The 144,179-nt window shown below is 37.6% G+C and overlaps 1 protein-coding gene across 6 annotated transcripts; it reads left to right on the top strand.

Moving 5' to 3' along the window:
- Window positions 1–60,224: 60,224 nt before the first annotated feature.
- ARHGAP5 (Rho GTPase activating protein 5) lies at window positions 60,225–134,261 on the top strand. Of its 6 annotated transcripts, none has more exons than XM_040257146.1 (7): window positions 60,225–60,245; window positions 73,335–77,222; window positions 98,534–98,681; window positions 118,767–118,844; window positions 121,402–121,533; window positions 123,656–123,761; window positions 130,684–134,261. In XM_040257146.1, the coding sequence occupies exons 2-7, from the start codon at window positions 73,503–73,505 to the stop codon at window positions 131,009–131,011; spliced, it is 4,512 nt and encodes a 1,503-aa protein (XP_040113080.1). In that variant the 5' UTR covers window positions 60,225–60,245; window positions 73,335–73,502; the 3' UTR covers window positions 131,012–134,261. The 6 variants fall into 6 exon arrangements, 4 of the variants coding, with proteins under 4 accessions (XP_040113080.1, XP_040113079.1, XP_040113082.1 ...); XM_040257145.1 differs by lacking the exon at window positions 60,225–60,245 and adding an exon at window positions 60,532–60,623; XR_005723947.1 differs by lacking the exon at window positions 60,225–60,245 and adding an exon at window positions 60,782–60,997 and having other exon boundaries at window positions 73,335–77,226; window positions 98,537–98,681.
- The last annotated feature ends 9,918 nt before the right edge of the window (window positions 134,262–144,179 follow it).

Here is a 144,179-nt window from a genome sequence, read left to right as displayed (position 1 = left end):
CCCAGGGTTTTTCTTTTCAACACCCATTTGCACTGACCTCTTTTTCTGGCTTCTCAGTAAAAGGATTAAGGACTCAGGAAGCACTGGGGGAAAATGGCTTGTTTAGCTGGAGAAGGGACTTAGGCACGTCTGACAGTGTGGAGTGGAAAAGCCATGAAGCTTCCTCTTCGGGCAGCTCTACAAATCCAGGTCCCTGTCCAGCTCTTGGTCATCCCCCAGTGACGTGCATGGCAGTATCTGTTTGTGTGTGTGTGGGTGTGGGTGTGGGTGTCTGTGTTTAGTCACTCAGTCATGTGGAATTCTCCAGGCAAGAATACTAGAGTGGGTACATTGCGTGAAACTATTCCCTCAGGTCAGCACATCCTGGGAGTTAGCAGGATAGCACAGGGTGCTAAGCAATGCTACTGCTGCTAAGTCGCTTCAGTCGTGTCCGACTCTGTGCGACCCCATAGATGGCAACCCACCAGGCTCTGCCATCTCTGGGATTCTCCAGGCAAGAACACTGGAGTGGGCTAGCCATTTCATAGGGCTATTCATTAACCCACACCTAAATGACCATTTATGTTGTCTTCCAGAGGGTTCAGTCTCTTCTGAGAATGTAATCCAAGGCAATGTATTGATCCTTACTGTAACATCTTGTGGGTTTAGCTAAAACATAAATACAATGATATGGTTAAAAAGTGAAAACATTCAAGCAATAGATGAATGTGCCTTTCTTTCTTCCAAATTTCCCCAGAGAAACTGCCTTCTCATTCTGACTTTTATGTGACAGAAAAATCACCTACAAATGCACTGGAAATATTGAAAATAATTTCACTGAGGCCCTGTAGTAGGTCACAGCAACTGGGTCTTATGGCTTGCTCCTAACCTGAGCTGGATTTAATTCCAGAACCCAGATTGGCTACAAAGCAACACCCTCTTTTCATTATCCTTTTTTTTTTTTAAACTGTGATTCTGCAGTAGTTTCAGCAATAAACAGGCTGAAAGAAATCCTTGGAGGCTTATCATCAAAGTTGGATATAGAAAAAGAGATATAAGGCACTCAGCAAGAAACTGTCTAGACAAGAGTCCCAGAGCTTCTACTTTTGTATTTCTTCCTTCCTCTGTCATTCTACAAGATCATTGTCTTCAGTGTTTTTCATAACGGTCTACCCTGGAGTGGACTGGAAAGCAAAAAGTAGAGAGTAAACTTTGCCAGAAGAAACATAACTGCATTGAGGGAGTGGAGGTAGAGCAGTTTTCTAGTGATCTTGGCAAAAAAGCACCATGTGAAATTCAGAGGTCACTCAGTTCTGCCCTTCCCATCATGCATGTGGTGGCCTTGGATTACCATCACAGCCTAGAGATTGCAGAGACCCCTATGCCACCTCAGACACAGCCTGTGAGTTGCCAGATTGGGACGCCTGCAACTTACTGGCTTCCCTGGTAGCTCAGCTAGTAAAGAATCCGCTCTATAATGCAGGAGACCCCAATTCGGTTCCTGGGTGGGGAAGATCTGCCCAAGAAGAGATAAGCTATCCTCTCCAGTATTCTTGGGCTTCCCTGGTGGCTCAAATGGTAAAGTATCCACCTGCATTATGGGAGACCTGGGTTTGACCCATGGGTTGGAAAGATACCCTGGAGAAGAGAACAGCTGCTTACTCCAGTGTTCTGGCCTGGAGAATTCCATGGACGGTATGTGATTGCATGCAGTGGCCAGCCCTGCAGGAACCGGCGGGGGGATGGGGGGTCTGCCTATTTTATAGCTAGATCTTGCTCAGATGAAGGAGGGTGAAGGGTTAATAACTCCTGCTCCCCATTAAACCCTAGTTCCCTCACAGGAGGTTGTTATCAAACCCACAGTCTATTTAAGAGAGTTCCCAGAGAGGATTAAAGGAAGTCAACCTCAGACTGTTAGGAGGCAACATCCTAAAAGGTTTCCCCCAGAGGAGGAAACAGTGAACAAAGCCAAAAGTACAGCTGGAGGCAGAGACGATAGGGATATAAACCCTGGATTAATACTAACAGTGTTAGATGGAATTGTTCAGTAGATAAAAACAGAAAATCCACTATTAGAATGACTATTGTTTACTTGTTTACTTCCTTGGAGAAGGAAATGGCAATCCACTCCAGTACTATTGCCTGGAAAATCCCATGGACAGAGGAGCCTGGTAGGCTACAGTCCATGGGGTCGCAAAGAGTCGAACACAACTGAGCAACTTTACTTTACTTTATTGTTTACTTAAGAAAACCTTGAGTTAAGCAGCCCCAGGTTTGTGTCAGCATCTTCAGAACTCAAGGGTTCTGAGTCAAAGTCTTTGCAATTTTCTTCCCCTCATGATGACAGAATGGTTGCCATAACTCCAGGCATTGTGACCTCACAGAGCCATTTTCAAAGGCAGCTAGCAGAAATGTTCTTTGTTTGTCTTCTATCTTTTATTAATTATAATCATAACTAACATTTTTGAACATTTGCTAATCTTTCAGGGCTATCCTAAGTACTTTACATGTGTTAACTCCTTTAATTCTATAGCAGATAGGAAAAATCAAAGCACAGAGAGTGCAGTTACCTTTATCAGGGTCACACAGACAAGATGTTGTAAAGCTGGACTTCAGCTCTAGAGCCCTTACAGTGTTAAACCACCTCTCCACTAGGGAAGAAGAGATTTGCCAGAAGACCCTTGGCAACTTCACCATATGCTTCATCGTTTAGACCTGGATCACATGACCACCCTGGCTGCAAAGGAGGCTGGGAATACAAATAGCTGCCTATTTCAACCTATAGGAACATGGAGGCTGTGATGGTCAGTTAAATAGCCAACCAGAAGTGTCTGCCATGGTTGCAAAAGAAACAATGGCTCTTGTCATAACTGAAAAGTCCTAGTGCTCTAAGGGTTTAGATGAAAGTCTCAGGTCACAGGGTTATTGCCACTGGGGAAGAAAAACAAGCTTCTGCTCAAGACCAGCCAGGAATAACAAAAATGCCAGCAGCCTGGTAGTCATATCTTTCAACCAGTCACTGGAGTGTCTGTGCATGAGCAGTTCTTATTAAATTATTCATCCTGATTTAATGGAGAGGAAATCAAATGCAACAGGTGTGGTTCTTCCTGCTTGTTGAATGGCTTTAAAACAAGCTTTCAGATACAGGTGGCCTTGGGGGAAAGCAGCAGGAGGACAAAGCAGCTGTATTTTAAGCTAATTACCAAAATGCTACACTAGTACCTGTCAAAGACGGACATTTGTTCCCGTGTCAGTGGTCATAGGATAAAAATATGGAAAGAAAAAGAGAATATTACATAAGCAATTTGCTTTACATGTACTTTTAAAAAAGCCTCTTGAATGCAGAATACGGTCACATCTCAAGTGTTATTGTACCTGCTTGTAAACTTGAGTAGAATCTCATTTTAATAAGCTTGAAGAGACTTCCGAATTGCTACATTAGATCCAAATCTCATTAAACTTGAAGCCTATTGCTATAATATACTAAATATACTCTACTGTTTCCTGGGCTTAAAATTCACTTGCACAAAGCCAGCGTTAGGTATGCAATTCATTTGCAAAGATGTAGGGGGTTAGGGAGGAAGAGATAGGCACCAAAGGACCTGCTTGCCTTGTGCCAACCCATTAGGGCCAGAAAAGGTAAGTGGTGCTACATCTTTCTGCACTGACTGTAACTGAACACAACACAATATCTTAATGAAATGCAACATGTTTTTCAAATCTTAGGTGGTTATGTTTCATGGTTTTATAAATTATGTGGTTGTTTGGTTTTACCCCTATTTTTCTTTCTCTTTTTTGGTCATGAGCTCATTGTATTAGTACTAACAGCTAAAATAGGGTATTAAATGAGCAGGGTTTTGAATTGCCATTATCTGTTCAGAAAATTGGATAAGGCAATGGCACCCCACTCCAGTACTCTTGCCTGGAAAATCCCATGGATGGAGAAGCCTGGTGGGCTACAGTCCATAGAGTCGCTAAGAGGTGGACACGACTGAGTGACTTCACTTTCACTTTTCATTTTCGTGCATTGGAGAAGGAAATGGCAACCTACTCCAGTGTTGTTGCCTGGAGAATCCCAGGGATGGGGGAGCCTGGTGGGCTGCCGTCTATTGGGTCACACAGAATCGGACATGACCGAAGCAACTTAGCAGCAGCAGCATGCAGAAAATAATTAAAGGTTCACTAAAGAGATCAGCCTTGGGATTTCTTTGGAAGGAATGATGCTAAAGCTGAAGCTCCAGTACTTTGGCCACCTCATGCGAAGAGTTGACTCATTGGAAAAGACTGATGCTGGGAGGGATTGGGGGCAGGTGGAGAAGGGGATGACAGAGGATGAGATGGCTGGATGGCATCATGGACTCAATGGATGTGAGTCTGAGTGAACTCCGGGAGTTGGTGATGGACAGGGAGGCCTGGCGTGCTGCGATTCATGGGGTCACAAAGAGTTGGACAAGACTGAGCGACTGAACTGAACTGAAAGACAATTTGTAACTGAAAAATGCTGAGAGCTCACAAAGCAGACCTACCCAGATCCACTCTTTTTCCTCCCTGGCCCTACAGATAACCATCACCTCCACTGTCCCTCATCTCCCTGAGCCTCAGTTTTCTCATCTGCAAAATAGGGAACTGGACTCCATGATTTCTTGGGCTTTGAAGGCCTGAGATTCTGAAGTTCTGTGATTCTGTACACCCTAAGTCAATATTTAACAGAGACGCCAAATTCGATAAACATTGTTAAGCCACAACTGACATGCTTTTGCATATGCTGCTAAAAATATTTAACAGAGTGATAAGGGATATAGTCAACCATATTGTAATAATTTTGTATGGTGAGAGATGGTTACTGGACCTGTGGTGGTGATGATTTTGTAATGTATTTGATTGTCAGATCACAATGCTATACACCTGAAACTAACTTAATGTTGTATATCAACTATACTTCAATAAAAAGAATATTTAATAATGCAAACGAAACTCTATATGAAAAGGAAATATCTTCATTCAGAAAGCAGATGATTAAGAGGATAAATATTTGTAAATGGTTTGTTGCACTGGGATTTTTGTTCCCCAATACTATTTCCTGTGTGCGCCCTGACAAATAATGTTAAGACGTAAAGCACTCTTAAGGGCATGGAAATAGCCTTGTTCAGTTGGATGTTAAAATGACATTCTACTTACATTATGCTTTATGAATGGAAGGTTAATGGAATTGTGCATGTTTCAGTTTTCACTCTGCAGGTTATTTTGTAATAAGAATGAGACTGTCCTACCTTTAATCTGGTGTTTTATTAAATTAAATGCATTGCAAAGAAGGGCCATTTTATTCTGCTGTACTATCTTATGTTCACAAGCAAGAGGGCCTGCCAAATGCTTCTCTTGTTGATTCTTTTAAGAGTCTCCTATTTCCAGTGAATGTGATATAAGCCCATACTTAGTACATGGAAGAAAAATATTATTAATTTCTTTAAATCAAAGGTCTTTAAACAAAGGCAGGAACTTCCTTTTGGGTTTTTATGATTTGCTATTATCTCACCTAAAAAAATAAAGACTTAAGCATATGAGTGGTTAACTCAAGGGTTCTCAGCTAAGGGCTTACCATATCCTTTAACTCAGTAGTTCTTACCAGGGGGGTTATTGGCATTGGTGGAATGATATTCAATATGTGGTTTGCATGACTAACCATGCATTGCAAAGTATTTGGCATTCCTGTCTCCCACCCACTAAACACCAGAAGCATGCTCTGACCATTGTGACAACCATACTTGCTCTATACACATCACCAAATGCCAACGCCTCTGAAAGAGTCCTCTGCAGAAAGGAGGTCTGGTAATAAGAGATTAGTTTTCAAAAGCCCAAAGAGGGTCTGTGTCCACATGTGGAGAATGTGACATTTCATCATTCCAGTCCTCATCTCCAGTGGATGTACCTTGGTGACTTCATTGCTCCCTGGATGATGACACATATTAAGAGGAGAATCATAAGCGAGAATCTTTGAGAATCATATGACTTATAAAAAACCATATACTTTCTCCTAGATTTTGAATAAGCATCAAAGCTTGTAGCATGTAACTTTATAGAAAACATACGCTTTTTTCTTTTTTGTACTTTATGAAATAGACTACATGTGTTCATGGTAAAATTACTCTTGAGAAGTAAAGATCTTGTGTAACGAGAAACACAGCAAGAGAATGAGTGGATTTTATTTCCTTGTTCCAGATTCTTCTGTGGTGCCAAGATTTTGAATTCCAATGAAGTTCAACATTTTTGGGTGTTGGGTGCTAAATGAGACAGATGCTCTCTTGGGCTTGTGAAAGATAAATCACTCATGTTCTCTGCTTTTGAGGCTCACAGCTGTGCCTGGGAGGCTGACTGCTGGAAAACCAGCGTGTAAAGTAATAAGTACCACCATGGAGGTATGTTTACATGTGATGGGAATCAGAGAAAGGGGTAGCTGGTTTCACCCAGGCATCAGGGAGTGGTGGTGGTGGGAGGAGGCAGAGCTGGCAGATCCAGGGAAGGCTTCAAAGAAAAGGGATCAGATGAGTGGGCTTAAAGAATGGTACATGAGCCTTTGCCAGGTGGTGATGGGATAGGGAACAGAATTCTAGTAGCAGCATATACATGGTCACAAAGGTGTGGAGAAGAATGGAGAAAATCCAGTGTGGTGAGGCATTAGTGGAAGGGTGCTGGAGCAGGTGGTAAAAGATAAGTCAGGGTAGCAGCGTTTAGAGGTCCTGATATACCAGGCTAAGAAGTTGGAACTTAATTCATAGGTAGAAAGGAAGCAATTTAGATTTTAAGCAGGAAAGTAAAATAATCAGATTAACATAGGGACAGAACTCTGATGGCAATATAGAAGACGGATAAATGTAGACAATTTCAACGAGGGACACCAGGTAAGTGAATTAACTGAATACTTCACTTTTAACCATTCCTTCTTAAGACTTGAGAAACCAAGTTAATTCATAGCAAATTAAAGGCAGGCAATAAATTTGAACTAAAGAGCCTCTTGATGAAGGTGAAAGAGGAGAGTGAAAAAGCTGGTTTAATCTGGTCCCATCACTTCATGGCAAGTAGATGGGGGAAAATGAAAACAGTGGCAGATTTTATTTTCTCGGTCTTCAAAATCACTACAAACAGTCACTGCAGCCCCAAAATTAAAAGACGTTTGCTTCATGGAAGAAAAGCTATGACAAACCTAGACAGCATATTGAAAATCAGAGACATCACTTTGTATAGTCTGTATAGTCAAAGCTATGGTTTGTCCATAGTCATGTACGGATGTGAGAGTTGGACCATAAAGAAGGCTGAGCACCAATGAACTGATACTTTTGAATTGTGGTGCTGGAGAATACTCTTGAGAGTCCCTTGGACAGCAAGGAGATCAAACCAGTCAATCTTAAAGGAAATCAACCCCGAATATTCATTGGAAGGTCTGATGCTGAAGCTGAAGCTCTAATACTTTGGCCACCTGATGTGAAGAGCTGACTCACTGGAAAAGACCCTGATGCTGGGAAAGACTGAGGGCAGGAGAAGGGGGCGACAGTGGATGAGATGGTTGAATGGCATCAACTCAGTGGACAAAAGTTTGAGCAAACTCCGGGAGATAGTGAAGGACACGGAAGCCTGGCGTGCTGCAGTCCGTGGGGTCACGAAGACTCAGACATATCTGAGTAAACAACATCTGAGGGGCAGAACTAGGATCTGGATTCAGGTCCTAGGCTCTAGAACTGGCATTCTTTTTTAACTTTTTTTTTTTCCAATGTGGACCATTTTTAAAGTCTTATAGAGTTTGCTCCAGTATTACTTCTGTTTTATGATTTGTTTTTTGGCCACAAGATATGTGGGATCTTAGCTCCCCGACTAAGGATCAAACCTGCACTCCCTGCATTGGAAGGTGGAGTCTTAACCACTGAAATACCAGGGAAGTCCCTAGAACTGGCATTCTTGACAACTGTACCTTTGTAGCAGAGATGGTGGGCTGCTTTGCCCAGTTTATACTTCACCACTGCATTTACTAACCTCCTTCTTCTAGGGGGAGCTACGTGACTAGTTCTTGTCCGTGGAATATAAACTTTGGTATTGAGTGTCAGCTGTGGGCAGAGAGCTTTCTCCATACTCTCGTCTTCTGCCAGCTGAATACAGATGATGAGAATGAGGCTCCAGGGAACAACAAGACCACGCTGTGGAACAGCCCATGTCCCTAAGGCGTAACATGGAAGAAATCTGCTGAATCAAAACCCTTGTATTGTATCATTACATAAGCAGGAAATAAACTGAGATTTGGGGGTCTGTCCACAGTGTAATACAGCAGTGCTGCCTCCTTTTCTTGCCTTAGGGTCAAGAGCAGAACAATAAGCGTAAAGCTTGAACCTCTGGTGCCCTAGTAGGTTACCCAACATTGCTAAAGGATCGTGGTAATGACCTCAGATTGCATGGTTTTCCCACACCAAGGGTGGCTTCCTCTTTTCATTCAGAAAAACCAGAAGCTGTTAAAAACACAGAGTATGTTTATAAACACATTGTTCTCGTGTCTTCTCAAAATCCTTGAAAACTCAGGAAGAGGAAAACAACAGAGCTTTGAGCCTAGTAGCACCTCTCATCTGTGAGAGGCCTCCATTCTAGTCCAACTTATATTTAGACGTCACTCCCTCTTTTATACCCCTGCCTGCCGGATCGCAGCCACCTTTGGTGTGAAACCTGGCACATGTTTAATGGGCTCACAAGAGATGATACAGCTGCTTCCAATAGTAAGCAAAAGAGTAACACACCTGGGGAAAGGCAGAGTGAGTGGAAAGGAGGAAAGCTAGCAATGTGGAGAGTTTGCACACACTCCTACCCAGCTGTGAACTATGTCACTGCTGTGGGTGCCTGGGGTCCGTCCCAGAGGGACCCTCGAGGGAGACATACAGACTGCACCTCAGCGTTATCTGCCTGGGAGTAGAAAGGGAAAGCACTTACCGATGAGAGACCATCCCCCATTGGTCAAAGGTTGCCCAGTGAGGTGTTAAGCCCTGAGATCCTCCAGGTTGCACATTCCTGGGGGCCAATTCCAACAGGTACACAATGCTCAGATGTCAAAGAGGCCCCCCCTTAGAGAAGAAAGGCTGTGAGGTGGAGCACCAGCAGTGTCTGATACAGGCCTCAATGTTAGACAATGCAGGTGGGATCTGAATCCAATATCTTCTAATCCCAGAGAACAATGTCACGGCTCACACACTGGGGAGAGAACAACAGGCCTGGAACTTGGAACATTTGCTTCTAGTTCTGGAATTACTACTCCTGGCTACTTGATTTAGGCAAATTCTTTAATAGCTAGATCTCAGTTGCCTTACCTAAAATAGGAATGCTGAACTAATTCCTTATTCCCCAGAGTGTGTTCAGTTTTACAATAGTGTTGCAAAATATTGATTAGCAGGTATAGTTGAAAAGAGGGGGTTTTGTGGCTAAGTAATACTGGTAAATGCAGCAGTTATGCAGATTTCTTCACTGAAGAAATAAAAATTATGGAGATTTCTTCACTGAAGGATATCTCAGAGTCTTTAAAAAAAATTTTTTTTTCCATTTGTTTATTTGGCTGCACTGAGTCTTAGTCGCTACATGCAAGATCTTGTTTATTTGTAGCATGTGCAATCTAGTTCCCTGACTGGAAATCGAACCCTGGGCTTCCCCACTGGGAGTACAGTCTTAGCCATTGGGCCAGGAAGCCCCATATCTCAGAGTCTTTGTAAGATATATTACACGAAATACTTTATTGAAAAAGCATTTCAAAGAACTAATTTGGTTGATACTTATTGAGCAGTTACTTACTATTTGCCAGGAATCATGTCAGGATCTTCTCTTACATTGCCTCAGTCATTCATTTCTTCAGAACAAGGTTTGTCAAGCTTCCTGCTATGTGACCACACTGTTCCTGGCACTGGAGATACCTCTGGGTACAAGATAAAGTCCCTAATTTTTACCTGGGAGTGAGGTAAGGACAGACAAGAAATAGGTAAGCATGAACAAAGAAATTGGCATGCCTCATCTCATTGTATTCTCAGTTATTGTGACAAGGACTATTTATCATGCCTATTTTATAAATACTGAGACTAAGGATTAGAGCGGGTAACATTTAAAATCACAGAGGTGGACGTGCTAGAACTAGGACTGTAAGTTCATTAAAGTCTAATTTTAAAATGTTGGCATCAGGTGAATAGCATTGATTCATCAGTGTCCTGGGTTCAGCACAAGTCTTGTCATCAATCCACATACAGCTTATGCCCATGGCTATTAATGTCGCCACCACTCTGCTCTGTTGTCTTGTCCACCATTCTGAAGGTCAGTGTTATGCAAAACACCAGTCTGAGAAACAATGCAGATAGTCCAGGAGGAGGACCTCTAGCCATAACAAGACAAGCAGCAGCAAAAGATTTTGCTCATATCCAAGTAGAGATTTGGAGCTCAAATGAATGAGAGGCGACAGTTTTGCAAAGTATTGCATAGCGTCTCAGTTATGCCTCTCAACAATTCTGAATAGAGTTAAACTATTTTTCTTTTCTCACTGTAACATTTACATTTTTTCTCTATAAAAAGTAAATGGTGTTGTGGAAGTTTTTGCACCTGTAATAATCTAAGGAGTGACTTGTCAGTGATAAGCTGATTTTTATAGCATATACTTTTCCTTGACACATTCCTTTGAAGAAAATTAAAAATCCAGGACCTGATTTTAATGATCCTTTGGTCTGTGATATTACTTTCAGAAAAAAGAAAGTAGGGAAAGGAGAATTATACTTTCTGTATATGACCTCCTGAAATAATCAGGATTGATGCGTGTTAGTTATAATGAACTATCCTTTGAAGATATAGGCTATTTGTGTATAGATAACACTTCCTTAAATGCTTTGCTATTTTTACCATTGAGAGACCTCTCATAAAGCTCAATCTAGATCTAATCTGACTTTAAAATTCCCAGATGAAAGGAAATTGAAGGAGTTACAATTTGTGTAAAATCCCCACAGTTAATGGAAACATCACTCACATACACTATTGTGTTTAAATAATTATGTGACCACATTTGAAAAATGAAAAAAAAAAAGAAATACTGTTCTTTGTGGAGATTTGCATAAGTAAAGAGTCACAAATAATAACAACATAGGATAGTCGAGGATGATGAGACCTCAGTCATCTGAAGACTTTAGGACCACACTCACCATTGAAACTGGAATCTCTAGCCATACAGTCCCCTCTGCTTCTGCTGGTTGACATCCAGCTGGGCCATGTTCTTCCAGTGTGCATTAGGGAAAAGAAGAGGAACTGGAAAATGTATGAGAGAGTAAATGTAGTGCCATTCACCATGTGTTTTTTTTTAAAAAATATATATCATTTTGCTTAACGGGACTAAGGCAGAGATCACAGAGCTGACACAGTAAAGGTGACTTAGAATGTGTTAGAGGCTGCTCCAGGAGAATGTCCAAGGCCTCAGCACTTTTATGATTTGCCACTAACCATAAGCCAAGCCTCAAAACCTCATTCTCTGCTTTTCTACAAGAAAATATGATTCATCATCTCCAACCTTTTTAGAATAACCCAGGTTTCACCAAATGTGAAGTATAATTATATAATATTCAACTAGATGGTCAAGGGAAGTGCATCCACTGTTCTAAACAGGTTGTGGCGGAAAACTAATTACAGATGACTGCAGAGAGAAAAGGGCAGAGTGTGTGGATAGTGAGATAGAAAAACACATTACAAAGCAAAAGACGTCTCACTTGATCTTTGAAATTATTGATTCAGGATTCCTGAGTCTTGGTTAAGAGGAAGTAAATGTTAGAGCTGTAACTCTCATCTTACACAGAGGAGTGTAAGAACTCTCTACAAGAACTCTTTGGATACTCATGCAAAAGCAGAAGGAAGAGAACAACCCTTGCAAAGGAAATGTTTGCCTATCTTACTAGAATAAAACCAGAATTAGAACTGCTTTCCAGAATGGCTGAGATAGCAAAGTTCTCTGCTTTAAAGGGGATTTAGTCCAAATAGTTGCCCTGTGCTTTGATCTTTTCTACATCATTGTTCCCAGGCTTAGACCTCCTGTGGGTCAGAAACCTACTTCTGGCCTGACACAGCCTACATATTTATGAGGATGACACAGACAAAACACTACCTACTTGATAAGTCAAAAAGAGGTGACTAAAAGGAAATACTCATGATAGGTATGGATGGCTAATTTTTTTTCCCTTCAATAATTCATCAGACATATACTGAGCAATTTCTATGTCTCTACCAGGTCTTGGAGACACCAGAGTAAATGACATCTTGTTTTTGGAGAGCTTTCCATTTTTCCTTTTGTGTAATAAAAAGGATAGATAAGTCATAGGAAGCCATGCTGTGGTAGCTAACAGGGGAAATTCATGGTCTGGGAGCACAGAGAAGAGATGTTTAAGAAAATCTTGGAAATCAGTGAAACCTTCTACAAGTTGCCAAACAATAACCATGAAAAGGAGATTTGGAACACTGAATTTCCTTATTCATGATCTTGCCTTTATTCATGATGTTCTCTTGGTATCCAAGCACATAGAAGCTATCATTTCTTTTATTTTACTGTGATTGATTTACAGTGTTGTGTTTAATTTCTACTGTACAGCACAGTGACTCCGTTATACGTGCAGATATTCTTTTCCATTATGGTTCATCACAGAATACTGAATATCATTCTCTGTCTGTACTGTACTGTCGTGCCTTGTTTATCCATCCTATGTATACTAGTTTACCTCTGCTGATCCCAGCCTCCCAATCCTTCCCTTCTCTCCCCTGCCCCTGACAACCATAAGTCTGATCTCTATGTTTGTGAACCTGTTTTTGTTTCATGTTTTCATTTACATCATATTCTAGATTCCACATATAAGTGATATGATATGGTATTTGTCTTTTTTCTTTCTGACTTACTTCACTTAGTATGATAAGTTCTAGGTCCATCCATGTTGCTGCAAATGGCATTATTTCTTTCTTATGAAATAATGGCATTATTTCATTATTTCATATGGCTGTATATATGTACCATATCTTCTTTATCCATTCATCTATCAATGGACATTTAGGTTGATTCCATGTCTTGGCTGTTGTAAATAGCACTGCTTTGAACATAGGGGTGCATTTATCTTTTCAAATTATAGTTTTGTCTGGATATATGCCCGGAAGTGGTTTGCTAGATAATATGGTAATTCTATTTTTAGTTTTTTGATGAACTTCCATACTGTTTTCCATAGTGACTTCACCAATTTACATTCCCACCAAGAGTGTAAGAAGGTTCACTTTTCTCCACAGCCTCTCCAGCATTTATTATTTGTACGCCTTTTAATCATGGCCATTCTGACTGATGTGAGGTAGTATCTCATTGTTCTGGTTTGCATTTTTCTATTAGTGATCATTAGCATCTTTTCATGTGCCTCTTAACCATCTGTATTACTTCTTTAGAGAAATATCTATTTAGGTCTGCCATTTTTTGATTGGGTTGCTTGTTTTTAAATTATTGAATTGTAGGAGCTGTTTGTATATTTTGGAAAGTAAAACCTTGTTGGTTGCATCATTTGCAAATGTCTTCTCCCAGTTCATAGGCTGTCTTTCCATTTTGTTTATAGTTTCCTTTGCTGTGAAAAAGCTTATAAGTTTGATTTGGTCCCATTTATTTTTGCTTTTATTTTATTGCCTTGGGAGATGAAACCCCTTTTAGAAGTCTACTCTATTTCTTTTCCCTGAATACTGTTACCCTATGCTGTGGTGAGTTGAAGAGCTCTGCCTCTGAGGACCTATTCACAGTCTGCTAATAGAATGAATGTTTGTGTCCCCTCAGAATTTATATGTTGAAGCTGTAGCCCATATTGTGATGGTCCTGGGAGGTGGGATCTTTGGAAGGTGATTAAGATTAGATGAGATCCTAAGGATGGAGCCTTCATGAATGAGATTAACGTGCTTAGAAGAATCACTGGAGAGATTGCTTTGTCTGCTCTCTGCCATGCAGGATACCATGAGAAAGCAGCTGTCTGCAACAAGGAGGAGAGACCTCACAAGAACATGAGCATGCCTACACCATGATCCTAGACTTGCAGTTTCCAGAACAGTGAGAAATAAATTTCTGTTGTTGATAAGCCCCTGCCACTCTATGTTATTTTGTTATAGCAATCTGAGCTGACTATGACATGGCCCCTTGCTTACCTTCACTTAATCTTACGGGTCACATTGGTCTCATGCTGTCTGAATCCTTTACCAGACTTGATACAAAGGCAGTGCTGGGCACAGGTCCAGTTGAAGAACTTGGCCTTCATAATTGTCTTTTGACCAAAGCACAATGTCAGCTTTGTCTCTTTTATTATGCTGATAGCCTGCACTAATCAAATTTAACATTTCTGTCCTTCTATTCATTTTCTATAGCTATCATTCCTTTAATATTTTATTACCTACTTTTTTAGAGGAAATGACTTTTTGTCCAATGTGGCGAGGGTATGGTAGAGAAGATGATTGCAAAAGACCTATCTAAATAGGGATTCACATAAAATCAGTTACTATCAGTTCAATAAAAAATTGTGTCTATTATGGGCCAAGTGTAGGCAACTTAAATTTGGGGTATGTAACTTGATGTACTGGAGAAGGCAATGGCAACCCACTCCAGTACTCTTGCCTGGAAAATCCCATGGACGGAGAAGCCTGGTAGGCTGCAGTCCGTGGAGTCGCTAAGAGTCAAACACGACTTCACTTTCACTTTTCACTTTCATGCATCAGAGAAGGAAATGGCAACCCACTTCAGTGTTCTTGCCTGGAGAATCCCAGGGACAGGGGAGCCTGGTGGGCTGCCGTCTCTGGGGTCGCACAGAGTCGAACACAACTTAGCAGCAGCAACTTGATCTACATGCAAATAAATGGGTACATGGATGGATGCATAGATGGATGGAGGTGGCTGGAAGAATAGTCAAACAGATAAGGTAGGTGTCTCTGTCCTCCATAATGTCACCAAAAGGAAAACAGTTCACATTCCTAGTGCCGTAACTACAGTTGCCATGTTGTCTAAACCAAGACTGCAAGTACTGGCATCCTTATGTAGATAAGCTGACAGAATATTTGAAACTGAGATTGCCGAAGAGCTAGGACTTAAGTTCACTCTACCTGTAACACAATACAAAAATAAAACATTAAAAGAAAAAATAAGTTCTGAACAGGAAAAGAGGGATGTTTACACGAAGGAGTTGATATGTGGGTTGATTGTGAGGGGCGAGCAGGCTCATTCCATTAGGCAGCCAGGAAGGGCAGAGCATCGAGGTGGAGAACACACTGTGTCAAGGGCACGGGGCTGGGTAGCTGCTACCCAGCAGGCCAGGAGGATTGGGGTTCTACCCTGAGGTCCTGGGAGATGCTTGAGAGATGGACTAGGGTTGCTGGTGAAAGAGTTTTTTGCTCCATAAGAAATGAGGAGACAGAGATGAAGTGGCACTTTAAACCTGAAACCAGAAGGAGAACCAGGGAGTCTGACAACCCAGCTTGAGCTCCAGAAGGGCACAAACCATGTCTCCTAGTTCAACAGAATTCCACTAGTAAACATTAGAGCTTAAAGGAAGATTAGAAGACCTCTAATTCCTAGTCTCCCAGTCCTCATCTCCAAATGGGAAAACCCAATGACTTGAATGACTCACTGCCTGCTCAAATGACTCAGTTATTACTTAATGATAAAATCAAATTTATGCTTTGCCACTTACTATCTCTGACTTCGGGCAAATTACGTAACTTTCCTCGCCCATAAATTCATGGTTGGTGTGATGATTCAGTGATGATATATGTAAAGTGCTTCGTAACATGCCTGATATGTAGGAAGAACATAAGTTAACATAAATTAAACATAAATTTATGTTAAATTAACATAAATTTTACAAACAACAAAAATAGTAACTATAATGTTATTGAAGTTCCTTGATTTTGTCCAATGCTCTTTAATATATGCCAGTAGGGCCCAATTCTGGCTGATCCTCTTAATCACCTGGAATGTTTTAGACAATTACAAATTTCCTGGCCTACCCCAAGCCTACTGAATATGAATCTTGAGATGGTTGGGGAACCTGAGCTTTCAAAAATTTCCGTAGCTGTTCCTGCCGGTATGAATTAGGATTAGAAACAATTGTCCATATTTACCACTGGTTCAAACTTTATTTTCTTAGTCTTTGGTTAAGAAATAGGAATTAGGTATAGGATCAGAGGGTTGGGAAAGGGGTATTGCACATAATACTGTGTTCCCAGCAGGTTAGAAACACACATCTGTGCTTCCAAGAAAGGAGGGATTGGACCACAAGATTGGAAATGGGATATTTATCACTGGTGGAAATGATTAATTATGACCAGTTTTGCACATACATTTGCATGCCTCCTAATATAACATATGCAAATACAACTTTAATAACATGACTTGTTTGCCAATGTTGAATACTAACTGTAAATAATTTCTATTTTTTGTAGTGTTTAGGAAACTTCAATATGGTACTTGCTGGCAGACCGTTGCTGTCTCCTGGATTTAGCAACATATTAAGTAATCACTACAGAAACATTTTTTCACTTACTACTAACAAAAGAAGTCTAGACAACAATTTGTGGTTGTCTATGGAAACAGAAGATAGATAAAGCAGAAATAATTTAAATTTAAGAAAACAAATTTAAATATGGCCTATAGTTTCCTTTTTTTTCTTACTAAGATTTTACTAATACAGAAAAAATAAGCAATTAGAAGTTTCACCCCTTCTTTTAGGATCCTAGTTAGTCTCTTTGATGTCATCAGCAACCAACCTAAGGTGGGCAATAGAATAAAGGAGAGAAAATAAGCAGGCACCCTGGTAAGCCAGTAGCTGGAAATATTAATCCCTGAATAACTACCTGTTAATGTCCTCCTCTCCCTGCCTTTCCTCCACCCCACCTCACCCCCACCATCCCCCAACACCCAGTGCATTGTTCTTAGTCTATATAGGAATCAAAGAAACTTTTGTTTGACCTGCAGATTCCTGGGACTCCACTTTCAGAGTTTTTGATTCAGTACATCTAGGGGGCGGGAAATCTGCAATAAGAACAGTACCCTCCCTCCCTAACCAACCAACCCTGTGGTTGTGATGTAGATGGTCATCAGGACATACTTTGATAAACACCGCCTTGGGTAATGTAGAGCCTTCAGATTCAGTGCTTCCTGGTCCAGTTGCATCAACATCACCTGAGTTCATCAGACTTGCAGAATGTCTGGACCCAATCCAGGTCTGCTCAAACAGAATCTGCATTTTAACAAGATCCCGAGCGTGATTCCTAGGCACATTCAGGTTTAAAAAGCTTTGGTATTTCACACACCAAAGAGAAGTATCTTCTCCCCTTTTTGCATGTAAGAACCTATTTGGTTTTTTTGTTTTGTTTTTCTGACAGTCTTCCTCTCCTCAGTTACCTGGGATTGCTGAATTCCTAAGGTGGGTCCCCAGACCTCCTGAGTCAGAAACTCTGGAGGTGGCAGTGGGAGGGGCCAGCAGTATGTGTTCTAGCAAGCCCTCTGGGCTACCAGGTCTGGGTGATTCTGATGCATGCCAAAATTTGAGAACCACTGGCGTAGTGGATGTTGTTGACCAGCATTTTAAAACGAAGTTTCACTGGAATACTCGGTGTCTTCAGTTGTGTATAACAAACAGGCCAGTGCCACCTGAGGCAGAGCACATCACACAGACTTGTGCTTTGCAAAAGAATCAGTCAATTGTGCAGCATTTCCTACCTCCTGCTTCACTGGCCAAGAGGGTGCTTCAACTAATGCAAGTGTTGGAGGTGATCATCTCTTGGAGTAATTAAGGAAATGCCAAGATCTGGGAGCACCCTGGGCAGCTAAGCTGTGTAATGGTATTGGGATGAGTGGCTCAGACAGTTGCATTTCAAATGAAACATAACTTCCTGATCCAAATAACTTGGAGATTACAAATTAGTATTTTCTACTTTCTGGTGATTGACCCAACTGGAACAACCTGAGTGAAAATACCAAGGTTAAATGATGTTCAAAATAGAGCCCCTGAATGTGACCTGGGGGCATGATGTGATGGAAACATCAGGGATAATATGACTGGCCCACTCAGCAAGTCAATTTAAGCTGAATACACCCACTTTCATTTCACTCTTGTTTGAACTTTCCAACAGGCTGTTATACTCAATGCCCAACCTAGTAACAGTTAACTCTTGAGTTAGAGGTTTCTGTTTCTCTCTCAGCTTCTCACTCTATGTCTTGGATTCTTTTTCTCTGCCTTTCTCCCTGTCTCTCTGTCTCTTCCTCTGTCTGTATCTCTCTATCACATTCTGTGTCCTTCTGTCTCTGACCCTCCCCACCTTCCCATCTCAATCCCTTTAATGAAAAAAATTGAGCACACTTCCCAGGGGATTGTGGGAGGTGGAGGGGACTTCAATATGGGCAACAGTAAAGAGACTGCCAATAGGTTTTTGTTGGTACTGTTGATTACTTTTCTGACGTTGGAGAGCTGCATTTTATCCTGCTATCTCTGCTCCTTTTTTTTTTTTTAATTTGCAAGTGTTTGCTATAGATTATTATCATGCTGTTTCTCCGTGAGACTTGACTACTAGTTTATCAAAATGTCAGCATAAAGACCAAAAGTCAAGCAAATTTGCTGCAATAAGGAGAGGCTGTAAATTTGCTGTCAGTTAAGAAATCCTCTCAAATTCAAAGTGCAAATCTAACCAAAAGCAGTTTTTAATAATTGAGACTGAATGAGTATGAGGTTAACCCAGTGTACATGCACTTTGATCTTGTGCCTTGTTGAATTTCTCAATTTTAATAATAGGGGCTATTATTTATGCTATAATTCTAGGAGCTATGCTATCAGAGAATGCCTAAAATATAAAATCAGGTTCATTTTGCTAATTTCATTTGTTGAAACTCATATCTGCTCCTCTTTTATTCTTTTTGAATGTTAATAATGATATATCCAGGAATAATTTTCTTCTTCAAGTCTTAATTACAGTTTGGGTAAAATACTGAACCATTTTAACATTGTCAATGTTTGGCAAATAAGCCTGATAAGAGAAATTTTTATAAAGGTTTTCATTGTGTCTTGGGTAAAAGCGCAAAGAGCTGAAACATGTGGAGAAAGACCTTTACCTCCTTGGAATTTTAAGTCTTTCTGCAATACACAAAACAGTGGAGTCATAGAAGACCAGGAAAAAAAAAAAAAAAAGACTTCCTCAAATCTAATTATCAAAAAGCAATTCATCTTGCTTGAGTATTTCAATCAACACATCCCTGAAGCCACTTTCTCAATTTGCCCTCCTGTCTGATGTATGGAATTGTGTGTGTGTGTGTGTTATCATTTGGAGAAACCTCTTAGCATATGGTGGAAAAAAGGCTGTTTTGTTACTTTTATGTTTTATTTCTTAATGGCCTACTTTGCAGCAGCTTTAGTGGAATGGTTTAAGCTCAATCTGACTTTTTTGAGTCTTTTACTCTGTGACAGTGACTCAGCTGGGATAGAGCCAAGATGTTTACCTGATTGAGGCTGGGGCTGGGGTGGGGGGAGCTGTGCCTCGGACTCAGCTTTTGCTGCTTTTGCAGAGAGCTTACAAATTGTAGGCACTCAGAATAAGTGGCATCATTAGTGGGCGTAAAATACCCTAAGGGCATGGGAATGATTTAGAATTCTAGGATTCAGTGAAGAGAGCAGGTTTGCTGGGGGCTCAGGTGTCTGAGAGAACTGTATCCAGCAGTAGTGCTGAAATGTGACCTTGGTTATATCAGTTGACCTTAATTCTTTACCTTTAAAATAACATGAATGTGGGCATTTTCTGTTTATTGAAATGCTGCTGGCCATCAGGGCAGTATTTGTCAAGCACAAGGAAATCTTTTCGCTTTAAGACAGTTGTTTTAGGCAATGTTTGGCACAAGATTACTTAACATGGGCAGCTTCAATCTAAGATTCTGTGAAAATTGCATATGTCACAGAGGACATCAGCTCATAACTAGAGAGGTCATTGGCAAAATAGCTATTTCATTTCCCTGAATAGGGAGAGATGAGCTGGGCTCTTTGGAAATTTGGTGTTTTGAAATGAAAATTGAAATTGTATAAATAATTTAATCAACCAGTATTTTGTAGCCAAGGTCAAAAATCATGCCTACATTAGTATTCCCATCAAATGTGAATACCCTTGGCAAATCAATAAAACGTAAGTGCTCAACTGAATTTGTGCTGTGTAATCACTGTGTTAAGTACTGCTGGGTTTCCAGAACCTTAGCTATAGTCCTTGCCCTCCAGAGGTCTACATTCCAGACCTGTGGTCTTTAACAGAACTTTGTATGATGATAGAAATACTCTTTATCTTATTGGATGGCCATTTTAATCAAAGACAAAATTAGTGTTCATAAAATCATTAGTGACCTCCCATGAGGAGCTTAATAAAGAAATGTTCTCTTGGACCAAGGGTAATTTGAGCTAAGCCTTGTCAGCTAGGATAAGACAGAGGTGGAAAAGAGGAGTAGATGTTCTGGACAAAAAAAGGTAGTAGAGAGGAAGAGCCTGGTGCTATTGCTGAATAGTTGGGTGATCACCTTGATGGGAGCTGAAAGAAGGTTCCTGGTAGAGCTGAGGAAGAAAGACTGGCAGGGGTGGGAGGGAAGGCACAGAGGAAACTCCTATTATGTACTAAGCGCTTCACATATATAATATAATTTAATCCTCACAACCAACTGAATAGTTGCTGCTATTATCTTTATGTATGCTCAGGGAAAAGATTCAGAGGAGTTAAATAATTTCCCCCGAAATCACCCGCTAGAGTAGTGAGCCAAGGTTTAGAACCCAGGCAGCTTTCCTCCAGATTCCACACTTTTTAAAAAAATAATAATTTTATTTATTTTTGACTGTGCTGAGTCTTCGTTGCTATGCAGACTTTTTTCTAGTTGTGGTGAGTGGGGTTGCTGCTCTCCAGTTGCGAGGCACAGGCTTCTCATTGTGCTGGCTTCTTTTCTTGCAGAGCACGGCTCTAAGGCATGCAGGCTTCCGTAGTTGCCGCACATGGCTTTGATAGTTGCGGCTCCCAGGCTCTAGAGCGCAGGCTCAACAGTTGTGGGCTTAGTTGCTCTGCAGCATGTAGGATCTTCCCAGATCATGGATCAAACCCGTGTATCTTGCATTGGCAAGCCGACTCTTCAACACCGAGCCACCAAGGAAACCCCAGATATCAGACTTTTTTAATCACCTCACTCCACTGCAGTGGTTGAGAATTTGAGCTCTGGGATCAGCACACTTCCATCTCTATTAGCTTGTGACAGTAGGCATCTGTAAATTGAGGACAGAAAAAGCACATCATTTGAGGTTATTGTACTAGGATTACATAAGATATTTCATGTAGAGCACCTAGTAATTCTGGCACATAATAAGGGCTCAATAAATCTTTGTCTAATCTTATGTGAGACTCAGATGCAGCAGAGAAATTAGGGCTAGCTTGAGTAGGCATTAGGCAATCATTGCATCTTCTTAAACTGAGTTTTGATGTATTGAAGCTATTATAAAGGACAGAAGGGAAGAAAGAAAGGAATGCTGGGATGAAGAAGACCTCCAAGAGGCAGGCAACTAGACCTGGAGGTTCACATTCAACAGATGAAAGAAATGTAATTTTATTTTCCCCTGGAAATAAAAGTAATATATATTGATTGAAGATAATTTAAAAATGTTACAGGATAAGAAAGAAATTAAAATCACCCATAATACGTCAAAGAGATGATTGCCATCAGTATTTTGGCATATATCCTTCCAGGTTTTGTGTGTGTGTATTAATACATTTTTAAAGTTTGCCATATTCACCTCCAGTAAAATTCACATTTTTCGTATACCGTGGAGTATTGATAAGTGCACACTGTCCTGTTACCACCAGCACAATCAAGTTACAAAATAGTTCTATCAACCTCAAAAAAATTCCTTTCACTGCCCTTATAGTCAGTCAGCCTCTCATCCCCAGCCCCTGGTGACCACTGATCTGTTTTCTCTTTCTCTAATTCTGCCTTCTCTGGAATGTCATATAAGCAGACTTTTGCAAGATGTAATCTTTTGAGTCTGGCTTTTTTCTCTTAGCATAAGGCACTTGAGATTCATCCATGTTGTTATGTGTATGAGCAGTTCATTTTTTTTTTTTTATGACTAAGATTTCACCGTATAGATAGATGGACCACAACTTGTTTCCATTCGCCCTAAGTACGTTTTGAGTTGTCTCCAGTTGTTGGCGATTTGAATAAAGCCACTGGGAAATAATTTTCATTTCTCTTCGGTGAATATCTAGGAATAGAATTGCTAGATTATTTGTTAAGTAAAAGTTTAACTTTATAAGAAAATACTGAACAGTTTTCCGGGCTGACTATATAACACTTGCATTTCCAATAGCAACTATAAGTGTTCCATCGCTCCACATCCTAACAAGCTCTTAGTATAATTATTTTTTAATGTCACCGTAACAGGTATATGGTGGTGTATAATGGTGGTTTTAATTCGCATTTAGCTAGGAACTAATGTTGTTAAGATGTGTTTTTTTTTTAATCTTCAAATAGAGAAAATTTTATTTCTTCTTTTCTGAACGATGTGCCTTTTCCTCTTACCTTATTGCACTGGGCAGCATCTTCAGTGTGATGTTCAGTAGCACTGGTGAGATCACACAGCCTTACTTTGCTCCTGTTCTAAGTATGATGTTAGCTGTAGGTTTTTTGTAGACGCCTTGAATTAGGCTGCGCAACTTCCCTTCACTTCCTAACTTGTGAAGAGTATCATGAGGAAATATAGAATTCTTTCAAATGCTTTTGTGTGAATATTGAGATGGTCATGTGATTTTTCTCCTTTAGTCTATTGATATGCTGAATTCCATTGATTGATTTTTTTAATGTTGAACCAGCCTTGCATTCCCACTTAGCCATGATATATTAATCTTTCTCTATGCTGTAGTATTTTATTTGCTGGTATATGTGTTTGTGTATATGTGAGTCGAGAAGACCACCTGGAGAAGGGAATGACTACCCAGTCCAGGATTCTTGTCTGGAGAATTCCATGGACAGAGGAGCCTAGCGGGCTTCAGCCATGGGGTTGCAAAATTAGACAGGACCGAGTGACTTTAACACACACACACACACACATTTATTTAAAACAAAACCAGGATGGTACTGTATATACTGGCTTGTAATCTCTTTTTGAAAACATATTTTCTTTAATCTACAAGAAATACATGTTTGCAAAAATACATTTTTTCTGGTTACTCTGGCAGGTTAATTTATCTTTCCTACATTTTCTCTTGGTAGAGGAGTAGATAGTTGTGTGTATTTTTGTTTTAGGTTTACTAAAATAAAAACTGGGCTGAGGAATTTCCAACCCATACAAATTTACTCTTCTAATTAGCTGATAAACTTTCTCTGATGAAATATGAAGGGAAAACTGCTCTAAGTTTTCAAAGCCATTATAAATGCTGAGAGCAAAGGAATGATTGTTGATTCCTGAAACCCAGGTACTCCTCAGGAACCTGGGAAGTTGAAAATCTCTATCTTATGATAGTAACCTTAAACAACTTTAGCATACAACAGAGATCTCTGATGTTTGTAAAGGAAGTTCTCTTCCATTAAAAAATAGTTGTGTAGATGGCTACAGATACAGATTTACATATACATATGCAAATACATAAACACTGAAAAGACAGAATCAACAACCTTTTGATAAATTATATCCTGAAGCATTTTTTATTTTGAGATTTGCTTCCCCCTGGATAAGTAAGTTTTTTCATTAAAAAACAAAACAAAACAAAACAGAAATGTGAATGTTTTCAACTAGAAACATACATCCAAGACTGATACTCACTAAGTATCCAGTTTAGGCTTATTTTTAGAATTCCAAGAAACTGCTTTTTTCCCCCCAAGTTTTATTTTAGAAAAAGCAATCTAGTTACTCTTCAGATGCTCATAAAGAAAATGGAATTGCTGTATTTTATATGTGAGTCAGAGCTCAAGATAATGGTGAATCTTGCCGAAGGCCTCAGGGATACTAAGCATGAAGTTTGGGAGGAGTTAGGTTTTCATTGGTGTCCTTCTTTCCCAGGCTGGAGTTCAAATGAGTCTGCGTCTCTCAAAATGTTTGCACGAGGGGATGAACTTCAGTGTTTGCATCATTTCCCCTGTTTTACACTCTCCTCGCATAGACCACAGCTGAGAGTTTTAGAGAAAAGGCGCTTTCGGCAAGTGCAGAGTGGTATTGTCATGTTGCTACTGGAGCTGTCTGTGAGAGCCAAGAAAATAGGACAGAATAAAAAGGAAGTAAAATAAGTCATAGTGAAACCCTCTCTCTCAGAGGAAGGAGAGCAAACATTGAAATATTGCTTTTTCCTGGCTGCTTATTAAAGGGGAAATTTGCCTACTGTGCTGGAAGAGTCTTTTATTCGTCATTCACTTGATGTGAAGCTTCTAACTTAGGGTTTGTTTTTGTATGCACAACCCATTCTGTTTCTTAAGGTGAACTCTACTGACAGTGAGTATTGAACAGATTCCGCATTTCTCTGATTATAAAAGATGTTGATTTGTTTTCATCCTTCAGTAATTTAAACTAGTCCAATTGTCTGAAACAGATCAATTTAAACTGTTTGTTGCAAAGTCCCTTCCAATTTCTGAAGTATATGAAGTCATTATAGGAGAATGGAAGTCTTATTTTTAATATGGATCCGTTTGTTTGAAATAAATGTTATTTGGTTATCTTGTGGAACTCACATAATTTTGTCATTTTCAGAAATGTTTAGGTACAGGGTATTATAAATCAATTAGCTAATATAAAAATCTGGAGTTTATAGATATAGAATTGTAGTGCCACTTTATGCAATTAACTATCTCACATTCTGTTTTCATAAGTCCAAAGTCATTGGTCTAAATTACAATTATATAATGTCTGTTATGATTGTTGGTGATTGGTATAATTCGACTAATTATTGTCTAAACAATGAAAGTTGGCTGGGACTCAAACTGCAACAAATGCTTTTTTATATGAGAAGAGTAAAGAAACTGAATGCTTTTTCCTTTTGTCCTTTATTACGTTAGGCTGCAGTTAATCATAATCCTGTGCTGAGGGTGTGTAGAAAGCTGTCCTTATTTTCCAGGATCATCTTTCTTGAATGGGATGGAAGGTAACCCTCCAGAGAAAAATAAATGATCATGTTTAGAGAAACATCACATTGACTGGCTAATTGGAAGGACAGTGGAAAAATCCCACAGGAAATGGTCTGAAGCTTGTGACTTTTACAGTCAGTGCTCTTCTTAGACAGACCAAACATTCCTTTTAATGGCATAAAAATCCATTTAAATTGAAAGTACCATCTGCCCAGCCTTCTTATCTGACCACAGGTTCAAAAATAACCAATGCCAGATAAGGAAATAAAATGTGTAAATAATAAAATGTCATGAAATACAGAATGAATTTGGATATAAAATAGTTAAGAGTGTGATTACAAGTTAGGAGACTGCCTTTTGAAAAGGCACTAGTACTTCAGGGAAACAATATATTTTAAATTTACTAAAAACCTTCTTATCCTTTCCACCTTTTCTAGTTATTTCTCTGTTTTGACCAGAAACTTTGAATGAATTGATGAAAAGGGAATTCGGTCGTTGCCACTTCATAAAGGCATGGAGATTTCTTTGAGTACAGATAACACAGAAACCACCGCCCACCGCCCCCCACCCCACCCTGCCCCGCCCTCCCCCCCACAAGTAAGAATAGAAGAGGTAGGGAAGAAAATAGTATGCACTATTTAGCTGTGCACACAAAGGTGTTAGGAACTGCACAGGCTTTTTGGAATTTCTTAGTATCTCTCCTGGAGCTGAGGAACCCCCTGGTCCCTAGAGGTGAGGTCCCTAGAGTTTTTATAAACTCTGTAAAAGTCCATTGCTCACAAGGTTCTGGGGGGACATCCCAAGGGCCCAGAGTTGGCAACAAGTTTCTTCCATGAACCTCAAGGCAATGAGATGTTCTCAGTCAATTCCGTCTGTCTTATGGTCACTTCCCTCAAATTCTACATAGTTATCCCTTTTTCCCCATCCCTTTGCAAAGAACTTTTTAACTTGGAATATGTTCACAGAGACTGTATCCCTAAACGTTGTATCCTTGGTGTCAGAAAATTCCTATTGAAAAAAATGATAGATTAGATAGCTTCCATGCTAAGCTGACATTCCAAAATTAATGGTATGGTTCTGAACTACTGAATGATATAAATTGCCTTACATACAGCACAATGTAGCATAAATAAAAACACAAGTTCCTTATTTAACTCTCATTTGAACATTGTATGCTGTTCACCTTAGGGATTGTCTCATTTCCTTGGCAACTAATGACAGGTAAGCAGAGACAGGCTGACCATTGTAGAGTTGGACTTCCTGGAAGCAAACAAAGCCTTCTGGAAGGCCATATAGCACATCTTTTAAACATGTCAGATATGGAACCCAGTTGCCTGGGTTAAATTCTCGTTCTTCCATTACCAGCTCTGAATCCTTAAGCCCGTTGCTTAACGTCCGTAGATCTCAGTTTCCTCATTTGTAAAATGAAATATATAATTATATGTACCTCAGAGGATGACTGTGAGAATTAACCAAAATCATTCATATCAAACACTTGATAAATTTTAGCTGCCATTATTATTAATTCATTTCATCTACCTTGATATTCCTCCATCTGACATTTCAGACACAAGCGTTATTCAGAATTACTATTGAGAATGATTTAGCCTACGCAAATTCTGAATGCCTAAACAACAATTGTAGAAAAAGTTATGTATCCTTTAGATATAATACAGACACATTATAACAAAGTCCTGCTCTCTGGGTTTCCCCTCAGCACTGATAGAGTATCCTTCAGTTCAGTTCAGTTGCTCAGTCATGTCCGACTCTCTGCGACCCCATGAATCACAGCACGCCAGGCCTCCCTGTCCATCACCATCTCCCGGAGTTCACTCAAACTCACATCCATCAAGTCGGTGATGCCATCCAACCATCTCATCCTCTGTCGTTCCCTTTTCCTCCTGCCCCCAATCCCTCCCAGCATCAGAATCTTTTCCAATGAGTCAGCTCTTCGCATGAGGTGGCCAAAGTACTGGAGCTTCAGCTTTAGCACCATTCCTTCCAAAGAACACCCAGTACTGATCTCCTTTAGAATGGACTGGTTGGATCTCCTTGCAGTCCAAGGGACTCTCAAGAGTCTTCTCCAACACCACAGTTCAAAAGCAGCAATTCTTCGATGCTCAGCTTTCTTCACAGTCCAATTCTCACATCCATACATGACCACAGGAAAAACCATAGCCTTGACTAAACGGACCTTTGTTGGCAAAGTAATGTCTCTGCTTTTCAATATGTTGTCTAGGTTGGTCATAACTTTCCTTCCAAGGAATAAGCATCTTTTAATTTCATGGCTGCAGTCACCATCTGCAGTGATTTTGGAGCCTAAAAAGATAAAGTCTGACACTGTTTCCACTGTTTCCCCATCTATTTCCCATGAAGTGATGGGACCGGATGCCATGATCTTCATTTTCTGAATGTTGAGCTTTAAGCCAACTTTTTCACTCTCCTCTTTCAATTTCATCAAGAGGCTTTTGAGTTCCTCTTCACTTTCTGCCTTAAGGGTGGTGTCATCTGCATATCTGAGGTTATTAATATTTCTCCCCGCAATCTTGATTCCAGCTTCTGTTTCTTCCAGCCCAGCATTTCTCATGATGTACTCTGCATAGAAGTTAAATAAGCAGGGTGACAATATACAGCCTTGACGTACTTCTTTTCCTATTTGGAACCAGTCTGTTGTTCCATGTCCAGTTCTAACTGTTGCTTCCTGACCTGCATACCTCAAGAGGCAGGTCAGGTGGTCTGATATTCCCATCTCTTTCAGAATTTCCCACAGTTTATTGTGATCCACACAGTCAAGGCTTTGGCATAATCAATAAAGCAGAAATAGATGTTTTTCTGGGACTATCTTGCTTTTTTGATGATCCAGCAGATGTTGGCAATTTGATCTCTGGTTCCTCTGCCTTTTCTAAAGCCAGCTTGAACATCTGGAAGTTCATGATTCACGTATTGCTGAAGCCCGGCTTGGAGAATTTTGAGCATTACTTTACTAGCGTGTGAAATGAGTACAATTGTGTGGTTGGCATTGCCTTTCTTTGGGATTGGAATGAAAACTGACCTTTTCCAGTCCTGTGGCCACTGCTGAGCTTTCACCTATCCAAATTCTGAATGCCTAAACAACAATTCTAGAAAAAGTTATGTATCTTTAGATAGAATACAGACACATTACAACAAAGTCCTGCTCTCTGGGTTTCCCCTCAGCACTGATAGAGTATCCTTCAGTTCAGTTCAGTTCAGTTCAGTTCAGTTGCTCAGTCATGTCCGACTCTCTGCAACCCCATGAATTGCAGCACGCCAGGCCACCCTGTCTATCACCATCTCCTGGATTTCACTCAAACTCACGTCCATCAAGTCGGGATCTTTAGACCACAATTATACCCAAAGTTTTTTTAAGTGGGCACAAAAACCTATAAAAAATTAGGTAAATGCACAATTTGCAGGCCAAGTAGCATCCCAGTGATTTTGAACATCATGATAACAGAAGTTTCTGATCCCCTGGGACATACTCTTCTTATTTTTCTACGTAGAGAGAGCTCTGTACTTCCACCAGCCCCTTTCTAGCTCTTAAAACTATTTCTTCAGTTTTGAAGATGCAGTACAATGTGAAGGGAGACGATGCTTGAGCACCTATGTAGCCTGCTGCCCACCTGGTCTTTGGTGGTTTGTCAGGGGTTTGGTTCTGGGGTTCATATTTTGGGTTATTCGTGGATTAGAGGTTATTGGCTAGAATTTTTTCTAAGCCATAAAAAATAGTTACTTTGGTTTTTTAGGGCATAGCATTCATGAATGTTATTAAAGATTAGTATGGAGTATAAAAACTTGTTTTTCTTAGAATTCTTGACCTAAAAAAGTAACCTTTTCATTTTAACTTGTTAGCTTACCTTGCAATACAAATAAATAGACTGTAGTAATATTATATTGCTTAGCTGCAGCAGCAAACATTTTATCTTTCTTGGATGCTGCAAAATCATAAACTGAAGAAGTCAAAGTCAATTTATGAACTCTCTAAAATCTGACTTAGGAAATAGCTAGAAAATAGATTGAAAACATATATTTATCCTTATGATACATGCAAAATAATCTTAGTACACTTCCCTAAGTGCCTCTACTATGCTACACTGGCTATGTAAGATCATGAATGCATTGAGTTTACTTAATATGATGCTTTTGGGAATGTGTATAATTGAAAGCTTCAGAGATAAAACTAGCATCAATTGAGTTGAAAAGTTCCTTTTTAAATAAGAGCTGTTAAATTATACTGCAAAATGCTGGAGAAAATATTGCACACTATCTAAATGTGAAATTAATGTCTCCTTCAACATTGCTGTAAGTAGTGCGTTTCAACTTAGTTCATAATTAAGTGAATTGTTTCTTTTGTTTCTGATGATTCAGATTTTCCACGTAATAATACATGGTATCGTTTCTTCATTTCTTTCTATAACCAAAGTTGCTGCTAGACCAGGCTGTTTGAACAAGAAAATTAGCGCTTTAGGAAGGTGTTAATCAGTCACAGAGCTGAGAGGAATATTTCAAGGTAAATAAACACAATTTTCTGAAAGCAAGCAAGTCTGTTCATGATTTTCCTCACTGACTTGGAACCATAGGTCTTTCACCATGGTCTTCCTTCTCTTTTGTAACTTGTGGCTTCACTCATATAACTTATTTCACTTCTTAGGTTTATCTCCATGGACACTAACCATCCAATAAATCATCTTTGGGCATTTATAAATCAGCAATGCTCAACCTGTGTTTTGATTATCCAAGAGTGTGTTAATGTAAATCAAGGGGTGTCTTTAGTTCTTTAAAAGCTAACTCAAAATTGCATTGGACTGCAAGATGCTACTGAAAACTAGAATAAATGATTTGCAACAACTTGCCTTTTAAGATTTGAAATGCAGTTGCCCTCAAACAGCATGGGGATTTAAGGCCCCATTTTCTACTCAGTGGAAAATCCTCCAGTAACTTTAAAGTTGACCCTCTGTGTCTATGGATTTGTATCCACAGATTCAACTGAGGATCATTTAGTATTATAGTATTTACTATTTTAAAAAATCCACATGTAAGTGGACCAGCACAGTTCTAACTTGTATTGTTCAAGAGTCTACTATATATATACAAAAAGGATTCTTAAGATGACTATACCTACTTGATTGTGTGGGTGTGCTCAGGCGTGTCCAACTCTTTGCAACACTTTGAACTGTAGCCTGCCAGGATCCTCTGTCCATGGGCTTTCTTAGGCAAGAATACTGGAATGGGTTGCCATTTCTTCCTCCAGGGAATCTTCCCCACCCAGGAATCAAACCTGCGTCTCCTTCATTGCAGGCAGATCCTTTACCTGCTGAGCCATCGGGAAATTGAAGAAATCAGTTGCTAAGCAAACAACTGAATAGTTTTAAAATATAACTTGCACTTACTTCCGGTTTTGGATTCCCATTCCCTTTCCCCAGATCCATGATATTGAGAGGCACTGTGTTGATATTATAAAACTTATAGAGAAAGTAGACTCTGCTTATCAGATTTCCCCATTGAAATGTTTAGGCTCTAGAGATCATTTTCATTTCAAAAATTGGCTTTCTTTAGTCAAATAAAATCATAGATGTGTGATTTTAGAAACTCTTCATTTGTAAAGGAGCAAAGGGCCCCAACAATTCAAAAGAATTATTTGAGTTTACCCAACTAGTTAGCAACAGAGTTCCACCAAGTACTTAGGCGCCTTCCCACCAGTATTGTATTTTTTTCCTGAAACACCAAACTATAATCTCATTGGCATGTAACCATCATACATTTTAGAACAAAGTGAGTGACAAAGCAGGGGAATAGGAAATTGAGAATTAGAAATTTTAGGTAGGGTCAATGACATTGTGTCTCAAAGTATAATCTGATGATCACCTATATTAATTACTTGGATGCCTGTTTAAAATCTAGATTCCTGGACCTGGGGTCTAGATAGTAAACCCCACACCTACTGAATTTCAATCTTTCAGTGATAGAACCCAGTAATACTCAATTTAAACAAGCTCTGTAGGTGATTTTTCCATATCCTAATGATATTCTACATGTTTCACTGGAATGTTATTTAAAATGTTTTAACCTATCAATATAATAGATTCCCATTTGAGAACTGTATCAAATATTGCAATGGATTCTAAGGGGTCATGCAGAGGAGACTTGGGGTGAAAGGGAAGGGTCTTGAGTTTAGGTTCCAGTCCAGGCTCTTCCACTTTGCTATGTGAGTCTGGGCAAAACACTTGACTCTCTGAGTCCCCAGTTTTTTCTTTTCTAAGATAAGAATATTGCCACCCTTGTAGGATTTCTAAGAGATAATGGATATAAAATACCTGGCAGGCACTGGGCCTAGCATAGTAGAGGCATGTAACTATTAATTACTGTCATTACCTAAGCTAGTATAACTATTATTTTCCATGCCTGTTCCTTTATCATGTAAAGTAGAAATACACTGAATTCTACATTGTTTCAGACCTAGCTAGCATCTGTAGATTATTTCTATCCTTCACTCCTCCTCCTATCCTCTGTGGCTTCCTGCCTACCTCTTGGCCATTTCACTGTCTATTAGTTACCTCCACCAGGAGGAAAGGAAAATAAGAGATTCAATTCAAAACACCTATTTTCCTCATATGCTGTTACTTTTACCGAAAAGTTTGGTTTGAGAGAAAGAAGCTGAATCACTGGCCAAATAACATTTTTTAGTTTTTTGAGAATTGAGTTTCTCTATTTTGTAGATAATTTCTGTTCCTGCTCTTGTGATGGACAAGTGGTAGTCATCTACTTGACATGCTCTCATTTGAAAAGTTTAGTCAACATCTCATGATAAAGGGATATTTCTAAATGAATCATTTGAATCTTGTTTCCTTCTTTACATTTTAGGGAAACTGAGAAGATTTGGTTTAGTGAAACTCATTAAGATCCCACAGAGCAGGAACCCGAGTATGAAGTAGGTCAGATTCAATCTCCTGGTCATGCCCTTCGGGCACTGCTGATGCGAGCGTCTAGCGTGGCAGAAGTGGATTGCATGTGGACGGAATCCTAGATCACAGAGCTGCTCAGTACAGCTCGTGCCTGATGAGAAGGTGTTTGCACACAGCCCTGCAGCCGGGAGTCTAGGTTTTCATGTAAAATGCCCTTGGTTCCTACAAATCTTCAAGTTTCTCCTCATGGAAAGCTCTTAGTGTTAGGTGTCTGCTGGTTGGAAAGGAGAGCTGCCTCTTAGCTACATGAACTGTTGAGCTTCCAGAGGTGATAAAAGCCAAAACATCATACAAAGGTGAGTGTAGCGGTGGGGGGGGGGGGGTGGTCGTTGTTGAGGGGATTTTCTCTTAACCGTGCTGATGTATAGTCAGTTTGGCAGGAGGGAAAGGGTGAGGCTTGGCTCTCTGGAGGCCTGGTCTTTTCTCCTCCCTACTCTGTACCTATTGCCAGTCCTGTGTCCTGACAGGGTATCCGATCCTGGCCCTAGATGGATGGATAATGTGGGTGAGAGGTGTGGCATGAGTGGTCCAATAGAATAGCATCTTCCTGAGGGTAGATATTTTGGGGGGTTGGGGAGGGGCTTGGGTTTTTTGAAGTTTTTTTTTCTTTCTTTTTTTGGCTGCACTGGCTCTTCACTGCTGTGTGTGGGCTTTCTCTAGTTGCAGTGCCCAGGCGTCTCATTGCGGTGGCTGCTCCTGTTGCAGAGCACGGACTCTAGGGCTCCCGGACTTAAGTAGCTGCAGTGTATTGACTCAGTAGTTGTGGTATGTGGGCTTAGTTGCTCCGCGGCATGTGGCGTCTTCCCAGACCTGCGGTGGAACCCGTGTTGCCTGCATTAGCAAGTGGATTCGTTACCACTTGACCACCAGGGAAGTCCCTTGTTTTTTGTTTTTAATTAGTTTCTTTTAAAAAATTGTATTGGAATAGTGTTGTGCTGGTTTCAGATGTACAGCAAATTGACTCAGTTATACACATACCTATATTCAATCTTTTTTAGATTCTTTTCTCACATAGGTTATCACAGAATATTGAATAGAATGTACAGTAGATCCTTGTTAGTTATCTATCTTATATATAGTAGTGTGTGTGTGTTCATGCCAAGCTCCTGATTTATCCCTGAGGGTAGATATTTTGTAAATTTATTTTATTGCTTTAATTTTAAATTAAATTTAATTTATTGGTGTAGTTGATTTATAACATTGTGTTAATTTTTGCTGTACAGCAAAGTAGTTCAGTTGAATTGGCCAAAAAGTTCATTCATAACATCTTACAGAAAATCTGAATGAGCTTTTTGCCCAGCCAATGCATTCTTTTTCACATTATTTTACATTTTGGTTTATCACAGGCTATTGAATATGGTTCCCTGTGCTATACAACAGGACTTTGTTATTTATCTATCTTATAGTATATAATAGTTTGCATCTGTTAATCCCTAACTCTCAGTCCATCCCTCCTGTACCCACTTTTCCTTCTGGCAACCACAACTCTGTTCTCTATGTTTACATAGAGAGTGTTGTATTTCATAGATAAGCTTCTTTGTGTCATATTGTAGATTCCACATATAAGTGATATGAAATAATATTTGTCTCTCTCTTTCTGACTTACTTCACTTAATATGTTCATCCCTAGTTCCATCCTTGTTGCTGCAAATGGCATTATTTCATTCTTTTTTATGGGTAAGTAGGTGGCTCAGTGGTAAAGAATCTAGCTGCCAACAGAGACATGGAAGACGTGGGTTCAATCCCTGGGTTGGGAAGATCCCCTGAAGGAGGAAATGTCAACCCTCTCCAGGATTCTTGCCTGGGAAATCCCATGGACAGGGAAGCTAGAAGTATAGAGGGATGGGGAATTGAAGAAAGAAATTATGAAATGATGATTGGCTTGTTTGAGTCAATCTCATAATCTAGAGTATCCTTCTCAGAAAAAAAGAAGATGCTTCTTTGGTCAAAAACATATGAGATTCATGCTATGCTAGACCCTCCAAAGTTTTAGGGTCTACCCCTGATACTATTAATGTTGATGATTGGTTGGATTAGAAAAACAGTAATGATAATAATAAAGAATAACAGCAATAGCAGCAACTAACATTGATATAGCACTTATACCATGTGGATTATCATTCCCAATCCATTTGTAAACTTAATGAATGATAATAAAAGTATAATGGCACTTTGCTACAGCCATGTGAAAGCTTAGTTTAATATGGAATCAAGGCCATTTAGTCACAGGAATGCAACATTACAAAGAGGTCCTAAGGGTAGCAGCTAGCCTGATTTCTCTAAAACAACACTGTGTATGTGTTTGTGTGTGTGTGTGTGTGTGTGCATATATATACAGCTAAATACACAAAGCCTACTCAAAATTGTTTTAGTAATAACCTTGATTGTGGAAGTTAGGTTGCTAGGCAAAGCTACATATAGATTTTACCTTAATACGGTGTCCTTTTATTCAGAGCATGGTTTTCTGGGAAGTTTCCAAAACCACAAATGCAAATTATGCATGCATCTCTAGAAATTTCCCTTTTAGGTGAATAGCAGTATGCCCACAAGTGTGATGTATAGAGCATACTTTAAAATGAAGCCCCTTACTAGGTCTTATTTTATAGATCTGCTCTGTGATCTTTATTTTGTCATCTTTGCTGCTTTAACATTTTGGCTCTCAAAGTTACTTTATTTAAATTCATTGAAGGCCAACTAGAATGAATGGAATCATTGAACAGATTGTAATGTCCTTGAGCGTGTCCTCTGTGAAAGGCCATAAGCTTTGAAGGAATACAATTTAACTCAACTCTGGCACTATCTACTTGGTAGATAGTGTCAGATCCTGAAGGTTAAGGGTTCAGTCCCACAAGACAGCTCTCACCTCATTTCAGACGCCAATCACAAGTAGTTAGCTGGTCCCCAACTTCTGTCTGGTTCGGCTGTGAATCAGAGGTTCCCGCCACCCCTATCTTCAGTTCAGTTCAGTCACTCAGTTGTGTCCGACTCTTTGCGACCCCATGAATCGCAGCACGCCAGGCCTCCCTGTCCATCACCATCTCCCAGAGTTCACTCAGACTCACGTCCATCGAGTCCGTGATGCCATCCAGCCATCTCATCCTCTGTCATCCCCTTCTCCTCCTGCCCCCAATCCCTCCCAGCATCAGAGTCTTTTCCAATGAGTCAACTCTTCGCATGAGGTGGCCAAAGTACTGGAGTTTCAGCTTTAGCATCATTCCTTCCAAAGAAATCGCAGGGCTGATCTCCTTCAGAATGGACTGGTTGGATCTCCTTGCAGTCCAAGGGACTCTCAAGAGTCTTCTCCAACACCACAGTTCAAAAGCATCAATTTTTCGGCACTCAGCCTTCTTCACAGCCCAACTCTCACATCCATACATGACCACAGGAAAAACCATAGCCTTGACTAGATGGACCTTTGTTGGCAAAGTAATGTCTCTGCTTTTGAATATGCTATCTAGGTTGGTCATAACTTTTCTTCCAAACTTCTTGGGCTTGATTAATTTGCTAGAGAGGCTCAAAGAACTCGGGAAAACACTTACCAGTTTATTAAAGGATACAGGTGAACAGCCAGATGAGGAGATACATAGGGGGAAGTCAGGGAGGGTCCCAAGTGCAGGAGCTTCTGTCCCTGTGGAGCTGAGGTGCATCACCCTCCCAGGGTGGATGTGTTCACTAAGCTGGAAGCTCTCTGAACCCCATGCCACTGGGATTTTATGGAAGCTTCCTCGTGTAGGCCTGATCGAGTTCTACTCCATTTCTAGTCCCTCTCCCCTCTCTAGAGAAGTTGAGGTGGGGGCAGGGCTAAAATTTCTAGTCATGGTTTGGTCTTTCTGTTGACCTGCCTCCATCCAGAAGCCCACCCAGAGTCACCACACTAGATCAAAAGATGCTTCTAGTGCTCTTATCACTTAGAAATCTATAAAAGTTTTAGGAGGGACTGTGTCAGGGATTAGGAGTGAAAACCAAATATGTATTCCTTATTATAAATCACATTATCGTACAGAGCCTCAGGATAGCCCCTTCCTTCTCTCATAGACTGTTGCAGTTACACTTAGACATAGCACTTTCAGCCCACTCTCTTCATTGCCACAGGCATTATCTTACACACACATGCACACAATCTTTTATTGCATTTTCTTAATTTTCTGCTATTTTCAGGATAAAGCCTAAGTTCCTTGTTGAAACATACAAACCTTCCTCATCTAGCTTTAGGTCTGTTGGCTCATTTCTTGAAGGCCCTGAACTGTTTCTTCAGTCTTGCCCTGTTCTTTTACACTTCTGTTCCTTTATATACATGTGTGTGTGTATACACACACAATTAAAATTTTATTTTTTACTCAGCCTAAAATACTCGTCCACCCACTGTATATCTACTCTCTCTTCTTTCAAGGTAAAGCTCAAGTATTATCTCCTCTAAAAAGGCTCTCTGGACTGCCTGGAGCCGAGTTGGTCACTCCCTTTTACACCTTTCTGGGTCCCACAGTTCTTTGGTTGTCTTTATTTTAGCAGTGTCATACAGTAATTAAAATGCAAACACATTTAGCAATGCTACTTTCTGGATATGTGACTGTCATTAGCTTTGTTTTCATTTGCAAAATGGAGACAATATTACTACCTATCAGACAGAGTTATTGTAAGTATTAAATGAGATAACCCATCTAAAGCACATAATACACTGCTTGTGTGTACATGCTAATTGTCTTCAGTCGTGTCCGACTCTTTGCGGGTCTGAGGAGCTCACCAGGCTCCTCTGTCCATGGGATTCTCCAGGCAAGAATACTGGAGTGGGTTGCCACATCCTTCTCCAGGGGATCCTCCTGACCCAGGGATTGAACCCATGTCTTTTATGTCTCCTGCATTGGCAGGTGCGTTCTTTACCACTGGCGCCACCTGGGAAGCCCAATACAGTGCCTAGAACATGGTATTTACAGGGCCTAACAAGATCCCTGTTAGACTGTGTGTTACTTCATTTTTATATCTCCAGTACCTAGCACAAAGTCTGGATCACAGTAAGTATTTAATATATGTTTGTTAGAAGGAAAGGAGGAAGCAAACAAGCTACCTTTCATCTCTATTAACAAAGAGAACAGAAAATGTTAAACTGTATTTATGAGGAAGGCTCATTAGTTGACCTTTCTTTCAACCTTCAGTTAATACTTGAATCTTCAGTTTTGCCAGCTATAAAATGCCTGCTTCCTCCTCTCCTCCTAAAAGCTTCTAGATACGTCTTGGTTATAGAAACTGATCCAATACTGTCCTTCAAAAAGAGAAGAAAAATTAAGAATGCATTTACACTGTGAAATTAAGGAAACTTGGTAAGATGGAGGTCAGATAAACCGTTCAACATTATTTCTAGAGTACTCTGTTTTCTGTATATAGTATCAATACTTTTGTTTTCAGAAGGATTCACTCTCCCAATTGTCAAATCTTTTTAAATTAATTGTTAATAGAATGATAATGTCATCTTATACTTAAAATGGAAACTCAGTTGTACGAAACATATGCCAAGTTTCACTGTTGAACTATAGCAGCCCATTTCTTTCTAACTAAAAGTGAGCTTTGGCAGTGGGTGGCAAGATTTTTGGTTTACAGTTCAGGGGCAGGTATTAACAAGTGAGTTAATGAAGCCAAGTTTATAATTTAGCATATTAACAGCACTGCTGTTGATCTCTTAGATGCTTTGAGATTTTTAACATTATTTCATTTTTCTGCAATTCAATTTCCTCATTTACAAAAAGAAAGTAAAACTACCTGCAGGAAAGTAGGAAGGTTAAATATGAAGGTTAAAGGAATAATAACATGTAGATAAAACATCTAACATGGTGCTTTGCACATAGTAGATGCCCAATAAATGTTATTCTCTTTTTCATCAGGATTTTGTTACAGCATCATGTTCTGTTCAGTCTAACCTGCTTACCTCACTATACTGTAAACTCATTCATGGCAGAAATTATGTCATGCCGTCTTTGGATTCCTGACACCTAGCATACTGCTTAATACATAAGAGGTGTTGAATATGTAATTATGGAAGCCATGAAGAAAGGATGGAGGAAAAAAAGTAGGAAGAAAGTTAGGAGAAGGTGAGGAATAAATAGAACTAAATACCAACTAGGTAGAGTTGAGTACCATGGGACAAAAATCCCTATATGATTATTCAAATTATTATTTTTAAAATATTTATATTTTATCATGTTAATTCTAATAAGTGTAAGAAATTACCAGCATTATAAAAATACTTGAATACAACTTTATCCTTTTGAAATAAAAATAAATATATGTCTCCTTTTGTTTTATGCCAGTGTACATGAACAAGCCTTACTGAATGAAAATTGCTTGTCAAAAGTGTAACAGATGTGAGATGGGCTGTGGTTTTGATGGCATGTGTCACTTATGCCAGCAAAATAAGAAAAGTGTCACTATGTTTCAGGGCTCTTATGGGGCACTTAGAAAACTCTACAGCCTGCTGTCTACTCATTCTGTGACCTAGTCAAGGTGATTTATCACAGGTGAAAAGCATATGTTCTGTGCTTTTATAGTGATGTGCTTGACACATTATAAAATGATACAATCTATATAGTATAAAGTTGCAGTGCATACTAATCAGAGATGTTATGCTTTGGGGTTACATAATTCGCTGTTTGAAAATACCCTATCTGAAAAAAAAAAAAATCTGCTACTAAGATGGTTTTCAGTCTTCTCGAACAGACTTTAGTATGCCTTCTCTAGTGTGTGCTATGGCGTCTAACTTTATTTTAGGTTTTTTGTTGCTGTTACTGTTCTTTAACCTCCGTTGACAACTGATGCATACCATTTGTTTTTTACTTTTTAAGAGAGTTTTAATCATAAAATGTAAACAACGTTAAAGTCTAAGAAGTAACAAATTCCTCTTTATCATATCTTTACCCTGGTTCCCTTGCAACCCATCCATTTTCTTCCACAGGTACACATCTTTCCTTCCCATACTTTAAATGTATAGATATATGTACATATATGTACACATATATTTTTCACACAAATGGAATGTATTTTTATGTATAGATACAGATATATATATATATATAATTAAGTGACATGCTTTTTTCATTTAATATCTTAGAGATCTTTTCATGCTGCTGCTGCTGCTGCTAAGTCACTTTAGTCGTGTCCGACTCTGTGTGACCCCACAGATGGCAGCCCACCAGGCTCTGCCATCCCTGGGATTCTCCAGGCAAGAACAATGGAGTGGGTTGCCATTTCCTTCTACAATGCATGAAAGTGAAAAGTGAAAGTGAAGTCACTGAGTCGTGTCCAACTCTCAGCGACCCCATGGACTGCAGCCTACCAGGCTCCTCCATCCATGGGAGTTTCCAGGCAAGAGTACTGGAATGGGGTGCCATTGCCTTAAATACATCTCATTCTAATGGTTGCATGGCATCCCATATCATGGTTCTAATGTAGTTGATTTATCTATCTTCTTTTAATCAAAATAGATTTGTTTTCCCTCTTTTACAATACAAATAGTACATCAGTTGACATTCTTGTCTATCTTTCCATGAGTCAGAGTCCTAGAAGAATTGCTGTGTTAAAGGGCACACCATTTTTTTGAGTGCCACGTAGAACAGTCTGTTGCAACATTTAGTAATCATTTCTATTTGGTTTTTCTTCCCTGTTTTATACAAGGTTATGAATTTACTCTGGTTTAACTAATCCTTCAGACACATTGAAATGTCAGTAGAAAGAAGCTTCAGCTTCTTAAACAGAAGGGGGAATGGAAAGATTGTGCCTCTTATGTTAATTTAATCAGGAAGCTTTAATGATGTCTCAGTGTTTGGGTCTTCACCACAACAAAGTTTCTCTTAAAGTTGAGTTCAGTTTGTTTTATCTTCTTGATTTATCTTATGCCACATCCAGGAGTAGTTTAATTACTTGTATATGTGCGTGCTTAGTTGCTCAGTTGTGATCCTTTGGACTGTAGCCCACCAGGCTCCTCTATCCATGGAATTTTTCAGGAAGAATACTGGAGTGGGTTGCAATTTTCCTCCTCCAAAGTACTTTCCTGACCCAGGAATCAAACCCACGTTTCCTATGTCTCCTGCATTGCAGGTGGATTCTTTGTAGGCTGGTAGTCCCTTAAAAAAAAAATTACTCCCCTCCCCACAGCATGGATTTGAAGGAAGGCACACAAATATGGAGTGAAGTGCTTCTCATTAGATTATACAATTGCAGTCCAGTTCTACTGAAGCCCTATAGAATTACTGCTGCTAAGTTTAGTATATATTTTCTGTTTTTATTTTAGTTTGGGACAGAACAAATGTTTTCATTATTTCTTTCATATTGCAGAAAGGGAAGAATCTAAGAACTCTGAAATTTTAAGTGTTGAAAATAAGAAATGTAGGTTACAATTTTATAGGTCATGTTTTGAGCTTTTTAAAAGGTCACAGAGATTTCTAAGAATGGGGATATATCACAGTCTCTCAAATGGAAAGTTATAAATGATGCTCATAGAGGATTGAGGAATTAGGGCCATAGAGATTTGGGGAGATTATTGGATGATGGTGTTTGAGGACTGTTTGGTCATGCATCCTGAACTCTCTGCTACATTCTCCTGGTACCCTTCTCCATCTGTCCTGACTACTATGGTCACAATTGGAATGCTTTTCTTTATCATTTTATTGCTAAGTTTGTACCACAGCTTCAAAATAAAAAAATTGTGGAAAAGGAGTCCTTGGAGACTATGGACTTCTTTCTCTTGCCCTGAAGCAATAAAACTGAGCTGCATTCTAGGGTAATCACAGGTCACCTGTCTTTCCAAATGATTCCTACTGAATTTCATTTTTTTAGTTTTTTTAAAAACTAGTTTAGTTTTACTCTGTTCACTGTTGCAGCTCCTCTTCCTGATTCAGACTCTGGTTGTTTATCATCTCCTTGGTGATGGAAGCCTTCTTTGGTACACCCTCCTTCCCAGTGGAGAGCATTCTTCTAACATACTTATCACTATAATCCAATATTGTTCTCCCATTTCTCTCTCCTGTTAAACAGTGAGAATAGATTTATCTTTATCTTCATGTCTCCAGCACCAAGCACAACATCCAGCACTTTGTATATGTTGGTTAAATGAATGGACAAATGAACAATTGACTGAATAAACCAGTTGAACAAACAGTCCTTAGATGTCATAAATATATTTCAATCTAGAGGAAGATAGATGGGGTATGAGTCCATAAAAGCTATAGTCATTTTACTTAGATGCTTTAAAATGTTTTTTGTAGGGATGATAATCACTTACTTTGGAAAATGACTAGTGAATGATTTGGTGTTTGTTTTCCTGGTAGCTCAGCTGGTAAAGAATCTGCCTGCAATGCAGAAGACCCAGTTCGATTCCTGGGTTGCGAAGATCCACTGGAGAAGGGATAGGCTACTCATTCCAGTATTCTTGGGCTTCCCTTGTGACTCAGCTGGTAAAGAATCCGTTTGCAATGCAGGAAACCTGGGTTCAATCCTTGGGCTGGGAAGATCCCATGGAGAAGGGAAAGGGTACCCACTCCGGTATTCTGGCCTGGAGAATTCCATGGACTGTATAATCCATGGGGTCACAAAGAGTCAGACTCAATTGAGTGACTTTCAGTGTGCTAAAAGGCATCACAATAGCTATTCATCCATCATTTGGTAATTTGCTGGATTCTTACTTAGCCCGTGGAAAGAATTTGAGAGCTTTCTTATAGAGACCTCTGATCATTTGGGCTGGGCCAAACTGATCTAGAAAAGTTTGAAATTTTCAGGGGCATTTGCACCAAGAAACATTCCAAACTTTGTGTAGGATTGTGTTTAGATTGCCTTTTTAAGAATTTGTCAGATGAGGGCAAAAATGACAAGAGCTGTATCAAAACAGAACACACTGTGGAAAACAGTGGCATTTGGGAAACATGGTAAAGAGTGTAGGCTTTTGAAAATGTGATTAAAGTGAAACAGGATTAGCAAAAATTTAGGGTTCAAGATTAGCATAGAAATTAATTTCTGAACAAGCAGGTTGTCTTGTTTCATTTAATTACTTCCTGTGTGATTATGTAAAGCTGAAATTAATTTCTGAACTGTATTTTAGCCATGAAACTGTGCTGGCATTTCTCAATATTTTATTTGTGTCTGTGTCTAGATGCCCATTTTGTGTCCTCCCATCATGCAGTGGCTAGTCAAGGACCTAGTATACGCACCCTTGTGAGCTTCTGACCATTTGCTTCTGATCCTATCTCATGCAGCACGTTGCAGGTTGTATCTGAACCATTCCATAATCAGTATATTTTTGAGGAAGATCTTTTTCTTGCCAAGCAACCTTGGAAAGCTTCATGAAGATACTGCTCAGCAGTGTAGAATTTGCAAGTGCTTAATCAGGGTGCAGAGCTTGCTCGAGGTGAGAGAATTAGTTTCTATGAATGCATTTATATGCATTCAGCAGAATTTCGGAAGCGGTCTCAATCCCTGATAGGAACCTGCAGTGTGGCCCAGTCACCTACTTCATTCAAGGCTGAGAGGATGAAAAGAAGAAAGAGTTGTGGTGACAAAAGTCTCAATGTCTCACTCCCTAGCTCTATAGAAGTTTTCTGGGTTTAACACCCTTCTGTTTTAGGCTCTATTTTTCTCCTTTTCACTGCTAACTAAATTGCTGAAACTTTATCATGCTTATCTTGACATTACTCCTTAGATTTTACTCAATATAATTTTTTATACCTGGGTGAAATGTAAGCATACTAAGTCCTCTTCAAACTGGTATTGGTTTGTTCTGGACAGTAGTTCTGTTACTCTAAATTAAAAGCCATTCTTCCCAGTACATTAGGTATTCAATTGCTCTGGAAGCATTGGCTATCCCAAGTTATTGGAGTAGATATCTATTTATTTCCAGGCTCCCAGTATTTTAAAATATTTCCTGTAATTAGGCTTTGAAATGATGGAACAGTTATGAATAAAAGTTATTCCTGTGACTACCTAAAATAGCCACTAACAATTCAAAATGATTAAAAGGAATTTTGTGCTTGGCATTTAAATATCTATCATGTGTTTGTGTATAAAGTCATACTAATTCTGTATATATACTCACTTTAGGAAAAACATGGTCAGAAGAGTAAAGTAAATGCTAACAATAATGCTCAAATCATATTATTGAAGAAAAGTAAACATTATATAGATCTATAAACATTAAAATTAAAATGTGATTTGATATTTTAAAATTTAAAAGTATAATCTGTTGCTGAAATTTACTAAGAACAGCATTTATTACTATTTCACTAATTCATTCACTCTCAAAATTTTCCTTAAATACTATTTACATTAACAATAATAATAATAACATTAAATATTTTAGGATATAGTTTAACTTCAACATTTAAAAGCATACACAAACCCTGATACAGTAGCTTTACAGTCTTTTAATCAATTACAGTCAAATAGCACAAACTAGAAAAAAATTGAGTTAATGGTGAAAGTGAAAGTGAAAGTGAAGTCGCTCAGTCATGTCCAACTCTTTGCGACCCCATGGACTGTAGCCTACCAGGCTCCTCTGTCCATGGGATTTTCCAGACAATAGTACTGGAGTGGATTGCCATTTCCTTCTCCAGGGGATCTTCCCAAACCAGGGATTGAACCCTGGTCTCCCACATTGTAGACAGACACTTTACCATCTGAGCCACCAGGGAAGTCCCTAAAGCAATTAGGATAGTGATAATTTTGGAGAAGATAATCTCCTACAGTGATTATTTCAATAACTTACTCATTACTATGAAAAGAGCACTAATAGATACTTTTAGCATTCTTTGCAGAACTTATCTTCTAATGACAACTCTGTTTAAAACTGTGTCACTGACTTACTATGTAACTCTTTGGACAGACTTCAGTATTTCTGTCTCTAATATATGAATAAATATGTTTAAACCTAATTTTTAAGATTGTTTGACTAAATGAAACATAAAAAATAAAGCAATGTCTGAGAAGTAGGCATGCTTTATATTTATAATGAGTTTACTAAACGTGTTTGAGAATATTGAGTAATTCTTGATAAGAACAACTTCCCTAGCATGAAAGCCATATTAATATTGCCATACATTGACATTTATAGCCACGTATGACATTTAAATCCAGTTGCATATGGTTGCTAAATAAAGAATCTGATATAATCAAGGAAGTTTTAAAGCTCAAAGGATTCTTAAAGAGCTGCTAGTCCAGCCTCCTTATTTTATAGATTGGAAAGTTAGGTTCAGAAAGAAAAAGACATCTGGTCGTGTTTTCAAGGAGTGACTACAGATCCAGATCTCCTTAGCTCCAGTTGTTATTTTCCTCTAAGGGCTGACTTTTCTTGGGCCCTTTGAACGTGCATACCAAACAGTGTCTGGAAACTTAACATATAGTGTCCCACAGGTACAGTTTTTTGAATGTATATAAATGCCATGGGGATTAACAAGATACACTCATTTTTAAATAATAAGAAAATTCGTGACAGCTTTTTGCTATTATAATTTTGTATTTGTCTCATAAACAGATTCTTAAAACACAAACTATCACATGGAAGCCATTGAAAAATTTTGAAGTGACTATGACAAGTTTGGGAACCATGACATAGTGTCCTTTTTCCTATCTATTTATTAAAAATTTGAAGGAAAGGATAATGATTTATTCATCTATGATGATGGCGATGATAATGATGATGATCTGGGAGAACAGAGGTCCAATATACTGATGCAAAGATGAGTCTGAGACCCAGGGTTCGGCTACGGATGCTGATATTGGTATGTGGCCTGTGACACTGGACCATTATTTACCATGCATTCACACCAAGTGAAAGGCAGCCTCCTTGTTTTATAAGCATGTTAAGACACACAGAAGGCTTTCTTATCTCTTCTTGCTATTCTTTGGAACTCTGCATTCAGATGCTTATATCTTTCCTTTTCTCCTTTGCTTTTTGCCTCTCTTCTTTTCACAGCTATTTGTAAGGCCTCTCCAAACAGCCATTTTGCTTTTTTGCATTTTTTTTTCCATGGGGATGGTCTTGATCCCTGTCTCCTGTACAATGTCACGAACTTCCGTCCATAGTTCATCAGGCATTCTATCTATCAGATCTAGACCCTTAAATCTATTTCTCACTTCCACTGTATAATCATAAGGAATTTGATTTAGGTCGTATCTGAATGGTCTAGTGGTTTTCCCTACTTTCTTCAATTTAAGTCTGAATTTGGCAATAAGGAGTTCATGATCTGAGCCACAGTCAGCTCCCGGTCTTGTTTTTGTTGACTGTATAGAGCTTCTCCATCTTTGGCTGCAAAGAATATAATCAATCTGATTTTGGTGTTGACCATCTGGTGATGTCCATGTGTAGAGTCTTCTCTTGTGTTGTTGGAAGAGGGTGTTTGCTATGACCAGTGCATTTTCTTGGCAAAACTCTATTAGTCTTTGCCCTGCTTCATTCCGCATTCCAAGGCCAAATTTGCCTGTTACTCCAGGTGTTTCTTGACTTCCTACTTTTGCATTCCAGTCCCCTATAATGAAAAGCACATCTTTTTTGGGTGTTAGTTCTAAAAGATCTTGTAGGTCTTCATAGAACCGTTCAACTTCAGCTTCTTCAGCATTACTGGTTGGGGCATAGACTTGGATAACTGTGATATTGAATGGTTTGTCTTGGAGACGAACAGAGATAATTCTGTAGTTTTTGAGACTGCATCCAAGTACTGCAGTTCAGACTCTTTTGTTGACCATGACAGCTACTCCATTTCTTCTGAGGGATTCCTGCCTGCAGTAGTAGATGTAATGGTCATCTGAGTTAAATTCACCCATTCCAGTCCATTTTAGTTGGCTGATTCCTAGAATGTCGATGTTAACCCTTGCCGTCTTTTGTTTGACCACTTCCAATTTGCCTTGATTCATGGACCTGACGTTCCAGGTTCCTATGCAATATTGCTCTTTACAGCATCGACCTTGCTTCTATCACCAGTCACATCAACGACTGGGTATTGTTTTTGCTTTGGCTCCATCCCTTCATTCTTTCTGGTGTCATTTCTCCACTGATCTCCAGTAGCAATAGAGGAAAACAACAGAATGGGAAAGACTAGAGATCTCTTCAAGAAAATTAGAGATACCAAGGGAACATTTCATGCAAAAATGGGCTTGATAAAGGACAGAAATGGTCTGGACCTAACAGAAGCAGAAGATATTAAGAAGAGGTGGCAAGAATACATGGAAGAACTGTACAAAAAAGATCTTCACGATCCAGATAATCATGATGATGTGATCACTAATCTAGAGCCAGACATCTTGGAATGTGAAGTCAAGTGGGCCTTAGAAAGCATCACTACAAACAAAGCTAGTGGAGGTGATGGAATTCCAGTGGAGCTATTTCAAATCCTGAAAGATGATGCTGTGAAAATGCTGCACTCAATATGCCAGCAAATTTGGAAAACTCAGCAGTGGCCACAGGACTGGAAAAGGTCAGTTTTCATTCCAATCCCAAAGAAAGGCAATGCAAAAGAATGCTCAAACTACCACACAATTGCACTCATCTCACATGCTAGCAAAGTAATGCTCAAAATTCTCCAAGCCAGACTTCAGCAATACGTGAACCGTGAACTCCCTGATGTTCAAGCTGGTTTTAGAAAAGGCAGAGGAACCAGAGGTCAAATTGCCAACATCCGCTGAATCATGGAGAAAGCAAGAGAGTTCCAGAAAAACATCTATTTCTGCTTTACTGACAATGCAAAGCCTTTGACTGTGTGGATCACAATAAACTGTGGAAAATTCTGAAAGAGATGGGAATATCAGACCACCTGAACTGCCGCTTGAGAAGTCTGTATGCAGGTCAAGAAGCAACAGTTAGAACTGGACATGGAACAACAGACTGGTTCCAAATAGGAAAAGAAGTACGTCAAGGCTGTATATTGTCATCCTGCTTTTTTAACTTCTATGCAGAGTACATCATGAGAAACAGTGGACTGGAAGAAACAGAAGCTGGAATCAAGATTGCCGGGAGAAATATCAATAACCTCAGATATGCAGATGACACCGCCCTTAAGGCAGAAAGTGAAGAGGAACTAAAAAGCCTCTTGATGAAAGTGGAAGAGGAGAGTGAAAAAGTTGGCCTAAAGCTCAACATTCAGAAAACGAAGATCATGGCATCTGGTCCCATCACTTCATGGGAAATAGATGGGGAAACAGTGGAAACAGTGTCAGACTTTTATTTTGGGGGGCTCCAAAATCACTGCAGATGGTGACTGCAGCCATGAAATTAAAAGACGCTTACTCCTTGGAACAAAAGTTATGAGCAACCTAGATAGCATATTCAAAAGCAGAGACATTACTTTGCCGACTAAGGTCCGTCTAGTCAAGGCTATGGTTTTTCCTGTGGTCATGTATGGATGTGAGAGTTGGACTGTGAAGAAGGCTGAGCGCCAAAAAATTGATGCATTTGAACTGTGGTGTTGGAGAAGACTTTTGAGAGTCCCTTGGACTGCAAGGAGATCCAACCAGTCCATTCTGAAGGAGATCAGCCCTGGGATTTCTTTGGAAGGAATGATGCTAAAGCTGAAGCTCCAGTACTTTGGCCACCTCATGCGAAGAGTTGACTCATTGGAAAAGATTCTGATGCTGGGAGGGATTGGGGGCAGGAGGAGAAGGGGATGACAGAGGATGAGATGGCTGGATGGCATCACGGACTCGATGGACGTGAGTCTGAGTGAACTCTGGGAGATGGTGATGGACAGGGAGGCCTGGAGTACTGTGATTCATGGGGTCACAAAGAGTTGGACACAGCTGAGCGACTGAACTGAACTAAGACACACAGAACATTTGATTTTAATGGCATTTTTCAGTTTACCTGAGTAGCATCATAGGAACATCCACTTGGTCCTTTATTCTGACTTATCAGCAGCACTTGCGACTCTGGTTTTCAAATATCTCCAGTGAAAGAAAGTGAAAGTCACTCCATCCTGTCCAACTCTTTGCAACCCCATGGAGTGTAGGCCATGGAATTCTCCAGGCCAGAATACTGGAGTGGGTAGCCTTTCCCTTCTCCAGGGGGTCTTCCCAGTCCAGGGATTGAAGCCAGGTCTCCACATAGCAGGCGGATTCTTGACCAGCTGAGCCACAAGGGAAGCCTAAGAATACTGGAATGAGTAGCCTATCCCTTCTCCAGCTGATCCTCCCGACCCAGGAATCCAACCCGGTCTTCTGCCCTGCAGGCAGATTAGAGAAGTCCGAAAAACTCTAAGGTGTCTAACACTGTCAGATCTTCCTTCTCTTCAGCCTTATGGCTGTATAAGCTCATTTCCTTTTGTTCACTCACCACTGTATCGCTTATATGCTTAAAAATAATTTTCCTTTTCTCAAGCCAAAGAATCCAAGTTACTTAAAGCTCTTACAGAGCATATTTTCCATAAATTTTAGCACACTCAGAAGTACTTGTATTAAACTATGCTCTGTTGAGAAGAGTGAAGAGCACATCACTAAAAGTGAAACACTCTGCCCTGAGTCTGCACAAAACCAAGCTTCAGGAAAAGGTGCTGAGGCTTTCCCAGGAGAAATGAGGACCTGGAGCACAACCCCTATTACAGTTCCACAAACCAACTGCGCATTCGGTCAGAACATTCTCGGAGTCTCCTCTGTCACATGCTCTGAGTCTCCTCTGTTACATTCTCTGGGTTCCATGTCCTGACTTATGCGCCTCATCCCCATTAAGTTGAATGAGTTTTACTCGTTATCAACAGACCGTCCCTTGTGTATGGGGAGCTACTATATTCTATATTTCTCAGGAAACAAGATGCCACAGGAGTAATCTTACACGGGAAGATAACCACAGTCTTCCTTAAGGCTTCCTCTCCGTAGCATGATCTGTTCCTGTTTCTCTTTGCGTTTAAGTGCTCAGAGTCCGAGTAAACTTTTGCATTTAAAAGAAAAACTAAGATTTTTAGGTTACAATTTTGGCAATCCAGAAAAACCTAGTTTTTGTACAAACAATTTGAGAAATAAACACAATTGCTAAAGATTTTTGACTATTATTTGTGTTGAATCAACTAAAACATACAAACTATATTTTTAATTTTTGGATTTTCAAAATTTATTTTAAAGTGTTAAGTGTTTAATTATGTTTATTATTTTTCTGTAGTACTACTATTACTACTACTTTGCTGCTACTGCTATTAATATTACCAAGAGGACTTGCTGAATAAGAATTCTGTTTTGCTTGTCTTAAAACACATCCCTTTATCACTTTTCTTGGAATGTCCTGCTAAAAGTTTAGTTACATTGAAGAAAATGGAAACAGTATACGAAGGAGGGATGGCTTTTACGAAATGGAATTTGTGGAATGCCCTCATTTTGGATGAGTTGCAGACTTCCAAATTCCACAGAAACCCAAATAAAAACAGTTATATGCCAGTTAAAACAAGACTTCATTTGGTCTTGGAATGGCCTCTTTGTCATTTAGTGGTATGGCACTACCCTAAAAATTGCAAAATACAAAACCATGAGATTACAACTTTGACAATAGGAGAGAAAAAATGAGTAGAGTACCTCTAACGATCAGAATCTGAAAAATATCTTAATTACAAAAGTAATTTGAGCAAGTTAGTTGTTTAGTTAGACTAAGGAGAAATTATTGTCTATTCAAACTTGTCATTCTACAGAAAATTTTATCTATCTATGCTTGGCATGTTTAAAAGGAGAAATTATAAATAATGAAACTATTAGAGAATAATAGAAATTGAAAGACTTATTTGCTCTTCACTAAAACATGTAATCTATGGACCTAGTTCTAAGTTAATGTCCAATCCTAGGACATGAAAATGAGGTCACTGCAAGCAGAAATCATGCTTTTCACGTTTGTATTTTTGATTTGAGCACAGTCTTTGGTACATAGTGGGTACAAAGTGATAGTTGTTGAATGAGACAGTATATCAAAATAATATTCCAAGAGATGATCTACTTAAGTTTCAGAATTCTTGTTGATTGTATTCTGTCTGCCAGACAGTATAATTTTAAGGAATGTTGTGAATAAGAAGATATGATTAGTATGTGCAGCATTAAAAAAAATCCTCTTTTTAAAAAGTCCAATAAAATATATGGACAAATAAAACGTATATAAGATGAATATGTAAGAAAGTATATATGATAAATATGTTTTTTAGAAAATTACCCAGAGATAGCCACTGTTAACATTTTTATCTATTTTCTGCCAGGCTATTTAAGTATTTACATGTTTGTTCATATGTCTGAACAAATTTGGAATCATACTGAATTTCTAAAATACATCAGACTCTGAGTGTATCTCATATGTGAAATAATCTAGAGTAAACTTAAAATAACTACCCTATAACCAGCTTACACTCAATATATATCACTTTCAAACAACAAGCGTTCTCAACATGATTAACCTAAAAGCAAAAACCTAAATAAGATTTGGACCAATGTAACAGGACTAGGGAGACTAAGATTTCCAGTTGTCAGCATTCCTAGAGTGTCCCACTTTGTATGAAGACTTTCCATTTTCAAATGTGGACATTTCATTTTAGCAACTTATAGAGTATTTCATTTTAGCAACTTGAAGAGTATTTATATGATGGTACTATCAATGCAATGGACATGCACTGGGTAAACTTTGGGAGATGGTGAGGGAAAGAGAGACATGGCGTGCTGCAGTCCATGGGGTCGCAAAGAGTCAGACGTAACTGGGCAACTGAACAACAAGAGTAATTATTCTCAATGTTTTAGGAGAGTTTAATAGGCAAGCCATCTTTGTAAGCTGCAGGTGTACAGAGTGGCATCTGATTTCTGAAGATATCTTGACAAACACCTATTATTGTGATGATTTAGCTAAAAACACTTATCGGAATGGTGGGCTGTGGTAGCCAATTACAACAAGTTAACTGATGGGATGTTTGGAGAGGGTGAAGAGTTTTACCCTCAGGTAAATTCAAAGAATTGTCAGCAGCTTGTTCCAATACAAGGTGAACATACGGAATGCTGTCAAAGCCAGAGCTCTTTTATTAGAATTATTATGACACTGGGGATGCATACCACAGGAACACAAACCCACAGGCCACTCTGCAGATGTATACATAGTAAATCAGAAAACAGTATCCAAACTTCAGTAGCCTCTCTTCTTTCTAATCCCTAAATCACTGTGGAACATGATTTCTTTGAGGCCAAGAAGCTGCCTTCCACTGCAAAACCTTAAAAGGCATGGCAGTATTTTGAGGTATCAAATGAAAAGATCACTTTGAAGTGCTCTAAAATTGTATTCCCTTGGCTTAAAAGAGTTAACTCACTTTCAAAAACTCTTACTAACTGAAAATGAATTAGGCACCAAGGAGAAGAAGGTTAGCTGTAGTAACTCACTTTTGATTGAAATGCCTCAAAAATTCTGCTCAAGGCTTGTGCTATTGAGATAGAGATCCCAGGTGTCATGAATCAGGGAGGATGTGGCTCATTGTTTAACAGTCCTTCACCCAGATTTTCTGATAGAATGAGTGTACTGTTTCAACAACAAAATCAAATAGGATAACTGGTATGAAGCCATCCCATTTAAACAATAAGGAAAAGAAAATAAAGTCTAAACAACAACTATGTATTGCCAGTTAAATAAACTAATTATAAGAATACCCTGGAAGAGAAAATATTTTACTCAATATTTTATCTTTTATAACATCATGCAAGTTGGAAAAAAATATCACAAACATGTGAGGAAGTATTGGGAAATATGAAAATAAAGTCATTGTTGCATTAAGAAAAAGTCTTCAGGATTTTTGGAGAGGAAATTTCAATAGAAGAATTTAAGATCCAATGAGACCCAGAATTATAAGATTAACAACCCAATTTTAAAATAGGCAAAAGATTTTTATAGAAATCTTATCTGATAAGAGATACCAATGGCTAAAAAGCACATAAATAGATGTTCAATATAATTTGTCATTAGGAAAATGTGAATTCAAGGTACTTATAAGATAGTACTTCTTACCCATTGGAACAGCTATAATAAAAAGATAGACAATAACAAACATTGACCAGATTGTAGAGAAACTAGAACCCTCATACACTGTTGATAGAAATATAAAGTGATAGAATCACTTTGGAAAATATGTGGCATTTTCTTATAATATTAAAAATAAATTTACTATATGACCCATAATTTTCACCTGTAAGTATCTACCCAAGAGAAATGAAAACATATATACATGCAAACTTTTTTATTCATAGCAGCATTATCCATGGTAGCTAAAAAAGTGCAAACGATCAAATGTCAACTAACTGGTGAACAAATAAACGAAATGTGGTATATACACCCAATAGAATACTACTCAGCCATGGAAAGGAAGGAATTCCTGATGCATCCAAAAATATGAATGAACCTCAAAAATAGTGTAAGTCAAAGAAGCCAGACACATGAGACCACATATTGTATTATTCTATTTATATTAAATGTCCAGAATAGGCAAATCCTTAGAGATGGAAAGAAGATTAGTTGTTGTCTGGGGTGATGGTAGAAACAGGACTGACCGTAAGTGGGCACAAGGGAGAAAAGATGGGTGAGACCATGAGCACCTGAATCCTATTAATAATGGGATTGTGAAGACCCAGAATTGGCTACTGGAGGCCGGGGGCTATATTGCCGACTGGGGGATGGGGTGGGGAAAGAATGATGAATAAATTGTGGGAGTATAAAGGACTGTAAGCTCAGAAACTACAAAGCAATCTTTTGTCAAAGAATGTTCAGAGAAGCTGCCCTTATAACAGGGATATATGACTGGCTTGTTCTAGGAATAGATTTTAGAGATAGGTTTTGGAGGAATGCAATTAATTTAATTTCATCCGGATGAAATTTTTTTTTTTCCTTTGTAGGGAGGGATGAGGTACAAGCCTCAGACAAAACTTACAGAGAAGCTAAGAGTAACAACTTTGTCCTGGGTGTGATGGTGAGTGTGGGTGGGTGTTGAATTAAGTGTGAAACAGGAAGAAGTGAAGCCTGGTCTGTGGGCTAACCTTGCAAAATAAATTCAAACTCCACAATGTTAAAGTGGCAAAGGGACCATTTAGGGATACGGAAACTTCAGAGACATTCGTTGACTTCTGAAGGTCACACAGTAAGCAGAACCTGAGATAACAAATTCAAGTCTCCTGGTCCCCAGTTTGGTGGTCTTTCCACTACACTAATTTGTGCTCCAGCATTCCTTTGTAATAAGAGCATCTTTACTTTTCCTTTAAATTGGTAATTGATTGTGCTCTGCTGAAGATATAGCAAAGGAGGAGTTCTACAAGGTAAATTTCTGACTTAGAAAAGCAACCCTCAGTTCTGTGGGGTGATAGGAAGTCAAAGGTAACCTGTGTGGGGTGCTGTGTGTGCCTAGTCGCTTAGCCATGTCTGATTCTTTGCAACCCCATGGACTGCAGCCCGCCAGGCTCCTCTGTCACTGGAGAGTCTCCACACAAGAGTACTGGAATGGGTTGCCATGCCTTCCTCCAAGGGATCTTCCCAACCAAGGGATCAAGCCCAGGTCTCCTGCATTGCAGGTGAATTCTTTACTGATTGAGCCACCAGGGAAGCTAAGTATCAGCAAATCCACGTGGGAAGCCATCCAAATGGAACACATTTTATCATAAACCTTGTAGTACAAAGGGAAATACCAGAGCATGTGGAAAGATCAGCTCAGTTTTATCAATATTAGACAAACTATCTATTGTCTATACCTGAAAGTTTTTGTGCAGAGTTTTTGTGTAGAAAAAGAGCTTAAAAATAGAATCTGTGCCATGAAATCATCAACAGTAGAGGCAATGCTATTGGCAGATTTACATAATTTAAAATAAGTCCTTAAATGTAATAAAACATATGTTCTTTGCTTGATTTGCTTTGGTCTGTAAGAACATTTAAAAAGTCATCAAAGATAATTCAATCTAGTGGTGGAAATAATAGGTTTGCCTAGACCATTTCATTCCATTACATCAGAGGCTCCTGCAGACAGAGACGGTACCCAAGGTGGCCCGTAAAAGGCCCAAGAGAAAATTAAGAGAGAAGGAAAAGAAGATGGAGAATCAAAAACTAAAAAGAAAGAAGGAAGAAACAGCTAAAGTGGAAGTAAGGGGATAAACAGTGAAGAGAAGAAAAGGAAAGAATAAAAAAAGAAATTAGTAGATGTATATAGAGACAGTTCAATTGCTTCAAGACAGTTTACCTTATTCTGCTTTTTCCATTGCCTTTCTTTCTCAGTTTTCAACCAGTATAATTCCAATTTTCATTGCAAAAAATTTAGGAAAAATTTTAATTGCAGAAAAAGCAAAAAGAATAAAGTAAACACTTGCTATAATATCACCATGTAGATGAAATCTCTTGTTCATTCACTAAGTCATGTCTGGCTTGGTCTGCAGCACACCAGGCTCCCCTTCTCTATCTCCCGGAGTGTACTCAAACTAGTGTCCATTTAGCCAGTGATGCCATCCAACCATCTCATCCTCTCTCCCCTGCTTCTCCTCCTGCCCTCACTCTTTCCCAGCATCAGGGCCTTTTCCAGTGAGTCAGCTCTTTGCATCAAGTGGCCAAAGTATTGGAGTTTCAGCTTCAGCATCAGCCTCAGTTCTTCCAATGAATGTTCAGGGTTAATTCCCTTTAGGATTGACTGGTTTGATCTTGCTGTCCAAGGGACTCTTAATTAAGAGTCTTCTCCAGCACCATATTTCAAAAGCATCAGTTCTTAAGTGCTCAGCTTTCTTTATGGTCCAACTTTCACATCTGTACATGACTACTGGAAAAACCATAGCTCTGACTATACAGACTTTTGTTGGCAGAGTGACATCTCTGCATTTTAATACAATGTCTAGGTTTGTCATGGTTTTTCTTTCAAGAAGCCAGCATGTTTTAATTTCATTTCTGCAGTCATTGTGTGCTGTGATTTTGGAGCCCAGGAAAATAAAATCTGCAACTGTTTCCATTTTCCTCTCATCTATCTGCCATGAAGTGATGGGACCAGATCCTAGTTTTTTGAATGATGAATTTTAAGCCAGATTTTTCACTCTCCTCTTTCACCTTCATCAAGTGGCTCTTTAGTTCCTCTTCACTTTCTCTCATTAGAGTGGTATCATCTTTATATCTGAGGTTGTCGATATTTCTCCTGGCAATTTCAATTAAATCTCTAGTAACGTGTTAGTTAATAATATTGTCATCTTGTTTTCAAAACATTTTCTTTTTATAAAAATAGAACTGTACTTCCTTCATTGCTTTGTAGTCTAATTTTTTTCACAGGAGATACGAATACCTTTCTACCTCCATAAATATATACTTTTAAAATATTGTAAATTTATTTTTAATTTAATTTAATCTATTTTTAATTAAATCTACTTTATTTAATTTTAAAGAATCTGATTTATAGGACACACATAGAGCTTTTATGAACTTTTGTCACTTTTATTTTATCATGTTTGTAGAATCTCAGAATTTTTAATGTAAATACTTTTGGGGGAAAGAATAGAAGAGTTGTTTAATGTCTACACCTAAGAGAACCAAAGCTAGAAATAAATGAAGTATATGCCAGAGCCCTGTGCTGGGCTGTGCTGAAGAGAGATGGGAAGCCTATTTGGGGAAAGATGAGTGTTATTATTCTTCACTATGTAATAGGTATGCTTGAAAGAACCAGTGCAATCATCAGAAAAAAATCACATTGTTATTTGTGAAGCTTTTTGAAGAAAATGCTGAAGCATGGATTGGCAAGACATTCATCATCTACTGCAGTTTATAATAACAGGTGGAAATAACAAAGCCTTAATTGTGAAGTGATTAGACACCTTATTATTGATTTCAGAACCTGTTAGTTACACCAGTTCTTTAGAATATTCCTTGACACATTAGATCCATGGTTACTTGTCACTGGTAACACAATTACCTACCAGGGAGATGTAATATGGGGAAATATAGGTGGTACTTGGGGAAGGATATCTGACTCAACTTTCACAAGCTAATTCAGCAATTTGTTTAAATGATTTGTATTTTCCAAAGTGATTATCTCAGCTGGTAATTTAAAATAAATCCAAAGTCTTCAGTTAGTAATAAATCCACAGAAATCCATAAAACCTAGAGTGTTTCATATTATTATTACCAAATGTTCACTGAACTTTCTGCTAATCAAATTCTAGTTATTGAACAGGGCCAAACATTCATCTGTGATTCCTACCTTGAGGGGCTTACAATCTAGAGAGTGGGAATAAGGATATTCACAAAAATTATGTGCATAGTTAAGCAGTTAAGCAATACAGGTTCCTGTTTCCCACTGTAATGATTTAAAATGACAGTGGTAACAATCTCAAAGATAATTCTTAGGAACCTTCGCAGTTAGTTTTTAGCTTTATGGGGTTAAACTTATTGGGGTTGAATAAATTCAAGCTGTGATCTTTCATAAAAACTCAATGGAGGGTCCAGATGGCTCAACAATACCTCCTTTTGTGAGAGGAAATAACTTGAAGATTTTTGTCTAATTAAAGTATTTGTGCTGGTGGGACCTGAATGAATTGTTATTCCTTTAAAAGGAGTCTGCATTACAAATAACTTTATAAAATACTAATTATTCAAAAACAGAATTTTAATTTTACTCTTTCAGTTATGTCCGAGGACCAGAGCGGCATGAACGTGACATTTTGAAGCTAGACTCTGATACCATCTTTGGAATTTCAGTCTGAAAATACAATTCTGAAAAATCAACAGAACAAGGTTTTGTGGGACAAAATGCCAATAAGGTCATTGCATTTCTTTCCTACTGTTCCAGTCCCATGCTCACAATTACCTTAACTCTTGTCAAAATATTTTCTACAGTAATAGCCAAAACATAATTAACACCTTTTCTTCATGCTGAAAATATCATTGGTAGCCATAAAACAAATTTGGAGAAAGCTTTTCAGCACCTTAACTCAGCAAATGGCTACTGTGGTTATACTGTGGTTATTGGTTATTGGTATTTGCCTGCTCATAGGAGTAACACCCCATAATACCCTGCTTTCTCTCCTCTCAGTAGCTCTAACTATATGGGATATGGAGAAAGAGAAAGGTCAAGGGAGGAGGTAGGGGTTGGGTGGGGTGTGGAAACAAGTCGTGAAATTCTGTGGGAAATTAGACATGAAATAACCTTTCTGTGCTTTGGTTATTGTTACTTGCCTCTGTTATTCTCCAACTTTTTCATGTATTTTTCCTGTAATCAGGGTGATATTCTGAGATAGTCTGTTTTCCAAAAGCCTGTCTTAATGTCAGACAGGCAAAATGTATGGGTTAATTTTGTCATGAATGGAAAGGCCCTTTATGGCCTTTTCTGTATTTTTGGTTCAGGCTACAAAAGCCAAAGTAGTTATAATCAGAGATTTCCAGCAGGGGGTGTACCCACTTCTATAGGGTAAATTCTTTTGAAACCAAATCACATCAAACATCTGAATATTATATGTAGTGTTACTGCTGATAGTAAAAGCTGGAATGTTGATAACATTTTTTATGGCTGTCATCTCTTTTGATCCTAAAAAGACTGTGCATATGAATACTTTGTTAGGATGTGTTAAAGAACTAGAAATTTGCAGAGGATATTTAAATTAAAAACCTAAAATGCCTGATTGAAATCTTATTCTGCTAATTTTTTCAAAGTAAATGAAGAACAAAGCTTTGGGTGATTTTAATTATCCAGTGGAGAACAAGTACTTAAATTTTTTCCTTTTTAGATAAGAAGAGTAGTTGATCTGAGAGGGATTGGTAATATATACTCTCTCTCTCCAGAGTGTTTCTGTGTATATGTAAAATGATGTTACTTATTTTTTCAAAGTTTTTTTGTTTTGGGTGGGGAGGGTTGGTGTTTAAAGCTGTTTCCCTGAAGGCATGGTTCCTAATCAATTTTAAAATATGCCATATTATCCTTGAGTTTTGTTTTATTTTCTGCTCTTTATAGCCTTTATTTGTATATATCTAAGCATTTTTAACCATAGAACTTTGACCCCCTTTTTCCATTTTCAGATTTTTATTTTTGCAGAAAACTGTATGCTTTCTTTTTCGAGAGGAGCAGATACAAAAATTAAAATGATATAAATTTGTTAGTTGTTTGTACTGGTAAGCAGCTCACCAGTGTATTAGTATTAATAAGGAGCAAAGTTGTAAAGTTCAGACTCCTTAAATCACGATGGAAAATTTAGGACTAAAGAGTAAAAACAGTGTCAGTTATGACAATTATCATTTGAAAACCATGGCTTCCCCCTTTCCCTGCCCCGCTTCATTTTCTTGTGTCTACATTATGAGAAAAAAGAAATTTGAAAAGTCTTTCTTTCTCTCCAGTGTTATGTCCTGATTCTTCAGTATGATGTCCTGTTTTGAAGAAAATAGTAATATATAAAGAATGTTAACACCTTTAAAAGCCCTGATTTGACTTTGGTTTGTACTGATACATGCCATGGTTATGAAATTTCTGATTATTTAGGAAATAATTTTTATATTAGGGTGGACACCCTATTATAGTACTTAATACTTTAACATCAAAATTATAGCTTTGAATTGGCTTCTTGTACTTTTAGGAACTTTTAATACAAAGGTCAAAAAACGCATTTAAATGCATGGACTTTCCAACCTGTACAAGCGATGTGTGTATTAAGGCATTAGTACTGCATTTTGATGGGTCCTCTCCAAAATTTCCTCCTCTCCTCTTTTTCTTCCTTTTTTCTATATTTTCTTTCTTTGCAAGTTTTCTGTAGTGTCCTTTTTCCTTGCCTAGGGTTTATAACTGAAAGAAATAAGTACCTATCTACCTCACTTAACCTATTTGGTACCATTCAGATGCAAGGGAGTGGCTGGAGGAAGTAATTGTAGTCATGCCTTTTTAAAATTAGGGAGCATCTTTTCTGCTTTTGTCTATTAAGTTTACCTTAGAGAAATACGGAGTAGAAGAGCAGGGGTATGGAAGAAAGGAACAGGACTTCTGCTGAAATTTTGTGGCAGATTTACTGACAAACATTTTCTAACAGATTTTTTACCAAAAGGCAGTTTTGTTTTTCTTTACTGACAGACCCTAAACGTACTTCTGGTTGAAAGCAGCCGTATCATTATAACACTAAAAAGCAACCTTGGCTAACTAAAGTACCTTATGTAACATAAGAAATAAAGAATACTTTAAATTTAAAAGACTTTTTAATATGTTTACTGATGGTGAACCGTTTTCAATGCAGGAAATAAATCTACTCCCCAAAAGAAATTGGCCCCCAAATTACTTCTTTCTTTTAAACGTAACAAATTGGGGTAGATTTATGTTTTTGCTCATTCATTCTTTCATCTGCCGGCAGCTATTTTAAGAACTATGTGTAAGACAGATTCTGATGACCTTGGGAAAGTCACAAGACCTGTTTCTTCAGTGATGAAAGAAAAGACATTTTTCCACCGCCCTTTAACCACGACTCAATGCCAATGCTCAGATAAGAAATACGCCAAAAGCCCAGGGTACCTCCAAACTTGTGAAATTTCTACGTCTCCAAAAATATTGACTATATTTGAGACAGTATAATAAGAGCCAGGTGACCGATGGTTCCTAAAGGTTTGCTCAGTAGTAGTGTGAGCAGGGGTCTTCTGGGCCACCCTGAATTCAATCCGCCCCATGTCTTGGCATCTCGCTCGATTTCCTTAAGAATGGATTAAACCGAGGGCCTGCCTCCGTCCCTGTGCGGTGTCGACGGAGAGACGGAATCTTCTTGCTCCCGTGGAGTTTTGCTTTCTGGGTGAGTACGGCACCAGGTCCCGGGCGGGTGCCGTCTAGTTGGCTAGCGATCCCAGGCAGGAAACTGGCTGCACACGCGGGAGCGTGTCCCTGGGAACGAGCGTGGTGCATATATTTTCCTCTCTTGAATTCTTTAATACTCAGAGAGCGTAGGCTGATTTATCGAGAATCATTCAGTGCCCATGCGATGTTTTGTAACGGCTAACACAATATCAGGTCCCTCTGCAGTATTGTGGTTTGCTCCCAGTTACGGCCAGAAACCGGAACAGAAGGAAGGGGAGAAAGCAGGGAAGGTTCGGAGACGACAGTGCTCAGAGCTGCATGGTCGGCAGCTTCTAAAGCGTGGAGGATGGGACGGAGGAGGAGCAGAATACGGAGAAAGGGGAAAGCAGAGGAAAAATATTCACGCCAATGGGTAAAAGGGAAAAGGTGAGAAGGAATGGAGTAGGAGAGGGAACCAATGGATGGGAGAGGCGGAGGAAGAAGGGGGAGGGGCAGAAGCCAATGGGGGAGCCCGGACGCGAGCGAGAACGCGGCCCCGCGCGCTCGCTCCCTCCCTCCGGCTCCGGCGCTCGCGCCTTCCCAGGCTCCCGGGAGACGAGGGCAGGGGCGGGGCCCAGCCGGGCGCGCGGCGCGGGAGGCGTCGCGAGGTGAGGGCGGCGGGGGCGGGGGATTGTGGGGAGGGAGGTGCGGGTGCGCGCGCGCGCGCCCCGTCGAGGTTGCGCCGCCGCTCCGCCCCCGGCCGGGTGTGTGGCAGCGCGCGCGCGCGTGTGCGTTCCGGCGGTGCGCGCCGGGAGAGATGCTGAGGTAAAGTTCGGGAGAGAGGGAGAGATCCGTCAGCGCGAGGGAGCCCGAGTGGCCGCCATTACTGAGCCCGGCGCGGCGGCGGGCGCCGGGGAAGGGGGGAGGGACGGGGCCGCCGCTGGTGGCGGGGAGGGAGGGAGGGTGGGTTACCCGGCCACGGGAGCCGTAGGGCTTGAGGTTTCGGGGCGTGTGTGTTGGGGCGGGCGGGGGGAGGTGGCTGAAGGGACGCGGCGCTCGGTGAGCGCGCCAGGGAAGAGAGGCGAGCAGAGAGTGGAGGAGGAGGCGGCGGCGGGAGCGCTCCCCAGGAATGTCGCTGCCGCCGCCACCACCGGGGCCGCTGCCGTTGAGGAGGAGACGGAGGAGACCGACGGTGTTAGGTAGGACCTTGCGACTCCCCGCTCCTCTGGGCCTGCCCGTTCGCCCCCTCCCCGCCGGGGACCCTCCCGCCGCCCACTGCCCCGCTCGGTCGCCGCCGCCGGTTGTAACCAGTTCAAGGAGCTGGGGCCCCGCCGCCGCGGAGGGGAGCCCGGCGCCGCGCTCTGTCCTCGCAGGCCGGGGCGGGGAGCGGCTGCCGTGCGGGGGAGACGGGCGGCGTGAAGGGCAGAGAGGCCGGGGGAGGGGGCGCTTTCCCCACAGGTGATGGGGCAGGGGTCGGCGGAGGCCTGGTGATGGCCGGAGTCCGCTCCAGCTCGCCGCCCTCACTTGCCCTGGTCTCGGATGGTGCGTGGGGGAGGGAGGTGGCGGTGTCTATTAGCCGGGCGGCTGCTGTTAACGAGTTCCACCTGGAAGGGGAGAGGTGGGGTGGGCGCATATTCGCGGAGACGCAGTCTTCATTGCAAACTTGAGCGCCTTTCTGGGGGATCGGCCCTTTCACTTTTTCCCCCTAGCTCCCCCCGGACCCTGGGTTCTGTTCACCAATTTCTTGTCTGCTCCTAAAGCTCGGGGTAGGATGTGAGAAGTTGCACTGCGCAACCAAAACACAGAGTCCTAAGGGTTGGCTGCGGCCGGGTTGAGGGTTTGAAATTGAGTTTTCGCTAGAATAACCTCTAGATTCTCCCTGTCTCCACTGAAGAAAAGTATCGGGGTGGGGGTGGGGAACTGCGCGGGAGCGCGCGCGCACTTATCCACACATAAATACACTCACTCCCTCTCACCCTCCCTCTCCAGCGTTATTAGAAATGCAAGTGAGGTGGAGGCTCAGGGTGTAGTAGCTGAGGCTGAAAGGTGCTCGGAAGTCTAGGCAAACTATCAGGACGTTTAGTAAAATTCCGAGAAAGTTGTAAGGAAGATGGTTATGCTTTTACAATATGATAGAAATCCAGTTTGGGCCCATGTTTAATATATGGAACTCGAATGTTTTAAGTTTAGACCAAAAGAGGCATACAGATGGTGTGTACGCGCGTTTTTAAGTTTAAATTCCCATCGGTAATTTGCTTTTGCATTTGTAATTGGTAGGAAACGACATCATTTTTTTAAAAGTGTTCAGGTATGAAACTGAAATGCGTCGCGATGTTTACTGATCTTTTCTTATGCAGTCTTCTACAGGTGTTGGGAGGGCGGGGTTTGCCGACTCCACTTAAATTCCAAAACCAGTATTCAATTTGAATATATTAATAAGTGTTTATTTCCATTGATGTTCTCATTCATTTCAGGGACTGTTTCTCTAAATCTCCACTTAAGATGGTTCTTTTAACAAAAATTTGATCTGGATTCAACGCTTCAGAAAAGTATTTGGTTGAGTAAAATATGTTAATAAAATGTGTTTGGAAGTACTGTCAGTTCCGGTTTATTTTTAATGTGATGAAACTGTATTCTTATTTCGTATTCTTAAATAGACATACTGACCATACTAGTAACCTACTAGGCAGTTTTCAGATTAAGGTTTCGCTTCCATTTTAAATTGCTTTTTCATTTTTGGCTCTCATCTGTTCTTTGAAACTGACCCACGTTTCTTGTATCTATAATCCATCAGAAGAAGACACTGGTAAATGCAGATTACCAAAAACTTGCATAGGCCTTGGAGCATGTGATTAAACATACATGACTGAAAATCTGGGTATATCTGTGCATTTAACTTTCAAGAAATAGCACTACTGATCTAATTGACTTAAAGCAGAAATTAGAGCAGTTCAGTTGACTAGATAACAATAGGTTTGGTTGTCATGTGTAGGCTACATTTTTTTTAATCCACTTCAGCATTTTACCATTCTTTGTACATTAATTATAAGAGCATTGGGGAATGGGGTGTGTTACACTTGGATATCCAAGAAAGAATTGTCACAGAATTCTGATATCTTTATCAGTTTTTTAGCACTCCTCCCCCACATTTAAATTAACTTTAGCACTTCAGAAATTGTATTGCAAGTAATGTCTTAATTCTGTCACATGGTACTTACCCTAAATGTTTTGAAACCAGGACCCTACCCCTCCCTTTTTCTGTTTGCAAGGCTGATTTAATCTGTACACTTAAACTCTTTTGGAGAAAATTATTTCGACCTTGAGAGTTAAGATTTTTTAAGGAATAAAATACTGTATCTGCATTCTTTTTTTGGAATTAAAGTTGTGGTACAGCTTAGAATAATATTTTGTAACTCACTTTTACATTGAGGAAAAAGTCATTTCTCAAGAATACTGTACTAAACTTTTACTTTTTCATCATTGATGGTACTTATCACAGGTGTTGCTTTTAGTATTCAGTTCTTAAACATGAAATGGCATAATCGGGATTTTCTTGGTAGCTGCAGAATGTTGTCACAATTAAGTTTCATAAATATTATTTTTGAAATTTATTTGGACTGATTTTTTCTTTGCATACCCAGAAAGTATGCAGATAATATAGTTGACTCAAGAAGTGTTGTATGGTGTTCTGTTTTAGTAACATTTGTGTTCCTAAAGGATGTTTGTAAAATACATTTGGGGTACACCATGGGAGTTTGGTTTTGCAAAGAACTGTGAAGAAAGTTTGTAAAAGTGTTCCATTATTTGGTGACTTGAGTAATCAAGCTCCTATTTAAGTGAAGGTTGTTGATAATTTTCTCAAACTAGGAAAACAAAAATCCTAGTTTACTGCTTAGAATTTTAGGTATGAACTTTAATTGGCTTTCAAATTCTGTTCCTTGGATCCCTTATGGATTTTTGCTGGATGCCTTGAGACTTCCTCTGATATCTCAGCCTTAGAAACCAGGGCAGCTTTTATTTTTGTCTATTAAAAGTATTCTTCCTAAATACAATTCTTTTGAAAAAAGAAATCATCTGTCTTAAAATTTGTTTGAAAGCGTCCAGTTTGTATTCATTAATTCAGATTAACTTCATTCGGCACTTATGTGCCTGGCCTTAGGGGTACGAAGATAAGTTAGAAATAATGTAGCTCAAGCTATAGTGGAAGCGGTAGTAAGGTAGTAACTTTACGGTAATAAATATTGATGGTTACAAGTACTAAGAAATGTGGAAAAGAGAACCACTGTTTCTATCAGGGCCTCTTTGGGAAACCTTTACAGAAGAAGCATTTGAATTTGAATGTTTTGACTGCAAGTAGAACTTTGAAAGTAAGAGAGACAAAAAAGGTTTTTGTTTTGTTTTCTCTGTATTTTGGAGATTGTCCACAATTCCTTAGATTTGCAGTCAGATAAAATAGGTTGTTAATATTTGGTCATGTCTGTATTTTACTCCTTAGAACTATTGGGGAAAAGTTATGCATAACTGTAATTTTTGGATTAAAATAATGACTAGTATGGTTCCATTTGGTTAGATTTTCAGGCTTTTCATCACGAAGAGTAAATGGAAAAATGAATTTTCATTTTTCTAGCTTCATGTTAGATTTAGTCTATTTTATTATCCCTGACCAATATTTTATTGCGCACCTAGGCATTAGAGTGATACAAGGAAATGTTGCTCCCTTAAAAGAGCTTACAGCTTTGGTGCGGAGCTTTGGTGCTTGACAATTTAGGAATAAATGCCAGTTAACACAGTAGAAGAGCCATATACAGAGTAGTACATATTGATTTAAAAATCGGTGTAAAGAAATTTAGATAAAGGAGATATTCTTTTGAAGTTGCAGGATTGGGATAAGTGAGAAAAAAAAGACATTAAGTTAATGACACTGTGGACCCACAGCATAACTCCTTGTGTGGAATATAAGGTAAAAATGTGCAAAGTCAGTTTGTACATTGTAAGCCAAATTGAAGGATTTGGGGGAAAATATTAACACAAGGTTAATAGAAAGAGTAATGGGGAAATAAATTATCTCTGCATTCCTATCTTTGTTAACTATATTTGGCATTGTCAAACAGCTTTGGAAAACTGATTCTTTGCCTTCTAATAGGGTATACAGTTTGTTCATTTTCTTCCTATTCAGTATTGTGATCCAGCATTTTATATTTCTTTCTATACCTGACTTTTTAGAACCAAAATAATATCTCTCTTTATTTTCTTCTTTATTTTTGTTTTGGTTGACTGTTAAAGGGAAGGAGAGACAAAGATCCAGATTTCTACTTTACTGTCTAAGTTTATAACTCTTGGAATGCTTGTTACAAAGGGTATCACATCAAATGGTCTCTTAAATTATTTTCTCAAGTTTGTGATCTTGAAGTTGATGTTACTAATCTTGACTTTACCTCATTTCATTTCTGTGTTTTCACTTGTCTTGGTAATACTATCACCTGAAACTCAAGTGTTAGCACCATCTGTTGCTGAGACTGATTAGTTTTTCTTTAAGAAACTTGACTCATTTGTCTTTTATTTCCTTTATCTAGTAGCTAGTCACCAAAGTCTGTCTTGAATGGCTCTTTTCAGTTCTGTGATAGTTCAGGTGCTTTCAAGCCTCTAGTGTTTGCCCATCTCTTAGGCACTGTGCCCCTCCAAATCCAATTTTGTATTTCACTTCTAATTTAGAATGGTTTCTTATTGCTCACTACAAGGTCTAACTCCTGTTTGCCCTTGAAGACCTTCCATAGACATATCTTCAGAAGTAAGCTTCTACTTTCTAACATGGCAACTGTACTCAACCACTCCACACTAATCACATACCAGGAAGGACTTTTTAAAATCCAAATCCAGTCTCTCTTTCAGAGTTTACTCAAATCCTTAAATCTATTGCAGGAGTCTGCAGACCATAGTCTGTGAGCACAGCCCAGTCTGCTGCTTATTTTTGTTTAATTGCTTTTTACATTTTTAAATGGTTGGGGAAACAATTTTGAATAATATTTTGTAATATGTGAAAATTACATGGAATTCTAATTTCATTGTCTATAATGATCATTTGTGTACATATTGTCTGTGGCTTGTAGTATTTATTGTTTGACCTTTCACAGAAAAAGTTTTCAAAGCCCTGACCTATTCTAATTTGTACTGATCTTTCATTTCTTTGAGTTCTCATTACATTTATCAGTCTTATAGTGTGTCACATTGCCTATGTCTCCCCATCTGTAGTACTTGTTAAAGAGTGCGCAGTGGTTTTCAGCCTTTTTTTAAAAAAAATCCATACCTCCTTTTTAGTCTATTCCCTTTTTTGAGATTTTTATTTGACCACTTAATGGTCCCATAAGTAAGAAAATTGTAGTTTGTTTTCCCTCCTGTGTAGCATCACAATAATGAATGGCAAATTATGCCCTTCCCCTGATGTCTCCATTCTCCAAAAAGAAAGAGAAAAAAGAACTTGGACCCTGGAAGAGAGTATACTCATAGCTCCCTGGCTTAGTCAGACCACCCTCCCTGACTCCCTATCTAAACTTCTGCCATAAAGCTAAGCAAATAGTAGCTAAGCACAGTATATATTTAATGGGTTGTTTACATAGGTTGATGTAAATGAGGTGACCCTTGATTCTTCTGTTTTCACCACAGAGTAAAGAAATGGACTAGGAAGGGCTGAGAATAACTTTGATACCATGTCCTCAGAGACATGTTGTTAGAGGAAAGTGTGGCTTAAAAATAGGATTGGCAGTAAATCTGTTTGGGAATAGTTTACACCATTATGTTCTGCAGTGAAACTTTTTCAAACAATAAATACTTGAAATATCAAAAGATAAAAATGGGTAAAAAGCAGAATTACTTTTGTTGAGTAGGGTTTGGAGAGATCCCGTACTGCCGCATACTGAGACCCTTCTGGAAGTACCCTTCAGGCTTAATGTTTATAAACCCATTATTTTGATTAAAGAGCAGACTAAAGGTCTTGGGGGGAGAACTAGACTTTTTATATTAGAATATTCTGCAATGCTGTACCTTATGGATCCATAATAGTATGTGATTTTTGTCAATTGTGACTATGGATGTGACATCAAGATTTTCCAGGATCTGAGTTTGAAGGTTGATTCATTTAGTCATCAAATACTTGATCTTCCATGTATGTCAGGCACTGATCTGAGTGCTGGGAATATGGTTAAAAAATAAAAAATCTCCATCCTGACGCTTTATCCTGGATCCTACCAAGATATGCTTCCATGAAAACTAATTTATGGGAATATGACTTTAGCATTCCTTCCAACCTTAAGGTTGTATGCTTTTACCTTAAAGAAAATACAGAATATGATTGACTGTCCTATAGGCATTAACATTGTTTACTTAACTCTCTTATATGTTAAAATGGCTTTTTCATTTCCTTTTCTAATTTTTATAGCGTAAGTTTGTATTGAGATATACTTAAGAAAAGTATATTATGAAATAGGCAGTATTATGCCATATTCATCTTTTAGTATACAGTTGATATTTTTACTCTCAAACTTTTCTAGATAAGTTTATTTAAGATTGTGGAATATATGATCATCTTTGGGCTTGAATCTGTCTTCTGTCTTGAATATTTGTTTACTTAAGGAATATTTTCTTTATTTGACCTACAAAAAGATGGAGCAGGGCTTCCCTGGTGACTCAGTGGTTAAGAATCCTCCCTGGTCTGGGAAGATCCCACATGGTGCAGAGCAGCTAAGCCTGTGTGCCACTACTATTAAACCTGTGTCCTAGAGCCCAGGCGCTGTTACTACTAAAACCTTGTGTGCCTTAGAGCCTGTGCTCCGCAACAAAAGAAGCCACTGTCACAAGAAGCCTGCACACAAAAATTGGAGGATTACCCCCACTCTCTGTGACTAGAGAAAAACCTGTGAAGCATCGAAGACTCAGAGCAGCCAAAAAGAAATGCATTTTTTTAATAAAGAAAAAAAAAAGAATGTAATTACAAAGCTGCTTCTGTGTAATTAGGTCTTTGAAATGTACTTTTCTGTAGTAAATGTTTGTGATTTAAAAAAATGTTAAGTGTCAAAAATAAAAATTAGGTGATTATTCTGACGGAATACAGGCATACTTTGTTTTATTGTGCTTTGCAGATCCTGAGAGTTTGCACATTCAGAGTTTTTGGCAACCTTGTGTAGACCAAGTGTATAGATGCCATTTTTCCAACAGTGTTATTTTTTGATTAAGATATGTACATACAGACAGAATGGAAGCACAGTTAATAAACTACAGTTTAGTGTAAAGTTTCATATGCATTGAGAAACCAAAAAATTTGTGTGACTCACTTTATTGTGTATTTGCTTTTTTGTGGTGTCTGCAACCAGACATGCAATATCTCCAAGGTATACCTGTACATTATTATAGACCATAGTTAGTCTTTATTCTGATAGCTTAAATTTTGACAAAAATTTTGGAACCTTGAATATATGTATATTTTCTCCATAAATAGCTTTATGATATCTTTTAGATTAATAAATTGTAGCACTTATTTAGTAAACCTAACATGCTTTACTTTTTATTTGTTTTAACCAGGGAATTAAGAACATTTGATTGTAGTATCTATTAGGCTTCATACATTTATTGAATAGCTACTATGTGGGAAGGACTATTTGGGACTCTTGGAATATGATGATGGAATGAACAGATTTGTGCATTTGTACCTCTTTTTTAAACCTAGAATGGGGAGGGGAGAGGGATAGAGTTAATGACAAATAATAAAGAAGTTGTAAATTAGGATAAGCAAAGGGGAATTTGGAGATTGATAGGGAAAGTAAGGGCAAAGGTAGGAACATGTTTAGCTTGTTCAGGATTCTTCACTGTGACTGGAATAGAATCAGGAGTGGGGAGAATAAAATGGGAATAGGTCAGAGTAAGATATGGTTAGAGAAGGTAGATCTTGTTGTAAGCCATTGAAAAGACTTTGCTTTTACTTTTTTGGAGCCACAGGAGAGTTTTAACCTCAAGAAAGGGAGGGTCTGATGTATGTTTTAAAAGAAATAGTCTTGCTGCTCTGTGAACAGACTGAGGAAGAGGAGCAGGAGTGGAAGCAGAGAAACTAGTTGAGAGGCCTTTGGAGTAATGAAGAGCCAGAGATGAGAACGGAATGAGATCAGACTCGAAGCAATAAAGCTAGTGAAAAGCAATGATTTCTGAGTGTATTTTGAAGATGAGGCCAGCAGGAATTTCCTGACAGCATGTAGTAACTTGGAAGTGTAAAATATTTTTTAAAATATACTTTTTATTAATTCATGAGTGCAACGGTTTTGTGAAAAGTTAAAAAATTTAGTTTAAATCCAGAATTACTAAGAATCTTTCAGTTGGCTAGATTCCTTATAGAACTTTAAAAAAGAATTTTTTTATTTTTGCAGAAAGCCACTTCATGTTATTAAAACTCCATTAAAAGGATCATGTTGTGTTTGAATGACTTAAAACATTTCAAAACTTAGTTGTAGAGATAACTTCATTTCAGCACAGTTGTCCAACTTTAAGATTACACATTGTCATTAATTTCTGTACAGATACTTATTCTAAACATTTCCTTGAAAGTTTATAGGATAATCTTAAAGGCAGGAGGAGAAATTATATTGCAGGTTATTACAAGTAGCACTAATGCTTAGGAAAGGCTTCCCTAGTGGCTCAGTGGTAAAGAACCTGCCTGCCGGTGCTAGAGACATGGTTGAATCCCTGGGTCAGGAAGATCTCCTGGAGAAGGAAGGAAATGGCAACCCACTGCAGTATTCTTGCCTGGGAAATCCCATGGACAGGGGCCTGGTGGGCTACAGTGCATGGGGTTGCAAGAGAGTTGGACATGACTTAGTAAACAACAGTGACAATGCTTAAGAAGGTAAAGGTCGGTTATCAAGAGATTCAGCCCTATAACTTTGAGTAGGTCATTATTGCTTTTTATCTTGGTTTCTATATATTTTTTTACAGAGATTAAGTTATGTCAAAAATAGAAAAGCTGTGTCTAGATCGACATAGTCAAGGATTAACCATTAAAAATACTTGAAAGGAGTTTTCAAATTGAATCTAACAGCCTGCCTATAGACATTGGCCATTAGCTTATTAGTGGGAAATTTTAAAAAGGCATTCTTTTTTTCTCAGTACGGAAGAAAAACTACCTTGGTTAGTTAATGGAGTGCAATTTTGACTTGAATAGTGAGGGCCAGTAGATTAATTACGTAAACTATCCAAGTGTCTGAAAGTAAATTTCCTTATAAACGTTTAATTAAACTATCCAAGTGTCTGAAAGTAAATTTCCTTATAAACGTGTATAGAAAGTATAGCCTTCTTCCTTGAGGTAGTTATACCATACTCACTCAAATGACAAAATCTTTTCAAGGATAAGATGACAATAGTTTTCTAGTCTAGGTTTTTCTCAAACTTTTTTAAAATCTGCAAATACTTTTAAACTAAAGCTTCTGAGTTAAGTAAACCTGTAAATCAGATAAAGAAGGCAGTGCTCTGGTGAAAAGTTGGAGATAGCAACTATTTATTTGTCCAGCATTCTTTCCTACCTCTAGATAAATGAATTTTCTCACCAGATAATCACTGTACGGTGACTCATGACAAAAACTCTGGATCTGATCAAAAGGCCAGCAGGTAGCCTGCCTGAGAACATTATTAGTAGAAGGAACATGGATGTTCTTCACTGTGTCTTAGTGGTAGTTTACTGTGAATTTGGTCTGTAAACCACACATGTCACACAAAGCTACCTTGTTTTTAATTTGAACTTTAATATTTGTAAATCAGAGACTGCCACTAATTAGGATGTGTCAAAGCCTTAGTACTGAAAATTTGTCAATACAATAGTTTTATTTCTCTAATAAAAAGCCTTCTAGTTTTCAATGATTGATAAAAGGATGATGACTTCATGCTTCCATTCACCTTACATTTAAGGGCTTTTTCTTTCTGAAGCTTTAAAAATTCATTTTGTGGTAGTGTTTTTATTTCGACTTTTATGCTGGATAACTTTAGAAAGAAAAGTATCTCTGTCTTCTGAGGTTTATGCTCTATGAGAGCATGAATGATTCTTTTAATGTGTTTGGATAAGTATTTGTAAAAAATATTAACCAAGATGTAACCATTATGATAAGGATTAGATTTGTAGATGAAAATTTTCCACAATACTCAGGTCCATATAACATACTGTTACTTTTCTATTGAAAATTTTGTGTTTCCAGTTTTAAACTGGAAAGCAGGGAACAGTCTTTCACTGCTTTGAATTGCTCTTAATTTTCAGAATAGATGTTTGTCCACCAGAGTTAATCAAGAGCTCTGAGTAGTTCTGGTGTTTGTAGAATTCAATGTAAAAATTCCCCAAAGTAATCGCTGGTTATGTTTTCTTTTGGTGTACATTTAAAAGGATATCGTCTGCAATTTTTCGCTTGTCTAGCAAGAAAGAAAGACTTTGTATTCCGCTGTTTGCAGGTTTTTTTTTTTTTAACCATTTGTTATGGAATCACTATGCTATTTTCAGAAACTAATTTCCCTTTTTATTGCTCTTTATAACTTTTTTATCCAGTTAGTTCACTGTTTTCTTTTCAGTAAATATCCATTAAGTAGCCCAATTGTTCTTTTCTGTAGTTTAAGTAAAGAATGTTAAACTTGATGCTCAGTGCAAATATTCAGTTTGATCACATTAAGATTTAAAATTTTTTTTACTTGATAAAAGAGAGTTAATAGGATTGAGTGGGACTGCCCTAATTTCTTACACTGCTAGTTATTGTATGTACTAGTCTCAGATAAATACTGGTAAATCAGCAGCCTGAACACGTCATTTATTTTTTTTAAATAAATCTTCAACAGCTTCCTTGATTCCAGCAATCAGATCTTAAAAACAGAACTTAATATTTATTAAGCATTTTTTCTTTACATTTAACATTAACAAAGAAAAACTTAGTTCTTAAATCTGTTTAGATAGGCAGCTCCATTTTATACATGGGGGAACCATGTCTCAAAAGATTTAGGGTTTTACTGTTGTTGTAAACTAATAAATGTTAGGAATTTGATTTGAAGTAATTTCCATTTACTCATGATTTTCTACTACAGATTTTGGTGCTTCAACATTATATTACAAAAGTGAACCTAATATTTTGCTTGAGTGTTTGGTGGCTGATACAGTTAAAATTAGTATTTCATTGAGGTTGCTAGGATAAACTCAGAGAATACAAGAATAAATCTTGAGATTTTATTTTAAAATATTACTGTATTAGAAATATTAGTCAGAATTTTAAATTGCAAGAATAATTTCTTTTTACCATTAGTATAGCAGATGTGGACTATAATCTTAATAGATATTTACTTGCAATTTTGAGGGTAGTGGAGAAACCACATATTTGGGGCAAACAGAAGTTATTTTCTGACCTTTAATTTTTTTTTCCCTCATGGTCTTTATGATCTTTTATTTTGTCTGGATTGAAGATATTTTTCATATATATTGATGTACATGACTGGATATTTTCCTTGTGAAATTTGGTATGGTAGAAATTATGTATTGCTTTTAATTAAACCTCAAAAGAATGTGAAGAGTCTCCAAATAAAACCATTATAAGAGACTAATTCATTGTTTCCACACAGATAACCTGAATGCAAGTCTTATGGGTTATTTGTTGTTGTTTTTATATCAAATAATTCTAAAAGATTGTCTCAGATATATAATCTTAAAACTCTCGAGCTTTGTGCTACTCAAAATATGATCTGTGAGCTTTTTGTAAATACTCTGAGAGGAAATAAATGCAGGAATCAAGAACATTTAGAAACAGTTTGGCAGTAATTTTTTGTGTCTTGAATCTAATAAGAAATTGGGACCTACATTTTTTAAAAGATTCCATTCAGATTAAAATTTTCATTGTGTTTTTAAAAATTGACTTGTGTATATGAAATAAAAATTGGTCCTTAGTTTGAGATGTGTTGCTCCAGTTAATCACTGTAATGATTTGTATTAACTGTTCATTTTCTTTCCATTTTCTTATGTATATAAATATATTTAATTGGTTTTGTATATAATATTTGATAGATTGCATAAGACTTTAAAAAATTCTAAGATCTTGCTAAATTCACGTGAAATTCCATTTTAGGGAATAAGGTTTGAGGAACCATGTGATAGAAAGCAGATAGTTTTTTAAGTTGTGGAGAGTTGTTAAGGCAACTAGTTTGTTTTAGTTATTATCAAACATAACCTCCAGACAGAGAAGACAGGAAAATTGAGGGAAGGGAAGAACTAGAAACGAAATGCATATTTGGTTAATACGGTTTCATTTTAAAGTTTGTAAGATCACATTAAAATTTGTATTTAGTTTTTTTAGTTATTAGATTTGCCTTAAATTTTGAGGTCATCTTGCACTTTTAACAGTAAATCATAAACTGTCTTTGGTGATTTCTTAAAATACTGTGACATTGTTAACTTGTCTGGTGCTTTATTATAAACATCTTTAATGTGTATATAGTTCAGCATGTATAATTCATGACTAAGATTTGTCCTTTTTCTCTTTCTAGGAAGATGATCCATATGATCTTGAAGACCTTTCTGCACAGAAATGAGGAAAATACAAAGAACCAAATGTAGTTCTGAAATGTGGGATCTGTATTTTGAGATGATTTTATTTTCAAAATGAGAAGTATATCTGGTTATCTTTATGAATGTAGAGACATGACAAGAGAGTTATGATGGCAAAAAACAAAGAGCCTCGCCCCCCATCCTATACCATCAGTGTAGTTGGACTCTCTGGGACTGAAAAAGACAAAGGTAACTGTGGAGTTGGAAAGTCTTGTTTGTGCAATAGATTTGTACGCTCAAAAGCTGATGAATATTATCCAGAACATACTTCTGTGCTTAGCACCATTGACTTCGGAGGACGAGTAGTAAACAATGATCATTTTTTGTACTGGGGTGACATAACGCAAAGTGGTGAAGATGGAGTAGAGTGCAAAATTCATGTCATCGAACAAACTGAGTTCATTGATGACCAGACTTTCTTGCCTCATCGGAGTACGAATTTGCAACCATATATAAAGCGTGCAGCTGCCTCTAAATTGCAGTCAGCAGAAAAACTAATGTACATTTGCACTGATCAACTAGGCTTGGAGCAAGACTTCGAACAGAAGCAAATGCCTGAAGGGAAGCTCAATGTAGATGGATTTTTATTGTGCATTGACGTAAGTCAAGGATGCAATAGGAAGTTTGATGATCAACTTAAATTTGTGAATAACCTTTTTGTCCAACTATCAAAATCAAAAAAACCTGTAATAATAGCAGCAACTAAATGTGATGAATGTGTGGATCATTATCTTAGAGAAGTTCAGGCATTTGCTTCAAACAAAAAGAACCTTATTGTAGTGGAAACATCAGCACGATTTAACGTCAACATTGAGACATGTTTCACTGCACTGGTACAAATGTTGGATAAAACTCGTGGCAAGCCTAAAATTATTCCCTATCTGGATGCTTATAAAACACAGAGACAACTTGTTGTCACAGCAACAGATAAGTTTGAAAAACTTGTACAGACTGTGAGAGATTATCATGCAACTTGGAAAACTGTTAGTAACAAATTGAAAAATCATCCTGATTATGAAGAATACATCAACTTAGAGGGAACAAGAAAGGCTAGAAATACATTCTCAAAACACATAGAACAGCTTAAACAGGAACATATAAGAAAAAGGAGAGAAGAATATATAAATACTTTACCGAGAGCTTTTAACACTCTTTTGCCAAATCTGGAAGAGATTGAACATTTGAATTGGTCAGAAGCTTTGAAGTTAATGGAAAAGAGAGCAGATTTTCAGTTATGTTTTGTGGTGCTAGAAAAAACACCTTGGGATGAAACTGACCATATAGACAAAATTAATGATAGACGGATCCCATTTGACCTCCTGAGCACTTTAGAAGCTGAAAAAGTCTATCAGAACCATGTACAGCATCTAATATCAGAGAAGAGGAGGGTAGAAATGAAGGAAAAATTCAAGAAGACTTTGGAAAAAATTCAGTTTATTTCACCTGGGCAACCATGGGAGGAAGTTATGTGCTTTGTAATGGAGGATGAAGCCTTCAAATATATCACTGAGGCTGATAGCAAAGAGGTGTATGGTAGGCATCAGCGAGAAATAGTTGAAAAAGCCAAAGAAGAGTTTCAGGAAATGCTTTTTGAACATTCTGAACTTTTTTATGATTTAGATCTTAATGCAACACCTAGTTCAGATAAAATGAGTGAAATTCATACAGTTTTGAGTGAAGAACCTAGATATAAAGCTTTACAGAAACTTGCACCGGATAGGGAGTCTCTTCTACTTAAGCATATAGGATTTGTTTATCATCCCACTAAAGAAACATGTCTTAGTGGCCAAAACTGTACAGACATTAAAGTAGAGCAGTTACTTGCCAGTAGTCTTTTGCAGTTGGATCATGGTCGCCTACGGTTGTATCATGATAGCACCAATATAGATAAAGTTAACCTTTTCATTTTGGGGAAAGATGGCCTTGCCCAAGAACTAGCAAATGAGATAAGGACACAATCCACTGACGATGAGTATGCCTTAGATGGAAAAATTTATGAACTTGATCTTCGGCCTGTTGATGCCAAGTCGCCTTACTTTTTAAGTCAGTTGTGGACTGCTGCCTTTAAACCACATGGGTGCTTTTGTGTATTTAATTCCATTGAGTCACTGAATTTTATTGGGGAATTTATTGGAAAAATAAGAACTGAAGCTTCTCAGATCAGAAAAGATAAGTATATGGCCAGCCTTCCATTTACATTAATTCTGGCTAATCAGAGAGATTCTATTAGTAAGAATCTACCAATTCTCAGGCACCAAGGGCAACAGTTGGCAAACAAGTTACAATGTCCTTTTGTAGATGTACCTGGTGGTACATATCCTCGTAAATTTAATGAAACCCAAATAAAGCAAGCTCTAAGAGGAGTATTAGAATCTGTTAAACATAATTTAGATGTGGTGAGCCCAGCTCCCACCAATAAGGACGTATCAGAAGCGGACTTGAGAATTGTCATGTGTGCCATGTGTGGTGATCCGTTTAGTGTGGATCTTATTCTTTCACCCTTCCTTGATTCTCATTCTTGTAGTGCTGCCCAAGCTGGACAGAATAATTCCCTAATGCTTGATAAAATCATTGGTGAAAAAAGGAGGCGAATACAGATCACAGTATTATCATACCATTCCTCAATTGGAGTAAGGAAAGATGAACTGGTTCATGGTTATATACTAGTGTATTCTGCCAAACGGAAAGCATCAATGGGAATGCTTCGAGCATTTCTGTCAGAGGTTCAGGACACCATCCCTGTACAACTGGTGGCAGTTACTGACAGCCAAGCAGACTTTTTTGAAAATGAGGCCATCAAGGAGTTAATGACTGAAGGAGAACACATTGCAACTGAGATCTCTGCTAAATTTACAGCATTATATTCTTTATCTCAGTATCATCGGCAAACTGAGGTCTTTACACTGTTTTTCAGTGATGTTCTAGAGAAAAAAAATATGATAGAAAATTCCTATTTATCTGATAGTACAAGGGAATCAACCCATCAGAGTGAAGATGTTTTCCTGCCATCTCCCAGAGACTGTTTTCCCTACAACAACTACCCTGATTCAGATGATGATACAGAAGCACCACCTCCTTATAGTCCAATTGGGGATGATGTCCAGCTGCTTCCAACGCCTAGTGACCGATCCAGATATAGATTAGATTTGGAAGGAAATGAATACCCTATTCACAGCACCCCGAATTGTCATGACCATGAACGCAACCATAAAGTGCCTCCACCTATTAAACCTAAACCAGTTGCACCGAAGACAAACGTGAAAAAATTGGATCCAAACCTTTTAAAAACAATTGAAGCTGGTATTGGTAAAAATCCAAGAAAACAGACTTCTCGGGTGCCTTTGGCACATCCCGAAGATATGGATCCTTCAGATAACTATTCAGAACCCATGGACACAATTTTCAAACAGAAGGGCTATTCTGATGAGATATACGTTGTCCCAGATGACAGTCAGAATCGTGTTATTAAAATTAGAAACTCATTTGTAAATAACACCCAAGGAGATGAAGAAAATGGATTTTCTGATAGAACCTCGAAAAGTCATGGAGAACGGAGGCCTTCAAAATACAAATATAAATCTAAAACCCTGTTTAGTAAAGCCAAGTCATACTACAGAAGAACACATTCAGATGCAAGTGATGATGAGGCTTTCACGACTTCTAAAACGAAAAGAAAAGGAAGACATCGTGGAAGTGAGGAAGATCCACTTCTTTCTCCTGTTGAAACTTGGAAAGGTGGTATCGATAATCCTGCCATCACTTCAGATCAAGAGTTAGATGATAAGAAAATGAAGAAGAAAACCCACAAAGTGAAAGAAGACAAAAAAGTAAGTTTAATTTATGGTTCATAATGTTTCTAAAGATGTTTGGCTTTTAAAAAGTTATTTTTTTAAGATAATGGATTTGACGTCAGTGAGAAGTTAGGCTGTCATTTAGTAAGTGTAATTGGCAGCTCTTTTTAATTTTCTGAATATTTTGTGAGGATTGATTATTTTTTGTTACTTCATTTTATTTACTTGTGCTTTAACTTGTTTATTTTGCAGAGTCAGACATGACTGGGCAACTGAACAGCAAAAAGCTTATTTGGGGTGGGAGTTTGATTTTGTATACTTCAGCATAAAAATTCTAGGTGAATATGTAGATTCTGTCTACAGAAACTTATATATAGAATGCTTTTGTTCATTTTCTCTGTTTGTAAGCCTCCTATTTGTCTGTTTTTCCCTTTTGACTTAGCAGTTTTGCAGCTTGATTTGTTGACATAAATATATTAATTTGATATATTGGCATATTTGATAATTGTTTTTTTGTGCTTTGCTTTTTACGCTTCCCAGATACTGCATTTTTTTTTACAAATTGAAGGTTTGTGACAACCCTGCAATGATCAAGGCTTCATAGCACCATTTTTCCAGTAGCATTTTCTTACTTCTTACTTGCTTTTGTGTTACATTCTCAAAATATTCTAAATGTTAAAATTATTATAATATTTGTTACAGTGGTCAGTGATTTTTGATGTTACTATTCCAAAAAGATTACAACTCACTGAAAGCTCAAATAATGATTAACACATTTTAGCTACATTTTTAAATTGATGTACATACATTGGTTTTTTTAGGCATAATACTGTTGTGCACTTAATAGACTGCCATATAGTGTACATGTAAGTTTTACATGCACTGGGAAACCGCAGAACTTGTGTGATTCACTTTATTGTGATACTTGTTTTTAGGCAGTGGTCTGGAACTCAACCTGTATTATCTCCAAGACATGCCTATATAACATTGTTTTAAATTTTAGATTCATTGTGTTACGATACTTGAACTTAAGAGAATTGGAAAACATGATATTTTGGAAGCTTTTAGATCTATAAGTGATTTTTTAATCCTTCAGTGTTTAACCTTAAACATAAATGTCACTTAAATGTTTGAACCTCTGTTCTTAAAAAGATAAACATAGGTTACAGTGCAGCTTTATAAATAAAGTTTTATGCTGCAGTTATACTTTAGGGCTTTGTATTATATGCGTACAGTGAAGTGCCTTGGATGTCTCCAAGGCTAACTATTTATATCATAGTTATCCATGGTATTTTTCCTTTAAGCATTATAGAAAAGCTGAAGCATTTTAGTGCAGCTTTTGTTTGCCTGGAAATTATTTTCATTGTGTAAGCTGGACTTGACTAAGTTGTCTTCTGTTTCAGTTTAGTGAGCATTCACTGAAAACCTGCTGAATGCTTGTCTGTACAAAAAGCTGTTGAAGGATATAAAAGAGTTGAAGATGCGCATCCCTGAAAAAGCTTAAATGTTAGTTTGAAAGACAGTAGTACCCTGTTTTTGGAACAGTGGGAGAAGAGTCACACTAGAGCACTGTAGGGAAGCGTGGTGTGATGGTTAAGAGCACATGATCTAGAGTCAGACTGCTGGGATTTGAATCAGCTTACTAGCTGTGTAACTTCTATATGCTCCTTTCAAGGAAGATAGAAGTGAACATATTTCCCTATGAGAAATACGTTCATAGTTATTTAAAATAGTGCTTGCTGCTGCTAAGTCACTTCAGTTGTGTCTGACTCTGTGTGACCCCGTAGACGGCAGCCCACCAGGCTCCAGGCAAGAACACTGGAATGGGTTGCCATTTCCTTCCCCAATGCATGAAAGTGAAAAGTGAAAGGGAAGTCGTTCAGTTGTGTCCGACTCTTCGTGACCCCATAGACTGCAGCCTACCAGGCTCCTCGTTCCATGGGATTTTCCAGGCAAGAGTACTGGAGTGGGGTGCCATTGCCTTCTCCGAAATAGTGCTTGGCATGTGGTAAATTGATTAAATAAAAAAGTATATACGTTATTTTGTGATAATACTGTCAGATACATATATTAAGTGAATACAAGATGAGAGATCACCATAGGGGTATAGAGTTAGGGTCACAAAACTTCATGAAAAAGGTAAATCACCAGTTTTGAGTATTTTGATTGGTTTTTAGGAAGAAGAAGAGATACTTTAAGAGGGGGAAGTCATTTGTACAGAGGTATAAGATGTGTCTAGGCAAGTTAAGATACAATAGGAAACTGTCCCAGTTGAAGGTATTGTGCAGTATCATTGCCTTTATAGGGAGTTGGTGATGGACAGGGAGGCCTGGTGTGCTGCAGTCCAAGGGGTCACAAAGAGTTGGACACAGCTGAGCAACTGAACTGAAACTTACGAGTCTGCTAAACTGAAGAGCTAGTTCAAATCCAAAAGCAGTTAGTTAAGCAGGGCCTGAGCAGTAAGAAAATTGTTTTGTACTTGAGATTGCAGATAGGGAGGAAATTGGCATCAGGTAGTCTAGCTAGGAGGCCGATGTACACATTCAGCTTTGAAGTGATGAGTACAGAGACCAAATGAGAAATCAACAAAACTAAAAGTTTTATTATATGAAAAGACTGGAAACATAGACAAAAATCTGGCAAGATCAGGTAAAAAGAGAAGGTGTAAACTCTGAGAATGAAAAGGGGAATATAATTACAGATAGATCAGATTAATAAGTGGAGCAAGCAATGGCACCCCACTCTAGTACTCTTGCCTGGAAAATCCCATGGACGGAGGAGCCTGGAGGGCTGCAGTCCATGGGGTCGCTAAGAGTCGGGCACGACTGAGTGACTTCCCTTTCACTTTTCACTTTCATGCATTGGAGAAGGAAATGGCAACCCACTCCAGTGTTGTTACCTGGAGAATCCCAGGGACGGGGAGCCTGGTGGGCTGCCGTCTATGGGGTCACACAGAGTCAGACACAACTGAAGTGACTTAGCAGCAGCAGCAGCAGATTAATGAGATAGTAGAAAATACTGTCAAAAATTTAGATGAGTAAATTTGAAAGTTAAGCAAAGTTGACGTCCATGACAAGAAAGCTTAGAATAATCCTGTAACTGTTAAATAAGTTGAAGTAGTAGTTACATCTTAGCACAAAAATACCAGGCCCAGGTAATTCTACGGGAGACTTTTTAAGGAACAGGTCATTCCAATGTTCTACAAATCCAGAAAATAAAGTAGGAGAATTCATTCAGTTCATTCTCTGTGAAGTTATCTATTCTTAGTCCCAGAGCCAGTCAATGATAATATAAGAAAGGAAAATTATAGTCCCATTTTACTTATGAGTGCACATGCAAAAATTTTAAACTGCAAGTCCACAGACCCTTAACTTCAACTTTGAAATCCATAACCTCTGAAAATCAAAAATTGTTGTAGAATTTGGCAGCATGATCTGATTTACCCTGTTCCTGGGAAAATCCTACTTGAACTGGCGTATGAGGCTACATATAATCATTGTTTGTCTTATTTAAAGAAAAATCCATATAGTTCACTGCAGATATATTCATGTATTTGAACACAGGGTACTGACCCACAGTTTGTTGGGGTTGTTAGATGTATTTAAGCGCCAAAAAAAAAAAAAAATTCCAACAATATATAGAAACTACTTGATAAAATTTATTTCATTAGCTTCCTACTAATTTAGTGGAAAACTACTAAATTATGAACAGATGAGAGCTTACTTGAGAATAGGTATCTATAAATATGCAAACAAGTGAAATCACTTGAAATAACATCCTCATGAGGGAAATGAATTCCCTTTTCACCCAGAAACAAGATAGAATGTTTATGACGGTCAGTCAATATTATACAGAGATCCTAGTTAAAGCAAAAAGATAAGGAAAAAATAATAAAAGCATGAATATTGGAAGGAAACAAAACTTTCATTAGTGGCTAATGATGATTGGCCTGGGTAGAAGCCAAATAGAATCTACAGATAAATTATAAAGCAGAGTTAGTTCCATATATCATCAGTAATCAAGTCAGTTGCATCTCTATACATCAGCAATAAATAACCAGAAAAAATAGTTAGAGAAGACACCATTGACAAAAGCATAGCAGATTATCTAGTGCCTGGGAGTAATTGTAACATAATGTGCAAACCTCTATGTTGAAAAGCATAAAACATTATTTTAAGTCATTAAAGAGTATCTAAATAAATGGGGAGCTGTTGCCTTCCTGTCCATGAATGTGGCTTATCATAAAGAAGTTATTGTTCTTTAGACTCTACATCTCTAGATTGTGTTATTTCACTCAAAGTGTCAAAGATTTTTCAAGAAATATTACACAGATTCTAATACAAATATGGAAGAGTAAATAGTAAATACAAATATTGAGCAGCTAGGACACTTCTGAAGAAGACAGGCAGAGGTGGAGTGGTGATATATATGCTTATTCTCTCAAATTGTGTAGAACTTTAGTATTTAACACAGTATGGTATAGAGACAGTCACATTGACCAGTAAAATAGAACAGAGAGCTCCCAAATATACAGACCTCTAACTCAGAACTGTCCTTCCAAGTCACCTAAGGCTGTTGAACACTTGAAATGTGGCTAATCTGAATTAGGATAAACTAGTCTACAGGGTAAGTAAAAGCTTCCCTGAGACTTGTCATTTTTTAGATCTGATAGATGAATAGAACTTAACTAGGGGAGTGGTTGGGTGGATGGAAGAATATTTAATCCTGAATGAACAGAATGTGCATGTTCTTAACGGAGGTCACTGTGACTAGTCATTGATCTAAAACAGTTGTTGACAAACTTTCTGTAAAGAGCTAAATAATAAATATATGAGACTTTGAAGGTGTAATGCATCCTGTATCATAACTGCTCAGTTTTACTGTTGCAGTGCAAAAGCAGCCGTGGACAATACGTAAATGAATGAGTATGGCTATTTTCAAAAAACAGGCAACAGGGTAAACTGGTCTGCTAGGCCATAGTTGGCTGATACCTGATGTATGGGAGAGAATAGTACAAGGAGAGATTTGAGAGTGGGGACTGGACTCAGACCTTTTTAGTACTGTTGGACTTTTTGTTATTGAGCCTAAGAGTAAATTGAAATCAACAGAGTTAGTGAATCTGGAATCACTTGGTTTTAGTGTGTAGTATGGGTTGAGTGATATGGAAGACCAGTAGGCATTTACAGTAGCCTAAGTGAATCGTGATGAAAGATTTGAATAGGTTGGAGTTGGGAGGGAGAATGGTGGCAATAGATAGAATGGGGTGGATTTGGTGAATATATTGCATATATGAGGGAAGAGTAAAGATGATGAATGAGAGAGGAAAGATACCACTTTGGTTTCTAGCTTGTGCAGCTTAATCAGTGATGATGCTGTTCCTTACATGAAGTGAAGTCGCTTAGTCGTGTCCGACTCTTTGCGACCCCATGGACTGTAGCCTACCAGGCTCCTCTGTCCATGGGATTTTCCAGGCAGTAGTACTGGAGTGGATTGCCATTTCCTTCTCCAGGGGATCTCCCCGACTCAGGGATCGAACCCAGGTCTCTCGCATCCTAGACAGACACTCAACCGTCTGAGCCACCAGGGAAGTTCCTTACGTAGAGCATTGGAAATTTGCCAGGTTTGGAGTTGAGGGGTAGACATTAGAGTTCAGGTGGAGGTGTCAAGTAGGCATTTAGATATGCAGATCTTCAGAGAAGAGGTCTGAGTTGCAGATACATATTTAGGAGACAGTGAAGCAGAGACGGCAGTAGATGAAATGACATAGGGAGAGTGAATACAGTTGTCTAACACAGCCTTGAAGAGCTACCAGTGTTGAATGGCCAGGTAGCAGAGATGATCCTTAAAGGTAGGGAGAGTAAACATAGATCACATACCCTTTCTTAGCTGATGGCCTCACCTGTAAATTAAGAATTACAATATTTTCCTTGGAATTGTGATAGAAATTGGAACTATGTGTTTCAAATGCCTGACATGTAGCAGTGCTCAATGACTGCTTTTATAATGTGCTTCATGCCTGAAGTATCCCAGTATACTCCATTTGTATTTCAGAGTACAAATGTATTTCAGTCCTCTATCCCATTTGCTGGATTGCTTTCCTGACTCATTTTTAAATTAAATATTCCTAAGTTTTGCACTTAGGTGATTTCTGTGATTTCTGATCCTAAGTTTATGCACTTCTTTTCTTTCTTTTATTTTCTAAGAGAAAAGTTCATTCTCTTAACCTTTGTTCTTTGATTCCAGCATGGGAGCTGTAGTCTAGGAATGTTTTCTTAGGTTCCTTGACATCTGGAAAATCATAACATTTGGGCATTAGCAGCATTTAAAAGAGGCTCAAAGACCTGATTCTCCTAATGTGGGCTTTAATTGTCATTTCTGCCAATCAGAGATGGCTTTATGCTTAATTATCTTTTGTTCTGTACCCCAAAAGGAGTTTAGTGTTAGTTGTGGGAACAAGAGCTGCAAGATATTTCTTGATTTGGAAAGATTTGTAAGAATTATTTCTTAAATCATGGCCCATTATACAAAAGGAAATTTTCTAAAACAATACCTACTTTATAAGTTATTTTGATTTTTCTAGCCTATTATAGTGAAAAAATAGGTGCTGATTGTGATCTATTAAATTGATTTTGTAACTTACGAGTGCTTGTAAAACAGTGCTTAAGAGAATGAACTAAATGAGAAATTTTGAGTTGTATTGATAAAATTGCCAGTTTTTAACACATGCATGCAGTGAAGTGAGGTACTTGTCTTTTCTTCAGTATCCATTTTGGTGCTATCCTCTTGATTCAAATAGTAAATAGTAGAATACTTGGTGAATTTTGTGGTGCATTAGAATAAGCTGGTATTCTAATGATTTTTCATTCTCAGCCTTTTAAAAAGTTGTTTTCCTGTTGTTTCCAGGTTGTGAATCTTTTCATCCACTTATTTTTATTAGCAACTACCAACTGGTATTTTACTCTCAGATGTTCCTTCCAATCCATATTATTATTATTTTTTCTATTTTATTGCTCTCTCTTTTTTTTTTTTTTACTAAAACCCCTCTATCAGTATCTTAGAAGATTCTGCTGCTTTAGCTGTTATACTAGGGCTTAGAGCCTGTTAAGGAAAGAATACCAAAGTAGGTATGTTTTCTTCAAAAAAAAAATGGAAGGGTTATCTATATATTGAGTCAGAAGATGTTAATTTATTATTAGTAAGTAGTGAATTGATACCAAGCTATTACTATGGTACATCCTTTAGAATAGTAAATCTTAAGTTTAGAATTATTAGACTCCTGACTTCTAGAACCTCAGTCTTTATTAAGTAAAATGCCCAGTTGGAAAATACTGTCAAGCCAAACAGTGGTAACAAGAATTTTCTCTTGATCTAGAAATTGTTCATCCCAGATACAAAAGTAATGAAATATGTGAAAATATGTCTGTGTTGAACTGCTGTTTGTCTATATCAGAATGTATAAGTTATAGGGTAAGTTGCATTTTTTTAAAAATGTGTATCACTTTTTTAGTGTAACCTTCTGACGGTTGCTTAAGTGACTGTCGGTGTTCACATCTGAGAGAAACTAGAGTCCTGAAAGAATTATATTTAAGGCTAACTAAAACTTGGATGCTTGAAAAACTTACTATAGAAAGAGGAGTTCTTAGAAGTCAGATACAGATAATGTAGTTTGTACCTGTTTAATGAACAGGGTCATTTAACCAAGTCTTGAACTGCTTGACAGTTTCAGATTTTCTATTTTTTACCTATTTTTTTTTTAAAATCTAAAGATTTCTGGGCAGTTGATATAGGGTGCCCATTGTATCTATTATTACCTTGCAGACACTTCCTTAAGGGAGAGAATAAGGGTCACTTTTGTAAAGGAAGTGTGTTCAGAAGAAAGAGAAAGCTGCTTTCCCAGATTCCTCAGTCAGCATCTTTTCCAGTTTCATTGCTGTAAGTTGGGTCCTGTCTCCATTCCTAACCAGTGAAGTCTGGCCAGGAGAGTAGAATTATGCTGCTGAATGTTGACCTGAGCCTTTAGAGCTCTCGGTGAGGTTGGCTTCCCCCAAATTAGGGTAATTTCTAAGGGATGAAAACCAGTGTCTACTGCAGGCTGGATATATATCTTGTTTATAGTTAATCTCCATGTCCTCGCACAATGTGTGGTACTATGATCAATTGAAGTCAGTATGAATATATGACTTTTTTTTGTAGTGGTAATAAAACAGCCATTTATATATATTTTAATAATTGCATTTATTTGACTCAAGGAAATTGTTTTTTTTATCCAATAAACTTCTTACTGAATGCTTGCTATGACAGGAACACTGTCCAAAGTTATGACTCGGTCGTGGGCTCTGCTCTCAAGAATTCAGGCTAGTAAATTTGGTTTTGTTGAATATTAAGCATTTTTTATATAATTCATCAAGGTTAGTAAAACTTCTGGTATCTCTCATTGGAAAGCATTTACTTAGGTGTCTTTAGTAACAGCTTCTATTGCTTTCATACTGGCTAATTGGCTAAATATGTTCTACCTCTGATTGATTAGTTCTAGAGTGTTTCAGAAATTTCTCATGAAGTTAAAATTGGTTTCTTTAGTAGCATTTCTGGTGCTGGTGACATCAATTAATGATATGACATAAGTGTGAATATATGAGTATTATTTCTGCCTGTATTTTACTGTTTGGTGTTTCTTTGGATTTGGTTTTTGCTCTGGGTTTGACCAAGATCTATTACTCTTCAAATTCAGAATGAAATGTAATTCAGAATGGTTAGTGTTTAAAGTATATTTTGATTGACATGTTCTAATAAGACTTATTTTAAATGATTCTGTCAGTGGTATGCTTGTTTTTTTAACTAATTTAAGAGCAAATGTTAATGTCTTCAGTGTGTTTCTATTCAAACTTTGTGTTTTTTCTTAGCTTTCATAGTAGTATGTTAAATGTTTAGCAAAACCTGGCATAGCACAAATTATTGAGATTACTCTTAGTTCTATAGCATTATAATTTTTAGAATATGTTTAGTTAATGAAACTGGAGCCTATTATACGAAGTGAAGTAAGTCAAAAAGAACAACACTAATACAGTATATGAACATATATATGGAATTTAGAAAGATGATAATGACGACCCTATATGCAAGACAGCAAAAGAGATGTAGATGTAAAGAACAGACTTTTGAACTCTGAGAGAAGGCGAGGGTGCGATGATTTGAGAGAATAGCACTGAAACATGTATATTACCATATGTGAAACAGATGACCAGTGCAAGTTCGATGCATGAAGCAGGGCACTCAAAGCCAGTGCTCTGGGACAACCCAGAGGGATGGGGTGGAGGAGAGGTGGAGGGGGAGATTCAGGATGGGGGGACACATGTACACCCATGGCTTGATTACTGTTGATGTTTGGTAAAACCACCACAATATTGTAAAGTAGTCTCCAATTAAAATAAAGAAATTAATTTAAAAGAAAATATATATATATCTCAAGGAGGCACTTAAACTCCTATAACACAGAATATGTGTTCTTACTATAATTTTATATCAGTAGGCAGTTGTTACTCTTCCAAGACTTATGAGTCTAAAGGGTTATCAATTTTATGTGCTCCAAAATTTTATGTACTGCAAATTGTCCCGCTCGGCCCTAGAAGAGTTATTTCTACAGTAGGTATTGTTTTATTATTTTTAGCTCTTAACTTTTTCTTATCATCATAGTCGGTGTGTTGAAAGAGCCGTCAATAGGACTTAATCTGTGACTGTGTAAAGAGACGCCTCGGACGACTGCTTTTTAAAAGTAGTAATTTCTGATGTTTGCAGTTCTTAGAACAAAATATTAAGGGAATGACAAAAGTGGTCTTGAGAAAGTAACTTTGTCCAAATAAAAGGTACATTTTGCATGTGCATGTGTAATTGTTTTGAGCTTTCAGGAAATTGTTCTTAGCCTTTGAGAATCTAAGGAATGGTTTGGGAAAAAGGAAAAATGCACATTTGCAAAACTTTAGTGGCATTTTATTTTATTTTATTTTTTTAGTGGCATTTTAAAGGTTTCTTATGTAGTTACTAAAACTGTGGACTCTAGAACCTTTGTTGATGTAAGAGGAGAACACACTTGAATTTTTCTTCATTCTTTACTGATGTTCTGATTGTTGGATTGGCAAATCACTGGAGTACCAGAAAGAACCTAACACATGACATGAAAAGCAAAGGGAGTAGTGGTTTTAAGAATAAAATGCTGGGTATAATATAAAACTTATTTTCCTTTTAATACACTTGAAAATAAATATTTAGGGAGGCTGGGAAGAAATCTACTCATCCTTTACTGGAATAGATTTTGCTAGGTCCCTCTCCTGGTGGTGGTGTTCAGTCGCTAAGTTGTGTTCAGCTTCCTCATCCTTCACTATCTCCTGGAGTTTGCTCAGATTCATGTCCATTGAGTCGATGATGTGACTCCAGATTTATTTTATTTTTTGTAAGAAAGTTGTTAATGGCATTAATAAAATGCCTGCCAGGTAGATAATATATGTGGAAATGCTTTATAGGAAGATGTCATTTAATCACTGTGAGAACCATTTTGTTTGATCAGTATATACGAGAACCCAGACCACATTTTATTTGCCCTCAGTTATTTTCTCTTCCCTCTTTTCATGTAGTGTTAGGTTAAAGAGTGAGAAAGTATTCACAATCTCTCTCATTTGTAAAGTATTTGGAGTCTCAGCACCTAACATTTCTTATCGAACTGGTTTTTTCCTAAAGTATTAAGTAGATCTTCACAGAATACTGCTGCTGCTGCTAAGTCGCTTTAGTCGTGTCTGACTGTGTGACCCCATAGACAGCAGCCCACCAGCCTCTGCTGTCCCTGGGATTCTCCAGGCAAGAACACTGGAGTAGGTTGCCATTTCCTTCTTCAGTGCATGAAAGTGAAAAGTGAAAGTGAAGTCACTCAGTCGTATCCGACTCTTAGCAACCCCATGGACTACAGCCCACCAGACTCCTCCGTTCGTGAGATTTTCCAGGCAAGAATACCCACTAAAGATTTCTTTCTTATATTGGTGTGTTATGCTATGGGCTTCCCTAGTAGCTCAGCTGGTAAAGAATCTGCCTGCAGTGTGGCAGACCCAGTTGGATTCCTGGGTCAGGAAGATCCCTTGAAGAAGGGATAGGCTCCCCACTCCAGTATTCTTGGGCTTCCCTGGTGGCTCAGCTGGTAAGAAATCCACCTGTAATGTGGGAGACCTGGATTTGATCCCTGGGTTAGGAAGATACTCTGGAGAAGGAAACAGCTACCCACTCCAGTATTCTTGCCTGAAGGATCCCATGGACAAAGGAGCCTGGAGGGCTACAGTCTGTGGGGTCGCAAAGAATTGGACACGACTGAGCGATTAAGCACACACACACATGCTATGGTGTAATACTCTTCCAGCATAATCACTTTATAGTAGTTTTATTGCTTTGTAGTTAGGTAAGTTTTATTTTTATTATTACATTGTAAGCTTTTTGAGGGCTGTTATGATTATTATTCATCTTTATGTACCCTATAGTAGTGATTCTCAGTCCTGAATTTAAAAAAGACTCAGACTTCTCAGGGCTATATTTATAGCCATCTCCCAAATTTGAATTCTCAGTCCTTGTTATTAGCCTAGCACAGTGGTTCTCAACCAGGGTCAGTTTTGACCTGCAGTGAGCATCTGGCAATGCCTGAAGACATTTTTGGCTGTCAGAACTAGGGTGGGGGTTTGCTCCTGATAGCTGTCGGGTAAAGGCCAGGGATGCTGCTAAACACCCTGCAATTCAGAATGTCAATAATACTGAAGTTGAGAAACTGTCTAGCTGAATGGATCTTTAAGGAAATTCCTGTGCGTTCTAGAAGTCGATCATACGAGGCATGTTTGTACCTGCTCATGAGGAGAGGCAGGTTTTTCTTCACAGGTCATAGATATTACTTCCCTATCCTCACCATGATTGGTTAAAAATGTATTTTCATGAAGGAGGTACTCTGGGTCTAAGCTACATGCTATTGCTATTTATTTTAGTTGGCTGATCTTTATTCTGCCATAAAACATGCTTCCATTTCATTGTCACGGTCTTAGTTGAGGTTATCATAACTTCCTACTTGGATTTTTGCAGTGACCTTTTTAAGAAAAATTTAATTTGATTCATTGTAGATGGACATACCATTGTAAGAAATAATGCAGAAAGATTCCATGTACCCTTTGTCCAGTTTCCCACAAAGGTAACATCTTACAAAACTAGTACAATATCACAAACAGGATATTGACATTAACCCACGGGTCTTTAGAGTCTGCCCGGTTTACTTGTACTCGTGTGTGTGTGTGTGTGTGTGTGTGTGTATTCTGTGAAGTTTTTCACATGTGTAGCTTTGTGTGCCCTGTCCTGCACAATACCTAGCATGATGTTATGTATATGGTAAATGCTCAGTTCTTACATACTGTTGAAGATACATTACCTTATTCCAAATGAATTTGCATAGAGGTGGCTGTTAATTCTTGTAGTTTTATGATAGGAATCATTATTTTGTATGAATCTTGATTTTATTAGGTTCAAATATTTAAGTTTAGGTACACCTATATATGACTCCGATAGGAAAAAAAATTAGGTATAATGAAACTATTTGCAAAACTGGTAAATAAACCAGCAGTACTTTTTATGTTTATTAACAGAAACATTATATAGTGAATGCTTTCTCAGGCTCCTGTTTATCATTTTGTTTGCTTCTTTTAGTGTTGACTGAGCACCCGTGTGCCAGATACTGTGCTAAGGTGTAGGTAATAAAAAGGAAAATTACCCTTTAATATAAAGGAAATACTCTAGGACAATTTGTAGAGTATTTTGGAAGTCCTACCAATAGGGCTTCTTATGCATTCACTGTAGAGAGTAAGGGAAAATCAAGGTTGGTTATTAATTTATGGTAAAAGCAACGGTATGAACAACAGGTAGGTTTAGATTTGCTGGGATAGTGAAGAAGACTAAGCTAAGGGTGAAAAGTTTCAGATCAGAGAGAATCACGACAGCTGTTTTGTGCCTTTTATATTATGTTAAAATATCTGTGTTGACATCCCAGTGGAAGGATAAAGGTTAGATGTATGAATCTGATACTCAGAGGAAAAGTTTTCAAGATAGAAGAACATTGAAAGCCATGAGTTTGGATAAATTCACATAAGGACAGAGAATGGGTGGAGAAGGGAGAACTTAGAACTGACACTGGGTAAACCTGAAAGAGTTATAGTAGATGAAACTGAAAAAGGAATTCCTGGGGAGAAAAGAGGAAAAACTAGTAAAGAGTCGTGACATGGGAGCCAGGAGAGCAAGTATTTAAGGAAGTGATCAATCAAGCAAGTTGCTGAGAGCTCAAGAGGAATGAAAAGTTTCTTTTTGATTTGATGGTGTAGAGGTGTCTGATTTTAACAGGCATTTCAGTGGAACGGGAGAGAAAGCCAGATGGAAGTAGGTTGAAGAGTGAATGGGATGTGGAAAAGTAGAGATTGTAAATGTAGATGACATCTTCAAGAAGTTTTTCTATGAAGAGGAGCAAGAATTGGGACAGTAGAGCTCAATATGGGGTTAAAGGAGGGGTTTGTTTTTGTGTTTGTTTTTTAAAATGAGAGATAGTATATTTGTATATTCATAAGAATGACCCAGGAGAGGGATAGATGGATGAAATGTGAATTGAGAACATTAGGAAGAGAGAGGGTAGGTAGTGCTTGTAGTTACATGAGTTCTTTAATTGCCCAACTTCTCAATTTTTCAGCATGCTGTGTGATACATTGAGAGTCTGTGTGGGACAGAGTATGTAAGAAGGAGAGAAAACTCAAATTGGAAGCTACTGGGGGAAAATTTGATTTCCTATCTCTTTCCTTTTTGAAAACAGGATTACAATTTAAATTTTGTAGACAGTTTTTTTTCCATAGGCATAATTTTTAAAATCTTGATTTTTTTTTTCCTGGTTACACAAGTAATCTTTATCTTGTCAGAAAGCATTTTCTTTACAAAAGGAACTGTACAACTTAGAGTGAAAATTCTGTGTAACCTCACCCCAACCTTTTCTTCCTTTTTTTTACCGTCCTCTAAACTTAGAGGATTGTTGTCAATACTTTAGTATTTGTTTTTTAATTTTTTCTATAATATTAACATAAATGATTTACTTTGGAATGAAATTATACTATTTATCCAGTTCCTAAACTTTAACATATATTAATATATATAAATCTGTTGAAATCAACCTTCTTAATTCATCTTTGTTATCCATAATTTTGGTATACTTGATCTGACAAGAACTAAAGGAGATCATTTAAAATTTTCTCTTTCCTTAGAGGTACATATTTCTGCTATAGTTTGTTGTTGCTACTTGATGGGTTGAATTCTGGATAAGTATCATGTGAGTCTCTTTTGTATGGTTCACAGCTTTTTGCTTTGAAGACAGCAGCAGAGTTAACATTGCTCTTGTAAAAACAAAAAATCATTCTTTTTTCCATCATTTTGTTTTCAACTTTTATGAGTGTCAGTTAAAATGACATGTGGTTAATCGGGTTTAGTTTTTTTTTTTTTTTAACCAAGTCTGAGAGTCTTTTATAACTTACCTGATCTTATTCCATTTAGATACTAAAAAATTTTTTTTAATCTTCATTTTTGGCTGTGCTGGGTCTTTGTTGCTGCGTGGGCTTTTCTCAGTTTGCAGGTGGTGGGGCTACTCTCTAGTTGCAGAGCTCGGGTTTCTCATTGCATTTGCTTCTCTTGTTGCTGAGCTTGGGCTCTAGGGCATGAGGCCTTCAATAGTTGGCGGCAGTAGTTGTGGTTCCTGGTCTCTATAGAGAACAGACTTAGTAGTTGTGGCACACGGGCTTAGTTGCTGCGAGTCATGTGGGATCGTCCTGGTCCAGGGATCGAACCTGTGTCTCCTGCATTGGCAGACGGATTCTTTACCACTGAGTTACCAGGGAAACCCTCATTTACATTTATTTTTATGTTTCAGTTTGCTTTTTTCTTATTTTCTATTTTTATTTTTCATCAGCAAAAAAAAAAAGAAAGGAGCTATTAGTTTATTTGAGGCTTCTTTTTATCTTTAAGTTTATATTGAATCCCAACTTCAGTTTATCATCCTGAATCCTTCATAATATATCGTGATACCCTGTTGTGTATTAACATAATTACTTTATCTTTTACTCCCCACCACCTTTTTTAGGATAGGTTGAAGCTTTTGGTTCTGGCCTACTAGTTGTTTAATTTTTACATTCTGTACATTGACTCACAAAATTACAGATAATATTCTGTTTAGTAGCTGTACCACTGTAACTCAGAATTAGTTTTGTGTTTAAGTGTTTATTTTTATGTTTTTTCAAAGCACACATTTTCCAAATGTAAGTTCTTTAATACTGATGATGTTTCATTGTGGTTTAATTGAAGTATAGTTCATTTTGAATGTTTCATTAGTTTCACATGTACAGCAAAGTGATTCAGATATTATGTATGTGTGTATATATATATTTTTCATATTCTTACATCTTGTAGCTTATTACAAAGTACTGAGAATCCTGTGCTGTGCAGTAGGTCCCTGTTGGTTACCTACTTTATATATACTAATACATACATATAAATCCTAAACTCCTAATTTATCCCTGTGTCCCCTGCTCTCCACCCAATGATGTTTCATTATATGATTAGGATTTGTAAGAAGGCAGTTTAAATGTGCTGTCATTTAAATATTAATTATTACATATTTGAGAACTTTATAGTTCCTTTTAGAGTTGCTTATTACCCATATTTGGATGACACACTAAGTAAAGGATCCTTGACAAATCTTTTCCTCATGAACATTCCTGTAGAAGAGTTTTCTGACTTTTTAGGTTTTCATGAGACCTTTGAGGCTAGCCCGATATTTTTTCACCATTGTTGGTCATTGGTTTCTTTTACCTAAATGCTTTTTAAGATTTCTGAAGCTTACCAGTTCTGCAGCATATCTGTAACTTGATGATTTTTTCTTATTTTTTGTTTATCTTTCTTGGTGCATGATGAGATTATTCTATCTGCAAGTTAAATTCATTATTTCAGAAGAGATCTTGACTTGTACCTTGACTTTGTACCTTTCTCTTCTTTATGAACAGTATTCCAGGTCATTAAAGTATATTAATGAACAAAGCAGAAAAAAATCCCTGCCCTTGTGTGGAGCTTAAATTGTAGCAGGCATACACCAAAATGATGATGATACATGAGGAAATCATATAGTGTTGTGGATAGGAAAAGCAGTGTTAGAGGGATTGGAAGTTCTGGGCAGGAGATAGACCATAGATTACAAATTTTAATAGTCAGTGTAGGCCTCATTGAGAAGGTAAAGGGAACAGACATTCCAGAAGTCATAAAAGTAGAAGCATGCATTGCATGCTGAAAAAGCAACTAAGCCATGTAGTTGGAGGAAAGGGACTAAAATGAAGGAGAAGGTAGAGGAAAATAAGGTCAGAATAAAAAGAGGCAGAGTTCAAGGCATGCAAGATTGTATATGCCCTTAAAGGCCATTATTTGTGGAGTCATTACCCTGGTTGCTTTATTGAGAATGGTTTGTAGGGAATGATGGTAGAAGCAGGGAGAATTGATTAGGCAGTCAGTGCAATAAGATGGTTAAGATGTGGGTAATTGCTGTATCATACATTTGAAAGAAGGATGTGAGAAAACAAGAGGTATCAAAGATGACTCCAAGATTTTAGTCTGGCAACTGAAAGGATGAAATTGTCAGCAACTGAGATGTATATAGAAGGCTAAAGATGGAGCACATTTTAAGGAAATAAATCATTAGGAATTCAGTTTTGCACGTTAGGAAATGTCTCAGATATGCAAGTAAAAATGTCAGGTAGAATGTTCCAAATGAGTCTAGAGATCAGGAGAAAGAGCTGAGCTAAAGGTATTGATTTGGGTTATCAGCATATGGGTGACATTACCAAGAGGGTGATTATAGATATTGAGGGAAAAAAAGACAGACTGAGGCCTGGGGTGTTGCCAGTATTACAAGGTTGCCAAGAGGGACCAGCAAAGGAGACTAATAAGGGGAGAACAAGTGAGATAACAAAGGTAGTCTCCTGAAGTCTGTTCAAGAGAATAACTGTTGAAAGGTTAAGAGGAGAGCTGAAAACTGACTATTGCAGAACAATCATTTATAATATTAATAAGAGCAGATTTAGTGAAGTGATGAAAGAGATTAATTTGAAGTGAAGTCAAAGTCACTCAGGTGTGTCCGACTCTTTGCGACCCCATGGACTGTAGCCTGCCAGAGTCCTCTGTCCATAGAATTCTCCAGGCCAGAATACTGAAGTGGGTAGCTGTTCCCTTCTCCAGGGGATCTTCTCAACCCAGGGTCTCCCTCATTGCAGGCAGATTCTTTATCATCTGAGCAAAAGATTAATTTGAGTACATATAAAAGGGAATGGAAAGAGGAATTGGAGACAACTAGTATAGGTGATTTATGTGGAGTTTATTGTTGAGTTGCTCAGTCGTGTCTGACATTTTGTGACCCCACTGCAGCACACCAGGCTTCCCTGTCCTTCACCATCTCCCAAAGTTTGCTCAAACTGATGTGCATTGAGTTGATGAGGCCATCCAACCGTCTCATCCTCTGTTATCCCTTCTCCTCCCGTCAATATTTCCCAGCATCAGGGTCTTTTCCAATGAGTTTGTTCTACGAAAAGGAATTCTCATTCTGGAGCAGTTGCTCACAGGGAGAGGAAGATTAAGACTTCTTTTTAAAATGGGAGCAAAAGTGGTTTTTGGTGTGTGTCAGAGAAATGATATAGTAGAAAAGATGACTCTGATGATCTTTTCCACTTTATTCTGATATTTTCAATCATTGAGTGTTTTACCAAAGAGGGTATTCATTTCTTTAATGGGTTTTTTCACTTTCTTTACATCTTACCTCTGGTTGTCTCATTTTTTCTTTCATCTTTTATTTCAAGAATCCCATCTTAAAGACAATAGAGAAGTCCAAAATTTCTTGTTTCCTATATTTATTCTTTGTAAACTATCTCAACTGTTTCTTGCTACCAAAGTTTTCTTCAGTTGGTTGATTACCTGTGAATTGAGATATTGTGTTTTTTTCAGTGTTATTGATTATAGTATTTACTTCAGGATGTTGCTTTGTTTTTTTCCTTTGTTGTGTTGCTGATACTGCTGAAGAGGAAGAGCCAATTCTGTAGAGAGCTATTTATATACCTTTTTCTGTTTACTTACTCTAATGATAGTTTTTAATATCTGCTAGACAATTAGTAACATTGTTTATATTATTTGTGAAATGGAATGTTTGTTTTACTAGATATGCTTTTGCAGACATGAGATTTACCAGAAAAAAAGACCATGGGTATTTGTATTTAAGCAGAAATTAAGATTTATATGTAATAATGAATCAGAAGTTGAATTATCATAAATCAGATTTGTTTTCTTACTAACACAGTTATTTAATTGGGGGCTGCCACTTCTGACTAATGATTGGTCAAAAGCTATAAATATAAATGACCAAATAACCATATGCCCCATCTTTTTTCTTGCATTTCAGAAAACCTTGATGGCAATAGAAGTTGTCATCATCTAGCCTTAGACAGTTTAATTTATGAAATAGGTTTTATATTATATAAATTATTTTAAATTGGTATAAATTTGAAGCTATAGATTAGCAACTCTTAACTAAGGGTTGTATATTAGAATTATGTAGTTTTTCAAAATTCACATTTTTAAAGAACTCTCTGAAGTGATTTTTGTGCCTAAGAACTGTCACTTTATAGAGCTTCCCTGGTGGCTCAGTGGTGAAGACTCCACATGACAATGCAGGAGACATGGGTTCGATCCCTGGTCTAGAAACATCCCACATTCTCTGGAGCAACTAATCTTATCCTCTACAACTACTAAACCCATGTGCCACAACTGCTGAAGCCTAGAGCTTCAGTACCTAGAGCCTGTACTCTGCAACAAGAGACGTCTCTGCAATGAGAATTCCTTGCACCACAACTGGAGAGTAGTCCATGCTCGCAGCAACTAGAGAAAAAGACCAAATGCAGCCTAAATAAATAAAAGAACTGTCACTTACAGAAAAAAGTTACAGACATTTTTCTTCATCATGAAAGCTAATATAGGCGTGTCTAATTCAAAACTTCTTTCCTACACAGAGTTTTATTTTGTAGTGGTATAAATTAGTAGAAAAATTGGTAACGTCTCGTAAGTTTTTTACGCATTTTTTTCCCCCACAGTGTGTGTGACCTGTAACTTGACTGTCAAGCAGTTAGATGTTAGTAAATTATCCCTTTAGAGTTTGCCAGAAATTCCATGCTATAAGCCACCTGGCCTTTCATTCCCTCAAATTAGTGGTGTTGAATCTGCAGAATTGAGTAACTTGCCCTTGTACCTTTATGGACCTTGGGAGATATCCCCTCAGCATAACCCAGAGAAATCTAACCCCAAGTCTAGTAAAGTGTTCAGAATTTAGATTGTTTCCTAAAGGGTGGTATGAAAAGCAAATTTCTTAAGAGTTGATTGGAGCAGTTAGGACTAGCTAGCTTTTCCTACAACTTTTTCCTTTAGTTGACATTGCAGATTAAGATCTCTTATTTCTTTTGCTGCTACCAAAGGCTAGGCATTGCTGTTATCATTAATCTGCTTAAGGTATAGTCTTTTTTCACCACTTGTATTATCATTCTAAACAAAAACACCCATCATTGCCTTAGTTTTTACTTTTCTAATCAAATGGTGCTTCTAGTAGTTTGCAGACTAGAAAGCATCTTAATGCTCCTCCTAAGAAAGACGACAACCCGGCCACTGTATCCCTACCTCAGCTAATTTCTGCTTTCTTGCACTTTGTTTTGTTTTGGTGGTGGTGGTTAGTGGAAGGATCCTTTACGGAGTAGGAAGAATCCACACTACTTGACTTGATGGGCCAGGTCTTGAGCCAGGTCAAGTACTCCAGTGCTTTGATGGTGACATTCCAAACACCTAGTTATACTGTGTGTAATCTGTATCACCAGAGTGATGGTATATGAAAATGTAGAAGTTGGATTTCATGAACTCTGGATGTTGCTAGGTAGAGCAGCCTCAAATTGAAATGAAAGAAAGGACTTAATTGACTGTTAGTGTTAGTTGCTCAGTTGTGTCTGACTCTTTACAACCCCATGGACCTTAGTCCACCAGGCTCCTCTGTCCGTGAAGTTCTCCAGCAAGAATATTGGAGTGGGTTGCTGTTTTTCCCTCCAAGGGATGTTCCCGACCCAGGGATCAAACCCGTGTCTCCTGCATTGTAGTTGGATTCTTTACCATCTGAGCCACCAGGGAAATTGCGTAACTCAGAACTTGAAAGAATATTGAAAGGTCAATCCATCCAAAGGAGAGATTCCGCTGGGAAGAATCAGAAATTAAAATGAGGGCTGTTGCTTTAAGCATTGAAACCTCAGCCTGTGCTCCCTTTCTGCCCCACCTCCCCCCCACACACACATTTTTCTGATTAGAAATAGCATGTTTTTATCTGATTTGTAAGTCAGTTACAATACTTATGACAGATATAAATACACCCTACTTAAGGAAGACTGACTCAGAATCTCCTTAAGGGTTGAATTTCAGGCAGTATTTCCTTAGTTTTTGAAATGTTCACTCCCTGGTTAAGAAGCTATTTTCTCCCAATGCAAGATTGAAATTAAACTTTGAAAATTGTTATGTAACTTTTTACTATTGTGAACATGTTTTGTTCATTGCTAATAAAAATTACCTTTTTGGGTGCCTAGTAAAATGTTTTTAATAGAACTAAATTAACATCTCATTTCCCACTGGGATGTTACTTTCTTTTATAAAAAATATCTTTAAGAAATATTCAATAGATACTATGGAAGAAAATGGGGAAATAAGACGTAAATGATGAAACTAGACACTCATAGAGTTGTATAGCTTCATTATATAATCAATAATTAAAGCTATGTTATGCTTACTAATATAGCTATGCACAAAAATCTCACTTGGAACTTCCCAAAGACCAAATAACAAATGCAGCAATTAACATACCACACTTGAACTGTGAATTGTGCGATGCTTACTCCTTTCAATGGCATTGAAAAATGATCTTTTCTAATTTTCCTGCCTATCCAGTTTTCTATTATTTTCCAAAGAGAACAGTTTCTTCTGTTCAGCCATTTTTTGTCTGTTCACTTTTGTCTCTTTCTCTTGGTCAAGTTGCTGTTTATAGCAGAATTTATTTATTGAATCCCATATTGATGGACATTTAGGTTGGATGTAACTTTTAGATACTGCTTTTGATACAAATTGTGTATTATATTGCTTGATACTAATGTTATTTTAAAGGGAATTAATTAAAATAGTTTTAACTTAAATATGTTTTCTTATAGCAGAAAAAGAAAACTAAGAACTTCAACCCACCAACACGTAGAAATTGGGAAAGTAATTACTTTGGGATGCCCCTCCAGGATCTGGTTACAGCTGAGAAGCCTATACCACTGTTTGTTGAAAAATGTGTGGAATTTATTGAAGATACAGGTAGGATAGAAATGATCATTTCAAGAGGTTTGATTTAAAATTTTACTTTAGCTACACTAATAGTTTGTCGGATGTTCCTGATTCAAACTAAAATTTGAAAAAAGTATGTCATTCTCATTAGGATTAATTATCATTTTAGACATAACCATCTGATATTTGAAAGCAGTTTTTTTGTTAGCCAGTCATGCTTTTATTAGACTTCTCTTTATTAAATGGCAAAGTCAGATCCTAGAATGTAAAATTAATTCTGGAATTCAAAATAACTCAGTTATTAAATTATGCTACTATTTAATCATAGGTATGATTTAAGGTAGTAGTTTGAATGTTTTCAAAATGTTTAAGTCTGATACTATTTTTTAACTAATTTTACACATGAATTTTTCATTTTAAAATTCATAGCAATATTTATGATTATACAAGAGTTAGCTTGTTTGTGATGTTATTATTTATTCAGGAGCACTAGTGTAGTATCATTTATATGATTTGAGTTGTATTTGTAAGGCGTGTGTAGATATCCTCACTGTTTTAAAAACAAGCCTGCTCTTACATCTATTTCATCCAATCAGTCTAGTCACAGTTGAGGAATATAGGCAGAATATTATGTTTATGTGCATTTAAAATGAATACAAGTTAACCATGAAACTGTAGTGATCTGAATAGACTACAAAATTTAATGGTTTGAAAACATGAGCTAATTTCATTATAGCTCTATTTATTCTTAATGACCTTTTGATAAGCATTTTTTTATTTAATAAAAAGTTAGGTGAATGTCCTATCTAGAAAGCTCATTTTTACTTCAGTATAAATGGTGAAATTATATTAATTGATTTTTAAATGTTAAGCTAACCTGAGATTCCTGGGATAGATACAACTTGGTCTATGTGTTACTGCTGGACCCAGTTTGCTAAAAGTAAGGATTTCTGCATTCTAAGAATTAACAATTTATAGTTTTCTAGCAGTACCTTATATCTGGTTTTGGTATCAGGGTAAAGCTGGCATCACAGACTGAGTCTGTTTTCTGGAAAAGATTGTATAAAATGGTAATAATTCTTTATTAAATTTTGGTAGAATTCACCAGCGAAACTATCTGGACCTGGAATTTTGTGAGGAGGCTTTTAACTATAGATTAAATTTCTTTAATGGATATAGGACTGTACAGATTTTCAGTTTATTCAGAAAGCATTGACTGTGTCTTTCAGGGAGTTTGTCCTTTTCATTCAAGTTGCTATAAGGTGGTTTATAAAATTCTGTATCATACTTTTGATGCATCTTTTGTTTTTGGCATTACTAATTTCTTTTTTCCCTCTTGTTAGAAGTTTGTCCATTTTATTGGTCTTTTCAAAGAACCAGCTTTTGATTTTTTTGATTTTTTTTTCTCTTTTGTCCATTTCTAAATTCAGTGAAATCTACTTCTTCTTTACTTCTTTTTGCTTTCATTTGATTTTTTTTATAGTTTCTTAAAGTATAAACCTAGATTAATGATTTTATCCAGTCTTCTATACTGTTCAGCATTTAAAATTTTCCTGTAAACATTATTTTAGCTGTATACCACAGTCTTAATGCTGTTTCCATTTTCATTCAGTTCAGGATACTTTGTAATTTCCCTTTTGACTTTTTAATTTAACACATTAATTAAGTTTTATTTCAAATGTTTTCCAGATAACTTTCTGTTATTCATTTATAGTTTAATTTTGTTGCAGTTGAAAACAGTTTGACTTCAGTGTAACTTTATTGAGACTTGTTATTTATAGCCCAGAATGTGGTCTGTTTTGAAGAATGTTCCTTGGGACCTTGAGCAAAATGTTTATTAAGCTATTGGATGAAGGATTCATCCAATGTCAGGTCAAGTTCTTTGAAAATATTGGTCAAGTCTTATCTGTCCTTACTGATTTTCTTGTTGACTTTTTTTTAAATTGAGTACTGTTAAAATCTTTAATCATGATTGATACTTGTCTGTTTCTCCTTTGAATTGTGTTAGTTTTTGCTTCATGTGTTTTGAAATTTGTTTAGTTTCACATATATTTAGGATTATGTTTTTTTATGAAATAGTATCTTTATGATGCATTCTCCTTGTTTTGAAGCCTACTTAATCTAAAATTAATGTAGCAAACTGCATTTTCTTTCTTTTTTTCTATGTGGTATATCTTTTTTTTAATCCTTTTAGTTGTATCTTTTTATTTAATGGAGTTTCTCATGGACTGAGTCTGACAATCCACTCTTCTAAGTGGAGTATTTATTAGATCATTGGCTTTTTATGTAATTATCAATCTAATTGGTTTTAAATCTTCTGTTTTGTTTTTATTTATTTTTTGTCTCATGTAAACATTATTCCTTTTATGTTTTTTGCTTTCTTTTGGATTAGCTGAAAACTTTTTACTCTTATTTTAACACCAGCATCCAGTTACAATGTTTATCTGTTAGGGTTATTTTAAGTGGTACTCTCAAATTTTAAATATATATCTTTAATCACAATTCATCTTTAGACAACATTATACCAGCATAATGTGTAGCTTAAGAACCTTGGAACATTTAACCCTCCTATCCCTTGTTCTATTGTACGCTTTAAATTTACAATATGTTTTAAGTATCATAGTATATGTTCATAATTTTTACTTTAAACAAGTAATTATCCTTATTTTTGAAAGATTTTCTTAAGTTATATCCTCTTAGAAAACAGCTTTATAAAAATATAATTCACATACTCTACAATCTACCCATTTAAATTGTACAGTCCAGTGGTATATTTTTATGTTCACAGAGTTGTGCAAGCATCAGCACATTCAATTTTAGAGCGTTTTCATCACTTCCAAAGTAAACCCCATCCATTAAGCAGTCAGTTCCCCATTCTTCATACTCATCATCCCTTAAGTTTCTGACTATCGATTTACCTATTCTGGTCTTTTGTGACTGTCTTCTTTGCTTTAACATAGTGTTTTATAGCATCCATGTTAGCATCTCTTGGTACTTCATTTTTTAAAATAATTTTTATTTATTTTTGGCTGTGCTGGGTCTTTGTTGCTGTGTGGACTCCTCTCTAGATGTAGGGCATGGGCTCTCATTGCAGTGGCTTGTCTTGTTGCTGATCACTGGCTCTGGGGCACGCAGGCTTTAGTAGTTGCGGACGTGGTCTTAGTAGTTGCAGCTCCTGGGCCCAAGAGCACAGGCTCAGTGGTTGTGGCGCATGGGCTAACTCAGCAGCATGTGGAGTTTTCCCAGATCAAGCCCTGAATTCATTTCTCCTGCATTGGCAGACAGACTCTACCACTGAGCCACCAAGGAATCCCCATTCATTTTTATTGTTGAATTTTCCTGTGGTCATGTATGGATGTGAGAGTTGGACTGTGAAGAAGGCTGAGCGCCGAAGAATTGATGCTTTTGAACTGTGGTGTTGGAGAAGACTCTTGAGAGTCCCTTGGACTGCAAGGAGATCCAACCAGTCCATTCTGGAGGAGATCAACCCTGGGATTTCTTTGGAAGGAATGATGCTAAAGCTGAAATTCCAGTACTTTGGCCACCTCATGAGGAGAGTTGACTCATTGGAAAATACTCTGATACTGGGAGGGATTGGGGGCAGGAGGAGAAGGGGACGACTGAGGATGAGATGGCTGGATGGCATCACTGACTCGATGGACGTGAGTCTGAGTGAACTCCAGGAGTTGGTGATGGACAGGGAGGCCTGACGTGCTGTGATTCATGGGGTCGCAAAGAGTCAGACACGACTGAGGGAATGAACTGAACTGAATATTCCATTGATGCGAATTTGTGTTGATTGCCACTTTTTGACAACTCCGAATATTGCTGCAGTGAACACTCCAGTTTTTTGTGTGGACACGTTTTTCACTTCTTTTGAGTATACATACCTAGGAACAGAATTTCTAGATCATAGGGTACGTATGTGTTAATCGCTCAGTCATGTCTGACTCTTTGCGACCTGTGGACTGTAGCCCACGAGGCTCCTCTATCCATGGAATTCTCCAGGCAAGAATACTGGAGTGGGTTGCCATTTTCTTTTCCAGGGCATCTTCCTGACCCAGGGATCTAACCCGGGTCTCCTGCATTGCAGGCAGATTCTTTACCATATGAGCCACTAAGGAAACCCCTGTGTTTAACCCTTTGAGAAATTTACCAGACTGTCTTGCAAAAAGTGACTGTACCATTTACATTCCCACCAGCAATATTCAAGAGTTCTAGTTTCTCCACATCTTTGCTAACATGTATTTTCTGATATTTTGATTATAGCCATATTAGTGGGTGTGAAAGTCTCATGTGGTTTTGATTTGCATTTCCCTGATGACAAATGATGTTGAACGTATTTTCAGTTGTTTATTGGCCATTTGTATATCTTTGGAAAAATATCTATTCATATACTTTGCCATTTTTAAGTAGAGTTGTTTATTTTAGTGTTGAGTTGAAGAGTTCTTTATATACTCTAGATACAGTTCAGTTCAGTCGCTCAGTGGTGTCCGACTCTCTGCAACCCCATGAACTGCAGCACGCCAGGCCTCCCTGTCCATCACCAACTCTCGGAGTACACCCAAACCCATGTCCATTGAGTTGGTGATGCCATCCAACCATCTCATCCTCTGTTGTCCCCTTCTCCTCCTGCCCTCAATCTTTCCCAGCATCAGGGTCTTTTCAAATGAGTCAGCTCTTCACATGAGGTGGCCAAAAGATTGGAGTTTCAGCTTTAGCATCATTCCTTCCAAAGAACACCCAGGGCTGATCTCCTTTAGAATGGACTGGTTGGATCTCCTTGCAGTCCAAGGGACTCTCAAGAGTTTTCTCCAATACCACAGTTCAAAAGCATCAATTCTTCAGTGCTCAGCTTTCTTCACAGTCCAACTCTCCCATCCATACATACCCACTGGAAAAACCATAGCCTTGACTAGACGGACCTTTGTTGGCAAGGTAATTCTCCGCTTTTTAATATGCTGTCTAGGTTGGTCATAACTTTCCTTCCAAGGAGTAAACATCTTTTAATTTCATGGCTGTGATCACGATCTGCAGTGAACAAGTTGCTTTCAAATATGATTTGCAGTTTTTTTCCCCCAAATTCCTTGTTGGTGTCATTTGAGGCACAAAATGTAAATTTTTATGAAATCTAATTTTTTTTTTTTTTGGTCACTGTGTGCATGGTATCATATCCAAGAAAGCTTTGCCGAAGCCAAGATTACAAAAATGTATTCCTATATATTCTTCTAAGAGTTTTTTTGATTTTACCTGTTACATTTAGGTCTGTGATTCATTTTGAGTTAATTTTTGTGTATGGTACAAGGAGACATCCCAGCTTGATTCATTTGCTTGTACATATCCATTGTCCAAGCACCATTTATTGAATTACCTTGGCATTCTTTTTGAAAATCACTTGGCTGTAAATATGAGTAGTTCTTCCACTTATAGTCCATTGATCTATATGCCTATTCATTTTTGTCAGTACCACTTTGATTTCAATATTTTATCTCTGGGGTAATTTTTGAAACCAGGAAGTATAGTCCTCCAACTTTGTTCTTTTGATTTCTAGGCTGTTAGATTTTTTCTTTTCAGTTTTTTTTAAGATTGCTCCTCGTCCTCTGCATGATACTTACCAAAAAATCTGTTTTTCTTACCAGTATTCCTCTATATGATATGTTACCCTCTCTCCCTCAATTCCCAATTGCTTTTGAGATTATTCTCTCTGGTTTTTGCTGAATTTTTTTATTAGCATATTAGATTTTTTGTGTGTGGGTGTATATTCTTTGGCATTTTCTATGTATGTAAGGTCATATCCAATGTGAATAGGGATAGCTTTACTTCTTTTGAAATTTGGTTGTCTTTTGTTTCTGTGTCTTGCTCTGGCTTGAACTTCCAGTGTAATATTGAATAGCTGTGGTGAAAGCAGGCATTGTTGGTATTCTTTACTTTAGAGGAAAGCTTTCTTTCTTTCACCATTATCATGTTAGCTCTGAATTTTTCATAAATATTCTTTATCATGTTACAGAAGTTTCCTTCTGTATTAGTTTCCTGGAGTTGCCAGAATGAACTCCCACAAAGTGGGTAGCTTAAAACAATAGAAATGTATTTGCTGACAGCCTAAAGGCTGGAAATCTGAAATCAAGATGTCAGTTGGGTCATGCTCCCTTAGAGACTCTGGGTAGAATCCTTTCTTGCTTCTTTCTGGCTTCTGGTGGTGTCTATCAATCCTTGATATTCCTTGGCTTACAATAATGTTACTCCATTCTGTCTTTGGAGTTCTGGGTGTATCTGCCTTCTTAGAAAGATGCTAGTTGTTGGGTTGACTCACCCTCATCTCATCTGACCTCATCTTATCCCAGCTGATTGTAGTGGTCTTGTTTGGAAGTAAGGTCCCTTTCTAAGGCATTGGGGGGTTATGACTTCAACATATCTCTTGGGTAGACTAAGTCAATCCGTAGTTTGTAGAGTATTTTTTTATTGTGAAAGGGTGTTGGATATTGTGAAATGATTTTTCTGTGTCAATTGGTATAATCATGTAGGATTTTTTCTTTCATTCTGTTAATGTGAGTTGCATTATCTTTTTGTTATATTGAACCACGTTTGCATTCCTGTGATAAATCCCGCTGCCTCATGGTATATAATCTTTTTAATGCTGTTGTATTCAATTTGGTGTGTGGGTGCTCAGTTGTGTCTGACTCTTAGCCCACCAGGCTTCTCTATTCCAAGGAGTCTCCAGGCAAGAATACTGAAGCAGGTTGCCATTCCTTAATGTAGGGGATCTTCCCAACCCAGGGATCAAACACGCATCTTTTGCATCCCCTGCATTTGCAGGCGGTTTCTTTACTACTGTGCCACCTGAAAAGCCCTTCAGTTTGCTAGTGTTTTGCAGAAGTTTTTTGCATCTGTCTTCCTAAAGAATATTGGTATATAGCTTTCGTTTCTTTTGGAGTCTTTGGCTTTAGTATTGGGGTATTACTGACCTCATAGAATGAGCTAGGAAGTGTTTCTTTCTTTATCTTTTTATTCTTTAGAATATTTTAATGCTAGTTTTCTCTGTTATTAAAGAGCTATCTTCAGGAACTTTTGAAGCATTTCTATGTTAGAGATTTTCTAAAATTGTTTCTAGATTTTAGTCTTTCAGTTTTCCGTTTTGTTGGCAGTGTATCTTCTGCTGCTTGTAATTTTATTTTGCATTTCCAGTGTACAACTTCTAATTTGTTGTGAGTCAGGAAAACATATAGCAGAGTTAGTCTAAGTTGTGTTTTGGTTAGGTTGAATAGAATCTGTGGGAAAACAGGAGGTATTCCTCCTATCAAGAAAACAGTATATTTTAGTGCAGGGGGTTGTAACATCTTTTTGGCTATTTATACTCCTTTTTATTTGCATTTTTTCAGTTATGATAGGTTAGGGGATGAGATAACCAACTTCCAGATAAATGAGGAATTTCTCTCACTATCCTAAAATTTATATTTGCATGTAGATGTAGTTAATCTGAAATGCCCTCATTATTACAAATTACAAAGAAAAGATTACCTCTAAAGCTTAGAGGTTATTCTTCTGCTCAGATTATGTTAGAAGCATGAGTGTCTCAGTGAGGTTCTTTGAATATTGGTCTGAAAATTACATTGTTCCAACACACCAATGATAAATAATTGAGGTGAAATGAGTATAAATGAATCTGTTTTATTGCTAAAATAAAGGTCACTATAATTTTGTTTTTATTTATACTTCATCATTCCCACTTGCCTTTTTGAAGAACTCTTACTCATTTCGTTAATCTAAATAACACTTTTTTCACTGAATGTCATTGCCTTTTATCTTCTGTGCTTCCTTGTCCTACGTATATATCAATCCATTTTTAATTCACTCCTTTGCATATCTCATCAACCCTCACCATGTTATTCTCTTGGCAAACCTCAACTTTGATTAAACTAACTCTCTGCCTACTCTGCGGTTGGACAAGAAAAGTAGATCATGGCTGTAGAAAAACATAAACCATGCATTTCACGTTAAATACGTGACCACAAATCTGAAGTAATTATTCCATGTTTTCTTTATTTCTTCACATTTTGAAAACTTTTTGAACCTTCAGAAATGTTACGAGGATAATATTATGAAGCATCCATACAACTTTCATCTAGATATACCAGTTTTGGGGGAGGAGGTTGCCACATTTCTCCCCAAACTTTTTTTTTTTTTTGGCTAAACCATTTGAAAGTTACAAATATCATGTACTTCACTCTTGAATCTTTTAGCATATATCTCCTAAGAACAAGAACATTTTCTCCACATAACCACAATATAAATATCACCTTTGGGAAATAAAACATTGATAAAATCTAACTTTTTAATATTTTTTTTATAAGCAGATTTCCATTATTATCTCAGTAATGTCCTCTTACAGCTTCTTTGTTCTTTCAGTTTAGGATCCAGTCAAGGATCGTGTATTTGCATTTATTGTTATGCATGAACTACATCTCTTTATCTTTCCTTGATCTAGAATAGTTCTCCAGCCTTACTTATATTTTCTTGACACATTTTTTGAAAATTCTTAAGTTTTTTTTCCCAGAATGTTCCTAAATTTTGTCTGATTCCTGGTCAGATTCAAGTTAAACATTTTTGGCTGGAATTCTACATAGGGCTGAGTTATCTTTCTTTGATGCATCACACTAAGAAACATATAATGCTATTTCCTAAAGGACTTTTTAGGTTGCTTTTGAAATTCTAGACTTAATAACCTTAACAGTGTCAGATAATGCTTAAAGTTGTGATCATTGACATCTGACTTTAATGATTCATGAGTGACTTGTTTATTCTTGATCTAGCCAAGAATTATAAATTAGCCCTTAAAGCGTTTCATTAGATAATTTTAGTATGCCTGTGTCTAGCTGAAATTCCTTAAGGATTTCTAGTATATTAATAAATTGCCTTTTTTGTTTTCTGGCTTTGAAACATATTTTTTATCTGTTAGCAAGAACATTTTCTTCTTGAAGTAGCTGGTCATTGGGGTACAGCTAATCCTTTCTTTTTGTTTTTTTTGAACACCACAGCCATTAGACCATAATCTCTAAGAGATTAAGGACCCGTAGCTCCTAAAATTGGGGGCACATATGATTAAATCTTTATTTAATAAATGTTTAAAAAATGAACCCTAGTTTCTTTTAATAACCCTACATGTGTGTCCTTGTGCCAATAGTAACACAAAAGTGATATCTTTTTAAGTCTTTATTTTCCAAAGTAGAATTAGCATTTATTATTTTTTCCTACAATGCGTGCATGACCATTGCAAAAGATAGTGTGACTTCTTATAATTTAAATTTATATCAGTTCAATTCAGTCGCTCAGTCTTGTCCAACTCTTTGCAACCCCATGAACTGCAGCACACCAGGCCTCCCTGTCCATCACCAACTCCCAGAGTCCACCCAAACCCATGTCCATCGAGTTGGTGATGCCATCCAACCTTCTCATCCTCTGTCGTCCCCTTCTCTTCCTGCCCTCAATCTTTACCAGTATCAGGGTCTTTTCAAATGAGTCAGCTCTTCACGTGAGGTGGCCAAAGGATTGGAGTTTCAGCTTCAAAATCAGTCCTTCCAGTGAACACCCAGGACTGATCTTTAAGATGGACTGGTTGGATCTCCTTGCAGTCCAAGGGACTCTTAAGAGTCTTCTTCAACACCACGATTCCAAAGCATCAGTTCTTCTGCACTCAGCTTTTTTCATAGTCCAACTGTCACATCATACATGACCACTGGAAAAACCATAGCCTTGACTAGATGGACCTTTGTTGGCAAAGTAATGTCTCTGCTTTTTAGTATGCTGTCTAGGTTGGTCATAACCTTCCTTCCAAGGAGTAAGTGTCTTTTAATTTCATGGCTGCAGTCACCATCTGCAATGATTTTGGAGCCCAGACAAAGTGACACTGTTTCCACTGTTTCCCCATCTATTTGCCATGAAGTGATGGGACTGGATGCCGTGATCTTAGTTTTCTGAATGTTGAGTGTTAAGCCAAGTTTTTCACTCTCCTCTTTCACTTTCATCAAGAGGCTCTTTAGTTCTTCTTCATTTTCTGCCATAAGGGTGGTGTCATCTGCATATCTGAGGTTATTTATTGATATTTCTCCCAGCAATCTTGATTCCAGCTTGTGCTTCTTCCAGCCCAGCGTTTCTCATGATGTACTCTGCATAGAAGTTAAATAAGCAGGGTGACAATATACAGCCTTGACATACTCCTTTCCCGATTTGGAACCAGTCTGTTGTTCCATGTCCAGTTCCAACTGTTGTTTCCTGACCTGCATATAGGTTTCTCAAGAAGCAGGTCAGGTGGTCTGGTATGCCCGTCTCTTTCATAGTTTTCTACAGTTTATTGTGATCCACATAGTCAAAGGCTTTGGCATAGTCAATAAAGCAGAAATAGATGTTTGTCTGGAACTCTCTTGCTTTTTCCATGATCCAGCAGATGTTGGCAATTTAATCTCTGGTTCCTCTGCCTTTTCTAAAACCAGCTTGAACATCTGGAAGTTCACAGTTCATGTGTTGCTAAATCCTTGCTTGGAGAATTTTGAGCATTACTTTACTAGCGTGTGAGATGAGTGCAGTTGTGCGGTAGTTTGAGCATTCTTTGGCATTGCCTTTCTTTGGGATTGGAGTGAAAACTGACCTTTTCCAGTCCTGTGGCCACTGCTGAGTTTCCCAGATTTGCTGGCATATTGAGTGCAGCACTTTCACAGCATCATCTTTCAGAATTCGAAAGAGCTCAACTGGAAATCTATCACCTCCACTAGCTTTGTTCATAGTGAGGCTTCCTAAGGTCCACTTGACTTCACATTCCAGGTAATTGTTATTGTACTGAGCTGTTACATCATTAAAAATCCAGGCTTTACCTTGTGATAATAGTAGATGATGAAGGTAATACACAATGTGCAAAATGCTCTGGTTAATGCAGGAGAAGAAAGGCTGTTCTTAGGAAAAAGTTATGTCAGATACTTTGTTATTATGTTAGATGGAAACATATGGAATTGTCATTTTTGTGATTGACAATCACAAAAATTGTGATCACACCTGTAGCTCTTTTGTTTTTTTAATGGTGAAATTCCTGCAGGAAAATGAATGTTTGCAAGTCTGATGAAACACACTGGCCCTTCCTCTTTTTATCCCCATGGGGAAATAATTAGTAATGTATTCAGACATTCAATATGGGAGTTATCCTTTAGTTTACATATTTGCTTATATTTTTATTTTCTAGGGACAATGTCTACAAATGAAATTATTATGCCAACCTCAGTGATAGAAAGCATGCAGAGAGAGGAAACCACCTACCATGAAACAAATGGGGTGGCATGTCAAAAATATTTCCTTTATGTATCAAATGAGACAAAGTAATGACTCTGGCTTGCCTAATGTCTTACCTTTAGCAAGTCAATCCACTTTTCAAAGCTTGTCTCCTTATCATTAACATAAGGCCTCTTGTAAGTTATTTTGAAAATGAAATGAAAACAAATATGTAATATTTACTTTATGAATTTTTAAGCATTTTATGTAAAGAAAGTAGCAAAATGAAAGTTTGAAGTACTATTGTTGGTTTTTCTCAGATAGTAAAGATATAATGGCTAGAAAGTAGTGGTGTGTTTTAATACAGTAAATTCCAGGTGCAGTAATATTCCTCCCCCCATATTTAAAATTTACTATTTTTGATTGAGGGGAAAAAATACTGCCTTTAGCCTTATTAATTGTTGAAGTATTCTTGTCCCTGAAGTGTCACTTACCATTGCTAAAAGACTTACTCCATTGATTTTACTTCCATCCTCATAACATTTTGATATCTATATGTTTATATCTTTTAAAAAAATTTTTTTTAGATTTATAGCAGAATCAAGAGAGAGATTTCCCATTTACCCCCTCTCACACATGAAACTCTCCCCAACCCCCATCATCAACATCACTCCCCAAAATGGTACATTTTTTGCCAAGGATAAACCTGTGCTGACACATGATAATCACCCAGAGTTCATAGTGTACATTAGTATTTACTCTTGGTGTTGTATGTTTTATTGGTTTGGACATATGTATAATGACATATCCATCACTACAGTAGCATAAAGAGTGTTTTTACTGCCCTAAAAATCTTCTGTGCTCTGCCTATTCATCTCTTTCTACCTCCCCCACCCCTGGCAGCCACATACCTGTTTATTGTTTTACCTTTTCTACAATGTATAGTTACAATAATCCAATATGTGCCCTTTTCACGTTGCCTTCTTTCACTTAGTAATATGCATTTAAGTTTTCTCTATGTCTTTTCATGGGTTAATAACTTCATTCTTTCTTGACATTGAATAATATTTCATTGTCTGGATGTACCACTATTTAGTTATCCATTTACCTTCTGAAGAACAGCCTCTATGCTTCCACGTTTGGGCAGTTATGCTATAAACATAGCTATAGCTACAAAATAAATGCTGTAAACACCGGTGTGCAGATTTTTGCGTAGACATTTTTCATTTCCTATGAGTAAATTAACAAAGAGCATTATTGCTGGATGGTATGGTAGGAGTGGGCTTGCTCTGTGGCTCAGCAGTAAAGAACCTACCTACAGTTCAAACACGGCTTCAGTGCCTGGATTGGGAATATCCCCTGGAGGAGGAAATGGCCACCCACTCCAGTATTCTTGCCTAAAAAATCCTATGGAAAGAGGAGCCTGGTGGGCTACAGCCCAGCGGGTTGCAAAGCACTGGATGTAACTGAGTGACTGAGCACACGTGGTGAGAGTACCTTTAGCTTTGTTTGTTTTTTTTTGGCCTACCTTGAGGCTTGCAGGATCATAGTTCCCCAAACCAGAGATTGAATCCAGGCTCCTGGCAGTGGAAGCTCAAAGAGTACATTTAGTTTTGTTAAAAAGCGTCTTCAGAGCATCTGTACCATTTTGCATTCCCAGCAGCAGTAAATGAAAATTTCTGTTCTCCACATCTTTGTCAGCAGCTGGTGGTGTCAGTGTTCTGGATTTTGGCATTCTGATAGTGATGTCTCATTGTTTTAACTTGAAATTCCCTAGTAACATATGATATGGAGCTTCTTTCTATATTCATCTGCTATCTATATATCTTCTTTGATGAGGTATCTATCTATTAAAGTCTTTGGCCCATTTTGCAGTGGAGCTGTTTTCGTATTACTGAGTTTTACATGTTGTTAGTATATTTTAGTATATTTTGAATAGCAGTCCTTATCAGATACGTGTTTTGTAAATATATAAACTCTAGAATCAGTTTGTTGATAACCATAAAATAATTTCCTGGAAATATGATTGGGTTGCTTTGAATCTGTAGATCAAGCTGAGAAGAACTGACACCCAAATGGTATTTGTCTTCCTATCCAAGAACATGGTATATCTTTCCATTTACAGTTGATCTTTGAACAGCATGAGTTTGAACTGTGTGTGTACACTTACACTTGGATATTTTCCCATAGTAAATAATATAGTACTAAACACAATCCAGGAGAAGGCAATGGCACCCCACTCCAGTACTCTTGCCTGGAAAATCCTACGGATGGAGGAGCCTGGTAGGCTGCAGTACATGGGGTTGCTAAGAGTAGGATACGACTGAGCGACTTCACTTTCACTTTTCACTTTCATGCATTGGAAAAGGAAATGGCAACCCACTCCAGTGTTGGTGCCTGGAGAATCCCAGGGACGAGGGAGCCTGGTGGGCTGCCGTCTATGGGATCACACAGAGTTGGACATGACTGAAGTGATTTAGCAGCAGCAGCAAACACAATCCATATTTGGTTGAATCTGTGAATGTGGAGCAACAGTGGATACAGAGGACCAGCTATAAGTTATACATGGACTAGCTCCTGCATTGCTCAAGGGTCAGTTGTATTTAGTCCTTTGCTTTTACTCATCAGTTTTGTAGTTTTTCTCATATAGATCTTGTATATATTTGTTAGATTTGTACTTAGGTATTGTGTTTTTCATACTGTTTGTGTTCATGGGGTTCTTGGAGTGGTTTGCCATTACCTCCTCCAGCCAGGAGGCTCATCACTTCTTTACAAATAGCTGAGGAAAGAAGAGGAAAGCACGGGAGAAAGGGAAAGATACACCCAACTGAATGCAGAGTTTCAGAGAATAGCAAGGATAGATAAGAACACCTTGAATGAACAGTGCAAAGAAGACAATAGAATGGGAAAGACTAGAGATCTTTTCAAGAAAATTGTAGATATCAAGGAAACATTTCATACATAGATGGACATGATAAAGGACACAAACAGTAAGGACCTAGCAGAGGCAGAAGAGATTAAGAAGAGGTGGCAAGAACACACTGAAGAAATATACAAAAAATCTTAATGACCCAGATCACCACGATAGTATGATTACTCACTTAGAGCCTGACATCCTGGAGTGTGAAGTGCAAGTGGGCTTTAGGAAGCATTACTACAAACAAAGCTAGTGGAGGTGATAGAATTCCAGCTGAGCTATTTAAAATCCTAAAAAACGATGCTGTTAAAGTGCTACACTCAATATGTTAGCAAATTTGGAAAACTCAGCACTGGCACAAGACTAGAAAAGGTCAGTTTTCATTCCAATCCCAAAGAAGGATAGTGTGAAAAAATTGTCAAGCTACCATACAGTTGGATGCATTTTGCCTGCTAGTATGGTTATGCTCAAAATCCTTCAAACTAGGCTTCAAAAGTACATGAACCAAGAACTTCCAGATGTACCTGCTGGGTTTAGAAAAGGCAGAGGAACCAGAGATCAAATTGTCAACATCTGCTGGATCATAGAAAAAGCAAGGGAATTCCAGAAAAACATCTACGTCTGCTTCATTGTCTATGCTAAAGACTAACTGTGTGGATCACAGCAAACTGAAAAATTCTTAAAGAAATGGGAATGCCAGACCACCTTATCTGTCTCCTGAGAAACCTGTATACAGGTCAAGAAGTAACAGAACTTTATGTAGAACAACTGACTGGTTCAGAATTGGGAAAGGAGTACAGCAAGGCTGTATATTGTCACTCTGCTTATTTAACTATATGCAGAGTACATCATGTGAAATGCTGGGCTGGTTGAATTACATGCTGGGATGAAGATTACCGGGAGAAATATCAGCAACCTCAAATATGCAGTCATTTCTCTAATGACGGAAAGTGAAGAGCAACTTCACTCTTGAAGGTAAGAGAGTGAAAAAGCTAGCTTAAAACTCAGCATTCAAAAAACTAAGATCCAGTCCTATCACTTCATGGCAAATAGATGGGGGAAAAGTGAAAACATTAACAGATTCTATTTTCTTGGACTCCAAAATCATCATGGACAGTGACTGCAGCCATGAAATTAGGACACGTGTTCCTTCCAAGGAAAGCTATGAAAAACCTAGACAGTGTATTAGAAGGCAAAGACATTAATTTGCCAAAAAAGGTCCATATAGTCAAAGCTGTGGTTTTTTTCAGTAGTCATGTACAGATGGACCATAAAGAAGACAGCACTGAAGAATTAATGCTTTTGAATTGTGGTCCTGGAGAAAGTCCCTTGGACAGCACAGAGATCAAATCAGTCAATCCAAAAGGAAATCAACCCTGAATATTCACTGGAAAGACTGATGCTGAAGCCAAAGCTCCAATACTTTAGCCAGTTCATGTGAAGAGCTGACTCCTTGGAAAAGACTCTGATGCTAGGGAAGGACTGTGGACAGAAGAAGGGCAACAGAGTATGAGATGGTTGGATGGCATCGCAGACTCAGTGGACATGAGTTTGAGCAAACTCAGAGATAGTGAAAGACAGGGAAGCCTGGCATGCTGTGGTTCATGGGTTCTTGGTTCACATGCTGTTTAAGCCTGGCTTGAAGGATTTTGATCTTTACCTTGCTAGTATGTGAAATGAGCACAGTTGTGCAATAGTTTGAGCATTCTTTGGGATTGGAATGAAAACTGACCTGTTCCAGTCCTGTGGCCACTGCTGACTTTTTCCAGATTTGCTGGCATATTCAGTGCAGTGTTTCAATAGCATCATCTTTTAGAATTTGTATGTATTAATATTCTTTCTTTTTTAAGTCACTATTCTCCTGGTTTTCTTTGGTTCTTTGTTCATGGCTTCCTATAGCTCTGTGCATTTTTAAAGATTAAAGTCTTTGTCTAATAAGTGCAATGACTGGGTTTCCCCATAGGCAGTTTCTGTTAATATTTTTTCCTAGAATGGACCATACTGGCTTTTCTTTCTATGCTTCTTAAATTTTTTGTTGAAAATAAGATATTTAAATATTTTAGCATAGTGAAACATAGGCAAGCTCTGTGCTCTTTCTTCTAGGAGTCACCAGACAAGTTAAAATTTACAACTATAGTTCTTTGCAAACAAGATCTGTGTTCCCGCCTCTGACACTTGCAGCCTAAACCCCAAGTGCAGACTACCTTCCTCATGGTCGTTGCCAGTCTAGGGTATGGGGAGTAGTAGCTGGGCAGTTTAAAGCTGCTTTCTTCTCCAAAACTTCTAATGGTGGTTGTAATTTTTTAAGTAGATTCCAGAGTTCTGCAGAAGTTGATTCTGATACATTCTGGCTGCTCCTTAGTTGCTTTTGAGGAAATGGCAATCCACTCCAGTACTCTTGCCTGGAAAATCCCATGGATGGAGGATCCTGGTAGGCTACGGTCCGTGGGGTCGCAAAGAGTCAGACATGACTGAGTGACTTCACTTTCACTTTTAGTTGCTTTTATTGGGGAACCAAGCTCCAAAATTCGTTTCGTCATCTCTTTTGCTGATGCCACTTCCCATGGAAACAATATAATTCATGGATTATCTACACAGCTTGCTTCTCCCTTACTGTTTGTCGTGTGTTTTGTGACTTTAGTGAAACTCAATCTATTATCAACTCAGATAGAACTTAGACCTTTTTAGAACTTCAGATATCGTGAGTTCTGTGCAATGTAAGGGTTAGTTATCTTTCTAATGGAAGAAAAAAAGATGAAAGTACTTGGTTAAAACATAGTTTTGGAATATTGGTATAGATCTCTAATGCCTGTATTACTTGGAGGCCCAGGATGGATACTTCGGATGATTTAATTCACATCTAGATTATTAAGTTGCTGTTGCTGCTTCTTTTTAAAAAAGAAAAAAATACATCACTCAGTTATCAGTGAAAGGAAGAAGGTTTTTAGCATGGATGATTACACGTTTCCTTTTTCATGTAGCAAATGAATGCATGTCACTATGTCAGGTTAGTCTATCATTTATATTCTGTCTATTGATTGGTGTTTTACTATACAAATAAACATTTTCTTTCTCCATCAATTTGAGGTTTCTTTTCCTCATTATTGGATTCAAATTATGCATTTTAGTTAGAAATACCACCAAAGTATTGTTGTATCTAAGTGCATCATATCTGTTGGTATTGTTGTTCAGTTGCTCAGTTGTATCTGACTCTTTGTGACCCCATGAACTGTAGCATGCCAGGCTTACCTGTCCTTCATCATCCTTCCCAGAGTTTGCTCAAACTCGTGTCCATTGAGTCCATGATGCCTTTCCACCATATCATCTGTCGTCCCCTTCTCCTCCTGCCTTCAATCTTTCCCAGCATCAGAGTCTTTTCCAATGTCAGCTCTTTGCATCAGGTGGCCAGAGTATTAGAGCTGCAGCATCAGTCCTTCCAGTGAATATTCAGGGTTGATTTCCTTTAGGATTGCCTGATTTGATCTCCCTGCTGTCCAAGGGACTCTCAAGAGTCTTCTTCAGCACCACAGTTTGAAGGAATAAATTCTTCAGCACTCAGCCTTTTTCACTGTCCAGCTCTTAACATCCATATATAACAACTGGAAAAACCACAACTTTGACTATATGAACTTTTGAGGGCAAAGTAATGCCTCTGCTTTTTAATATGCTGTCCAGGTTTGTCATTGCTTTTCTTCCAAGGAGCAAGCGTCTTTTAATTTCATGGCTGCAGTCACTGTCCACAGTGATTTTGGAGCCCACGAAAATAAAGTCTTGTTACTATTTCCACTTTTTCCCCATCTATTTGCCATGAAGTGATGGGACTGGGTGCCACGATCTTCGTGTTTTGAGTGTTGAGTTGTTGGGCTAGGATATTATTTTGTCCCACAGTAAATGATAATTTTGGTTATTTGGTGGTGTCTGCTGTGCTTCATACCCACTCCAGTGTTCTTGCCTGGAGAATCCCAGGGACGGGGGAGCCTGATGGACTGCCGTCTATGGGGTCGCCCAGATTCGGACATGACTGAAGCGACTTAGCAGCAGCAGCTGTGCTTTATTGAAGTTAAAACTTTGGATTTAATAACTTTGACCCATGAAACTTTTGTCAGTGGATTTTTGCTACCTTTGCGTGTTTGTGCTCAATCGCTCAGTTGTGTCCAACTCTTTGCAGTCCTATGGACTACAGCCTGCCTGGCTCCTCTGTCCGTGGGATTTTCCAAGCAAGAATACTGGAGTGGGCTGCCATTTCCTTCTCCAGGGGACCTTCTCTTACCTTTATGTTCATGAATTTTCTAAATGTTGACGTGTTTCCTGCAGTGTGAGGTACATTTTTTTCCCCTTTCACATCTTCGTATGTAAAGATATTTGTGAAATTTAAAAAACAAAATATTAACAAAATAATTTAACCTGATGAAAATTAGAAGGGATTAATATATTGTTCCATACAAGCACCTTTGATACTGCTCTGGAAATAAGTTTGACAGAATCCACTATTCTATTCTTTTTTTTTCCTCCTTGTGATCAGAAGAGTACAATGCCTTATCAAATTGAGTCTCTTTTAGAAGTTTCCCATTGAACATAGGGATAGGTTTGGAGCTGATGATACAAATCTTGGTTCTTCTGTTGTCCCACAAATCCCTGCAGCTCATCTTTTGTGTGTGTGTGTCTAATTTCTTTATGTTCTTTAGACTGGATAATTTCTGTTGTTTGTCCTCAAGATCACTTGCTCATTTCTCTGTCATCATTTGTCTGTTGTTGATTGCATTCAGTGAATTTCTTGTTTCTGTTACTGTATTTCTGGTTCTAAAATTACCATTTTGTTGTTCCTTATATTTCTGTTTCTTTGCTGAAACTTTCTGTTAGGAAGTTTGTTTCAAGTGTGTTTATAATTGTTCACCAAAGTGTTTTATGATGCTTTGAAATCCTTATCAGATAATTCCACAACTGACATCTTTGTATTGGTGTCGGTTAATTGTCCTTTCTTATTCAGGTTGAGATTTTCTTGATTCTTGAAATGATGAATGATTTCATTTTATTATGGTTTTGTTCTAGATTTTGAATAGTATGCTGTGAAACTTTGAGTCTTATTTAAATCTATTTTTAACAGGCCTCCTCTGACACTGTATTAGCCGGGGAGGAAGGCTGCCTCATTACTACAAAGTGAGGCTAGAAGATTGGACTCCCCACCCTGCTTGATCTCCACCAGCCTCTGTTGACCACTGTGGTGGAGAGGGAAGGGTACTTCTTACCTCAAGGTGGTAGTTAAAAACTTCAGACTTCAATCAGCCCTTGCTGGCATCTTGAAAGGGGAAGGACACCTTTGTTACTGCTGGCTAAAATAGAATTCTACTTGGTTGCCATTGTTGTGAATGAGGAGGAGTAGGTTCCACGGTGTTTGGCTGGAGTAGGGCAGTAATTAAAAAATGATTTTGCTTGCTAGTCTACACCTTTCCCAATCCTTTCACCAGAGATAGCAGCTTTTCTTGTTGGTTTTCTGAGTGGTGGTTTGTTGTTGTTTTTATTTTTTTTGCCTGTGTTCATCAGTGTTTCTGGGTTGCAGGCTTCTCTGTTGCCTGATCTAGGATATATAAGGCAAAAAGAAAACCCAGAGAACTCAGTCATGGTGTTTTTCAGAGTTGCTGTTAATTCACTTTCTCTCCACCTTTCAGTGTCTTTTGAACTTTTTCAGTATATCACAGTCAGGAAATTAGATGTATTTAGTAAAAGAAATAAGAAGAATGTTTCTTCTCATTTTTTGCATGGAACTGAGTAGCCTAACTGGTTTAAAATTAATCCATTGTGAACTTACTTTAAATGAAATGTTCAAAATTATTTTATTCCTAAAAATATTTACCACTATATTTTGTAAGTCATTAAGTTGTACATAAGGTTAAGTATATTCTTTGTTGTACCTATATATGCATGTACAAAAGCCTTTTTCTTTATTTTAGGATTATGTACTGAAGGACTCTACCGTGTTAGTGGGAACAAAACTGATCAAGACAATATTCAGAAGCAGTTTGATCAAGGTAAAAAGATAATTATATAAGACAAAATCATCATTTTGTTAGTTTCCTTACTGAAATTTCATATGAAAACCTCCTTAAGATTATATATTATGGGAGAAAGTTTTGAAGTAGTATTAGAAGTATTTAATCAAACAGACACCAGAGTCAAGAAACGGGAGAGCTGTAAATCCATTACCAGAATTGGAAAAGCAGTAAATTGAGTTATGATGCATCATCATCTTTGTGTATGCAGATTTACCTTCAAGTGCAATTTGAAAGTGTTTTTTTTTCTTTCATGATACTATGCCAACTGACTAATTAGGGATTTTTTTAAAAAGCTGAATTTCCTACTCAAATTAACTCTATATGAGATCAAAGATTTAAGTGAAAAAAATGAAAACTGTATGTACTAGGGAGAAAAATGAGTGAATATTTTTATAATCTTGGAGTAGGGAGAGGCCTAAACTTAACATGAAACCTAGTAAGCATGAACAAGATGATAAACTGGACTGCTTAAAAATGTAAAAACTTCTATATGGAACAGTGGATAAAACAAAATCAGGAGAAAAACTGCAAATCTAGGGAGGCTATGGAATTTCTTTGCTAGATTAAGCAATTCATTTCAGAAGAACAGCATACATATGAAAATATGCTCAGCCTCTGTCAATTATAAATAAATAAAAATTAAAAATTAAAACAAAAAGGTTATATTTATTATGAGAATGGAAAAGATTATTGGTAGGGCATAGGCAAACAGGTATGTTGTATATTATCGGTTATGGGTGCTTTAGATAGCTTTTGCTGGAGAAATTCCATTTGTAAATATTTATGTTACAGGTCTTCGTGTAAGCCTACCAAGAAATTTATTGCAATGTTGTTTGTATTTTGTTTTAAAGGTGGGGAGTCCACTCATGTTTACAAGCAGAATACTAGATAACCATATAGAATAATGAAGATTATATATGTTGAAATGGTAAAATTGTTGAGTGTTGGAGAAAGGGTTGTATGTGCTTTGTTTTGAAAGAGTATTGTTAGTGTTTCACTTTTAAAAAGTATTTTCTTACAAGAACTGTTTAGACTTTATCAAATCCTTACAATTTACTTCTAAGTAGAAGAATAGTCAGTACCAGGGCCTCTTGATTTAGACTTTCTGGTTTTGTTTTCTAGTTCTACCACTTAACTGTGCTAAGTTGATTCAGTTGTGTCCAACTATTCGCGACCCTATGGTCTACAGCCCGCCAGGCTCCTCTGTCCATGAGATTTCCCAGGCAAAAATACTGGAGTGGGTTGCTGTGCCCTCCTTCAGATCTTTCCAACCCAAGGATCAAATCCACATTTCTTACATCTCCTGCATTGGCAGGCGGGTTCTTTACCACTAGCGCCACCTGGGAAGTCACTTACTGTCTTTGTGACCTCTGGAAGTGAATCTTTCTAAACAGCAACTTTTTCATAATCTAGAATGGGAATGATAAAAATAACTGAAGAATAATGAGATAATGCATATGATGCATTTTCTGTGCCAGACAGTATGTTAAATGTTCACTGGGTAGCTTATATTTCAAGGAATGTAGCCTGCCTAAGGAAGTAAGTGTTAGTAAATACAGGTTTTTAATCATAATGTCTTTATAGTTTTTTTTTAATGAAATAAATCTAAATCTTCTAATAGAATATTATGTAAATTTTATGTCTGGGAGAATGTTTTATAGTTGTTAAAATTGTTTATGTGTAGGACAAAATGTAAAGATTGGTGATTCTTGGTTAAAGGTATGTGTGAGTTCTTTGTATTTTTATTATTGCAGAATTTCTACAAGCTTGAAATTGCAATGAAATGTTTCCTGCTCCCTCAAAAAATGTTTTAAAAGTTGCTGGTGAAATTTTAATAACCATGGATAATGCCTTAAAAATGAAATTCAATATAAAAAATATATATGATTCTTTTTTTTTTTTTCAAATGAGCAGAAAAGGGATAAAAAGAAACATGCTAAAGTAGAAACAGTGATTATCTCTTGATTATGGGGTTACTTTTTTCTTTATCATAAGTATTCATTGTATTTATAAAAGGAAAATAAGACTTTAAAATAGCAAATTAACCTTATAATACACCTTTACTGTGTTCTGTTATTGTTTATTTAAAGTCAGAACTTCACTGATAAGTGTTTAAAGTGTTTTATATTAAAGTTTTTAAAGTATGTTAAAAAGTTGAAGCTTGAATTTATATGTATGATTCCTATCTTTGTGTCTCTGTTTCCTTACGACCTCTTTTAAAAATAGCTTACATTAAACAAAATGTTTTAAGAGAAGAGAGGTGTTAACTAATATTGCCTGTATACTAATAAGCCTAATAGGTTTTTTTTTTTATAACAGAAAATGCTCCTTGCTTGATTTTCTCTTTCATTATCTATAGTTTTATCAGGCAAACTTACATTAAAACAGTGGGGGAGAGATGAGTCTGCCTTTAAATAAAGGTGATCAATGAGAAGACTTAAATATCTTTGGCTCTTCAAGTACCACTTAGCTTATTTCTCTTCTAATAAATTTAAATTTATTATAATTTTTAATTTCAATTTTTGTCTTGTAGATCATAATATCAGTCTAGTGTCAATGGAAGTAACAGTAAATGCTGTAGCTGGAGCTCTTAAAGCTTTCTTTGCAGACCTACCAGATCCTTTAATTCCATATTCTCTTCATCCAGAGCTACTGGAAGCAGCAAGTAAGTATAAGCCTCTTTTTTTCTGAGAGGATAGGGTAGTGGAGTTTGTACATTGGTTGCTATGTGTTAAAAGAGGTCATTCAGTAGAATGTGTAGCAAATAAAAATTCAGCTTCTAGAGCTGTTTATAAAAGTTCTTTCCGTTTAAATACTTGTAGCTAGCCTCCTAGATGACTAGGTCCTCCTAGAAGTTAGATCATAGTGCTGGAAGTTTGAGGTTTAGGAAAAAGAAGTTAATTCTTCAAATGAATGTGTCTGTAATCTACTTTAGTAAAAAATATATATTTTTTTAATATAAGTTTTAAGTCAAAGAAATTAATTTTGGCCTCGTGTCTTAAGTCAGTTTTTGAGAGAGTTAGACAGGAAAATGAATACCTATTCAGTATTGATTCTTACTTGGCATCATCATTCATCCAGATGTTTCTACTTAGCAGATACTCATTTGTTATCTGGAAAATGAGAAAAAAAGGTCTATTTGACTGTCAGGTAGAAAGTAAAGTGAAAGTGAAGTCGCTCAGTCGTGTTCGACTCTTTGCAAACCGTGGACTGTAGCCCATCAAGCTCCTCTATCCATGGGATTCTCTATGCAAGAATACTGGAGTGGGTTGCCATTTCCTTCTCCAGGGGATCTTCCCAACCCAGGGATTGAACCCAGGTCTCCCACATTGCAGGCAGACACTTTAACCTCTGCACCACCAGGGAAGCCTTATTGTGTTCTCAATATTGAGTTTCTAAATATTTCTCTTCAATATGTCCTTCTGATTCCAAGTCTTCAGGCTCTTTAGAGAGAAGTTACTTTCTTACAATTTTGATTGTTAGATGTCTAGTTAATTTTCTTTTAATTAAAATCCACTTCAGTATATCGGCACACGATCCAGTTGCCTTATACATAATCTAATATATAAACTGGGAAAATGGTCCATTTGATAGCTTAGATTTTCTTACTTTTTGACTGTAAACAATAGCCTTAGAACTTTCCTAGTTAGGAAATTACCGAGGGCTGATTTAGAAGTAATACGTGGCAAATGAGAAATTTGTTAGTACTTGGTTTTGGGGCTTCCCTAGTGGCTCACATGGTAAAGAATCTGCCTACAATGTGGGATATCTGGGTTTGATCCCTGGGTCAGGAAGATCCCCTAGAAAAGGAAATGGCTACCCACTCCAGTATTCCTGCCTGGACAGTCCCATGGACAGAGGAGCCTGGTGGGCTACAGTTCATGGGGTCGCAAAGAGTCAGACACAGCTGAGTGACTAATACACAGTAAGTGGTATTTGACTACCTGCCATGAGTTGCTATGCGGATTGGACCCCTCCAGAGGAACCCACTGTTACTTTTGAAGAAAGAAGTGAATGAGGAAGAGAAGCAATAAGGATGCTCTCTTCTCTCCTGCTATTTACAGCAGAACCGCCTTTCAGTTATCCTGTTTCATAATTTGCATAAGTTTGAAAAGTAACTGACCGCTGTAGTGATTGTGAAAAAAGATGTTTGATAAGCTAAGTGAATTATAAATAAGTATATGATGATGCTTTAAATCAGGTGCTGGCAAACTGACCTATAGGCCAAAAATTCAGCTTGCCATCAGTTTTCCGAAGGCTTGCAAGCTAAAAATGTTTTTTTACATTTTTAAATGGTTGAAAATGTTAAAAGAAAAAATTATATGATATGTTAAAATTATATGAAATTCATATTTTTTTTTTAAGTTCTATTCTATTGGAACAAAGCCACTCTTGTTGCATATTGTCTGTGGCTGCTTTTGTACAACTGCAGAGTTGAATAGTTTCACCCACAAAGCCTAAAATATTTACTCTTTGTACCATGAATATTAAGAGCTTAACAGATTTATTAGTAATTAGTTGATTCTAAGTCAGTATCTATCTAGTTAGATGTTGCTTTAAAAAATTACTAATACACGATTTCGCCATCCCCAAGTTATTCAGTTAATTAGCTTTGTGAAAAGTCTTACTGTAATAAATGATAATCTGTTAATTAACAGCTTGTTTACATTTTCTACCTCTCCTAACATTTCATATACATTCTTGTTTCATACAATAAGCATAGCAAGAAGCTTTATCAATATTTATTAATGTCTGTGTTTCATACAAATTCCTCACTGCTTTTACAGAAATCCTGGATAAAGCAGAACGTCTTCATGCACTGAAAGAAATTGTTAAGAAATTTCATCCTGTTAACTATGATGTATTCAGATATATAATAACACATCTAAACAGGTATTTTTATTTTTTTTGTTTTTGCAAGTAAAATGCACTACAGATTTCAACATGTAACTGTAAATTGGATAATTTTAAGATAGAGACAAACTAAACATACAGTTCAGTTTTGAATCTCTAGATCATTTTTTCCTAGATTTGTAAAATAGGTTTTTCATCAACCTTTTTAAAGAAAGATATATGACCCTTTTAGTATACGTAATGATTTTATAAAAAGTAAGTGTGGTGAGTACTTTTTTTTGGTCATTGCTATTCTGTAACAGTTCTTTTCTATAGAATCTTAGATTTTAGTTACAAAATGACACTTAGATAATTAGCCAAATCAACCTGTTTGAAGTTGGAAAAATTGAGATTTAAAGAGAGAAATCACAGGCTCAAGTGACACATCTTATGATTAGAATCCAAATTTTATTAAGTGGTTTAATTCCCTCTTCTTTTGTACTGTTTCTTTTGTATATCTTGCTTGTTTTGTTTAGTCTTCATAGTGAAAGTCTATTAGAAACTTGAATTCATATTACCATCCTTCTTGACTGAAATGTATAACATTATCCAACATAAAAAACCTTAAATAATGTAAAGCTTCAGGTTCATGCTTTTCTCTATAAAGAAACTCTTGCCAATATCATTCGTTAAATGAAAGAAAATATTGATATTGTATAATGGGATAAACCACAAGATTTTGGAGTTGTAAATAGGTTTGGTTTTGAAACATTTTTAGTTCTGTGGCCTTGGACAAATTTTTTAACCCTTCCTAAGTCTTGATTTTCTTGACTGTATAAGAGTGAGAAGAATAACACCTCACAGAGTTGTTATTGAGACTGAAGAGTCCACCCTTCACAATATTTTCTACTAACATTGTAATGAACTCATGTTTGGTTTTTTTAAGCTAATAATATCATTGTCCAAAACAAGTACATTTCAGTCTGTACCTCTTAAAAGAGAATGTTAAAGTTTTGTTGTTTTCAGTGTAGCATAAAATTATGAACATTTCTAGTAACTTCTCTGAAGTCTCCCTGTCTGAGAAAATACCAGCATACATAACATTGCAGTATAGGTAGTGGAATTTCCTCTTTTGAAAATTACCATACAGATGGTTCATGCTTTAACAGATGTGTATAGAGTACTAGAAGAGACGTCTTATATGGAATGCTGGGATGGTATATGAACATATTATTTTATAGTTTGATTGAAGTGCTGAAATAAGAATTGAACTTCATTAAAAAATAATATGGAAAAGGGACAAAGGAAAGAGCATGTTCAAAGTATCATGTGCTGGTCCACCGTCAGTGTTAGGTTAGACACTTACTGTGTTTGACTCCAGTGATACAACAGTTAGTGACAACAGGCACATTTGATACATTGAGGAATAGCAAAGAAGCATACGTTGCTTACTACTCACAGTGTAACGTATTGACTAGCTTTAGTCCTCAAAATATTTTCACAAGGAGGTTGCTTTCATGTATATCACTAATTTCAGTGTTGATTTCAACAGACATTTATAGAGGTTGGGATGGGGAGCAAGTGTCAGTGAAAAAAAACATTGCTTGATTGTTTCTCTGAATGGTATGGGGAGCCACTAGAAAGTAGAATAGAGAAACTGTATCATCAGACTTAAATTTTAAAAGAAATACTCAGTTATCGACGATAATGGGTTTACTCTTTGTGCCAGGTACTCTTATAAGTGCTATACAGACATCAGTAAATAAAGTAATCACACATTTCATGGAACTTACGTTCTAGTATAGGAAATAAATGATAAATATATAATGGGTGATTGACAGATTGCAAAAATTAATCCATAGAGTTGTTCTTTAAATATATTCTCTTTCACCTTTCATATTCGGTGAGTTACTGTGTCAAATTGGTTTTTTCTCCTAATTATTTTTCCTTTTCATTCCTCTGCCACTGCTTTAGTTTTAATTTCATCATTTCTTATTTAGGGAACTCTAGTTTTTCAATGAGCTCTCTCTGCCAGTTTTTCTTTCTCCTTTGATCACAATGCCAGAGTGATCGTTCTGAAAACTCTCTCTGTAAAGATCACTTATATCCTGAAGAAAAAAATCCAAATTGTTTAACATTAAGTGGCCTGCTGCTGCTGCTAAGTCGCTTCAGTTGTGTCCGACTCTGTGCAACCCCAGAGATGGCAGCCCACCAGGCTCCCCCATCCCTGGGATTCTCCAGGCAAGAACACTGGAGTGGGTTGCCATTTCCTTCTCCAATGCATGAATGTGAAAAGTGAAAGTGAAGTCGCTCAGCTGTGTCAGACTCTTCGCAACCCCATGGACTGCAGCCCACCAGGCTCCTCTGCCCATGGGATTTTCCAGGCAAGAGGACTGGAGTGGGGTGCCATTCCCTTCTCCTAGTTCTACCTTATTCTGTTAAATTTCCTTTCGTTTCCACCATGTTATTATTACAGTGCCACTGTGTTAATTAAACTGATAGCATTTAACAAAAAGTATCAATTTGTACCTGGCTCCTTATCACATCTTAACATGACTGCCTTCAGTTCAGTTCAGTTCAGTCGCTCAGTCATGTCTGACTCTTTGCGACCCCATGAATTGCAGCACGCCAGCCCTCCCTGTCCATCACCAACTCCTGGAGTTACTCAGACTCATGTCCATCGAGTCATTGATGCCATCCAGCCATCTCATCCTCGGTCGTCCCCTTCTCCTGCTCCCAATCCCTCCCAGCATCAGGGTCTTTTCCAGTGAGTCAGCTCTTCTCATGAGGTGGCCAAAGTACTGGAGTTTCAGCTTTAGCATCATTCCTTCCAAAGAAATCCCAGGACTGATCTCCTTCAGAATGGACTGGTTGGATCTCCTTGCAGTCCAAGGGACTCTCAAGAGTCTTCTCCAACACCACAGTTCAAAAGCATCAATTCTTCGGCACTCAGCCTTCTTCACAGTCCAACTCTCACATCCATACACGACTACTGGAAAAACCATAGCCTTGACTAGACGGACCTTAGTCGGCAAAGTAATGTCTCTGCTTTTGAATATGCTATCTAGGTTGGTCATAACTTTTGTTCCAAGGAGTAAGCGTCTTTTAATTTCATGGCTGCAGTCACTATCTGCAGTGATTTTGGAGCCCCCCAAAATAAAAGTCTGACACTGTTTCCACTGTTTCCCCATCTATTTCCCATGAAGTGATGGGATGGGATGCCATGAACTTCGTTTTCTGAATGTTGAGCTTTAGGCCAACTTTTTCACTCTCTTTCACTTTCATCAAGAGGCTTTTTAGTTCCTCTTCACTTTCTGCCATAAGGGTGGTGTCATCTGCATATCTGAGGTTATTGATATTTCTCCCGGCAATCTTGATTCCAGCTTGTGTTTCTTCCAGTCCAGTGTTTCTAACAATGTACTCTGCATATAAGTTAAATAAGCAGGGTGACAATATACAGCCTTGACATACTCCTTTTCCTATTTGGAACCAGTCTGTTGTTCCATGTCCAGTTCTAACTCTTGCTTCCTGGCCTGCGTATAGGTTTCTCAAGAGGCAGGTAAACTGGTCTGGTATTCCTATCTCTTTCAGAATTTCCCACAGTTTATTGTGATCCACACAGTCAAAGGCTTTGGCATAGTCAATAAAGCAGAAATAGCTGTTTTTCTGGAACTCTCTTGCTTTTTCCATGATCCAGCGGATGTTGGCAGTTTGATCTCTGGTTCCTCTGCCTTTTCTAAAACCAGCTTGAACATCAGGAAGTTCATGATTCAGGTATTGCTGAAGCCCGGCTTGGAGAATTTTGAGCATTACTTTACTAGCACGTGAGATGAGTGCAGTTGTGCGGTAGTTGCCTTAGTCGTTCTCAAAATTCAGTCCTCAAACCAGCAGCATCAGCAAAACCTGGGCACTGGTTAGGAATGCAAATTAACAGACCCCATCCAAGACATAATTATCAATCTAGTGTTTTAACAGGCCCTCCAGAATATTCTGATAGACACTGAGAACCACTGGGAGATGGTTTTTTTTTTATTTTAATGTTGATTTACAATGTTATGTTGGTTTCAGATGTTCAGCATAGTGATTCAATTACATACTCAGATTCTTTTCCATTATAGGTTATTACGGAATATCAAATATAGTTCCTGTACTATATAGTAGGGCCTTATCGTTTTTTGTATTTTATATGTAGTAATGTGTATCTGTTAATTCCAAAGTCCTCATTTATTCCTCTCCTGCCCTTTCCCTTTTAGTAACCATAGGTTTTCTATGTCTGTGAATCTTTTTTCTGTTTTGAACAAATAAGTTCATTTGTATCATTTTATTTTTCAGATCCCACAAGTGATACTGTATGGTATTTTTCTCTTTCTGACTTAACTTTGCTTAGTATGTCTCTAGGTCCATTCATTAACTACAGATAGCATCATTTCATTTTTTTTATTCCATTGTGTATATATATTTACCATATTTTTATCCTTTTATCTTTTAATGGACACTTAAGTTGCTTCTATGCCTTAGCTGTTGTAAATAATGCTGCTGTGAACACTGGGATGGATAAATCATTTCAGTTTAGAGTTTTCATCTTTTCTGGATATATGCCCAGGAGTGGGATTGCTGGATCATATGGCAACTCTAATGTTTTTTAAAAACTCCATACTGTTCTCCATGGTAGCTGCACCAATTTACATTCCCACCAACAACAGTTTAGGAGGGTTCACTTTCCGCCACACCCTCTTCATCATTTATTATTTGTAGACTTTTTTGATGATGGCCATTCTGAGTAGTGTGTGATGGTATCTCAGTATAGTTTTAATTTGCATTTCTCTAATAATCAGTAATGTTGAGCATGTTTTCATGTGCCTATTGGTCATCTGTATGTCATTGGAGAAATGTCTATTTAGGTTTTCTGCCCATTTTTGATTGGGTTTGTATTTTTTTTGCTACTGAGTTGTATGAACTGTTTGTGTATTTGAAATTAACTCCTTGTCGATCACACTGTTTGCAAATACTTTCTCCCATTCCATAGGTTGTCTTTTCATTTTGTTTATAGTTTCCTTTGCTGTGCAAAAGCTTGTAAGCTTGATTGCTAAGTCACTTCAGTTGTGTCCAACTCTGTGTGACCCCAGAGACGGCAGCCCACCAGGCTCCCCCGTCCCTGGGATTCTCCAGGCAAGAACACTGGAGTGGGTTGCCATTTCCTTCTCCAGTACATGAAAGTGCAAGGTGAAAGGGAAGTCGCTCAGTCGTGTCTGACTCTTCACGACCCCATGGACTGCAGCCTACCAGGCTCCTCCATCCATAGGATTTTCCAGGCAAGAGTACTGGAGTGGGGTCCCATTGCCTTCTCCAGTAAGCTTGATTAGGTCCCATTTATTTTTGCTTTCATTTCTATTGCCTTGGGCAGCTGACCTGAGAAAGCGTTGATGTGATTTATGTCAGAGAATATGGCTTCCCAGGTGGCTCAGTGGTAAAGAATCTGCCTGCCAATGCAGAAGACACAGGTTTGAACCCTGGGTCAGGAAGATCCCCTGGAAAAGGAAATGGCAACCCACTCCAGTATTTTTGCCTGGGAAATCTCATGGGCAGAGGGGCCTGGTGGGCTATAGTCCGTGGGGTCACAAAGGATCAGATAGAACTTAGCAACTAAATGACAATGTCAGAGAGTGTTTTGCAAATGTTCTTGTCTAGGAGTTTATGGTGTCATGTCATACATTTAAGTCCTGTGCCGTTTTGACTTCATTTTTTGTGTGTGTGTATAATGTGAGAAAGTGTTCTAACCTCACTGATTTACATGTGGCTGTCCAGCTCTCCTATTTGCTGAAGACAGTCTTTTCTCCATTGTGTATTCTCCTTTGTTGAATATTAATTGTCCATAGATGTGTGGGTTCATTTCTGGGCCCTCTATTCTGTTCCATTGATCCATGTGTCTGTTTTTATGCCAATACCATGCTGTTTGATTAGCTTTCTAGTATTTGAGAACCACTGTTGTGACTCAAGTACTCTCCTAGTGTTTTACTAACACCCATTACCCTTTGCTCAACTCAAACATTACCTCCCTTTTGTTTGTTTCGACTCAACGATTAGACTTGCCCAGGTTCGTGTCTTTCAGATTTATAGGCATTTTCAGAATCTTTATTTGACTACCACATAGACATACCTGACTGGGCCCCATTATACACTGTATTTTAAGAAAAGGTTGAGTATTTTGAGTATTCTTATTTAGTCTTTTAACCAAAGATAATGCTTTTTTACCACAGAACACATGTTTTTAGTGCATTTATTTTACCTCGGATGAACAATTCCTATGTTTGGGGATGTGGGTCCTTCGGTTTAAGTTTTAAACTTTTTGATATGCACAGTTAAGTATAAAATTTTCCTGCTACTTTGCGTATTGAGCTATTTCTTTATGTGTGAAATGAGAGGGTTGGATAAAATATCTAAAATTTCCTCTCCATTTAATAATTTTGAGTTAAAATTCAAGATTTGATTCTTCTTGATTTTTATATATGGTGGTAGTAATGCTTTCGCACATATTTAAAAGACTGTAAGTGCAAATTAGTAATATAGGGTCATTTGTGAATTATTTATTAAATCATAAACATTTTAAGGTAGAATGTGCTTCTGTGAACTGTTGTCATTGAAATTAAATTTGTGATGATGTGCAAGGTAGTTGATGATTATAAAGATTGTTTATTTAGAATACTAGAAACTTAATTTTTTTTTGAAAGTTAAAAAGTCTGCTGGTTGGAAGTAGAATAATTTTTCTGGAAGTAAAAACCATCTTTGATTCTCATAAGGAATGGATTTTACTGCTGTCTTCTGTTATTAGAATGTAGTTGAACATGGAATGCACAAGAAGACAATGTTTCAAATTTGAAGTTAAGATTTAAAAAAAATAAAGCCAAATCATCCAAGTTATGAATTCTTTAATTGTAATAAGTTTTGACCGGTTTCTAATTGTTCTTTTATATTGTAATTTCAGGGTCAGTCAACATAATAAAGTCAACTTAATGACAGCAGACAACTTATCCATCTGTTTTTGGCCAACTTTGATGAGACCTGATTTTGAAAATCGAGAATTTCTGTCTACCACCAAGATCCATCAATCCGTTGTTGAAACATTCATTCAACAGTGTCAGTTTTTCTTTTACAATGGAGAAATTGTGGAAACTGCAAACACTGTGGCTCCACCGCCTCCTTCAAACCCAGGACAGTTGGTAGAACCAATGGTACCACTTCAGTTACCACCACCATTGCAGCCTCAGCTGATACAACCACAGTTACAGACAGATCCTCTTGGTATTATATAAGTAAGAAGGATTGCAGACAGCCTGAAATTGGACAAAAGAAAATCTAGACATGCATGTTTCAGGGTTCAGTAGTATACTTCATGTTTCTTACATATAATTCACATTCAAAATGATGAGACATTTCCTCTTTGAACTGTATGGTATTCCTTACTCATTTACATTACAAATCTAAGACCATGTGATAAGCATGACTGAGAGGTTTAATTTTTATAAACAAAAATAGCTATAAAATACAAAGCTGCTGTTGCATGCAACCTTATTGCAATCAGTATATCATTCCTGTGGCATTTTCTGTCACATTATATTGTGAATAAAATTTTTCTATAGAAATTAAATGATTTAAAAACTCACGTATATGAAACATTTAATGCTTTCCAGCCTGCTTTATGGCTGGTTTTGTTATTTGATGTGTTAATTTGAGCAACTTAATTTACTTTTAATAGTCTGTGTAGATAACTAAAAGCCCAGTTAAGTATTTTATTATTTCAGGCTACTTATGCCATGCTTGGGATGTTGTTTGAAGAAAAGAAAAATACATTTAACATACTTCTGCACCTTCATCTTCTAAGTAAACCTGTGGATGATTTGATGGGGGTAAATGAAAATATTTCTTGTACACACATACCAAGGACATGCTTGTGGCTAAAGTGAGTTGATAATGTTGTGCAAAGGATAGTTGTCACCAACTCATTTCTTTATAGTCCATAATGAAACCAACATCTTGTATACTGTTAATTCTGTAAACAGATGCATGTTCAAAAGATCTATTATGGTCTTGTAATCTTAATCTAATATATTTTAGATATTTTAATTTTTTCCCTCTTGGGAAATACATTTAGTATAGTGTAGAAAATACTTCATGACATTTTCATATAAGGTTATATAACTTTTCATACATAAACATGAAATTTGTTGTAGAAAATTCTTTAAGCCAAACATTTTAATCTAGGACTTCAATTTAATCTGTCCCTTGAATCTATTTTTATGTGGCCCTTAAAAAGACATATCCAAAAATCCATTGCTGATATAGCAATAAAAATACTTTGGGTACTGACAGCCTCTTTGGAGTATGTATATATAAAGTTGCAAACTTGTATTCATATTCTTTTCTGTGATATGTTGTACTAAAATCCAAAGTGGCTTTTGCACCATTTTGTACAACAATTATTTTCCTTTGATGTTGGTACCAGATTGCTGTAAATGACTGCTGCTTTGGAGGTTAAACATTTTGCTAGCAAAGTTACAACCAGAACACTAAATTACAGATAAAATTTTCAGAATTAAGTGGCATAGGTAAATTTTGTTAGGATTTATTCAAAATTTGTTCATTATCAAACCATGCCCTTTTTTTTCCCCAGAAAGGAAAAAAAAAAAACTGTGGTTTTTTGTTGCTAGGTTATATTTTGTGTAGTAAAGAAAAATTTCTTCAGTCCATGTTGTGATCTTCATACTGCAATTTTAAGGTTGTCTAATGTATACTATAGTAAATAGATGATTTTGAGATTTGAGGCTCCTAAGACTTTGATTTGCTCCATTTTTTCCTAAAATAAATACTGTCTTTCCCAACTGTTATGTCCTAGGTATTGTACTTCTAATTTTGACTTCAGAATCAAGATGTTGACATGAACCAGGCTGCTGTAGAAGTACATGTATATTATAAATTATCTTATTTGTGTTATACTCTTACATGTTATTATCTTTTCTAAGAAAACAAAGTCCCTATTATTCCTATTGCAAAGCACACAGGAATTAAGAAAGTACAGTAATTTTTAAAAAGAAAAATCTGGTAAATGTAGTATTCTTGTTCTATATTACTTATACCTATTGTCTATATAGCTTTAATTTATAGCTGTCAGTTTAACATCAGCATGTCTGGCAAAGAAAATTAAACTGTAAGAGTTTTATAAACTGTTTCTAGGTTGCTAAAGAATTTATTTTTCTACTATATATGGTATAGACAAAGCTCAAAACTATGTACAGGAAAAAAGCCTGACTATTTCTTTTGGAAGTAGGCTGAAAAGAGAATTTTCAGAACTGTTCATGTCTTCAGTTCATTCGGTCATAACTTTGCTATTGTAATATGTGAATCCCAGTTTATTTAAGCTATTCTCTTTTATACTGTGTTAATTTAACTTTCATGTACATTTAGTGCAACTTTTGTTATTAAAACTAGCATTTACCATTTTCCACATTTACTACCTTACACCTTCCCCCAAATTTATCTCCACTTTTCTATGCATTCTATAATTGATTTGAAAAGTTTCATAGCGGATCATTTAAAATTCTATTTTTGGTTCAGTTAACCAATAGGTTACAGTTAATTGATAATTAAAATACAGTTTAAAGCTCAGTCTGTTACACTGAATTGATTGCGTTTGTTTTTGCCAAGGGTTTAGATACGTTTTTTAATGTTAGAAAAGTAATTCTACAAGCAAAATAATATAATGAAACTTTTTTCTGGTAAGTTACTGGAAGGTTTCACTGTTTTAGGGACCTGTCATATATGAAACTTCTTAAAGGATGAAAAGAATATTAGATAGTCTCATAATTATGGGTAAATATTAAGGCATTATATTTTACAAGTTTTAAATAAAATTCCATCTGCACACATGTTGCCATCGTTTCATTTAAGCTTCAGTGCTTATTTCAATATTGTACTTAACACTATCTAGATTAGCAATATAAAGAAGCATAGTGGAACTGTCTAAATTTTCGGTAGATTTATGGGAAATCAAATTCTCTTCAACAGACACTTATTTAGGATATACAGTTAATTTTAGAACAAAATTCCAGGCAAAATATATTTTCATTTGAAATGGTATTTGTTAGTAGTTTCTCCCTCTAATATTTACAATGTAAATAATGTAGGTACCAGCAATCTAACTTAGCCAAAAAGCAGCTTTTATTTTCCATACTGTATGTAAATAATGTAGACTTTTTTTTTTTTTTTTTTGAGGTACTGGAATTTAATTTCTTATATCTCTTAGATAGTAACAGAAAGGAACAGTTGGATTAAGAATTTAGGCCTTAGCTTACATGGTGATTTTTAGTTTTTTATATGGTAATAATTGTGATGCTATTTGTCAACTGGATATAAATATATATATAATTTTAAAAAGTCAAAGTGCTTTGTTTCTTTGTTTATAATGTAATTTTTTGTGCTTCACCAACAGGATGCTGCAGTAAATTTAATATCAGTGAAGCTTCTGTGTAAAGAATGCTATGAATAAAACATTAAGAAGCTATGTGATTATAAGTTATAGTTGCCTCTAATTTTAAAATTATGTCAGTAAGGTGACATAATTTACTTTGAGAAGTGTGTTATTGAGCTTTTACTGTACCATGAGAGGATATCCAAAATCTGTTCTGTATGTATACCTACAGATGATAATTTAATTTTAAAATGTTTGGAAAAACAAGGTTGCACAGGTTTCTTAAGACTCAAATGTTACCTAGGTCTGAATTTTTAGCTGTGGCTAGACATTTTGAGCTACTGGAAGTATTGGAAGCTTATTCTAGTTTATAACAGAGGTGCTAACATTGAAGAATATAATATTTTTGTTTTCTTCATGGTTCATGAATATTACAAAGTTTATGGGACTATGTTATCAGATTCTGTGGATCTGGTGAGGTTGGTGACCTGAATGATGATTGTATGTGTTTTATCTTAAGTTTAATCCTTTTAACTACCTTAATTCTTAGGCTGAACAATTTCTGATTTACTTCAAAACTTTATATCCCATTTAAAATTTTTTATTGTATCTGAACTCTGGAAGTTCTCAGAAGCCTTTTCAGTTTATCAAATGTCTGAAAATAAAGTTTTCTAAGATTGAATAAGGGAAGGAACTACTCTTCAGCATTGACTTCTTATGGTAGGGTCTGTGTGTAGTTGAGAAGACTCTTCAAGCATTAATAACATCTGATATCCAATGTCCAGTCATTAGAAGTGATCCAAGTACCATGATCTCTTAAGGTAAAGTCTACTGACTAATGAACTTTGGGGATATTCACTACTTAGTTGATCTCATCATCATTCCTATGAGCATGATTCCATTTTTTCCCCCTTACAGTGTTAGTTTTATCTCTGTGCTGTTGGGATTGAGGAATTGGTAAGGTTTTGTCTCTGGTGCAGGGAAGTGTTCAATATTAATCTTTTATAAAAATCTTTCAGGATCTTAGCTTGATGTATTAAATTTTAAATCTTGGAATTCAGTGTTGGCAGTTCTGGTTTCGTTACTTTTACTCATCGTTGGAAGAGTGCCAAAGCCTTCAGTAGAATGGACCTCTGCTGTAAGTAGATGTCAGGGAATTTATAGTTTAGGAACAACCTGATACTTGTTTATTTCCACAGTATGGATTTTCTGTTCAGCTTTCTTTGCCTTATAAAATTTATTCTGAACTATTTAATAATGGTTCTTGTTCTAATAGTTTGTCTGGTACTTTCCCCTGGTATTAAAACGTATTTTTTCAAATTTCTTTCTATTTTGTATTAAATCTTAATCGCAGTATACATGATGTTGGATTAGGAGTTGACATATTTACTAATTGCTTAGTAATTCATCCAAATTAGTCATGTATCAATATTCACCAGAGCTTCCCAGGTGGCTTAGCGGTAGAGAATCTACCTTCTAATGCAGGAGCCCCAGGAGACACGTGTTTGATCCCTCAATGGGGAAAATCCCCTGAAGGAGGAAATTGTAACCAACTCCAATATGCTTGCCAGGATAATCTCATGGACAGAGAGGAGTCTGGCAGGCTACAGTCCATGGCGTCAGCAAAGAGTCAAACATGACTGAGTACCAGATCATTTTTTATGACCTTGAACTCAGTAGTCTGTCCTATTTAATATTTTTAAGTTCCTACCAGTTTTTAATACATGAACTATGAACTTCCAGATGTTCAAGCTGGCTTTAGAAAAGGCAGAGGAACCAGAGATCAAATTGCCAACATCCGCTGGATTATCGAAAAAAGCAAGTTCCAGAAAAACATCTATTTCTGCTTTATTGACTGCCAGAGCCTTTGTGGATCACAAACTGGAAAGTTCTAAAAGAGATGGGCATACCAGACCCCCTGACCTGCCTCTTGAGAAACCTGTATGCAGGTCAGGAAGCAAGAGTTAGAACTGGACATGGAACAACAGACTGGTTCCAAATAAGAAAAGGAGTATGTCAAGGCTGTATATTGTCACCCTGCTTATTTAACTTATATGCAGAGTACATCATGAGAAGCGCTGGGATGGATGAAGCACAGGCTGGAATCAAGATTGCCGGGAGAAATATCAATAACCTCAGATACACAGATGACACCACCCTTACAGCAGAAAGTGAAGAACTAAAGAGTCTTGATGAAAGTGAAAGAGGAGAGTGAAAAAATTGGCTAAAAGCTCAACATTCAGAAAATGAAGACCATGGCATCTGGTCCCATCACTTCATGGGAAATAGATGGGGAAACAGTGTCAGACTTTATTTTTTTGGCTCCAAAATCACTGCCATTGGTGATTGTAGCCATGAAATTAAAAGATGCTTACTCCTTGGAAGGAAAGTTACGACCAACCTAGACAGCATATTAAAAAGCAGAAATATTACTTTGCCAACAAAGGTCCATCTAGTCAAGGCTATGGTTTTTCCAGTAGTCATGTATGGATGTGAGAGTTGGACTATAAAGAAAGCTGAGCACAGAAGAATTGATGCTTTTGAACTGTGGTGTTGGAGAAGACTCTTGAGAGTCCCTTGGACTGCAAGGAGATCCAGCCAGTCCATTCTGGGAGAGAACAGCCCTGGGTGTTCATTGGAAGGACTGATACTGAAGCTGAAATTCCAATCCTTTGGCCACCTGATGCGAAGAGCTGACTCATTTTAAAAAACCCTGATGCTAGGAAAGATTTGAGGGCAGGAGAAGGGGACGACAGGATGAGATGGTTGGACAGCATCACCGACTCAATGAGCATGAGTTTGGGTAAGCTCCGGGAGTTGGTGATGGACAGGGAGGCCTGGTGTGCTGCAGTTGATGGGGTCACAAAGAGTCAGACATGACTGAGCGACTGAACTGAACCAGTTTTTAAACTTTCTTACCAGTTTTAAATTTCAGACTCTTACTTTCTCATCTCTAGATTCTTGGTATTTCATTTTATCCATATAAATATCTTTGTAGGTGTTTAATGAAGCCAGCTTCTATTTAATAACTTAAAATGATAAAAGTTAGAAGCAGTGTGGTCTGTCTCTACTGTGGTTAGTTATTGTATAAAGCGAGTTTTTTCAAATGTGTAGGTGAAAAGGTTTTTTTTAAAACTAGCTATGTGAGAGATCACAGTCTTAGATACTCTTTGAGATTTCTTGAGATTTTATTTCCAAATTTTTCATCTTTGTTGGCACTCAAAAGTAGTTTTAGTTTATATAGAGAAACCATTATTAGCAAATGTACTTTTTAAAAAAATACAAACTGTTTCATCCAATTCTTCTTTACAAAATAACTGTTGTAAGTTACATTAAAATCCACTTAAGGGCTTCCTGGGTAGCTCAGTGGTAAAGAATCTGCCTGCCAATGCAAGAGACACAGATTTAATCCCTGGTCCAGGAAGATCCCACATGCCATGGAGCAACTGAGCCCGTGCCACACAATTATTGAATCTGCTCTAGAGCCTGGGAACTGCAACTACTGAGCCTACACTTCCTAGAGCCCATGATCTGCAACAAAAGAAGCCACCAGAATGAGAGGCCCACACCACAACTAGGGAGTAACCTCCACTTGCTGCAACTGGAGAAAACCTGTGCACACCAGCAAAGACCCAGCACAGCTAATAAGTAATTAAAAAAAATTTTTTTTAATCCACTTTAATAATTATGGTATAGATCAGAGTGAGCAAATTTGGTTAAAGGACAGGCAGCAGATGTCTTTAGATTTTATAAGTCATACAATCTCTGGCACCATTCAACTCTTGTATGGTGCAAAAATAACCAGAACAATACAGAATTAAATGAATGTGACTGCATTCTAATAAAACTATAAAGAGACAGCAGACTGGATTTGGTCAACAGAGCTTAGACTGATCCTTGCCTTAGATGGTTAGTAAAATTAATCTTTGAAGTTTTATTCATGTTGAATAATGTATGATAGAGTAACTCAGAATAATGTAGGTCAGAGTAAAATCTTAAAAAGGATAATGACAGTTGCCCTCTATTCATACCAATTTCCCACCCCCACCCCAACTGAATGATCTCTTAAATAAGTAAATGAGAACTGTGTGGAATAGTTCTTTTTGAAAGATCACAGTAGATTAATAAAACATTGCATCTAGAAGTTAGGAATGGTGATAGAATTTTATACATCACAAATGAATTGCTTTCACAGCTTTATTTCTGTTCTTAGTATTTTTGAGGGTAGTAATTTAATCTAATCATGACCATACAGTGTTTTCATATAGTTTAGTGAAGTGATTAATATCTTTAAAGTGCTAGCCAAAAATAAATGTCCATAATGGACATCATCCATTATGTCCATTAAAGTGTGTGACCATCATTTAATGGGTGATCTCTTCAAACCATAAATCTTTACTTATGAAATCTTTTTGGTTGTTTTATATAACTGCTATATGAGGGTTATAATGACAAATCCTGATAGATTCGTTAAATTTAAACAAGTTCCTTCAGGTGAAACTAACCTTTCTCAAGTTTTAAGAATGTGCTGGCTTTCGATTGTTTTTCTATTTATAGCAGTGGTGTCCATATATCAAAATCACTTGTCAGAGCTTCTTAAGAATCAAGCTATCCAAAAGCTATACAACTATGCAATCTTCTGAGGTGTGAGAGTAAGAGATTTATTCCCTGTCATGTGCCTTTATACTCCCATGTAGGGAGGACAAAATGGGAGTTCCCAAAGGAAAAATTTTATATAGTAGGAGTTGATTATATAGGAAAAACCTGGGCATTCAAATTTAAACTGGTAACTTTATATCATGTATGCTTGATAGTAACTGAGCAGTTTTACAATCACATTGTATTAAGCTAGTCAAAGCTAAGCTTTTTAATGGTAGGGATCTGGGCATGTTAGGAGAGTTTTAATGCTATTTCCTAGAAAATTAAAGTTTACAATTCCTTCTCTCCCATTTTGTGAATAAAAGGTTCAATCAGAGAAAGGGAGAAACTGATAATAAAGGCAATAGGACAAGGATTTGGGGGGAAAGGACAGTAATTTACATCAGTTCAGTCACTCACTCGTGTCCAACTCTTTGCTATGCCATGGACTGCAGCCTACCAGGCTTCCCTGTCCATCAACAGCTCCCTGACCTTACTCAAACTCATGTCCATCGTGTTACTGTAGGTTAGTCATAGCTTTTCTTCCAAGGAGCAAGCGTCTTAATTTCATGGCTGCAGTCACCATCTGCAGTGATTTGGGAGCCCAAAAAAAATAGTCTCACTGTTTCCATTATTTCCCCATCTATCTGCCATGAAGTGATGGGATCAGATGCCATGATCTTCGTTTTCTGAATGTTGAGTTTTAAGCCAGCTTTTTCACTCTTTTTCACTTTCATTGCTTTCTGCCATAGGGTGGTGGTATCTGCGTATCTGAGGTTGTTGATATTTCTCCCGGCAGTCTTGATTCCAGCTTGTGTTTCTTCCAGCCCTGCATTTCACATGATGTACTCTACACAGAAGTTAAATAAGCAGGATGACCATATACAGCCTTGATGTACTCCTTTCCCGATTTGGAACCAATCTGTTGTTCCCTGTCCAGTTTTAACTGTTGCTTCTTGACCTGCATACAGATTTTTCAGGAGGCAGGTCAGGTGGTCTGGTATTCCTGTCTCTTGAAGAATTTTCCACAGTTGGTTGAGATCCACACAGTCAAAGGCTTTAGCATATTGAAGCAGACGTAGATGTTTTTCTGGAATTCTCTTGCTTTTTCAATGATCCAGCGATGTTGGCAATTTGATCTCTGGTTCCTCTGCCTTTTCTAAACCCAACTTGAACATCTGGAAGTTTTGTTTCATGTACTGTTGAAACCTAGCTTGGAGAATTTTGAGCATTGCTTTGCTAACATGTGAGATGAGTGTAATTGTGCATTAGTTTGAACATTCTTTGGCGTTGCCTTTCTTTGGGATTGGAATGAAAACTGACTTTTTCCAGTCCTGTGTCCACTGCTGAGTTTTCCAAATTTGCTGACATATTGAGTGCAATACTTTCACAGCAACATCATTTGGGATTTGAAATAGCTTAGCTGGAATTCCATCACTTCTTGCTGCTGCTGCTAAGTCGCTTCAGTTGTGTCCGATTCTGTGTGACCCCAGAGACGGCAGCCCACCAGGCTCCCCCGTCCCTGGGATTCTCCAGGCAAGAACACTGGAGTGGGTTGCCATTTCCTTCTCCAGTGCATGAAAGTGAAAAGTGAAAGTGAAGTTGCTCAGTCATGTCCGACTGTTAGACCCCAATATATTAATAAGTACGTTGAATTTTAAAAATTGTTCTAAATAAGTGATACGAGAATCAGACCAGATTTTAAAAATGACAAAATCATAAACATAAGGGTCTCACCAAAAGTCTTCAGGATCAGAAATATTAAGAAAAAGTTGGTATTATAAACCACTGATATCTATTAAAATGAATTTGTAACTTAAAAGTAGTGTACCTAGACCTACATGGTTTTGCTGATGAAGTTTACCAAGTGCTAACACAAATCTTACATAAAGTCTTTAGCAGAACTGAAAAATAGTAACATTTGATGAGGTCAACAGAATCTTGATAATTCAACAAGGACATATGGGGCAATCTCATGAATATAAGTGAAAAAAATCTTTTCAGCATTTTAGCCAAATATTAGGAAGAAATAGAGTTGGTTCAACTTTTAAAAATCTGACTAATTTGCATTTATGAAATAAGGAATATGTATGACTATCAAAAGGTAAAAAGACAAGAATATGCAAATACTAATAGCTGGTATTGTCATACTATTAGACAGCATAAGGCAAAATACATTACTAGAGAGAGATGATATTTAATAATGATAAAACTTAATAAGAGCAATTCTAAATTTGTACCTAATAGCATAGTATTAAAGCAAAAAAGAAATAACAGAAAAGTTTACAATCCCAAGTACATTAGCACCTCTTCATTACTGAAGCAAATATCCATAAAGGTATCAAAAATTTGAACATGGCAAGCAAACGCAGATGCTTTAACCTCTGAGCCACGAGGGAAGCCCAAACATGACATAATGGACCTATATTAGTCATTGTACCCAATAACTAGATATTTACATGAAACGAAATTGAACATATGCTGAACCACAAAGGAAATCTCACATTCTAAAGGATTTAAGTCACAAAGTTTGTTCTCCAGTTATATTAGAATTAAGATAAAAATCATTAAGATAAAATCCTGAAATGTTTGGATAATATATAAAAGTTCATGAGTGAAAAATAGAAATATTTTAACTAAAAGATACTGAAAATAGCATCAAATCATGTGGGATGTTAATTGTGAGAGATTGCTAGGGCCATGCTTAGGAGGAGATTTATGGGTTTGAATGTGTAGCTGTTAATGCATATATTAGAAAACCTAGATTATCAGCAGGGAAAAAGTAAAAATGAAGTAGAAAATAGATGCACAGAGTAAAGTCAACACTCATCTTTTTTTAAATCTTTTCCCAAAATGAAGTAGTTAAAAAAATTTCTATTGAAGTATAATTGGGACTTCCCTAGTGGTCCAGTTAAGAATCTGCCTTTGAATGCAGGGGATGTGGGTTCAATCCCTAGTATGGGAACTAAGATCCCATGTGCCTTAGGGCAACTAAGCCTATGAGCCACAATGCGCCTAGTACAGCCAAAAAAAGTATAGTTGATGTACAGTGTGTTTCAAGTGTACAGCAAAGTGGTTCAGTTATTTTTATGTGTGTGTATATGTATATATATATATTATTTTTCAGATTATTTTCTTAGATTATTGCTAAATATTGAGTATAGTTCCCTATGCTATACAGTAGGTCCATCCATGGTGGTTATTTTATATATAGTAGTGTGTAGGTATTAATCACAACTCCTATCTTTGAAAAGACAAGCAGAATTACATATATTTTTAGGTATGTGATGGGAGAAGACAACATATGACATTTACGGGTTCCCCAACAGGAGAATTCACAACAGAGATTCTTAGGGCTTTGAAGCAATCCATGCCATCTGTAGCTGAAAATTACATACTTTTCAGAAAGTTCCTGGCATGTTTATGAGCTGTGGACAAGACAGCAAGCATGATCATGGATTATCAGTGACCATGTGGCCAGAACTATTTAAGATGAAGTAGGTTCTGTCAAATCTATCAAGGCATCATCAGGTCAGATGGAGCCAGCAGCAGTCTCTCATAAGATAGAAGTGGTACATCTGTGAGTGGACCTCTGCAGGGCTGGAGGACCCAATCAAGTTGAATAAGCAAGTCATCCTGATTCCCATCTCATCAACTAGTATTGCCCTAGTGCCTCTTTCTCAGTTCAAAATTATGTCCATATGGTAACCATGGAAGTGTACCACTGCTCAAATCTTTGCCTCTAGGATTCCAGTCAGCTGACAGTTTTCAGCTGCAACACTGTCAGAATCTACTGCAGCATTTAAACTCAAGATGTACTATCCATGGGCATCTGTAGCCAATGACCAACTACTGGGTGGTGGTGAACAGATACTGGGATCTAGACATTTCTGCATCCATCAAGACCAGCAGGAATGGACTTCTGAGAGGGACACCAGTTTCACTAAAGAGTATAGTGGTGACTTCTCATCTGCAGACTGGGGGTGATGGTAGGAAAGTGGTCACAGAATTGAGCTAATTAATAGAACAGGAATGATGGCATCCCAAAGTAGGTGGCACACTAAACTGCAAGAAATCACAAGGCCAAAATTACAATAATGACCTGCAAGTTTGGAGGGAGTAGTCTCAGAGGCTTGACCAGGGAATTGTGGAGATGGCTAATAGAACGTCATCTGTAGGGGCAAGAGAGATGGACATTAAGTGAACTTGCTGTGTAACATCTAAGAACAACAGCAACAAAAAATTTTAACCAAGTATGGAGAAACAAGAGGCCATAGGCAGCCACTCCAAAATAAAGTGAAAATCCTTTACTTAGTTCCCTGACCTGTATTCACATCCAGAACCAACTGACTAAAAAGGTGAATGGGTCTCCTGGAGAAAGAATCCTACAACAACTCAGCTAGTATAATATTTTCTGTCTTTTCCCAACGACTGAGGCCATTACTTGGTGATGGTACACTGGAGAAAGGAGAACCTTGGATTTCAAAGAATTTTAGACACAGAGGCTGAGTTGATATTTGATCCCTAGAGACCCAAAACATCATCCCCACCCATTTGTTAGAAATTCACTAGTCTGCCCTCTGAAGAAACCAGATGGATCCTGGAGGATGACTGTAGGCTGTCATAAATTCAACCAAAAGGTGGTCCTTATAACAGTAGTGTTAGGCATGATATCACTGATGTGCTTGGTTACTCAGTTGTTTCCAACTCTTTGCGACTCTATGGACTGCAGTCCACCAGGCTTCTCTGTCCATGGGGATTCTCCAGGGAAGAGTCCTGGAGTGGGTTGCCATGCCCTCCTCCAGGGGATCTTCCCAACCCAGGGATCAAACCCAGGTCTCCCACATTGCAGATGGATTCTTTACCATCTGAGCCACCAGGGAAGCCCAATATCACTGATCAGTTAAGTCACTCAGTTGAGTCTGACTCTGTGACCCAATGGACTGCAGCCCACCAGGCTTCCCTGTCCATCACCAACTCCTGGAGCCTACTCAAACTCATGTCCGTCGCATTGGTGATGCCATCCAACCATCTCATTCTCTGTTGTCCCCTTCTCTTCCTGCCTTCAATCTTTCCCAGCATCAGGGTCTTTTCCAATGAGTTGGTTCTTCATATCAGGTGGCTAAAGTGCTGGAGTTTCAGCTTCAGCATCAGTCCTTCCAATGAATATTCAGGACTGATTTCCTTTAAGATTGACTGGTTGGATCTCCTTACTGTCCAAGGGACTCTCAAGAGTCTTTTCCAACACCACAGTTCAAAAGCATCAATTCTTCGGCACTCAGTTTTCTTTACAGTCCAAATCTTACATCCATACATGACCACTAGAAAAAGCATAGCTTTGATTAGATGGACCTTTTGTTGGTAAAGTAATGTCTCTG

This window comes from Oryx dammah, unplaced genomic scaffold (assembly GCF_014754425.2).
Source record: "Oryx dammah isolate SB20612 unplaced genomic scaffold, SCBI_Odam_1.1 HiC_scaffold_16, whole genome shotgun sequence".
Taxonomy (NCBI): domain Eukaryota; kingdom Metazoa; phylum Chordata; class Mammalia; order Artiodactyla; family Bovidae; genus Oryx; species Oryx dammah.
The sequence above is the reverse complement of the archived record's forward strand: the minus strand, read 5'-3'. Positions and strand labels throughout refer to the sequence as shown.

Bases quoted from the DNA above. Each gene is read 5' to 3' on its own strand.
- ARHGAP5 (XM_040257146.1), top strand. From the start codon at position 73,503: ATGATGGCAAAAAACAAAGAGCCTCGCCCCCCATCCTATACCATCAGT. The intron at 98,682-118,766 runs GTAGGATAGAAA...TCTTTATTTTAG, and splicing joins GGAATTTATTGAAGATACAG to GATTATGTACTGAAGGACTC. The intron at 121,534-123,655 runs GTAAGTATAAGC...CTGCTTTTACAG, and splicing joins AGAGCTACTGGAAGCAGCAA to AAATCCTGGATAAAGCAGAA.